A 144,179-nucleotide genomic window follows, 5' to 3' on the forward strand; every position below is an offset into this window, starting at 1 on the left:
TTTTGATAGTGAATACTAAAGAATATGCGAGGGTCATGGGCACAAAAGTTGTACACCTATGTCTTAGGGTTCTATGTATAAAATTTCGTCCAAATCCGAGGTGTGTATAGGGTGATACAGTCAAAATACTGAGAGACGTACGAATATAAGGAGAAAACTTGTGAAAATTGCCCTCAAAAAGGGGAATTTTTTTTTAAATGTTGAATTAAGGCTCCGTTTCGACTCCAATATATTCATTTACCCATGAGATCTCTTGGGGAAAAATATCCAACGAGTAGAACACGAGGGTAATACAATTCGGAGAAATTAGTGAAATCTCCAATTCACCAAAGGGGTACCCCTTTCAGAAATCTTCTATTTCTCTAATATGGATTCCAGCAATCTTTTGATAGTGAATACTAAAGAATATGCAAGGGTCTTGGGCACAAAAGTTGTACACCTATGTCTTAGGGTTCTATGTATAAAATTTCGTGCAAGTCCGAGGTGTGTATAGGGTGATACAGTCAAAATACTGAGAGACGTACGAATATAAGGAGAAAACTTGTGAAAATTGCCCTCAAAAAGGGGAATTTTTTTTTAAATGTTGAATTAAGGCTCCGTTTCGACTCCAATATATTCATTTACCCATGAGATCTCTTGGGGAAAAATATCCAACGAGTAGAACACGAGGGTAATACAATTCGGAGAAATTAGTGAAATCTCCAATTCACCAAAGGGGTACCCCTTTCAGAAATCTTCTATTTCTCTAATATGGATTCCAGCAATCTTTTGATAGTGAATACTAAAGAATATGCAAGGGTCTTGGGCACAAAAGTTGTACACCTATGTCTTAGGGTTCTATGTATAAAATTTCGTGCAAGTCCGAGGAGTGTATAGGGTGATACAGTCAAAATACTGAGAGATGTACTAATACAAGGAAAAAACTTGCGAAAATTGCCTTCAAAAAGGGGAATTTTTTTTTAAATGTTGAATTAAGGCTCTATTATGACTCCAATATATTCATTTACCCATGAGATCTCTTGGGGAAAAATATCCAACGAGTAGAACACGAGGGTAATACAATTCGGAGAAATTAGTGAAATCTCCAATTCACCAAAGGGGTAACCCCTTTCAGAAATCTTCGATTTCTCTATTATGGATTCCAGCAATCTTTTGATAGTGAATACTAAAGAATATGCGAGGGTCATGGGCACAAAAGTTGTACACCTTTGTCTTAGGGTTCTATGTATAAACTTTCGTGCAAATCTGAGATGTGTATAGGGTGATACAGTCAAAATACTGAGAGACGTACGAATATAAGGAAAAAACTTGTGAAAATTGCCCTCAAAAAGGGGAATTTTTTTTTAAATGTTGAATTAAGGCTCCGTTTCGACTCCAATATATTCATTTACCCATGAGATCTCTTGGGGAAAAATATCCAACGAGTAGAACACGAGGGTAATACAATTCGGAGAAATTAGTGAAATCTCCAATTCACCAAAGGGGTACCCCTTTCAGAAATCTTCGATTTCTCTAATATGGATTCCAGCAATCTTTTGATAGTGAATACTAAAGAATATGCGAGGGTCATGGGCACAAAAGTTGTACACCTATGTCTTAGGGTTCTATGTATAAAATTTCGTCCAAATCCGAGGTGTGTATAGGGTGATACAGTCAAAATACTGAGAGACGTACGAATATAAGGAGAAAACTTGTGAAAATTGCCCTCAAAAAGGGGAATTTTTTTTTAAATGTTTCATTAAGGCTCCGTTTCGACTCCAATATATTCATTTACCCATGAGATCTCTTGGGGAAAAATATCCAACGAGTAGAACACGAGGGTAATACAATTCGGAGAAATTAGTGAAATCTCCAATTCACCAAAGGGGTACCCCTTTCAGAAATCTTCTATTTCTCTAATATGGATTCCAGCAATCTTTTGATAGTGAATACTAAAGAATATGCAAGGGTCTTGGGCACAAAAGTTGTACACCTATGTCTTAGGGTTCTATGTATAAAATTTCGTGCAAGTCCGAGGTGTGTATAGGGTGATACAGTCAAAATACTGAGAGACGTACGAATATAAGGAGAAAACTTGTGAAAATTGCCCTCAAAAAGGGGAATTTTTTTTTAAATGTTGAATTAAGGCTCCGTTTCGACTCCAATATATTCATTTACCCATGAGATCTCTTGGGGAAAAATATCCAACGAGTAGAACACGAGGGTAATACAATTCGGAGAAATTAGTGAAATCTCCAATTCACCAAAGGGGTACCCCTTTCAGAAATCTTCGATTTCTCTAATATGGATTCCAGCAATCTTTTGATAGTGAATACTAAAGAATATGCGAGGGTCATGGGCACAAAAGTTGTACACCTATGTCTTAGGGTTCTATGTATAAAATTTCGTCCAAATCCGAGGTGTGTATAGGGTGATACAGTCAAAATACTGAGAGACGTACGAATATAAGGAGAAAACTTGTGAAAATTGCCCTCAAAAAGGGGAATTTTTTTTTAAATGTTTCATTAAGGCTCCGTTTCGACTCCAATATAATCATTTACCCATGAGATCTCTTGGGGAAAAATATCCAACGAGTAGAACACGAGGGTAATACAATTCGAAGAAATTAGTGAAATCTCCAATTCACCAAAGGGGTACCCCTTTCAGAAATCTTCTATTTCTCTAATATGGATACCAGCAATCTTTTGATAGTGAATACTAAAGAATATGCAAGGGTCTTGGGCACAAAAGTTGTACACCTATGTCTTAGGGTTCTATGTATAAAATTTCGTGCAAGTCCGAGGTGTGTATAGGGTGATACAGTCAAAATACTGAGAGACGTACGAATATAAGGAGAAAACTTGTGAAAATTGCCCTCAAAAAGGGGAATTTTTTTTTAAATGTTGAATTAAGGCTCCGTTTCGACTCCAATATATTCATTTACCCATGAGATCTCTTGGGGAAAAATATCCAACGAGTAGAACACGAGGGTAATACAATTCGGAGAAATTAGTGAAATCTCCAATTCACCAAAGGGGTACCCCTTTCAGAAATCTTCGATTTCTCTAATATGGATTCCAGCAATATTTTGATAGTGAATACTAAATAATATGCGAGGGTCATGGGCACAAAAGTTGTACACCTATGTCTTAGGGTTCTATGTATAAAATTTCGTCCAAATCCGAGGTGTGTATAGGGTGATACAGTCAAAATACTGAGAGACGTACGAATATAAGGAGAAAACTTGTGAAAATTGCCCTCAAAAAGGGGAATATTTTTTTAAATGTTGAATTAAGGCTCCGTTTCGACTCCAATATATTCATAAACCCTTGAGATCTCTTGGGGAAAAATATCCAACGAGTAGAACACGAGGGTAATACAATTCGGAGAAATTAGTGAAATCTCCAATTCACCAAAGGGGTACCCCTTTCAGAAATCTTCGATTTCTCTAATATGGATTCCAGCAATCTTTTGATAGTGAATACTAAAGAATATGCGAGGGTCATGGGCACAAAAGTTGTACACCTATGTCTTAGGGTTCTATGTATAAAATTTCGTCCAAATCCGAGGTGTGTATAGGGTGATACAGTCAAAATACTGAGAGACGTACGAATATAAGGAGAAAACTTGTGAAAATTGCCCTCAAAAAGGGGAATATTTTTTTAAATGTTGAATTAAGGCTCCGTTTCGACTCCAATATATTCATAAACCCTTGAGATCTCTTGGGGAAAAATATCCAACGAGTAGAACACGAGGGTAATACAATTCGGAGAAATTAGTGAAATCTCCAATTCACCAAAGGGGTAACCCCTTTCAGAAATCTTCGATTTCTCTATTATGGATTCCAGCAATCTTTTGATAGTGAATACTAAAGAATATACGAGGGTCATGGGCACAAAAGTTGTACACCTTTGTCTTAGGGTTCTATGTATAAACTTTCGTGCAAATCTGAGATGTGTATAGGGTGATACAGTCAAAATACTGAGAGACGTACGAATATAAGGAGAAAACTTGTGAAAATTGCCCTCAAAAAGGGGAATTTTTTTTTAAATGTTTCATTAAGGCTCCGTTTCGACTCCAATATAATCATTTACCCATGAGATCTCTTGGGGAAAAATATCCAACGAGTAGAACACGAGGGTAATACAATTCGAAGAAATTAGTGAAATCTCCAATTCACCAAAGGGGTACCCCTTTCAGAAATCTTCTATTTCTCTAATATGGATACCAGCAATCTTTTGATAGTGAATACTAAAGAATATGCAAGGGTCTTGGGCACAAAAGTTGTACACCTATGTCTTAGGGTTCTATGTATAAAATTTCGTGCAAGTCCGAGGTGTGTATAGGGTGATACAGTCAAAATACTGAGAGACGTACGAATATAAGGAGAAAACTTGTGAAAATTGCCCTCAAAAAGGGGAATTTTTTTTTAAATGTTTCATTAAGGCTCCGTTTCGACTCCAATATATTCATTTACCCATGAGATCTCTTGGGGAAAAATATCCAACGAGTAGAACACGAGGGTAATACAATTCGGAGAAATTAGTGAAATCTCCAATTCACCAAAGGGGTACCCCTTTCAGAAATCTTCTATTTCTCTAATATGGATTCCAGCAATCTTTTGATAGTGAATACTAAAGAATATGCAAGGGTCTTGGGCACAAAAGTTGTACACCTATGTCTTAGGGTTCTATGTATAAAATTTCGTGCAAGTCCGAGGTGTGTATAGGGTGATACAGTCAAAATACTGAGAGACGTACGAATATAAGGAGAAAACTTGTGAAAATTGCCCTCAAAAAGGGGAATTTTTTTTTAAATGTTTCATTAAGGCTCCGTTTCGACTCCAATATATTCATTTACCCATGAGATCTCTTGGGGAAAAATATCCAACGAGTAGAACACGAGGGTAATACAATTCGGAGAAATTAGTGAAATCTCCAATTCACCAAAGGGGTACCCCTTTCAGAAATCTTCTATTTCTCTAATATGGATTCCAGCAATCTTTTGATAGTGAATACTAAAGAATATGCAAGGGTCTTGGGCACAAAAGTTGTACACCTATGTCTTAGGGTTCTATGTATAAAATTTCGTGCAAGTCCGAGGTGTGTATAGGGTGATACAGTCAAAATACTGAGAGACGTACGAATATAAGGAGAAAACTTGTGAAAATTGCCCTCAAAAAGGGGAATTTTTTTTTAAATGTTGAATTAAGGCTCCGTTTCGACTCCAATATATTCATTTACCCATGAGATCTCTTGGGGAAAAATATCCAACGAGTAGAACACGAGGGTAATACAATTCGGAGAAATTAGTGAAATCTCCAATTCACCAAAGGGGTACCCCTTTCAGAAATCTTCGATTTCTCTAATATGGATTCCAGCAATCTTTTGATAGTGAATACTAAAGAATATGCGAGGGTCATGGGCACAAAAGTTGTACACCTATGTCTTAGGGTTCTATGTATAAAATTTCGTCCAAATCCGAGGTGTGTATAGGGTGATACAGTCAAAATACTGAGAGACGTACGAATATAAGGAGAAAACTTGTGAAAATTGCCCTCAAAAAGGGGAATTTTTTTTTAAATGTTTCATTAAGGCTCCGTTTCGACTCCAATATAATCATTTACCCATGAGATCTCTTGGGGAAAAATATCCAACGAGTAGAACACGAGGGTAATACAATTCGAAGAAATTAGTGAAATCTCCAATTCACCAAAGGGGTACCCCTTTCAGAAATCTTCTATTTCTCTAATATGGATACCAGCAATCTTTTGATAGTGAATACTAAAGAATATGCAAGGGTCTTGGGCACAAAAGTTGTACACCTATGTCTTAGGGTTCTATGTATAAAATTTCGTGCAAGTCCGAGGTGTGTATAGGGTGATACAGTCAAAATACTGAGAGACGTACGAATATAAGGAGAAAACTTGTGAAAATTGCCCTCAAAAAGGGGAATTTTTTTTTAAATGTTGAATTAAGGCTCCGTTTCGACTCCAATATATTCATTTACCCATGAGATCTCTTGGGGAAAAATATCCAACGAGTAGAACACGAGGGTAATACAATTCGGAGAAATTAGTGAAATCTCCAATTCACCAAAGGGGTACCCCTTTCAGAAATCTTCGATTTCTCTAATATGGATTCCAGCAATATTTTGATAGTGAATACTAAATAATATGCGAGGGTCATGGGCACAAAAGTTGTACACCTATGTCTTAGGGTTCTATGTATAAAATTTCGTCCAAATCCGAGGTGTGTATAGGGTGATACAGTCAAAATACTGAGAGACGTACGAATATAAGGAGAAAACTTGTGAAAATTGCCCTCAAAAAGGGGAATATTTTTTTAAATGTTGAATTAAGGCTCCGTTTCGACTCCAATATATTCATAAACCCTTGAGATCTCTTGGGGAAAAATATCCAACGAGTAGAACACGAGGGTAATACAATTCGGAGAAATTAGTGAAATCTCCAATTCACCAAAGGGGTACCCCTTTCAGAAATCTTCGATTTCTCTAATATGGATTCCAGCAATCTTTTGATAGTGAATACTAAAGAATATGCGAGGGTCATGGGCACAAAAGTTGTACACCTATGTCTTAGGGTTCTATGTATAAAATTTCGTCCAAATCCGAGGTGTGTATAGGGTGATACAGTCAAAATACTGAGAGACGTACGAATATAAGGAGAAAACTTGTGAAAATTGCCCTCAAAAAGGGGAATATTTTTTTAAATGTTGAATTAAGGCTCCGTTTCGACTCCAATATATTCATAAACCCTTGAGATCTCTTGGGGAAAAATATCCAACGAGTAGAACACGAGGGTAATACAATTCGGAGAAATTAGTGAAATCTCCAATTCACCAAAGGGGTAACCCCTTTCAGAAATCTTCGATTTCTCTATTATGGATTCCAGCAATCTTTTGATAGTGAATACTAAAGAATATACGAGGGTCATGGGCACAAAAGTTGTACACCTTTGTCTTAGGGTTCTATGTATAAACTTTCGTGCAAATCTGAGATGTGTATAGGGTGATACAGTCAAAATACTGAGAGACGTACGAATATAAGGAGAAAACTTGTGAAAATTGCCCTCAAAAAGGGGAATTTTTTTTTAAATGTTTCATTAAGGCTCCGTTTCGACTCCAATATAATCATTTACCCATGAGATCTCTTGGGGAAAAATATCCAACGAGTAGAACACGAGGGTAATACAATTCGAAGAAATTAGTGAAATCTCCAATTCACCAAAGGGGTACCCCTTTCAGAAATCTTCTATTTCTCTAATATGGATACCAGCAATCTTTTGATAGTGAATACTAAAGAATATGCAAGGGTCTTGGGCACAAAAGTTGTACACCTATGTCTTAGGGTTCTATGTATAAAATTTCGTGCAAGTCCGAGGTGTGTATAGGGTGATACAGTCAAAATACTGAGAGACGTACGAATATAAGGAGAAAACTTGTGAAAATTGCCCTCAAAAAGGGGAATTTTTTTTTAAATGTTTCATTAAGGCTCCGTTTCGACTCCAATATATTCATTTACCCATGAGATCTCTTGGGGAAAAATATCCAACGAGTAGAACACGAGGGTAATACAATTCGGAGAAATTAGTGAAATCTCCAATTCACCAAAGGGGTACCCCTTTCAGAAATCTTCTATTTCTCTAATATGGATTCCAGCAATCTTTTGATAGTGAATACTAAAGAATATGCAAGGGTCTTGGGCACAAAAGTTGTACACCTATGTCTTAGGGTTCTATGTATAAAATTTCGTGCAAGTCCGAGGTGTGTATAGGGTGATACAGTCAAAATACTGAGAGACGTACGAATATAAGGAGAAAACTTGTGAAAATTGCCCTCAAAAAGGGGAATTTTTTTTTAAATGTTGAATTAAGGCTCCGTTTCGACTCCAATATATTCATTTACCCATGAGATCTCTTGGGGAAAAATATCCAACGAGTAGAACACGAGGGTAATACAATTCGGAGAAATTAGTGAAATCTCCAATTCACCAAAGGGGTACCCCTTTCAGAAATCTTCGATTTCTCTAATATGGATTCCAGCAATATTTTGATAGTGAATACTAAATAATATGCGAGGGTCATGGGCACAAAAGTTGTACACCTATGTCTTAGGGTTCTATGTATAAAATTTCGTCCAAATCCGAGGTGTGTATAGGGTGATACAGTCAAAATACTGAGAGACGTACGAATATAAGGAGAAAACTTGTGAAAATTGCCCTCAAAAAGGGGAATATTTTTTTAAATGTTGAATTAAGGCTCCGTTTCGACTCCAATATATTCATAAACCCTTGAGATCTCTTGGGGAAAAATATCCAACGAGTAGAACACGAGGGTAATACAATTCGGAGAAATTAGTGAAATCTCCAATTCACCAAAGGGGTACCCCTTTCAGAAATCTTCGATTTCTCTAATATGGATTCGAGCAATGTTTTGATAGTGAATACTAAAGAATATGCGAGGGTCATGGTCACAAAAGTTGTAGACCTATGCCTTAGGGTTCTATGTATAAAATTTCATGCAAATCTGAGGTGTGTATAGGGTGATACAGTCAAAATACTGAGAGATGTACTAATACAAGGAAAAAACTTGCGAAAATTGCCTTCAAAAAGGGGAATTTTTTTTTAAATGATGAATTAAGGCTCTATTATGACTCCAATATATTCATTTACCCATGAGATCTCTTGGGGAAAAATATCCAACGAGTAGAACACGAGGGTAATACAATTCGGAGAAATTAGTGAAATCTCCAATTCACCAAAGGGGTAACCCCTTTCAGAAATCTTCGATTTCTCTATTATGGATTCTAGCAATCTTTTGATAGTGAATACTAAAGAATATGCGAGGGTCATGGGCACAAAAGTTGTACACCTATGTCTTAGGGTTCTATGTATAAAATTTCGTGCAAATCTGAGATGTGTATAGGGTGATACAGTCAAAATACTGAGAGACGTACGAATATAAGGAAAAAACTTGTGAAAATTGCCCTCAAAAAGGGGAATTTTTTTTTAAATGTTGAATTAAGGCTCCGTTTCGACTCCAATATATTCATTTACCCATGAGATCTCTTGGGGAAAAATATCCAACGAGTAGAACACGAGGGTAATACAATTCGGAGAAATTAGTGAAATCTCCAATTCACCAAAGGGGTACCCCTTTCAGAAATCTTCGATTTCTCTAATATGGATTCGAGCAATGTTTTGATAGTGAATACTAAAGAATATGCGAGGGTCATGGTCACAAAAGTTGTAGACCTATGCCTTAGGGTTCTATGTATAAAATTTCATGCAAATCTGAGGTGTGTATAGGGTGATACAGTCAAAATACTGAGAGATGTACTAATACAAGGAAAAAACTTGCGAAAATTGCCTTCAAAAAGGGGAATTTTTTTTTAAATGATGAATTAAGGCTCTATTATGACTCCAATATATTCATTTACCCATGAGATCTCTTGGGGAAAAATATCCAACGAGTAGAACACGAGGGTAATACAATTCGGAGAAATTAGTGAAATCTCCAATTCACCAAAGGGGTAACCCCTTTCAGAAATCTTCGATTTCTCTATTATGGATTCTAGCAATCTTTTGATAGTGAATACTAAAGAATATGCGAGGGTCATGGGCACAAAAGTTGTACACCTATGTCTTAGGGTTCTATGTATAAAATTTCGTGCAAATCTGAGATGTGTATAGGGTGATACAGTCAAAATACTGAGAGACGTACGAATATAAGGAAAAAACTTGTGAAAATTGCCCTCAAAAAGGGGAATTTTTTTTTAAATGTTGAATTAAGGCTCCGTTTCGACTCCAATATATTCATTTACCCATGAGATCTCTTGGGGAAAAATATCCAACGAGTAGAACACGAGGGTAATACAATTCGGAGAAATTAGTGAAATCTCCAATTCACCAAAGGGGTACCCCTTTCAGAAATCTTCGATTTCTCTAATATGGATTCGAGCAATGTTTTGATAGTGAATACTAAAGAATATGCGAGGGTCATGGTCACAAAAGTTGTAGACCTATGCCTTAGGGTTCTATGTATAAAATTTCATGCAAATCTGAGGTGTGTATAGGGTGATACAGTCAAAATACTGAGAGATGTACTAATACAAGGAAAAAACTTGCGAAAATTGCCTTCAAAAAGGGGAATTTTTTTTTAAATGTTGAATTAAGGCTCTATTATGACTCCAATATATTCATTTACCCATGAGATCTCTTGGGGAAAAATATCCAACGAGTAGAACACGAGGGTAATACAATTCGGAGAAATTAGTGAAATCTCCAATTCACCAAAGGGGTACCCCTTTCAGAAATCTTCTATTTCTCTAATATGGATTCCAGCAATCTTTTGATAGTGAATACTAAAGAATATGCAAGGGTCTTGGGCACAAAAGTTGTACACCTATGTCTTAGGGTTCTATGTATAAAATTTCGTGCAAGTCCGAGGTGTGTATAGGGTGATACAGTCAAAATACTGAGAGACGTACGAATATAAGGAGAAAACTTGTGAAAATTGCCCTCAAAAAGGGGAATTTTTTTTTAAATGTTGAATTAAGGCTCCGTTTCGACTCCAATATATTCATTTACCCATGAGATCTCTTGGGGAAAAATATCCAACGAGTAGAACACGAGGGTAATACAATTCGGAGAAATTAGTGAAATCTCCAATTCACCAAAGGGGTACCCCTTTCAGAAATCTTCGATTTCTCTAATATGGATTCCAGCAATCTTTTGATAGTGAATACTAAATAATATGCGAGGGTCATGGGCACAAAAGTTGTACACCTATGTCTTAGGGTTCTATGTATAAAATTTCGTCCAAATCCGAGGTGTGTATAGGGTGATACAGTCAAAATACTGAGAGACGTACGAATATAAGGAGAAAACTTGTGAAAATTGCCCTCAAAAAGGGGAATATTTTTTTAAATGTTGAATTAAGGCTCCGTTTCGACTCCAATATATTCATAAACCCTTGAGATCTCTTGGGGAAAAATATCCAACGAGTAGAACACGAGGGTAATACAATTCGGAGAAATTAGTGAAATCTCCAATTCACCAAAGGGGTACCCCTTTCAGAAATCTTCGATTTCTCTAATATGGATTCGAGCAATGTTTTGATAGTGAATACTAAAGAATATGCGAGGGTCATGGTCACAAAAGTTGTAGACCTATGCCTTAGGGTTCTATGTATAAAATTTCATGCAAATCCGAGGTGTGTATAGGGTGATACAGTCAAAATACTGAGAGATGTACTAATACAAGGAAAAAACTTGCGAAAATTGCCTTCAAAAAGGGGAATTTTTTTTTAAATGTTGAATTAAGGCTCTATTATGACTCCAATATATTCATTTACCCATGAGATCTCTTGGGGAAAAATATCCAACGAGTAGAACACGAGGGTAATACAATTCGGAGAAATTAGTGAAATCTCCAATTCACCAAAGGGGTAACCCCTTTCAGAAATCTTCGATTTCTCTATTATGGATTCCAGCAATCTTTTGATAGTGAATACTAAAGAATATGCGAGGGTCATGGGCACAAAAGTTGTACACCTATGTCTTAGGGTTCTATGTATAAAATTTCGTGCAAATCTGAGATGTGTATAGGGTGATACAGTCAAAATACTGAGAGACGTACGAATATAAGGAAAAAACTTGTGAAAATTGCCCTCAAAAAGGGGAATTTTTTTTTAAATGTTGAATTAAGGCTCCGTTTCGACTCCAATATATTAATTTACCCATGAGATCTCTTGGGGAAAAATATCCAACGAGTAGAACACGAGGGTAATACAATTCGGAGAAATTAGTGAAATCTCCAATTCACCAAAGGGGTACCCCTTTCAGAAATCTTCGATTTCTCTAATATGGATTCCAGCAATCTTTTGATAGTGAATACTAAAGAATATGCGAGGGTCATGGGCACAAAAGTTGTACACCTATGTCTTAGGGTTCTATGTATAAAATTTCGTCCAAATTCGAGGTGTGTATAGGGTGATACAGTCAAAATACTGAGAGACGTACGAATATAAGGAGAAAACTTGTGAAAATTGCCCTCAAATAGGGGAATTTTTTTTTAAATGTTTCATTAAGGCTCCGTTTCGACTCCAATATATTCATTTACCCATGAGATCTCTTGGGGAAAAATATCCAACGAGTAGAACACGAGGGTAATACAATTCGGAGAAATTAGTGAAATCTCCAATTCACCAAAGGGGTACCCCTTTCAGAAATCTTCTATTTCTCTAATATGGATTCCAGCAATCTTTTGATAGTGAATACTAAAGAATATGCAAGGGTCTTGGGCACAAAAGTTGTACACCTATGTCTTAGGGTTCTATGTATAAAATTTCGTGCAAGTCCGAGGTGTGTATAGGGTGATACAGTCAAAATACTGAGAGACGTACGAATATAAGGAGAAAACTTGTGAAAATTGCCCTCAAAAAGGGGAATTTTTTTTTAAATGTTGAATTAAGGCTCCGTTTCGACTCCAATATATTCATTTACCCATGAGATCTCTTGGGGAAAAATATCCAACGAGTAGAACACGAGGGTAATACAATTCGGAGAAATTAGTGAAATCTCCAATTCACCAAAGGGGTACCCCTTTCAGAAATCTTCGATTTCTCTAATATGGATTCCAGCAATCTTTTGATAGTGAATACTAAAGAATATGCGAGGGTCATGGGCACAAAAGTTGTACACCTATGTCTTAGGGTTCTATGTATAAAATTTCGTCCAAATCCGAGGTGTGTATAGGGTGATACAGTCAAAATACTGAGAGACGTACGAATATAAGGAGAAAACTTGTGAAAATTGCCCTCAAAAAGGGGAATTTTTTTTTAAATGTTTCATTAAGGCTCCGTTTCGACTCCAATATAATCATTTACCCATGAGATCTCTTGGGGAAAAATATCCAACGAGTAGAACACGAGGGTAATACAATTCGAAGAAATTAGTGAAATCTCCAATTCACCAAAGGGGTACCCCTTTCAGAAATCTTCTATTTCTCTAATATGGATACCAGCAATCTTTTGATAGTGAATACTAAAGAATATGCAAGGGTCTTGGGCACAAAAGTTGTACACCTATGTCTTAGGGTTCTATGTATAAAATTTCGTGCAAGTCCGAGGTGTGTATAGGGTGATACAGTCAAAATACTGAGAGACGTACGAATATAAGGAGAAAACTTGTGAAAATTGCCCTCAAAAAGGGGAATTTTTTTTTAAATGTTGAATTAAGGCTCCGTTTCGACTCCAATATATTCATTTACCCATGAGATCTCTTGGGGAAAAATATCCAACGAGTAGAACACGAGGGTAATACAATTCGGAGAAATTAGTGAAATCTCCAATTCACCAAAGGGGTACCCCTTTCAGAAATCTTCGATTTCTCTAATATGGATTCCAGCAATATTTTGATAGTGAATACTAAATAATATGCGAGGGTCATGGGCACAAAAGTTGTACACCTATGTCTTAGGGTTCTATGTATAAAATTTCGTCCAAATCCGAGGTGTGTATAGGGTGATACAGTCAAAATACTGAGAGACGTACGAATATAAGGAGAAAACTTGTGAAAATTGCCCTCAAAAAGGGGAATATTTTTTTAAATGTTGAATTAAGGCTCCGTTTCGACTCCAATATATTCATAAACCCTTGAGATCTCTTGGGGAAAAATATCCAACGAGTAGAACACGAGGGTAATACAATTCGGAGAAATTAGTGAAATCTCCAATTCACCAAAGGGGTACCCCTTTCAGAAATCTTCGATTTCTCTAATATGGATTCGAGCAATGTTTTGATAGTGAATACTAAAGAATATGCGAGGGTCATGGTCACAAAAGTTGTAGACCTATGCCTTAGGGTTCTATGTATAAAATTTCATGCAAATCTGAGGTGTGTATAGGGTGATACAGTCAAAATACTGAGAGATGTACTAATACAAGGAAAAAACTTGCGAAAATTGCCTTCAAAAAGGGGAATTTTTTTTTAAATGATGAATTAAGGCTCTATTATGACTCCAATATATTCATTTACCCATGAGATCTCTTGGGGGAAAATATCCAACGAGTAGAACACGAGGGTAATACAATTCGGAGAAATTAGTGAAATCTCCAATTCACCAAAGGGGTACCCCTTTCAGAAATCTTCGATTTCTCTAATATGGATTCCAGCAATATTTTGATAGTGAATACTAAATAATATGCGAGGGTCATGGGCACAAAAGTTGTACACCTATGTCTTAGGGTTCTATGTATAAAATTTCGTCCAAATCCGAGGTGTGTATAGGGTGATACAGTCAAAATACTGAGAGACGTACGAATATAAGGAGAAAACTTGTGAAAATTGCCCTCAAAAAGGGGAATATTTTTTTAAATGTTGAATTAAGGCTCCGTTTCGACTCCAATATATTCATAAACCCTTGAGATCTCTTGGGGAAAAATATCCAACGAGTAGAACACGAGGGTAATACAATTCGGAGAAATTAGTGAAATCTCCAATTCACCAAAGGGGTACCCCTTTCAGAAATCTTCGATTTCTCTAATATGGATTCGAGCAATGTTTTGATAGTGAATACTAAAGAATATGCGAGGGTCATGGTCACAAAAGTTGTAGACCTATGCCTTAGGGTTCTATGTATAAAATTTCATGCAAATCTGAGGTGTGTATAGGGTGATACAGTCAAAATACTGAGAGATGTACTAATACAAGGAAAAAACTTGCGAAAATTGCCTTCAAAAAGGGGAATTTTTTTTTAAATGATGAATTAAGGCTCTATTATGACTCCAATATATTCATTTACCCATGAGATCTCTTGGGGGAAAATATCCAACGAGTAGAACACGAGGGTAATACAATTCGGAGAAATTAGTGAAATCTCCAATTCACCAAAGGGGTACCCCTTTCAGAAATCTTCGATTTCTCTAATATGGATTCCAGCAATATTTTGATAGTGAATACTAAATAATATGCGAGGGTCATGGGCACAAAAGTTGTACACCTATGTCTTAGGGTTCTATGTATAAAATTTCGTCCAAATCCGAGGTGTGTATAGGGTGATACAGTCAAAATACTGAGAGACGTACGAATATAAGGAGAAAACTTGTGAAAATTGCCCTCAAAAAGGGGAATATTTTTTTAAATGTTGAATTAAGGCTCCGTTTCGACTCCAATATATTCATAAACCCTTGAGATCTCTTGGGGAAAAATATCCAACGAGTAGAACACGAGGGTAATACAATTCGGAGAAATTAGTGAAATCTCCAATTCACCAAAGGGGTACCCCTTTCAGAAATCTTCGATTTCTCTAATATGGATTCGAGCAATGTTTTGATAGTGAATACTAAAGAATATGCGAGGGTCATGGTCACAAAAGTTGTAGACCTATGCCTTAGGGTTCTATGTATAAAATTTCATGCAAATCTGAGGTGTGTATAGGGTGATACAGTCAAAATACTGAGAGATGTACTAATACAAGGAAAAAACTTGCGAAAATTGCCTTCAAAAAGGGGAATTTTTTTTTAAATGTTGAATTAAGGCTCTATTATGACTCCAATATATTCATTTACCCATGAGATCTCTTGGGGAAAAATATCCAACGAGTAGAACACGAGGGTAATACAATTCGGAGAAATTAGTGAAATCTCCAATTCACCAAAGGGGTAACCCCTTTCAGAAATCTTCGATTTCTCTATTATGGATTCCAGCAATCTTTTGATAGTGAATACTAAAGAATATGCGAGGGTCATGGGCACAAAAGTTGTACACCTATGTCTTAGGGTTCTATGTATAAAATTTCGTGCAAATCTGAGATGTGTATAGGGTGATACAGTCAAAATACTGAGAGACGTACGAATATAAGGAAAAAACTTGTGAAAATTGCCCTCAAAAAGGGGAATTTTTTTTTAAATGTTGAATTAAGGCTCCGTTTCGACTCCAATATATTAATTTACCCATGAGATCTCTTGGGGAAAAATATCCAACGAGTAGAACACGAGGGTAATACAATTCGGAGAAATTAGTGAAATCTCCAATTCACCAAAGGGGTACCCCTTTCAGAAATCTTCGATTTCTCTAATATGGATTCCAGCAATCTTTTGATAGTGAATACTAAAGAATATGCGAGGGTCATGGGCACAAAAGTTGTACACCTATGTCTTAGGGTTCTATGTATAAAATTTCGTCCAAATTCGAGGTGTGTATAGGGTGATACAGTCAAAATACTGAGAGACGTACGAATATAAGGAGAAAACTTGTGAAAATTGCCCTCAAATAGGGGAATTTTTTTTTAAATGTTTCATTAAGGCTCCGTTTCGACTCCAATATATTCATTTACCCATGAGATCTCTTGGGGAAAAATATCCAACGAGTAGAACACGAGGGTAATACAATTCGGAGAAATTAGTGAAATCTCCAATTCACCAAAGGGGTACCCCTTTCAGAAATCTTCTATTTCTCTAATATGGATTCCAGCAATCTTTTGATAGTGAATACTAAAGAATATGCAAGGGTCTTGGGCACAAAAGTTGTACACCTATGTCTTAGGGTTCTATGTATAAAATTTCGTGCAAGTCCGAGGTGTGTATAGGGTGATACAGTCAAAATACTGAGAGACGTACGAATATAAGGAGAAAACTTGTGAAAATTGCCCTCAAAAAGGGGAATTTTTTTTTAAATGTTGAATTAAGGCTCCGTTTCGACTCCAATATATTCATTTACCCATGAGATCTCTTGGGGAAAAATATCCAACGAGTAGAACACGAGGGTAATACAATTCGGAGAAATTAGTGAAATCTCCAATTCACCAAAGGGGTACCCCTTTCAGAAATCTTCGATTTCTCTAATATGGATTCCAGCAATCTTTTGATAGTGAATACTAAAGAATATGCGAGGGTCATGGGCACAAAAGTTGTACACCTATGTCTTAGGGTTCTATGTATAAAATTTCGTCCAAATCCGAGGTGTGTATAGGGTGATACAGTCAAAATACTGAGAGACGTACGAATATAAGGAGAAAACTTGTGAAAATTGCCCTCAAAAAGGGGAATTTTTTTTTAAATGTTTCATTAAGGCTCCGTTTCGACTCCAATATAATCATTTACCCATGAGATCTCTTGGGGAAAAATATCCAACGAGTAGAACACGAGGGTAATACAATTCGAAGAAATTAGTGAAATCTCCAATTCACCAAAGGGGTACCCCTTTCAGAAATCTTCTATTTCTCTAATATGGATACCAGCAATCTTTTGATAGTGAATACTAAAGAATATGCAAGGGTCTTGGGCACAAAAGTTGTACACCTATGTCTTAGGGTTCTATGTATAAAATTTCGTGCAAGTCCGAGGTGTGTATAGGGTGATACAGTCAAAATACTGAGAGACGTACGAATATAAGGAGAAAACTTGTGAAAATTGCCCTCAAAAAGGGGAATTTTTTTTTAAATGTTGAATTAAGGCTCCGTTTCGACTCCAATATATTCATTTACCCATGAGATCTCTTGGGGAAAAATATCCAACGAGTAGAACACGAGGGTAATACAATTCGGAGAAATTAGTGAAATCTCCAATTCACCAAAGGGGTACCCCTTTCAGAAATCTTCGATTTCTCTAATATGGATTCCAGCAATATTTTGATAGTGAATACTAAATAATATGCGAGGGTCATGGGCACAAAAGTTGTACACCTATGTCTTAGGGTTCTATGTATAAAATTTCGTCCAAATCCGAGGTGTGTATAGGGTGATACAGTTAAAATACTGAGAGACGTACGAATATAAGGAGAAAACTTGTGAAAATTGCCCTCAAAAAGGGGAATATTTTTTTAAATGTTGAATTAAGGCTCCGTTTCGACTCCAATATATTCATAAACCCTTGAGATCTCTTGGGGAAAAATATCCAACGAGTAGAACACGAGGGTAATACAATTCGGAGAAATTAGTGAAATCTCCAATTCACCAAAGGGGTACCCCTTTCAGAAATCTTCGATTTCTCTAATATGGATTCGAGCAATGTTTTGATAGTGAATACTAAAGAATATGCGAGGGTCATGGTCACAAAAGTTGTAGACCTATGCCTTAGGGTTCTATGTATAAAATTTCATGCAAATCTGAGGTGTGTATAGGGTGATACAGTCAAAATACTGAGAGATGTACTAATACAAGGAAAAAACTTGCGAAAATTGCCTTCAAAAAGGGGAATTTTTTTTTAAATGATGAATTAAGGCTCTATTATGACTCCAATATATTCATTTACCCATGAGATCTCTTGGGGGAAAATATCCAACGAGTAGAACACGAGGGTAATACAATTCGGAGAAATTAGTGAAATCTCCAATTCACCAAAGGGGTACCCCTTTCAGAAATCTTCGATTTCTCTAATATGGATTCCAGCAATATTTTGATAGTGAATACTAAATAATATGCGAGGGTCATGGGCACAAAAGTTGTACACCTATGTCTTAGGGTTCTATGTATAAAATTTCGTCCAAATCCGAGGTGTGTATAGGGTGATACAGTCAAAATACTGAGAGACGTACGAATATAAGGAGAAAACTTGTGAAAATTGCCCTCAAAAAGGGGAATATTTTTTTAAATGTTGAATTAAGGCTCCGTTTCGACTCCAATATATTCATAAACCCTTGAGATCTCTTGGGGAAAAATATCCAACGAGTAGAACACGAGGGTAATACAATTCGGAGAAATTAGTGAAATCTCCAATTCACCAAAGGGGTACCCCTTTCAGAAATCTTCGATTTCTCTAATATGGATTCGAGCAATGTTTTGATAGTGAATACTAAAGAATATGCGAGGGTCATGGTCACAAAAGTTGTAGACCTATGCCTTAGGGTTCTATGTATAAAATTTCATGCAAATCTGAGGTGTGTATAGGGTGATACAATCAAAATACTGAGAGATGTACTAATACAAGGAAAAAACTTGCGAAAATTGCCTTCAAAAAGGGGAATTTTTTTTTAAATGATGAATTAAGGCTCTATTATGACTCCAATATATTCATTTACCCATGAGATCTCTTGGGGGAAAATATCCAACGAGTAGAACACGAGGGTAATACAATTCGGAGAAATTAGTGAAATCTCCAATTCACCAAAGGGGTAACCCCTTTCAGAAATCTTCGATTTCTCTATTATGGATTCTAGCAATCTTTTGATAGTGAATACTAAAGAATATGCGAGGGTCATGGGCACAAAAGTTGTACACCTATGTCTTAGGGTTCTATGTATAAAATTTCGTGCAAATCTGAGATGTGTATAGGGTGATACAGTCAAAATACTGAGAGACGTACGAATATAAGGAAAAAACTTGTGAAAATTGCCCTCAAAAAGGGGAATTTTTTTTTAAATGTTGAATTAAGGCTCTATTATGACTCCAATATATTCATTTACCCATGAGATCTCTTGGGGAAAAATATCCAACGAGTAGAACACGAGGGTAATACAATTCGGAGAAATTAGTGAAATCTCCAATTCACCAAAGGGGTAACCCCTTTCAGAAATCTTCGATTTCTCTATTATGGATTCCAGCAATCTTTTGATAGTGAATACTAAAGAATATGCGAGGGTCATGGGCACAAAAGTTGTACACCTATGTCTTAGGGTTCTATGTATAAAATTTCGTGCAAATCTGAGATGTGTATAGGGTGATACAGTCAAAATACTGAGAGACGTACGAATATAAGGAAAAAACTTGTGAAAATTGCCCTCAAAAAGGGGAATTTTTTTTTAAATGTTGAATTAAGGCTCCGTTTCGACTCCAATATATTAATTTACCCATGAGATCTCTTGGGGAAAAATATCCAACGAGTAGAACACGAGGGTAATACAATTCGGAGAAATTAGTGAAATCTCCAATTCACCAAAGGGGTACCCCTTTCAGAAATCTTCGATTTCTCTAATATGGATTCCAGCAATCTTTTGATAGTGAATACTAAAGAATATGCGAGGGTCATGGGCACAAAAGTTGTACACCTATGTCTTAGGGTTCTATGTATAAAATTTCGTCCAAATCCGAGGTGTGTATAGGGTGATACAGTCAAAATACTGAGAGACGTACGAATATAAGGAGAAAACTTGTGAAAATTGCCCTCAAATAGGGGAATTTTTTTTTAAATGTTTCATTAAGGCTCCGTTTCGACTCCAATATATTCATTTACCCATGAGATCTCTTGGGGAAAAATATCCAACGAGTAGAACACGAGGGTAATACAATTCGGAGAAATTAGTGAAATCTCCAATTCACCAAAGGGGTACCCCTTTCAGAAATCTTCTATTTCTCTAATATGGATTCCAGCAATCTTTTGATAGTGAATACTAAAGAATATGCAAGGGTCTTGGGCACAAAAGTTGTACACCTATGTCTTAGGGTTCTATGTATAAAATTTCGTGCAAGTCCGAGGTGTGTATAGGGTGATACAGTCAAAATACTGAGAGACGTACGAATATAAGGAGAAAACTTGTGAAAATTGCCCTCAAAAAGGGGAATTTTTTTTTAAATGTTGAATTAAGGCTCCGTTTCGACTCCAATATATTCATTTACCCATGAGATCTCTTGGGGAAAAATATCCAACGAGTAGAACACGAGGGTAATACAATTCGGAGAAATTAGTGAAATCTCCAATTCACCAAAGGGGTACCCCTTTCAGAAATCTTCGATTTCTCTAATATGGATTCCAGCAATCTTTTGATAGTGAATACTAAATAATATGCGAGGGTCATGGGCACAAAAGTTGTACACCTATGTCTTAGGGTTCTATGTATAAAATTTCGTCCAAATCCGAGGTGTGTATAGGGTGATACAGTCAAAATACTGAGAGACGTACGAATATAAGGAGAAAACTTGTGAAAATTGCCCTCAAAAAGGGGAATATTTTTTTAAATGTTGAATTAAGGCTCCGTTTCGACTCCAATATATTCATAAACCCTTGAGATCTCTTGGGGAAAAATATCCAACGAGTAGAACACGAGGGTAATACAATTCGGAGAAATTAGTGAAATCTCCAATTCACCAAAGGGGTACCCCTTTCAGAAATCTTCGATTTCTCTAATATGGATTCGAGCAATGTTTTGATAGTGAATACTAAAGAATATGCGAGGGTCATGGTCACAAAAGTTGTAGACCTATGCCTTAGGGTTCTATGTATAAAATTTCATGCAAATCTGAGGTGTGTATAGGGTGATACAGTCAAAATACTGAGAGATGTACTAATACAAGGAAAAAACTTGCGAAAATTGCCTTCAAAAAGGGGAATTTTTTTTTAAATGATGAATTAAGGCTCTATTATGACTCCAATATATTCATTTACCCATGAGATCTCTTGGGGAAAAATATCCAACGAGTAGAACACGAGGGTAATACAATTCGGAGAAATTAGTGAAATCTCCAATTCACCAAAGGGGTAACCCCTTTCAGAAATCTTCGATTTCTCTATTATGGATTCTAGCAATCTTTTGATAGTGAATACTAAAGAATATGCGAGGGTCATGGGCACAAAAGTTGTACACCTATGTCTTAGGGTTCTATGTATAAAATTTCGTGCAAATCTGAGATGTGTATAGGGTGATACAGTCAAAATACTGAGAGACGTACGAATATAAGGAAAAAACTTGTGAAAATTGCCCTCAAAAAGGGGAATTTTTTTTTAAATGTTGAATTAAGGCTCCGTTTCGACTCCAATATATTCATTTACCCATGAGATCTCTTGGGGAAAAATATCCAACGAGTAGAACACGAGGGTAATACAATTCGGAGAAATTAGTGAAATCTCCAATTCACCAAAGGGGTACCCCTTTCAGAAATCTTCGATTTCTCTAATATGGATTCCAGCAATCTTGTGATAGTGAATACTAAAGAATATGCGAGGGTCATGGGCACAAAAGTTGTACACCTATGTCTTAGGGTTCTATGTATAAAATTTCGTCCAAATCCGAGGTGTGTATAGGGTGATACAGTCAAAATACTGAGAGACGTACGAATATAAGGAGAAAACTTGTGAAAATTGCCCTCAAAAAGGGGAATTTTTTTTTAAATGTTTCATTAAGGCTCCGTTTCGACTCCAATATAATCATTTACCCATGAGATCTCTTGGGGAAAAATATCCAACGAGTAGAACACGAGGGTAATACAATTCGAAGAAATTAGTGAAATCTCCAATTCACCAAAGGGGTACCCCTTTCAGAAATCTTCTATTTCTCTAATATGGATACCAGCAATCTTTTGATAGTGAATACTAAAGAATATGCAAGGGTCTTGGGCACAAAAGTTGTACACCTATGTCTTAGGGTTCTATGTATAAAATTTCGTACAAGTCCGAGGTGTGTATAGGGTGATACAGTCAAAATACTGAGAGACGTACGAATATAAGGAGAAAACTTGTGAAAATTGCCCTCAAAAAGGGGAATTTTTTTTTAAATGTTTCATTAAGGCTCCGTTTCGACTCCAATATATTCATTTACCCATGAGATCTCTTGGGGAAAAATATCCAACGAGTAGAACACGAGGGTAATACAATTCGGAGAAATTAGTGAAATCTCCAATTCACCAAAGGGGTAACCCTTTCAGAAATCTTCTATTTCTCTAATATGGATTCCAGCAATCTTTTGATAGTGAATACTAAAGAATATGCAAGGGTCTTGGGCACAAAAGTTGTACACCTATGTCTTAGGGTTCTATGTATAAAATTTCGTGCAAGTCCGAGGTGTGTATAGGGTGATACAGTCAAAATACTGAGAGACGTACGAATATAAGGAGAAAACTTGTGAAAATTGCCCTCAAAAAGGGGAATTTTTTTTTAAATGTTGAATTAAGGCTCCGTTTCGACTCCAATATATTCATTTACCCATGAGATCTCTTGGGGAAAAATATCCAACGAGTAGAACACGAGGGTAATACAATTCGGAGAAATTAGTGAAATCTCCAATTCACCAAAGGGGTACCCCTTTCAGAAATCTTCGATTTCTCTAATATGGATTCCAGCAATATTTTGATAGTGAATACTAAATAATATGCGAGGGTCATGGGCACAAAAGTTGTACACCTATGTCTTAGGGTTCTATGTATAAAATTTCGTCCAATTCCGAGGTGTGTATAGGGTGATACAGTCAAAATACTGAGAGACGTACGAATATAAGGAGAAAACTTGTGAAAATTGCCCTCAAAAAGGGGAATATTTTTTTAAATGTTGAATTAAGGCTCCGTTTCGACTCCAATATATTCATAAACCCTTGAGATCTCTTGGGGAAAAATATCCAACGAGTAGAACACGAGGGTAATACAATTCGGAGAAATTAGTGAAATCTCCAATTCACCAAAGGGGTACCCCTTTCAGAAATCTTCGATTTCTCTAATATGGATTCGAGCAATGTTTTGATAGTGAATACTAAAGAATATGCGAGGGTCATGGTCACAAAAGTTGTAGACCTATGCCTTAGGGTTCTATGTATAAAATTTCATGCAAATCTGAGGTGTGTATAGGGTGATACAGTCAAAATACTGAGAGATGTACTAATACAAGGAAAAAACTTGCGAAAATTGCCTTCAAAAAGGGGAATTTTTTTTTAAATGATGAATTAAGGCTCTATTATGACTCCAATATATTCATTTACCCATGAGATCTCTTGGGGAAAAATATCCAACGAGTAGAACACGAGGGTAATACAATTCGGAGAAATTAGTGAAATCTCCAATTCACCAAAGGGGTAACCCCTTTCAGAAATCTTCGATTTCTCTATTATGGATTCTAGCAATCTTTTGATAGTGAATACTAAAGAATATGCGAGGGTCATGGGCACAAAAGTTGTACACCTATGTCTTAGGGTTCTATGTATAAAATTTCGTGCAAATCTGAGATGTGTATAGGGTGATACAGTCAAAATACTGAGAGACGTACGAATATAAGGAAAAAACTTGTGAAAATTGCCCTCAAAAAGGGGAATTTTTTTTTAAATGTTGAATTAAGGCTCCGTTTCGACTCCAATATATTCATTTACCCATGAGATCTCTTGGGGAAAAATATCCAACGAGTAGAACACGAGGGTAATACAATTCGGAGAAATTAGTGAAATCTCCAATTCACCAAAGGGGTACCCCTTTCAGAAATCTTCGATTTCTCTAATATGGATTCCAGCAATCTTTTGATAGTGAATACTAAAGAATATGCGAGGGTCATGGGCACAAAAGTTGTACACCTATGTCTTAGGGTTCTATGTATAAAATTTCGTCCAAATCCGAGGTGTGTATAGGGTGATACAGTCAAAATACTGAGAGACGTACGAATATAAGGAGAAAACTTGTGAAAATTGCCCTCAAAAAGGGGAATTTTTTTTTAAATGTTTCATTAAGGCTCCGTTTCGACTCCAATATAATCATTTACCCATGAGATCTCTTGGGGAAAAATATCCAACGAGTAGAACACGAGGGTAATACAATTCGAAGAAATTAGTGAAATCTCCAATTCACCAAAGGGGTACCCCTTTCAGAAATCTTCTATTTCTCTAATATGGATACCAGCAATCTTTTGATAGTGAATACTAAAGAATATGCAAGGGTCTTGGGCACAAAAGTTGTACACCTATGTCTTAGGGTTCTATGTATAAAATTTCGTGCAAGTCCGAGGTGTGTATAGGGTGATACAGTCAAAATACTGAGAGACGTACGAATATAAGGAGAAAACTTGTGAAAATTGCCCTCAAAAAGGGGAATTTTTTTTTAAATGTTTCATTAAGGCTCCGTTTCGACTCCAATATATTCATTTACCCATGAGATCTCTTGGGGAAAAATATCCAACGAGTAGAACACGAGGGTAATACAATTCGGAGAAATTAGTGAAATCTCCAATTCACCAAAGGGGTACCCCTTTCAGAAATCTTCTATTTCTCTAATATGGATTCCAGCAATCTTTTGATAGTGAATACTAAAGAATATGCAAGGGTCTTGGGCACAAAAGTTGTACACCTATGTCTTAGGGTTCTATGTATAAAATTTCGTGCAAGTCCGAGGTGTGTATAGGGTGATACAGTCAAAATACTGAGAGACGTACGAATATAAGGAGAAAACTTGTGAAAATTGCCCTCAAAAAGGGGAATTTTTTTTTAAATGTTGAATTAAGGCTCCGTTTCGACTCCAATATATTCATTTACCCATGAGATCTCTTGGGGAAAAATATCCAACGAGTAGAACACGAGGGTAATACAATTCGGAGAAATTAGTGAAATCTCCAATTCACCAAAGGGGTACCCCTTTCAGAAATCTTCGATTTCTCTAATATGGATTCCAGCAATCTTTTGATAGTGAATACTAAATAATATGCGAGGGTCATGGGCACAAAAGTTGTACACCTATGTCTTAGGGTTCTATGTATAAAATTTCGTCCAAATCCGAGGTGTGTATAGGGTGATACAGTCAAAATACTGAGAGACGTACGAATATAAGGAGAAAACTTGTGAAAATTGCCCTCAAAAAGGGGAATATTTTTTTAAATGTTGAATTAAGGCTCCGTTTCGACTCCAATATATTCATAAACCCTTGAGATCTCTTGGGGAAAAATATCCAACGAGTAGAACACGAGGGTAATACAATTCGGAGAAATTAGTGAAATCTCCAATTCACCAAAGGGGTACCCCTTTCAGAAATCTTCGATTTCTCTAATATGGATTCGAGCAATGTTTTGATAGTGAATACTAAAGAATATGCGAGGGTCATGGTCACAAAAGTTGTAGACCTATGCCTTAGGGTTCTATGTATAAAATTTCATGCAAATCCGAGGTGTGTATAGGGTGATACAGTCAAAATACTGAGAGATGTACTAATACAAGGAAAAAACTTGCGAAAATTGCCTTCAAAAAGGGGAATTTTTTTTTAAATGTTGAATTAAGGCTCTATTATGACTCCAATATATTCATTTACCCATGAGATCTCTTGGGGAAAAATATCCAACGAGTAGAACACGAGGGTAATACAATTCGGAGAAATTAGTGAAATCTCCAATTCACCAAAGGGGTAACCCCTTTCAGAAATCTTCGATTTCTCTATTATGGATTCCAGCAATCTTTTGATAGTGAATACTAAAGAATATGCGAGGGTCATGGGCACAAAAGTTGTACACCTATGTCTTAGGGTTCTATGTATAAAATTTCGTGCAAATCTGAGATGTGTATAGGGTGATACAGTCAAAATACTGAGAGACGTACGAATATAAGGAAAAAACTTGTGAAAATTGCCCTCAAAAAGGGGAATTTTTTTTTAAATGTTGAATTAAGGCTCCGTTTCGACTCCAATATATTAATTTACCCATGAGATCTCTTGGGGAAAAATATCCAACGAGTAGAACACGAGGGTAATACAATTCGGAGAAATTAGTGAAATCTCCAATTCACCAAAGGGGTACCCCTTTCAGAAATCTTCGATTTCTCTAATATGGATTCCAGCAATCTTTTGATAGTGAATACTAAAGAATATGCGAGGGTCATGGGCACAAAAGTTGTACACCTATGTCTTAGGGTTCTATGTATAAAATTTCGTCCAAATTCGAGGTGTGTATAGGGTGATACAGTCAAAATACTGAGAGACGTACGAATATAAGGAGAAAACTTGTGAAAATTGCCCTCAAATAGGGGAATTTTTTTTTAAATGTTTCATTAAGGCTCCGTTTCGACTCCAATATATTCATTTACCCATGAGATCTCTTGGGGAAAAATATCCAACGAGTAGAACACGAGGGTAATACAATTCGGAGAAATTAGTGAAATCTCCAATTCACCAAAGGGGTACCCCTTTCAGAAATCTTCTATTTCTCTAATATGGATTCCAGCAATCTTTTGATAGTGAATACTAAAGAATATGCAAGGGTCTTGGGCACAAAAGTTGTACACCTATGTCTTAGGGTTCTATGTATAAAATTTCGTGCAAGTCCGAGGTGTGTATAGGGTGATACAGTCAAAATACTGAGAGACGTACGAATATAAGGAGAAAACTTGTGAAAATTGCCCTCAAAAAGGGGAATTTTTTTTTAAATGTTGAATTAAGGCTCCGTTTCGACTCCAATATATTCATTTACCCATGAGATCTCTTGGGGAAAAATATCCAACGAGTAGAACACGAGGGTAATACAATTCGGAGAAATTAGTGAAATCTCCAATTCACCAAAGGGGTACCCCTTTCAGAAATCTTCGATTTCTCTAATATGGATTCCAGCAATCTTTTGATAGTGAATACTAAAGAATATGCGAGGGTCATGGGCACAAAAGTTGTACACCTATGTCTTAGGGTTCTATGTATAAAATTTCGTCCAAATCCGAGGTGTGTATAGGGTGATACAGTCAAAATACTGAGAGACGTACGAATATAAGGAGAAAACTTGTGAAAATTGCCCTCAAAAAGGGGAATTTTTTTTTAAATGTTTCATTAAGGCTCCGTTTCGACTCCAATATAATCATTTACCCATGAGATCTCTTGGGGAAAAATATCCAACGAGTAGAACACGAGGGTAATACAATTCGAAGAAATTAGTGAAATCTCCAATTCACCAAAGGGGTACCCCTTTCAGAAATCTTCTATTTCTCTAATATGGATACCAGCAATCTTTTGATAGTGAATACTAAAGAATATGCAAGGGTCTTGGGCACAAAAGTTGTACACCTATGTCTTAGGGTTCTATGTATAAAATTTCGTGCAAGTCCGAGGTGTGTATAGGGTGATACAGTCAAAATACTGAGAGACGTACGAATATAAGGAGAAAACTTGTGAAAATTGCCCTCAAAAAGGGGAATTTTTTTTTAAATGTTGAATTAAGGCTCCGTTTCGACTCCAATATATTCATTTACCCATGAGATCTCTTGGGGAAAAATATCCAACGAGTAGAACACGAGGGTAATACAATTCGGAGAAATTAGTGAAATCTCCAATTCACCAAAGGGGTACCCCTTTCAGAAATCTTCGATTTCTCTAATATGGATTCCAGCAATATTTTGATAGTGAATACTAAATAATATGCGAGGGTCATGGGCACAAAAGTTGTACACCTATGTCTTAGGGTTCTATGTATAAAATTTCGTCCAAATCCGAGGTGTGTATAGGGTGATACAGTCAAAATACTGAGAGACGTACGAATATAAGGAGAAAACTTGTGAAAATTGCCCTCAAAAAGGGGAATATTTTTTTAAATGTTGAATTAAGGCTCCGTTTCGACTCCAATATATTCATAAACCCTTGAGATCTCTTGGGGAAAAATATCCAACGAGTAGAACACGAGGGTAATACAATTCGGAGAAATTAGTGAAATCTCCAATTCACCAAAGGGGTACCCCTTTCAGAAATCTTCGATTTCTCTAATATGGATTCGAGCAATGTTTTGATAGTGAATACTAAAGAATATGCGAGGGTCATGGTCACAAAAGTTGTAGACCTATGCCTTAGGGTTCTATGTATAAAATTTCATGCAAATCTGAGGTGTGTATAGGGTGATACAGTCAAAATACTGAGAGATGTACTAATACAAGGAAAAAACTTGCGAAAATTGCCTTCAAAAAGGGGAATTTTTTTTTAAATGATGAATTAAGGCTCTATTATGACTCCAATATATTCATTTACCCATGAGATCTCTTGGGGAAAAATATCCAACGAGTAGAACACGAGGGTAATACAATTCGGAGAAATTAGTGAAATCTCCAATTCACCAAAGGGGTAACCCCTTTCAGAAATCTTCGATTTCTCTATTATGGATTCTAGCAATCTTTTGATAGTGAATACTAAAGAATATGCGAGGGTCATGGGCACAAAAGTTGTACACCTATGTCTTAGGGTTCTATGTATAAAATTTCGTGCAAATCTGAGATGTGTATAGGGTGATACAGTCAAAATACTGAGAGACGTACGAATATAAGGAAAAAACTTGTGAAAATTGCCCTCAAAAAGGGGAATTTTTTTTTAAATGTTGAATTAAGGCTCCGTTTCGACTCCAATATATTCATTTACCCATGAGATCTCTTGGGGAAAAATATCCAACGAGTAGAACACGAGGGTAATACAATTCGAAGAAATTAGTGAAATCTCCAATTCACCAAAGGGGTACCCCTTTCAGAAATCTTCTATTTCTCTAATATGGATACCAGCAATCTTTTGATAGTGAATACTAAAGAATATGCAAGGGTCTTGGGCACAAAAGTTGTACACCTATGTCTTAGGGTTCTATGTATAAAATTTCGTGCAAATCTGAGATGTGTATAGGGTGATACAGTCAAAATACTGAGAGACGTACGAATATAAGGAAAAAACTTGTGAAAATTGCCCTCAAAAAGGGGAATTTTTTTTTAAATGTTGAATTAAGGCTCCGTTTCGACTCCAATATATTCATTTACCCATGAGATCTCTTGGGGAAAAATATCCAACGAGTAGAACACGAGGGTAATACAATTCGAAGAAATTAGTGAAATCTCCAATTCACCAAAGGGGTACCCCTTTCAGAAATCTTCTATTTCTCTAATATGGATACCAGCAATCTTTTGATAGTGAATACTAAAGAATATGCAAGGGTCTTGGGCACAAAAGTTGTACACCTATGTCTTAGGGTTCTATGTATAAAATTTCGTGCAAGTCCGAGGTGTGTATAGGGTGATACAGTCAAAATACTGAGAGACGTACGAATATAAGGAGAAAACTTGTGAAAATTGCCCTCAAAAAGGGGAATTTTTTTTTAAATGTTGAATTAAGGCTCCGTTTCGACTCCAATATATTCATTTACCCATGAGATCTCTTGGGGAAAAATATCCAACGAGTAGAACACGAGGGTAATACAATTCGGAGAAATTAGTGAAATCTCCAATTCACCAAAGGGGTACCCCTTTCAGAAATCTTCGATTTCTCTAATATGGATTCCAGCAATATTTTGATAGTGAATACTAAATAATATGCGAGGGTCATGGGCACAAAAGTTGTACACCTATGTCTTAGGGTTCTATGTATAAAATTTCGTCCAAATCCGAGGTGTGTATAGGGTGATACAGTCAAAATACTGAGAGACGTACGAATATAAGGAGAAAACTTGTGAAAATTGCCCTCAAAAAGGGGAATATTTTTTTAAATGTTGAATTAAGGCTCCGTTTCGACTCCAATATATTCATAAACCCTTGAGATCTCTTGGGGAAAAATATCCAACGAGTAGAACACGAGGGTAATACAATTCGGAGAAATTAGTGAAATCTCCAATTCACCAAAGGGGTACCCCTTTCAGAAATCTTCGATTTCTCTAATATGGATTCGAGCAATGTTTTGATAGTGAATACTAAAGAATATGCGAGGGTCATGGTCACAAAAGTTGTAGACCTATGCCTTAGGGTTCTATGTATAAAATTTCATGCAAATCTGAGGTGTGTATAGGGTGATACAGTCAAAATACTGAGAGATGTACTAATACAAGGAAAAAACTTGCGAAAATTGCCTTCAAAAAGGGGAATTTTTTTTTAAATGATGAATTAAGGCTCTATTATGACTCCAATATATTCATTTACCCATGAGATCTCTTGGGGAAAAATATCCAACGAGTAGAACACGAGGGTAATACAATTCGGAGAAATTAGTGAAATCTCCAATTCACCAAAGGGGTAACCCCTTTCAGAAATCTTCGATTTCTCTATTATGGATTCTAGCAATCTTTTGATAGTGAATACTAAAGAATATGCGAGGGTCATGGGCACAAAAGTTGTACACCTATGTCTTAGGGTTCTATGTATAAAATTTCGTGCAAATCTGAGATGTGTATAGGGTGATACAGTCAAAATACTGAGAGACGTACGAATATAAGGAAAAAACTTGTGAAAATTGCCCTCAAAAAGGGGAATTTTTTTTTAAATGTTGAATTAAGGCTCCGTTTCGACTCCAATATATTCATTTACCCATGAGATCTCTTGGGGAAAAATATCCAACGAGTAGAACACGAGGGTAATACAATTCGAAGAAATTAGTGAAATCTCCAATTCACCAAAGGGGTACCCCTTTCAGAAATCTTCTATTTCTCTAATATGGATACCAGCAATCTTTTGATAGTGAATACTAAAGAATATGCAAGGGTCTTGGGCACAAAAGTTGTACACCTATGTCTTAGGGTTCTATGTATAAAATTTCGTGCAAATCTGAGATGTGTATAGGGTGATACAGTCAAAATACTGAGAGACGTACGAATATAAGGAAAAAACTTGTGAAAATTGCCCTCAAAAAGGGGAATTTTTTTTTAAATGTTGAATTAAGGCTCCGTTTCGACTCCAATATATTCATTTACCCATGAGATCTCTTGGGGAAAAATATCCAACGAGTAGAACACGAGGGTAATACAATTCGAAGAAATTAGTGAAATCTCCAATTCACCAAAGGGGTACCCCTTTCAGAAATCTTCTATTTCTCTAATATGGATACCAGCAATCTTTTGATAGTGAATACTAAAGAATATGCAAGGGTCTTGGGCACAAAAGTTGTACACCTATGTCTTAGGGTTCTATGTATAAAATTTCGTGCAAGTCCGAGGTGTGTATAGGGTGATACAGTCAAAATACTGAGAGACGTACGAATATAAGGAGAAAACTTGTGAAAATTGCCCTCAAAAAGGGGAATTTTTTTTTAAATGTTGAATTAAGGCTCCGTTTCGACTCCAATATATTCATTTACCCATGAGATCTCTTGGGGAAAAATATCCAACGAGTAGAACACGAGGGTAATACAATTCGGAGAAATTAGTGAAATCTCCAATTCACCAAAGGGGTACCCCTTTCAGAAATCTTCGATTTCTCTAATATGGATTCCAGCAATCTTTTGATAGTGAATACTAAATAATATGCGAGGGTCATGGGCACAAAAGTTGTACACCTATGTCTTAGGGTTCTATGTATAAAATTTCGTCCAAATCCGAGGTGTGTATAGGGTGATACAGTCAAAATACTGAGAGACGTACGAATATAAGGAGAAAACTTGTGAAAATTGCCCTCAAAAAGGGGAATATTTTTTTAAATGTTGAATTAAGGCTCCGTTTCGACTCCAATATATTCATAAACCCTTGAGATCTCTTGGGGAAAAATATCCAACGAGTAGAACACGAGGGTAATACAATTCGGAGAAATTAGTGAAATCTCCAATTCACCAAAGGGGTACCCCTTTCAGAAATCTTCGATTTCTCTAATATGGATTCGAGCAATGTTTTGATAGTGAATACTAAAGAATATGCGAGGGTCATGGTCACAAAAGTTGTAGACCTATGCCTTAGGGTTCTATGTATAAAATTTCATGCAAATCTGAGGTGTGTATAGGGTGATACAGTCAAAATACTGAGAGATGTACTAATACAAGGAAAAAACTTGCGAAAATTGCCTTCAAAAAGGGGAATTTTTTTTTAAATGTTGAATTAAGGCTCTATTATGACTCCAATATATTCATTTACCCATGAGATCTCTTGGGGAAAAATATCCAACGAGTAGAACACGAGGGTAATACAATTCGGAGAAATTAGTGAAATCTCCAATTCACCAAAGGGGTAACCCCTTTCAGAAATCTTCGATTTCTCTATTATGGATTCTAGCAATCTTTTGATAGTGAATACTAAAGAATATGCGAGGGTCATGGGCACAAAAGTTGTACACCTATGTCTTAGGGTTCTATGTATAAAATTTCGTGCAAATCTGAGATGTGTATAGGGTGATACAGTCAAAATACTGAGAGACGTACGAATATAAGGAAAAAACTTGTGAAAATTGCCCTCAAAAAGGGGAATTTTTTTTTAAATGTTGAATTAAGGCTCCGTTTCGACTCCAATATATTCATTTACCCATGAGATCTCTTGGGGAAAAATATCCAACGAGTAGAACACGAGGGTAATACAATTCGGAGAAATTAGTGAAATCTCCAATTCACCAAAGGGGTACCCCTTTCAGAAATCTTCGATTTCTCTAATATGGATTCCAGCAATCTTTTGATAGTGAATACTAAAGAATATGCGAGGGTCATGGGCACAAAAGTTGTACACCTATGTCTTAGGGTTCTATGTATAAAATTTCGTCCAAATCCGAGGTGTGTATAGGGTGATACAGTCAAAATACTGAGAGACGTACGAATATAAGGAGAAAACTTGTGAAAATTGCCCTCAAAAAGGGGAATTTTTTTTTAAATGTTTCATTAAGGCTCCGTTTCGACTCCAATATAATCATTTACCCATGAGATCTCTTGGGGAAAAATATCCAACGAGTAGAACACGAGGGTAATACAATTCGAAGAAATTAGTGAAATCTCCAATTCACCAAAGGGGTACCCCTTTCAGAAATCTTCTATTTCTCTAATATGGATACCAGCAATCTTTTGATAGTGAATACTAAAGAATATGCAAGGGTCTTGGGCACAAAAGTTGTACACCTATGTCTTAGGGTTCTATGTATAAAATTTCGTGCAAGTCCGAGGTGTGTATAGGGTGATACAGTCAAAATACTGAGAGACGTACGAATATAAGGAGAAAACTTGTGAAAATTGCCCTCAAAAAGGGGAATTTTTTTTTAAATGTTTCATTAAGGCTCCGTTTCGACTCCAATATATTCATTTACCCATGAGATCTCTTGGGGAAAAATATCCAACGAGTAGAACACGAGGGTAATACAATTCGGAGAAATTAGTGAAATCTCCAATTCACCAAAGGGGTACCCCTTTCAGAAATCTTCTATTTCTCTAATATGGATTCCAGCAATCTTTTGATAGTGAATACTAAAGAATATGCAAGGGTCTTGGGCACAAAAGTTGTACACCTATGTCTTAGGGTTCTATGTATAAAATTTCGTGCAAGTCCGAGGTGTGTATAGGGTGATACAGTCAAAATACTGAGAGACGTACGAATATAAGGAGAAAACTTGTGAAAATTGCCCTCAAAAAGGGGAATTTTTTTTTAAATGTTGAATTAAGGCTCCGTTTCGACTCCAATATATTCATTTACCCATGAGATCTCTTGGGGAAAAATATCCAACGAGTAGAACACGAGGGTAATACAATTCGGAGAAATTAGTGAAATCTCCAATTCACCAAAGGGGTACCCCTTTCAGAAATCTTCGATTTCTCTAATATGGATTCCAGCAATCTTTTGATAGTGAATACTAAATAATATGCGAGGGTCATGGGCACAAAAGTTGTACACCTATGTCTTAGGGTTCTATGTATAAAATTTCGTCCAAATCCGAGGTGTGTATAGGGTGATACAGTCAAAATACTGAGAGACGTACGAATATAAGGAGAAAACTTGTGAAAATTGCCCTCAAAAAGGGGAATATTTTTTTAAATGTTGAATTAAGGCTCCGTTTCGACTCCAATATATTCATAAACCCTTGAGATCTCTTGGGGAAAAATATCCAACGAGTAGAACACGAGGGTAATACAATTCGGAGAAATTAGTGAAATCTCCAATTCACCAAAGGGGTACCCCTTTCAGAAATCTTCGATTTCTCTAATATGGATTCGAGCAATGTTTTGATAGTGAATACTAAAGAATATGCGAGGGTCATGGTCACAAAAGTTGTAGACCTATGCCTTAGGGTTCTATGTATAAAATTTCATGCAAATCCGAGGTGTGTATAGGGTGATACAGTCAAAATACTGAGAGATGTACTAATACAAGGAAAAAACTTGCGAAAATTGCCTTCAAAAAGGGGAATTTTTTTTTAAATGTTGAATTAAGGCTCTATTATGACTCCAATATATTCATTTACCCATGAGATCTCTTGGGGAAAAATATCCAACGAGTAGAACACGAGGGTAATACAATTCGGAGAAATTAGTGAAATCTCCAATTCACCAAAGGGGTAACCCCTTTCAGAAATCTTCGATTTCTCTATTATGGATTCCAGCAATCTTTTGATAGTGAATACTAAAGAATATGCGAGGGTCATGGGCACAAAAGTTGTACACCTATGTCTTAGGGTTCTATGTATAAAATTTCGTGCAAATCTGAGATGTGTATAGGGTGATACAGTCAAAATACTGAGAGACGTACGAATATAAGGAGAAAACTTGTGAAAATTGCCCTCAAAAAGGGGAATTTTTTTTTAAATGTTTCATTAAGGCTCCGTTTCGACTCCAATATATTCATTTACCCATGAGATCTCTTGGGGAAAAATATCCAACGAGTAGAACACGAGGGTAATACAATTCGGAGAAATTAGTGAAATCTCCAATTCACCAAAGGGGTACCCCTTTCAGAAATCTTCTATTTCTCTAATATGGATTCCAGCAATCTTTTGATAGTGAATACTAAAGAATATGCAAGGGTCTTGGGCACAAAAGTTGTACACCTATGTCTTAGGGTTCTATGTATAAAATTTCGTGCAAGTCCGAGGTGTGTATAGGGTGATACAGTCAAAATACTGAGAGACGTACGAATATAAGGAGAAAACTTGTGAAAATTGCCCTCAAAAAGGGGAATTTTTTTTTAAATGTTGAATTAAGGCTCCGTTTCGACTCCAATATATTCATTTACCCATGAGATCTCTTGGGGAAAAATATCCAACGAGTAGAACACGAGGGTAATACAATTCGGAGAAATTAGTGAAATCTCCAATTCACCAAAGGGGTACCCCTTTCAGAAATCTTCGATTTCTCTAATATGGATTCCAGCAATATTTTGATAGTGAATACTAAATAATATGCGAGGGTCATGGGCACAAAAGTTGTACACCTATGTCTTAGGGTTCTATGTATAAAATTTCGTCCAAATCCGAGGTGTGTATAGGGTGATACAGTCAAAATACTGAGAGACGTACGAATATAAGGAGAAAACTTGTGAAAATTGCCCTCAAAAAGGGGAATATTTTTTTAAATGTTGAATTAAGGCTCCGTTTCGACTCCAATATATTCATAAACCCTTGAGATCTCTTGGGGAAAAATATCCAACGAGTAGAACACGAGGGTAATACAATTCGGAGAAATTAGTGAAATCTCCAATTCACCAAAGGGGTACCCCTTTCAGAAATCTTCGATTTCTCTAATATGGATTCGAGCAATGTTTTGATAGTGAATACTAAAGAATATGCGAGGGTCATGGTCACAAAAGTTGTAGACCTATGCCTTAGGGTTCTATGTATAAAATTTCATGCAAATCTGAGGTGTGTATAGGGTGATACAGTCAAAATACTGAGAGATGTACTAATACAAGGAAAAAACTTGCGAAAATTGCCTTCAAAAAGGGGAATTTTTTTTTAAATGATGAATTAAGGCTCTATTATGACTCCAATATATTCATTTACCCATGAGATCTCTTGGGGAAAAATATCCAACGAGTAGAACACGAGGGTAATACAATTCGGAGAAATTAGTGAAATCTCCAATTCACCAAAGGGGTAACCCCTTTCAGAAATCTTCGATTTCTCTATTATGGATTCTAGCAATCTTTTGATAGTGAATACTAAAGAATATGCGAGGGTCATGGGCACAAAAGTTGTACACCTATGTCTTAGGGTTCTATGTATAAAATTTCGTGCAAATCTGAGATGTGTATAGGGTGATACAGTCAAAATACTGAGAGACGTACGAATATAAGGAGAAAACTTGTGAAAATTGCCCTCAAAAAGGGGAATATTTTTTTAAATGTTGAATTAAGGCTCCGTTTCGACTCCAATATATTCATAAACCCTTGAGATCTCTTGGGGAAAAATATCCAACGAGTAGAACACGAGGGTAATACAATTCGGAGAAATTAGTGAAATCTCCAATTCACCAAAGGGGTACACCTTTCAGAAATCTTCGATTTCTCTAATATGGATTCGAGCAATGTTTTGATAGTGAATACTAAAGAATATGCGAGGGTCATGGTCACAAAAGTTGTAGACCTATGCCTTAGGGTTCTATGTATAAAATTTCATGCAAATCCGAGGTGTGTATAGGGTGATACAGTCAAAATACTGAGAGATGTACTAATACAAGGAAAAAACTTGCGAAAATTGCCTTCAAAAAGGGGAATTTTTTTTTAAATGTTGAATTAAGGCTCTATTATGACTCCAATATATTCATTTACCCATGAGATCTCTTGGGGAAAAATATCCAACGAGTAGAACACGAGGGTAATACAATTCGGAGAAATAAGTGAAATCTCCAATTCACCAAAGGGGTAACCCCTTTCAGAAATCTTCGATTTCTCTATTATGGATTCCAGCAATCTTTTGATAGTGAATACTAAAGAATATGCGAGGGTCATGGGCACAAAAGTTGTACACCTATGTCTTAGGGTTCTATGTATAAAATTTCGTGCAAATCTGAGGTGTGTATAGGGTGATACAGTCAAAATACTGAGAGACGTACGAATATAAGGAAAAAACTTGTGAAAATTGCCCTCAAAAAGGGGAATTTTTTTTTAAATGTTGAATTAAGGCTCCGTTTCGACTCCAATATATTCATTTACCCATGAGATCTCTTGGGGAAAAATATCCAACGAGTAGAACACGAGGGTAATACAATTCGGAGAAATTAGTGAAATCTCAAATTCACCAAAGGGGTACCCCTTTCAGAAATCTTCGATTTCTCTAATATGGATTCCAGCAATCTTTTGATAGTGAATACTAAATAATATGCGAGGGTCATGGGCACAAAAGTTGTACACCTATGTCTTAGGGTTCTATGTATAAAATTTCGTCCAAATCCGAGGTGTGTATAGGGTGATACAGTCAAAATACTGAGAGACGTACGAATATAAGGAGAAAACTTGTGAAAATTGCCCTCAAAAAGGGGAATTTTTTTTTAAATGTTGAATTAAGGCTCCGTTTCGACTCCAATATATTCATTTACCCATGAGATCTCTTGGGGAAAAATATCCAACGAGTAGAACACGAGGGTAATACAATTCGGAGAAATTAGTGAAATCTCCAATTCACCAAAGGGGTACCCCTTTCAGAAATCTTCGATTTCTCTAATATGGATTCCAGCAATCTTTTGATAGTGAATACTAAAGAATATGCGAGGGTCTTGGGCACAAAAGTTGTACACCTATGTCTTAGGGTTCTATGTATAAAATTTCGTGCAAGTCCGAGGTGTGTATAGGGTGATACAGTCAAAATACTGAGAGACGTACGAATATAAGGAGAAAACTTGTGAAAATTTCCCTCAAAATGGGGAATTTTTTTTTAAATGTTGATTTAAGGCTCCGTTTTGACTCCAATATATTCATTTACCCATGAGATCTCTTGGGGAAAAATATCCAACGAGTAGAACACGAGGGTAATACAATTCGGAGAAATTAGTGAAATCTCCAATTCACCAAAGGGGTACCCCTTTCAGAAATCTTCGATTTCTCTAATATGGATTCCAGCAATCTTTTGATAGTGAATACTAAAGAATATGCGAGGGTCATGGGCACAAAAGTTGTACACCTATGTCTTAGGGTTCTATGTATAAAATTTCGTCCAAATCCGAGGTGTGTATAGGGTGATACAGTCAAAATACTGAGAGACGTACGAATATAAGGAGAAAACTTGTGAAAATTGCCCTCAAAAAGGGGAATTTTTTTTTAAATGTTTCATTAAGGCTCCGTTTCGACTCCAATATATTCATTGACCCATGAGATCTCTTGGGGAAAAATATCCAACGAGTAGAACACGAGGGTAATACAATTCGGAGAAATTAGTGAAATCTCCAATTCACCAAAGGGGTACCCCTTTCAGAAATCTTCTATTTCTCTAATATGGATTCCAGCAATCTTTTGATAGTGAATACTAAAGAATATGCAAGGGTCTTGGGCACAAAAGTTGTACACCTATGTCTTAGGGTTCTATGTATAAAATTTCGTGCAAGTCCGAGGTGTGTATAGGGTGATACAGTCAAAATACTGAGAGACGTACGAATATAAGGAGAAAACTTGTGAAAATTGCCCTCAAAAAGGGGAATTTTTTTTTAAATGTTGAATTAAGGCTCCGTTTCGACTCCAATATATTCATTTACCCATGAGATCTCTTGGGGAAAAATATCCAACGAGTAGAACACGAGGGTAAAACAAATCGGAGAAATTAGTGAAATCTCCAATTCACCAAAGGGGTACCCCTTTCAGAAATCTTCTATTTCTCTAATATGGATACCAGCAATCTTTTGATAGTGAATACTAAAGAATATGCAAGGGTCTTGGGCACAAAAGTTGTACACCTATGTCTTAGGGTTCTATGTATAAAATTTCGTGCAAGTCCGAGGTGTGTATAGGGTGATACAGTCAAAATACTGAGAGACGTACGAATATAAGGAGAAAACTTGTGAAAATTGCCCTCAAAAAGGGGAATTTTTTTTTAAATGTTGAATTAAGGCTCCGTTTCGACTCCAATATATTCATTTACCCATGAGATCTCTTGGGGAAAAATATCCAACGAGTAGAACACGAGGGTAATACAATTCGGAGAAATTAGTGAAATCTCAAATTCACCAAAGGGGTACCCCTTTCAGAAATCTTCGATTTCTCTAATATGGATTCCAGCAATCTTTTGATAGTGAATACTAAATAATATGCGAGGGTCATGGGCACAAAAGTTGTACACCTATGTCTTAGGGTTCTATGTATAAAATTTCGTCCAAATCCGAGGTGTGTATAGGGTGATACAGTCAAAATACTGAGAGACGTACGAATATAAGGAGAAAACTTGTGAAAATTGCCCTCAAAAAGGGGAATTTTTTTTTAAATGTTTCATTAAGGCTCCGTTTCGACTCCAATATATTCATTTACCCATGAGATCTCTTGGGGAAAAATATCCAACGAGTAGAACACGAGGGTAATACAATTCGGAGAAATTAGTGAAATCTCCAATTCACCAAAGGGGTACCCCTTTCAGAAATCTTCTATTTCTCTAATATGGATTCCAGCAATCTTTTGATAGTGAATACTAAAGAATATGCAAGGGTCTTGGGCACAAAAGTTATACACCTATGTCTTAGGGTTCTATGTATAAAATTTCGTGCAAGTCCGAGGTGTGTATAGGGTGATACAGTCAAAATACTGAGAGACGTACGAATATAAGGAGAAAACTTGTGAAAATTGCCCTCAAAAAGGGGAATTTTTTTTTAAATGTTTCATTAAGGCTCCGTTTCGACTCCAATATATTCATTTACCCATGAGATCTCTTGGGGAAAAATATCCAACGAGTAGAACACGAGGGTAATACAATTCGGAGAAATTAGTGAAATCTCCAATTCACCAAAGGGGTACCCCTTTCAGAAATCTTCGATTTCTCTAATATGGATTCCAGCAATCTTTTGATAGTGAATACTAAAGAATATGCGAGGGTCATGGGCACAAAAGTTGTACACCTATGTCTTAGGGTTCTATGTATAAAATTTCGTCCAAATCCGAGGTGTGTATAGGGTGATACAGTCAAAATACTGAGAGACGTACGAATATAAGGAGAAAACTTGTGAAAATTGCCCTCAAAAAGGGGAATTTTTTTTTAAATGTTTCATTAAGGCTCCGTTTCGACTCCAATATAATCATTTACCCATGAGATCTCTTGGGGAAAAATATCCAACGAGTAGAACACGAGGGTAATACAATTCGAAGAAATTAGTGAAATCTCCAATTCACCAAAGGGGTACCCCTTTCAGAAATCTTCTATTTCTCTAATATGGATACCAGCAATCTTTTGATAGTGAATACTAAAGAATATGCAAGGGTCTTGGGCACAAAAGTTGTACACCTATGTCTTAGGGTTCTATGTATAAAATTTCGTGCAAGTCCGAGGTGTGTATAGGGTGATACAGTCAAAATACTGAGAGACGTACGAATATAAGGAGAAAACTTGTGAAAATTGCCCTCAAAAAGGGGAATTTTTTTTTAAATGTTGAATTAAGGCTCCGTTTCGACTCCAATATATTCATTTACCCATGAGATCTCTTGGGGAAAAATATCCAACGAGTAGAACACGAGGGTAATACAATTCGGAGAAATTAGTGAAATCTCAAATTCACCAAAGGGGTACCCCTTTCAGAAATCTTCGATTTCTCTAATATGGATTCCAGCAATCTTTTGATAGTGAATACTAAATAATATGCGAGGGTCATGGGCACAAAAGTTGTACACCTATGTCTTAGGGTTCTATGTATAAAATTTCGTCCAAATCCGAGGTGTGTATAGGGTGATACAGTCAAAATACTGAGAGACGTACGAATATAAGGAGAAAACTTGTGAAAATTGCCCTCAAAAAGGGGAATATTTTTTTAAATGTTGAATTAAGGCTCCGTTTCGACTCCAATATATTCATAAACCCTTGAGATCTCTTGGGGAAAAATATCCAACGAGTAGAACACGAGGGTAATACAATTCGGAGAAATTAGTGAAATCTCCAATTCACCAAAGGGGTAACCCCTTTCAGAAATCTTCGATTTCTCTATTATGGATTCCAGCAATCTTTTGATAGTGAATACTAAAGAATATGCGAGGGTCATGGGCACAAAAGTTGTACACCTATGTCTTAGGGTTCTATGTATAAAATTTCGTGCAAATCTGAGGTGTGTATAGGGTGATACAGTCAAAATACTGAGAGACGTACGAATATAAGGAAAAAACTTGTGAAAATTGCCCTCAAAAAGGGGAATTTTTTTTTAAATGTTGAATTAAGGCTCCGTTTCGACTCCAATATATTCATTTACCCATGAGATCTCTTGGGGAAAAATATCCAACGAGTAGAACACGAGGGTAAAACAAATCGGAGAAATTAGTGAAATCTCCAATTCACCAAAGGGGTACCCCTTTCAGAAATCTTCGATTTCTCTAATATGGATTCCAGCAATCTTTTGATAGTGAATACTAAAGAATATGCGAGGGTCTTGGGCACAAAAGTTGTACACCTATGTCTTAGGGTTCTATGTATAAAATTTCGTGCAAGTCCGAGGTGTGTATAGGGTGATACAGCCAAAATACTGAGAGACGTACGAATATAAGGAGAAAACTTGTGAAAATTTCCCTCAAAATGGGGAATTTTTTTTTAAATGTTGATTTAAGGCTCCGTTTCGACTCCAATATATTCATTTACCCATGAGATCTCTTGGGGAAAAATATCCAACGAGTAGAACACGAGGGTAATACAATTCGGAGAAATTAGTGAAATCTCCAATTCACCAAAGGGGTACCCCTTTCAGAAATCTTCGATTTCTCTAATATGGATTCCAGCAATCTTTTGATAGTGAATACTAAAGAATATGCGAGGGTCATGGGCACAAAAGTTGTACACCTATGTCTTAGGGTTCTATGTATAAAATTTCGTCCAAATCCGAGGTGTGTATAGGGTGATACAGTCAAAATACTGAGAGACGTACGAATATAAGGAGAAAACTTGTGAAAATTGCCCTCAAAAAGGGGAATTTTTTTTTAAATGTTTCATTAAGGCTCCGTTTCGACTCCAATATATTCATTGACCCATGAGATCTCTTGGGGAAAAATATCCAACGAGTAGAACACGAGGGTAATACAATTCGGAGAAATTAGTGAAATCTCCAATTCACCAAAGGGGTACCCCTTTCAGAAATCTTCTATTTCTCTAATATGGATTCCAGCAATCTTTTGATAGTGAATACTAAAGAATATGCAAGGGTCTTGGGCACAAAAGTTGTACACCTATGTCTTAGGGTTCTATGTATAAAATTTCGTGCAAGTCCGAGGTGTGTATAGGGTGATACAGTCAAAATACTGAGAGACGTACGAATATAAGGAGAAAACTTGTGAAAATTGCCCTCAAAAAGGGGAATTTTTTTTTAAATGTTGAATTAAGGCTCCGTTTCGACTCCAATATATTCATTTACCCATGAGATCTCTTGGGGAAAAATATCCAACGAGTAGAACACGAGGGTAATACAATTCGGAGAAATTAGTGAAATCTCCAATTCACCAAAGGGGTACCCCTTTCAGAAATCTTCGATTTCTCTAATATGGATTCCAGCAATCTTTTGATAGTGAATACTAAAGAATATGCGAGGGTCATGGGCACAAAAGTTGTACACCTATGTCTTAGGGTTCTATGTATAAAATTTCGTCCAAATCCGAGGTGTGTATAGGGTGATACAGTCAAAATACTGAGAGACGTACGAATATAAGGAGAAAACTTGTGAAAATTTCCCTCAAAAAGGGGAATTTTTTTTTAAATGTTTCATTAAGGCTCCGTTTCGACTCCAATATAATCATTTACCCATGAGATCTCTTGGGGAAAAATATCCAACGAGTAGAACACGAGGGTAATACAATTCGAAGAAATTAGTGAAATCTCCAATTCACCAAAGGGGTACCCCTTTCAGAAATCTTCTATTTCTCTAATATGGATACCAGCAATCTTTTGATAGTGAATACTAAAGAATATGCAAGGGTCTTGGGCACAAAAGTTGTACACCTATGTCTTAGGGTTCTATGTATAAAATTTCGTGCAAGTCCGAGGTGTGTATAGGGTGATACAGTCAAAATACTGAGAGACGTACGAATATAAGGAGAAAACTTGTGAGAATTGCCCTCAAAAAGGGGAATTTTTTTTTAAATGTTGAATTAAGGCTCCGTTTCGACTCCAATATATTCATTTACCCATGAGATCTCTTGGGGAAAAATATCCAACGAGTAGAACACGAGGGTAATACAATTCGGAGAAATTAGTGAAATCTCAAATTCACCAAAGGGGTACCCCTTTCAGAAATCTTCGATTTCTCTAATATGGATTCCAGCAATCTTTTGATATTGAATACTAAATAATATGCGAGGGTCATGGGCACAAAAGTTGTACACCTATGTCTTAGGGTTCTATGTATAAAATTTCGTCCAAATCCGAGGTGTGTATAGGGTGATACAGTCAAAATACTGAGAGACGTACGAATATAAGGAGAAAACTTGTGAAAATTGCCCTCAAAAAGGGGAATTTTTTTTTAAATGTTGAATTAAGGCTCCGTTTCGACTCCAATATATTCATTTACCCATGAGATCTCTTGGGGAAAAATATCCTACGAGTAGAACACGAGGGTAATACAATTCGGAGAAATTAGTGAAATCTCCAATTCACCAAAGGGGTACCCCTTTCAGAAATCTTTGATTTCTCTAATATGGATTCCAGCAATCTTTTGATAGTGAATACTAAAGAATATGCGAGGGTCTTGGGAACAAAAGTTGTACACCTATGTCTTAGGGTTCTATGTATAAAATTTCGTGCAAATCCGAGGTGTGTATAGGGTGATACAGTCAAAATACTGAGAGACGTACGAATATAAGGAAAAAACTTGTGAAAATTTCCCTCAAAAAGGGGAATTTTTTTTTAAATGTTTCATTAAGGCTCCGTTTCGACTCCAATATATTCATAAACCCTTGAGATCTCTTGGGGAAAAATATCCAACGAGTAGAACACGAGGGTAATACATTTCGGAGAAATTAGTGAAATCTCCAATTCACCAAAGGGGTACCCCTTTCAGAAATCTTCGATTTCTCTAATATGGATTCCAGCAATCTTTTGATAGTGAATACTAAAGAATATACGAGGATCATGGGCACAAAAGTTGTACACCTACGTCTTAGGGTTCTATGTATAAAATTTCGTGCAAATCCGAGGTGTGTATAGGGTGATACAGTCAAAATACTGAGAGACGTACGAATATAAGGAGAAAACTTGTGAAAATTGCCCTCAAAAAGGGGAATTTTTTTTTAAATGTTGAATTAAGCCTCCATTTCGACTCCAATATATTCATTTACCCATGATATCTCTTGGGGAAAAATATCCAACGAGTTGAACACGAGGGTAATACAATTCGGAGAAATTAGTGAAATCTCCAATTCACCAAAGGGGTACCCGTTTCAGAAATCTTCGATTTATCTAATATGGATTCCAGCAATCTTTTGATAGTGAATACTAAAGAATATGCGAGGGTCATGGGCACAAAAGTTCTACACCTATGTCTTAGGGTTCTATGTATAAAATTTCGTGCAAATCCGAGTTGTGTATAGGGTGATACAGTCAAAATACTTAGAGACGTACGAATATAAGGAAAAAACTTGTGAAAATTGCCCTCAAAAAGGGGAATTTTTTTTTAAATGTTTCATTAAGGCTCCGTTTCGACTCCAATATATTCATTTACCCATGAGATCTCTTGGGGAAAAATATCCAACGAGTAGAACACGAGGGTAATACATTTCGGAGAAATTAGTGAAATCTCCAATTCACCAAAGGGGTACCCCTTTCAGAAATCTTCGATTTCTCTAATATGGATTCCAGCAATCTTTTGATAGTGAATACTAAAGAATATACGAGGATCATGGGCACAAAAGTTGTACACCTACGTCTTAGGGTTCTATGTTTAAAATTTCGTGCAAATCCGAGGTGTGTATAGGGTGATACAGTCAAAATACTGAGAGACGTACGAATATAAGGAAAAAACTTGTGAAAATTTCCCTCAAAAAGGGGAATTTTTTTTTAAATGTTTCATTAAGGCTCCGTTTCGACTCCAATATATTCATAAACCCTTGAGATCTCTTGGGGAAAAATATCCAACGAGTAGAACACGAGGGTAATACATTTCGGAGAAATTAGTGAAATCTCCAATTCACCAAAGGGGTACCCCTTTCAGAAATCTTCGATTTCTCTAATATGGATTCCAGCAATCTTTTGATAGTGAATACTAAAGAATATACGAGGATCATGGGCACAAAAGTTGTACACCTACGTCTTAGGGTTCTATGTATAAAATTTCGTGCAAATCCGAGGTGTGTATAGGGTGATACAGTCAAAATACTGAGAGACGTACGAATATAAGGAGAAAACTTGTGAAAATTGCCCTCAAAAAGGGGAATTTTTTTTTAAATGTTGAATTAAGCCTCCATTTCGACTCCAATATATTCATTTACCCATGATATCTCTTGGGGAAAAATATCCAACGAGTTGAACACGAGGGTAATACAATTCGGAGAAATTAGTGAAATCTCCAATTCACCAAAGGGGTACCCGTTTCAGAAATCTTCGATTTATCTAATATGGATTCCAGCAATCTTTTGATAGTGAATACTAAAGAATATGTGAGGGTCATGGGCACAAAAGTTCTACACCTATGTCTTAGGGTTCTATGTATAAAATTTCGTGCAAATCCGAGTTGTGTATAGGGTGATACAGTCAAAATACTTAGAGACGTACGAATATAAGGAAAAAACTTGTGAAAATTGCCCTCAAAAAGGGGAATTTTTTTTTAAATGTTGAATTAAGGCTCCGTTTCGACTCCAATATATTCATTTACCCATGAGATCTCTTGGGGAAAAATATCCAACGAGTAGAACACGAGGGTAATACAATTCGGAGAAATTAGTGAAATCTCAAATTCACCAAAGGGGTACCCCTTTCAGAAATCTTCGATTTCTCTAATATGGATTCCAGCAATCTTTTGATATTGAATACTAAATAATATGCGAGGGTCATGGGCACAAAAGTTGTACACCTATGTCTTAGGGTTCTATGTATAAAATTTCGTCCAAATCCGAGGTGTGTATAGGGTGATACAGTCAAAATACTGAGAGACGTACGAATATAAGGAGAAAACTTGTGAAAATTGCCCTCAAAAAGGGGAATTTTTTTTTAAATGTTGAATTAAGGCTCCGTTTCGACTCCAATATATTCATTTACCCATGAGATCTCTTGGGGAAAAATATCCTACGAGTAGAACACGAGGGTAATACAATTCGGAGAAATTAGTGAAATCTCCAATTCACCAAAGGGGTACCCCTTTCAGAAATCTTTGATTTCTCTAATATGGATTCCAGCAATCTTTTGATAGTGAATACTAAAGAATATGCGAGGGTCTTGGGAACAAAAGTTGTACACCTACGTCTTAGGGTTCTATGTATAAAATTTCGTGCAAATCCGAGGTGTGTATAGGGTGATACAGTCAAAATACTGAGAGACGTACGAATATAAGGAAAAAACTTGTGAAAATTTCCCTCAAAAAGGGGAATTTTTTTTTAAATGTTTCATTAAGGCTCCGTTTCGACTCCAATATATTCATAAACCCTTGAGATCTCTTGGGGAAAAATATCCAACGAGTAGAACACGAGGGTAATACATTTCGGAGAAATTAGTGAAATCTCCAATTCACCAAAGGGGTACCCCTTTCAGAAATCTTCGATTTCTCTAATATGGATTCCAGCAATCTTTTGATAGTGAATACTAAAGAATATACGAGGATCATGGGCACAAAAGTTGTACACCTACGTCTTAGGGTTCTATGTATAAAATTTCGTGCAAATCCGAGGTGTGTATAGGGTGATACAGTCAAAATACTGAGAGACGTACGAATATAAGGAGAAAACTTGTGAAAATTGCCCTCAAAAAGGGGAATTTTTTTTTAAATGTTGAATTAAGCCTCCATTTCGACTCCAATATATTCATTTACCCATGATATCTCTTGGGGAAAAATATCCAACGAGTTGAACACGAGGGTAATACAATTCGGAGAAATTAGTGAAATCTCCAATTCACCAAAGGGGTACCCGTTTCAGAAATCTTCGATTTATCTAATATGGATTCCAGCAATCTTTTGATAGTGAATACTAAAGAATATGCGAGGGTCATGGGCACAAAAGTTCTACACCTATGTCTTAGGGTTCTATGTATAAAATTTCGTGCAAATCCGAGTTGTGTATAGGGTGATACAGTCAAAATACTTAGAGACGTACGAATATAAGGAAAAAACTTGTGAAAATTGCCCTCAAAAAGGGGAATTTTTTTTTAAATGTTTCATTAAGGCTCCGTTTCGACTCCAATATATTCATTTACCCATGAGATCTCTTGGGGAAAAATATCCAACGAGTAGAACACGAGGGTAATACATTTCGGAGAAATTAGTGAAATCTCCAATTCACCAAAGGGGTACCCCTTTCAGAAATCTTCGATTTCTCTAATATGGATTCCAGCAATCTTTTGATAGTGAATACTAAAGAATATACGAGGATCATGGGCACAAAAGTTGTACACCTACGTCTTAGGGTTCTATGTATAAAATTTCGTGCAAATCCGAGGTGTGTATAGGGTGATACAGTCAAAATACTGAGAGACGTACGAATATAAGGAAAAAACTTGTGAAAATTTCCCTCAAAAAGGGGAATTTTTTTTTAAATGTTTCATTAAGGCTCCGTTTCGACTCCAATATATTCATAAACCCTTGAGATCTCTTGGGGAAAAATATCCAACGAGTAGAACACGAGGGTAATACATTTCGGAGAAATTAGTGAAATCTCCAATTCACCAAAGGGGTACCCCTTTCAGAAATCTTCGATTTCTCTAATATGGATTCCAGCAATCTTTTGATAGTGAATACTAAAGAATATACGAGGATCATGGGCACAAAAGTTGTACACCTACGTCTTAGGGTTCTATGTATAAAATTTCGTGCAAATCCGAGGTGTGTATAGGGTGATACAGTCAAAATACTGAGAGACGTACGAATATAAGGAGAAAACTTGTGAAAATTGCCCTCAAAAAGGGGAATTTTTTTTTAAATGTTGAATTAAGCCTCCATTTCGACTCCAATATATTCATTTACCCATGATATCTCTTGGGGAAAAATATCCAACGAGTTGAACACGAGGGTAATACAATTCGGAGAAATTAGTGAAATCTCCAATTCACCAAAGGGGTACCCGTTTCAGAAATCTTCGATTTATCTAATATGGATTCCAGCAATCTTTTGATAGTGAATACTAAAGAATATGCGAGGGTCATGGGCACAAAAGTTCTACACCTATGTCTTAGGGTTCTATGTATAAAATTTCGTGCAAATCCGAGTTGTGTATAGGGTGATACAGTCAAAATACTTAGAGACGTACGAATATAAGGAAAAAACTTGTGAAAATTGCCCTCAAAAAGGGGAATTTTTTTTTAAATGTTTCATTAAGGCTCCGTTTCGACTCCAATATATTCATTTACCCATGAGATCTCTTGGGGAAAAATATCCAACGAGTAGAACACGAGGGTAATACATTTCGGAGAAATTAGTGAAATCTCCAATTCACCAAAGGGGTACCCCTTTCAGAAATCTTCGATTTCTCTAATATGGATTCCAGCAATCTTTTGATAGTGAATACTAAAGAATATACGAGGATCATGGGCACAAAAGTTGTACACCTACGTCTTAGGGTTCTATGTATAAAATTTCGTGCAAATCCGAGGTGTGTATAGGGTGATACAGTCAAAATACTGAGAGACGTACGAATATAAGGAAAAAACTTGTGAAAATTTCCCTCAAAAAGGGGAATTTTTTTTTAAATGTTTCATTAAGGCTCCGTTTCGACTCCAATATATTCATAAACCCTTGAGATCTCTTGGGGAAAAATATCCAACGAGTAGAACACGAGGGTAATACATTTCGGAGAAATTAGTGAAATCTCCAATTCACCAAAGGGGTACCCCTTTCAGAAATCTTCGATTTCTCTAATATGGATTCCAGCAATCTTTTGATAGTGAATACTAAAGAATATACGAGGATCATGGGCACAAAAGTTGTACACCTACGTCTTAGGGTTCTATGTATAAAATTTCGTGCAAATCCGAGGTGTGTATAGGGTGATACAGTCAAAATACTGAGAGACGTACGAATATAAGGAGAAAACTTGTGAAAATTGCCCTCAAAAAGGGGAATTTTTTTTTAAATGTTGAATTAAGCCTCCATTTCGACTCCAATATATTCATTTACCCATGATATCTCTTGGGGAAAAATATCCAACGAGTTGAACACGAGGGTAATACAATTCGGAGAAATTAGTGAAATCTCCAATTCACCAAAGGGGTACCCGTTTCAGAAATCTTCGATTTATCTAATATGGATTCCAGCAATCTTTTGATAGTGAATACTAAAGAATATGCGAGGGTCATGGGCACAAAAGTTCTACACCTATGTCTTAGGGTTCTATGTATAAAATTTCGTGCAAATCCGAGTTGTGTATAGGGTGATACAGTCAAAATACTGAGAGACGTACGAATATAAGGAAAAAACTTGTGAAAATTGCCCTCAAAAAGGGGAATTTTTTTTTAAATGTTTCATTAAGGCTCCGTTTCGACTCCAATATATTCATTTACCCATGAGATCTCTTGGGGAAAAATATCCAACGAGTAGAACACGAGGGTAATACAATTCGGAGAAATAAGTGAAATCTCCAATTCACCAAAGGGGTAACCCCTTTCAGAAATCTTCGATTTCTCTATTATGGATTCCAGCAATCTTTTGATAGTGAATACTAAAGAATATGCGAGGGTCATGGGCACAAAAGTTGTACACCTATGTCTTAGGGTTCTATGTATAAAATTTCGTGCAAATCTGAGGTGTGTATAGGGTGATACAGTCAAAATACTGAGAGACGTACGAATATAAGGAAAAAACTTGTGAAAATTGCCCTCAAAAAGGGGAATTTTTTTTTAAATGTTGAATTAAGGCTCCGTTTCGACTCCAATATATTCATTTACCCATGAGATCTCTTGGGGAAAAATATCCAACGAGTAGAACACGAGGGTAAAACAAATCGGAGAAATTAGTGAAATCTCCAATTCACCAAAGGGGTACCCCTTTCAGAAATTTTCGATTTCTCTAATATGGATTCCAGCAATCTTTTGATAGTGAATACTAAAGAATATGCGAGGGTCTTGGGCACAAAAGTTGTACACCTATGTCTTAGGGTTCCATGTATAAAATTTCGTGCAAATCTGAGGTGTGTATAGGGTGATACAGTCAAAATACTGAGAGACGTACGAATATAAGGAAAAAACTTGTGAAAATTGCCCTCAAAAAGGGGAATTTTTTTTTAAATGTTGAATTAAGGCTCCGTTTCGACTCCAATATATTCATTTACCCATGAGATCTCTTGGGGAAAAATATCCAACGAGTAGAACACGAGGGTAATACAATTCGGAGAAATCAGTGAAATCTCCAATTCACCAAAGGGGTACCCCTTTCAGAAATCTTCGATTTCTCTAATATGGATTCCAGCAATCTTTTGATAGTGAATACTAAAGAATATGCTTGGGTCATGGGCACAAAAGTTGTACACCTATGTCTTAGGGTTCTATGTATAAAATTTCGTGCAACTCTGAGGTGTGTATAGGGTGATACAGTCAAAATACTGAGAGACGTACGAATATAAGGAAAAAACTTGTGAAAATTGCCCTCAAAAAGGGGAATTTTTTTTTAAATGTTTCATTAAGGCTCCGTTTCGACTCCAATATATTCATTTACCCATGAGATCTCTTGGGGAAAAATATCCAACGAGTAGAACACGAGGGTAATACAATTCGGAGAAATTAGTGAAATCTCCAATTCACCAAAGGGGTACCCGTTTCAGAAATCTTCGATTTATCTAATATGGATTCCAGCAATCTTTTGATAGTGAATACTAAAGAATATGCGAGGGTCATGGGCACAAAAGTTCTACACCTATGTCTTAGGGTTCTATGTATAAAATTTCGTGCAAATCCGAGTTGTGTATAGGGTGATACAGTCAAAATACTGAGAGACGTACGAATATAAGGAAAAAACTTGTGAAAATTGCCCTCAAAAAGGGGAATTTTTTTTTAAATGTTTCATTAAGGCTCCGTTTCGACTCCAATATATTCATTTACCCATGAGATCTCTTGGGGAAAAATATCCAACGAGTAGAACACGAGGGTAATACAATTCGGAGAAATAAGTGAAATCTCCAATTCACCAAAGGGGTAACCCCTTTCAGAAATCTTCGATTTCTCTATTATGGATTCCAGCAATCTTTTGATAGTGAATACTAAAGAATATGCGAGGGTCATGGGCACAAAAGTTGTACACCTATGTCTTAGGGTTCTATGTATAAAATTTCGTGCAAATCTGAGGTGTGTATAGGGTGATACAGTCAAAATACTGAGAGACGTACGAATATAAGGAAAAAACTTGTGAAAATTGCCCTCAAAAAGGGGAATTTTTTTTTAAATGTTGAATTAAGGCTCCGTTTCGACTCCAATATATTCATTTACCCATGAGATCTCTTGGGGAAAAATATCCAACGAGTAGAACACGAGGGTAAAACAAATCGGAGAAATTAGTGAAATCTCCAATTCACCAAAGGGGTACCCCTTTCAGAAATTTTCGATTTCTCTAATATGGATTCCAGCAATCTTTTGATAGTGAATACTAAAGAATATGCGAGGGTCTTGGGCACAAAAGTTGTACACCTATGTCTTAGGGTTCTATGTATAAAATTTCGTGCAAGTCCGAGGTGTGTATAGGGTGATACAGTCAAAATACTGAGAGACGTACGAATATAAGGAGAAAACTTGTGAAAATTTCCCTCAAAATGGGGAATTTTTTTTTAAATGTTGATTTAAGGCTCCGTTTCGACTCCAATATATTCATTTACCCATGAGATCTCTTGGGGAAAAATATCCAACGAGTAGAACACGAGGGTAATACAATTCGGAGAAATTAGTGAAATCTCCAATTCACCAAAGGGGTACCCCTTTCAGAAATCTTCGATTTCTCTAATATGGATTCCAGCAATCTTTTGATAGTGAATACTAAAGAATATGCGAGGGTCATGGGCACAAAAGTTGTACACCTATGTCTTAGGGTTCTATGTATAAAATTTCGTGCAAATCTGAGGTGTGTATAGGGTGATACAGTCAAAATACTGAGAGACGTACGAATATAAGGAAAAAACTTGTGAAAATTGCCCTCAAAAAGGGGAATTTTTTTTTAAATGTTGAATTAAGGCTCCGTTTCGACTCCAATATATTCATTTACCCATGAGATCTCTTGGGGAAAAATATCCAACGAGTAGAACACGAGGGTAATACAATTCGGAGAAATCAGTGAAATCTCCAATTCACCAAAGGGGTACCCCTTTCAGAAATCTTCGATTTCTCTAATATGGATTCCAGCAATCTTTTGATAGTGAATACTAAAGAATATACGAGGATCATGGGCACAAAAGTTGTACACCTACGTCTTAGGGTTCTATGTATAAAATTTCGTGCAAATCCGAGGTGTGTATAGGGTGATACAGTCAAAATACTGAGAGACGTACGAATATAAGGAGAAAACTTGTGAAAATTGCCCTCAAAAAGGGGAATTTTTTTTTAAATGTTGAATTAAGCCTCCATTTCGACTCCAATATATTCATTTACCCATGATATCTCTTGGGGAAAAATATCCAACGAGTTGAACACGAGGGTAATACAATTCGGAGAAATTAGTGAAATCTCCAATTCACCAAAGGGGTACCCGTTTCAGAAATCTTCGATTTATCTAATATGGATTCCAGCAATCTTTTGATAGTGAATACTAAAGAATATGCGAGGGTCATGGGCACAAAAGTTCTACACCTATGTCTTAGGGTTCTATGTATAAAATTTCGTGCAAATCCGAGTTGTGTATAGGGTGATACAGTCAAAATACTGAGAGACGTACGAATATAAGGAAAAAACTTGTGAAAATTGCCCTCAAAAAGGGGAATTTTTTTTTAAATGTTTCATTAAGGCTCCGTTTCGACTCCAATATATTCATTTACCCATGAGATCTCTTGGGGAAAAATATCCAACGAGTAGAACACGAGGGTAATACAATTCGGAGAAATAAGTGAAATCTCCAATTCACCAAAGGGGTAACCCCTTTCAGAAATCTTCGATTTCTCTATTATGGATTCCAGCAATCTTTTGATAGTGAATACTAAAGAATATGCGAGGGTCATGGGCACAAAAGTTGTACACCTATGTCTTAGGGTTCTATGTATAAAATTTCGTGCAAATCTGAGGTGTGTATAGGGTGATACAGTCAAAATACTGAGAGACGTACGAATATAAGGAAAAAACTTGTGAAAATTGCCCTCAAAAAGGGGAATTTTTTTTTAAATGTTGAATTAAGGCTCCGTTTCGACTCCAATATATTCATTTACCCATGAGATCTCTTGGGGAAAAATATCCAACGAGTAGAACACGAGGGTAAAACAAATCGGAGAAATTAGTGAAATCTCCAATTCACCAAAGGGGTACCCCTTTCAGAAATTTTCGATTTCTCTAATATGGATTCCAGCAATCTTTTGATAGTGAATACTAAAGAATATGCGAGGGTCTTGGGCACAAAAGTTGTACACCTATGTCTTAGGGTTCCATGTATAAAATTTCGTGCAAATCTGAGGTGTGTATAGGGTGATACAGTCAAAATACTGAGAGACGTACGAATATAAGGAAAAAACTTGTGAAAATTGCCCTCAAAAAGGGGAATTTTTTTTTAAATGTTGAATTAAGGCTCCGTTTCGACTCCAATATATTCATTTACCCATGAGATCTCTTGGGGAAAAATATCCAACGAGTAGAACACGAGGGTAATACAATTCGGAGAAATCAGTGAAATCTCCAATTCACCAAAGGGGTACCCCTTTCAGAAATCTTCGATTTCTCTAATATGGATTCCAGCAATCTTTTGATAGTGAATACTAAAGAATATGCTTGGGTCATGGGCACAAAAGTTGTACACCTATGTCTTAGGGTTCTATGTATAAAATTTCGTGCAACTCTGAGGTGTGTATAGGGTGATACAGTCAAAATACTGAGAGACGTACGAATATAAGGAAAAAACTTGTGAAAATTGCCCTCAAAAAGGGGAATTTTTTTTTAAATGTTTCATTAAGGCTCCGTTTCGACTCCAATATATTCATTTACCCATGAGATCTCTTGGGGAAAAATATCCAACGAGTAGAACACGAGGGTAATACAATTCGGAGAAATAAGTGAAATCTCCAATTCACCAAAGGGGTAACCCCTTTCAGAAATCTTCGATTTCTCTATTATGGATTCCAGCAATCTTTTGATAGTGAATACTAAAGAATATGCGAGGGTCATGGGCACAAAAGTTGTACACCTATGTCTTAGGGTTCTATGTATAAAATTTCGTGCAAATCTGAGGTGTGTATAGGGTGATACAGTCAAAATACTGAGAGACGTACGAATATAAGGAAAAAACTTGTGAAAATTGCCCTCAAAAAGGGGAATTTTTTTTTAAATGTTGAATTAAGGCTCCGTTTCGACTCCAATATATTCATTTACCCATGAGATCTCTTGGGGAAAAATATCCAACGAGTAGAACACGAGGGTAAAACAAATCGGAGAAATTAGTGAAATCTCCAATTCACCAAAGGGGTACCCCTTTCAGAAATTTTCGATTTCTCTAATATGGATTCCAGCAATCTTTTGATAGTGAATACTAAAGAATATGCGAGGGTCATGGGCACAAAAGTTGTACACCTATGTCTTAGGGTTCTATGTATAAAATTTCGTGCAAATCTGAGGTGTGTATAGGGTGATACAGTCAAAATACTGAGAGACGTACGAATATAAGGAAAAAACTTGTGAAAATTGCCCTCAAAAAGGGGAATTTTTTTTTAAATGTTGAATTAAGGCTCCGTTTCGACTCCAATATATTCATTTACCCATGAGATCTCTTGGGGAAAAATATCCAACGAGTAGAACACGAGGGTAATACAATTCGGAGAAATCAGTGAAATCTCCAATTCACCAAAGGGGTACCCCTTTCAGAAATCTTCGATTTCTCTAATATGGATTCCAGCAATCTTTTGATAGTGAATACTAAAGAATATGCTTGGGTCATGGGCACAAAAGTTGTACACCTATGTCTTAGGGTTCTATGTATAAAATTTCGTGCAAATCTGAGGTGTGTATAGGGTGATACAGTCAAAATACTGAGAGACGTACGAATATAAGGAAAAAACTTGTGAAAATTGCCCTCAAAAAGGGGAATTTTTTTTTAAATGTTGAATTAAGGCTCCGTTTCGACTCCAATATATTCATTTACCCATGAGATCTCTTGGGGAAAAATATCCTACGAGTAGAACACGAGGGTAATACAATTCGGAGAAATTAGTGAAATCTCCAATTCACCAAAGGGGTACCCGTTTCAGAAATCTTTGATTTCTCTAATATGGATTCCAGCAATCTTTTGATAGTGAATACTAAAGAATATGCGAGGGTCTTGGGAACAAAAGTTGTACACCTATGTCTTAGGGTTCTATGTATAAAATTTCGTGCAAATCCGAGGTGTGTATAGGGTGATACAGTCAAAATACTGAGAGACGTACGAATATAAGGAGAAAACTTGTGAAAATTGCCCTCAAAAAGGGGAATTTTTTTTAAATGTTGAATTAAGGCTCCGTTTCGACTCCAATATATTCATAAACCCTTGAGATCTCTTGGGGAAAAATATCCAACGAGTAGAACACGAGGGTAATACAATTCGGAGAAATTAGTGAAATCTCCAATTCACCAAAGGGGTACACCTTTCAGAAATCTTCGATTTCTCTAATATGGATTCGAGCAATGTTTTGATAGTGAATACTAAAGAATATGCGAGGGTCATGGTCACAAAAGTTGTAGACCTATGCCTTAGGGTTCTATGTATAAAATTTCATGCAAATCTGAGGTGTGTATAGGGTGATACAGTCAAAATACTGAGAGACGTACGAATATAAGGAGAAAACTTGTGAAAATTGCCCTCAAAAAGGGGAATTTTTTTTTAAATGTTGAATTAAGCCTCCATTTCGACTCCAATATATTCATTTACCCATGATATCTCTTGGGGAAAAATATCCAACGAGTTGAACACGAGGGTAATACAATTTGGAGAAATTAGTGAAATCTCCAATTCACCAAAGGGGTACCCCTTTCAGAAATCTTCGATTTCTCTAATATGGATTCCAGCAATCTTTTGATAGTGAATACTAAAGAATATGCTTGGGTCATGGGCACAAAAGTTGTACACCTATGTCTTAGGGTTCTATGTATAAAATTTCGTGCAAATCTGAGGTGTGTATAGGGTGATACAGTCAAAATACTGAGAGACGTACGAATATAAGGAGAAAACTTGTGAAAATTGCCCTCAAAAAGGGGAATTTTTTTTTAAATGTTGAATTAAGCCTCCATTTCGACTCCAATATATTCATTTACCCATGATATCTCTTGGGGAAAAATATCCAACGAGTTGAACACGAGGGTAATACAATTTGGAGAAATTAGTGAAATCTCCAATTCACCAAAGGGGTACCCCTTTCAGAAATTTTCGATTTCTCTAATATGGATTCCAGCAATCTTTTGATAGTGAATACTAAAGAATATGCGAGGGTCTTGGGCACAAAAGTTGTACACCTATGTCTTAGGGTTCTATGTATAAAATTTCGTGCAAGTCCGAGGTGTGTATAGGGTGATACAGTCAAAATACTGAGAGACGTACGAATATAAGGAGAAAACTTGTGAAAATTTCCCTCAAAAAGGGGAATTTTTTTTTAAATGTTTCATTAAGGCTCCATTTCGACTCCAATATATTCATAAACCCTTGAGATCTCTTGGGGAAAAATATCCAACGAGTAGAACACGAGGGTAATACATTTCGGAGAAATTAGTGAAATCTCCAATTCACCAAAGGGGTACCCCTTTCAGAAATCTTCTATTTCTCTAATATGGATTCCAGCAATCTTTTGATAGTGAATACTAAAGAATATGCAAGGGTCTTGGGCACAAAAGTTGTACACCTATGTCTTAGGGTTCTATGTATAAAATTTCGTGCAAGTCCGAGGTGTGTATAGGGTGATACAGTCAAAATACTGAGAGACGTACGAATATAAGGAGAAAACTTGTGAAAATTGCCCTCAAAAAGGGGAATTTTTTTTTAAATGTTGAATTAAGGCTCCGTTTCGACTCCAATATATTCATTTACCCATGAGATCTCTTGGGGAAAAATATCCAACGAGTAGAACACGAGGGTAATACAATTCGGAGAAATTAGTGAAATCTCCAATTCACCAAAGGGGTACCCCTTTCAGAAATCTTCGATTTCTCTAATATGGATTCCAGCAATCTTTTGATAGTGAATACTAAAGAATATGCGAGGGTCATGGGCACAAAAGTTGTACACCTATGTCTTAGGGTTCTATGTATAAAATTTCGTCCAAATCCGAGGTGTGTATAGGGTGATACAGTCAAAATACTGAGAGACGTACGAATATAAGGAGAAAACTTGTGAAAATTGCCCTCAAAAAGGGGAATTTTTTTTTAAATGTTTCATTAAGGCTCCGTTTCGACTCCAATATAATCATTTACCCATGAGATCTCTTGGGGAAAAATATCCAACGAGTAGAACACGAGGGTAATACAATTCGAAGAAATTAGTGAAATCTCCAATTCACCAAAGGGGTACCCCTTTCAGAAATCTTCTATTTCTCTAATATGGATACCAGCAATCTTTTGATAGTGAATACTAAAGAATATGCAAGGGTCTTGGGCACAAAAGTTGTACACCTATGTCTTAGGGTTCTATGTATTAAATTTCGTGCAAGTCCGAGGTGTGTATAGGGTGATACAGTCAAAATACTGAGAGACGTACGAATATAAGGAGAAAACTTGTGAAAATTGCCCTCAAAAAGGGGAATTTTTTTTTAAATGTTGAATTAAGGCTCCGTTTCGACTCCAATATATTCATTTACCCATGAGATCTCTTGGGGAAAAATATCCAACGAGTAGAACACGAGGGTAATACAATTCGGAGAAATTAGTGAAATCTCAAATTCACCAAAGGGGTACCCCTTTCAGAAATCTTCGATTTCTCTAATATGGATTCCAGCAATCTTTTGATATTGAATACTAAATAATATGCGAGGGTCATGGGCACAAAAGTTGTACACCTATGTCTTAGGGTTCTATGTATAAAATTTCGTCCAAATCCGAGGTGTGTATAGGGTGATACAGTCAAAATACTGAGAGACGTACGAATATAAGGAGAAAACTTGTGAAAATTGCCCTCAAAAAGGGGAATTTTTTTTTAAATGTTGAATTAAGGCTCCGTTTCGACTCCAATATATTCATTTACCCATGAGATCTCTTGGGGAAAAATATCCTACGAGTAGAACACGAGGGTAATACAATTCGGAGAAATTAGTGAAATCTCCAATTCACCAAAGGGGTACCCCTTTCAGAAATCTTTGATTTCTCTAATATGGATTCCAGCAATCTTTTGATAGTGAATACTAAAGAATATGCGAGGGTCTTGGGAACAAAAGTTGTACACCTATGTCTTAGGGTTCTATGTATAAAATTTCGTGCAAATCCGAGGTGTGTATAGGGTGATACAGTCAAAATACTGAGAGACGTACGAATATAAGGAAAAAACTTGTGAAAATTTCCCTCAAAAAGGGGAATTTTTTTTTAAATGTTTCATTAAGGCTCCGTTTCGACTCCAATATATTCATAAACCCTTGAGATCTCTTGGGGAAAAATATCCAACGAGTAGAACACGAGGGTAATACATTTCGGAGAAATTAGTGAAATCTCCAATTCACCAAAGGGGTACCCCTTTCAGAAATCTTCGATTTCTCTAATATGGATTCCAGCAATCTTTTGATAGTGAATACTAAAGAATATACGAGGATCATGGGCACAAAAGTTGTACACCTACGTCTTAGGGTTCTATGTATAAAATTTCGTGCAAATCCGAGGTGTGTATAGGGTGATACAGTCAAAATACTGAGAGACGTACGAATATAAGGAGAAAACTTGTGAAAATTGCCCTCAAAAAGGGGAATTTTTTTTTAAATGTTGAATTAAGCCTCCGTTTCGACTCCAATATATTCATTTACCCATGAGATCTCTTGGGGAAAAATATCCAACGAGTAGAACACGAGGGTAATACAATTCGGAGAAATTAGTGAAATCTCCAATTCACCAAAGGGGTACCCCTTTCAGAAATCTTCGATTTCTCTAATATGGATTCCAGCAATCATTTGATAGTGAATACTAAAGAATATGCGAGGGTCATGGGCACAAAAGTTGTACACCTATGTCTTAGGGTTCTATGTATAAAATTTCGTGCAAATCCGAGGTGTGTATAGGGTGATACAGTCAAAATACTGAGAGACGTACGAATATAAGGAGAAAACTTGTGAAAATTGCCCTCAAAAAGGGGAATTTTTTTTAAATGTTGAATTAAGGCTCCGTTTCGACTCCAATATATTCATAAACCCTTGAGATCTCTTGGGGAAAAATATCCAACGAGTAGAACACGAGGGTAATACAATTCGGAGAAATTAGTGAAATCTCCAATTCACCAAAGGGGTACACCTTTCAGAAATCTTCGATTTCTCTAATATGGATTCGAGCAATGTTTTGATAGTGAATACTAAAGAATATGCGAGGGTCATGGTCACAAAAGTTGTAGACCTATGCCTTAGGGTTCTATGTATAAAATTTCATGCAAATCCGAGGTGTGTATAGGGTGATACAGTCAAAATACTGAGAGATGTACTAATACAAGGAAAAAACTTGCGAAAATTGCCTTCAAAAAGGGGAATTTTTTTTTAAATGTTGAATTAAGGCTCTATTATGACTCCAATATATTCATTTACCCATGAGATCTCTTGGGGAAAAATATCCAACGAGTAGAACACGAGGGTAATACAATTCGGAGAAATAAGTGAAATCTCCAATTCACCAAAGGGGTAACCCCTTTCAGAAATCTTCGATTTCTCTATTATGGATTCCAGCAATCTTTTGATAGTGAATACTAAAGAATATGCGAGGGTCATGGGCACAAAAGTTGTACACCTATGTCTTAGGGTTCTATGTATAAAATTTCGTGCAAATCTGAGGTGTGTATAGGGTGATACAGTCAAAATACTGAGAGACGTACGAATATAAGGAAAAAACTTGTGAAAATTGCCCTCAAAAAGGGGAATTTTTTTTTAAATGTTGAATTAAGGCTCCGTTTCGACTCCAATATATTCATTTACCCATGAGATCTCTTGGGGAAAAATATCCAACGAGTAGAACACGAGGGTAAAACAAATCGGAGAAATTAGTGAAATCTCCAATTCACCAAAGGGGTACCCCTTTCAGAAATCTTCGATTTCTCTAATATGGATTCCAGCAATCTTTTGATAGTGAATACTAAAGAATATGCGAGGGTCTTGGGCACAAAAGTTGTACACCTATGTCTTAGGGTTCTATGTATAAAATTTCGTGCAAGTCCGAGGTGTGTATAGGGTGATACAGTCAAAATACTGAGAGACGTACGAATATAAGGAGAAAACTTGTGAAAATTTCCCTCAAAATGGGGAATTTTTTTTTAAATGTTGATTTAAGGCTCCGTTTCGACTCCAATATATTCATTTACCCATGAGATCTCTTGGGGAAAAATATCCAACGAGTAGAACACGAGGGTAATACAATTCGGAGAAATTAGTGAAATCTCCAATTCACCAAAGGGGTACCCCTTTCAGAAATCTTCGATTTCTCAAATATGGATTCCAGCAATCTTTTGATAGTGAATACTAAAGAATATGCGAGGGTCTTGGGAACAAAAGTTGTACACCTATGTCTTAGGGTTCTATGTATAAAATTTCGTGCAAATCCGAGGTGTGTATAGGGTGATACAGTCAAAATACTGAGAGACGTACGAATATAAGGAAAAAACTTGTGAAAATTTCCCTCAAAAAGGGGAATTTTTTTTTAAATGTTTCATTAAGGCTCCGTTTCGACTCCAATATATTCATAAACCCTTGAGATCTCTTGGGGAAAAATATCCAACGAGTAGAACACGAGGGTAATACATTTCGGAGAAATTAGTGAAATCTCCAATTCACCAAAGGGGTACCCCTTTCAGAAATCTTCGATTTCTCTATTATGGATTCCAGCAATCTTTTGATAGTGAATACTAAAGAATATGCGAGGGTCATGGGCACAAAAGTTGTACACCTATGTCTTAGGGTATTATGTATAAAATTTCGTGCAAATCCGAGGTGTGTATAGGGTGATACAGTCAAAATACTGAGAGACGTACGAATATAAGGACAAAACTTGTGAAAATTGCCCTCAAAAAGGGGAATTTTTTTTTAAATGTTTCATTAAGGCTCCGTTTCGACTCCAATATATTCATTTACCCATGAGATCTCTTGGGGAAAAATATCCAATGAGTAGAACACGAGGGTAATACAATTCGGAGAAATTAGTGAAATCTCCAATTCACCAAAGGGGCACCCCTTTCAGAAATCTTCGATTTCTCTAATATGGATTCCAGCAATCTTTTGATAGTGAATACTAAAGAATATGCGAGGGTCTTGGGCACAAAAGTTGTACACCTATGTCTTAGGGTTCTATGTATAAAATTTCGTGCAAGTCCGAGGTGTGTATAGGGTGATACAGTCAAAATACTGAGAGACGTACGAATATAAGGAGAAAACTTGTGAAAATTGCCCTCAAAAAGGGGAATTTTTCTTTAAATGTTGAATTAAGGCTCCGTTTCGACTCCAATATATTCATTTACCCATGAGATCTCTTGGGGAAAAATATCCAACGAGTAGAACACGAGGGTAATACAATTCGGAGAAATTAGTGAAATCTCCAATTCACCAAAGGGGTACCCCTTTCAGAAATCTTCGATTTCTCTAATATGGATTCCAGCAATCTTTTGATAGTGAATACTAAAGAATATGCGAGGGTCATGGGCACAAAAGTTGTACACCTATGTCTTAGGGTTCTATGTATAAAATTTCGTCCAAATCCGAGGTGTGTATAGGGTGATACAGTCAAAATAATGAGAGACGTACGAATATAAGGAGAAAACTTGTGAAAATTGCCCTCAAAAAGGGGATTTTTTTTTTAAATGTTTCATTAAGGCTCCGTTTCGACTCCAATATAATCATTTACCCATGAGATCTCTTGGGGAAAAATATCCAACGAGTAGAACACGAGGGTAATACAATTCGAAGAAATTAGTGAAATCTCCAATTCACCAAAGGGGTACCCCTTTCAGAAATCTTCTATTTCTCTAATATGGATACCAGCAATCTTTTGATAGTGAATACTAAAGAATATGCAAGGGTCTTGGGCACAAAAGTTGTACACCTATGTCTTAGGGTTCTATGTATAAAATTTCGTGCAAGTCCGAGGTGTGTATAGGGTGATACAGTCAAAATACTGAGAGACGTACGAATATAAGGAGAAAACTTGTGAAAATTGCCCTCAAAAAGGGGAATTTTTTTTTAAATGTTGAATTAAGGCTCCGTTTCGACTCCAATATATTCATTTACCCATGAGATCTCTTGGGGAAAAATATCCAACGAGTAGAACACGAGGGTAATACAATTCGGAGAAATTAGTGAAATCTCAAATTCACCAAAGGGGTACCCCTTTCAGAAATCTTCGATTTCTCTAATATGGATTCCAGCAATCTTTTGATAGTGAATACTAAATAATATGCGAGGGTCATGGGCACAAAAGTTGTACACCTATGTCTTAGGGTTCTATGTATAAAATTTCGTCCAAATCCGAGGTGTGTATAGGGTGATACAGTCAAAATACTGAGAGACGTACGAATATAAGGAGAAAACTTGTGAAAATTGCCCTCAAAAAGGGGAATATTTTTTTAAATGTTGAATTAAGGCTCCGTTTCGACTCCAATATATTCATAAACCCTTGAGATCTCTTGGGGAAAAATATCCAACGAGTAGAACACGAGGGTAATACAATTCGGAGAAATTAGTGAAATCTCCAATTCACCAAAGGGGTACCCCTTTCAGAAATCTTCGATTTCTCTAATATGGATTCGAGCAATGTTTTGATAGTGAATACTAAAGAATATGCGAGGGTCATGGTCACAAAAGTTGTAGACCTATGCCTTAGGGTTCTATGTATAAAATTTCATGCAAATCCGAGGTGTGTATAGGGTGATACAGTCAAAATACTGAGAGATGTACTAATACAAGGAAAAAACTTGCGAAAATTGCCTTCAAAAAGGGGAATTTTTTTTTAAATGTTGAATTAAGGCTCTATTATGACTCCAATATATTCATTTACCCATGAGATCTCTTGGGGAAAAATATCCAACGAGTAGAACACGAGGGTAATACAATTCGGAGAAATAAGTGAAATCTCCAATTCACCAAAGGGGTAACCCCTTTCAGAAATCTTCGATTTCTCTATTATGGATTCCAGCAATCTTTTGATAGTGAATACTAAATAATATGCGAGGGTCATGGGCACAAAAGTTGTACACCTATGTCTTAGGGTTCTATGTATAAAATTTCGTGCAAATCTGAGGTGTGTATAGGGTGATACAGTCAAAATACTGAGAGACGTACGAATATAAGGAAAAAACTTGTGAAAATTGCCCTCAAAAAGGGGAATTTTTTTTTAAATGTTGAATTAAGGCTCCGTTTCGACTCCAATATATTCATTTACCCATGAGATCTCTTGGGGAAAAATATCCAACGAGTAGAACACGAGGGTAAAACAAATCGGAGAAATTAGTGAAATCTCCAATTCACCAAAGGGGTACCCCTTTCAGAAATCTTCGATTTCTCTAATATGGATTCCAGCAATCTTTTGATAGTGAATACTAAAGAATATGCGAGGGTCTTGGGCACAAAAGTTGTACACCTATTTCTTAGGGTTCTATGTATAAAATTTCGTGCAAGTCCGAGGTGTGTATAGGGTGATACAGTCAAAATACTGAGAGACGTACGAATATAAGGAGAAAACTTGTGAAAATTTCCCTCAAAATGGGGAATTTTTTTTTAAATGTTGATTTAAGGCTCCGTTTCGACTCCAATATATTCATTTACCCATGAGATCTCTTGGGGAAAAATATCCAACGAGTAGAACACGAGGGTAATACAATTCGGAGAAATTAGTGAAATCTCCAATTCACCAAAGGGGTACCCCTTTCAGAAATCTTCGATTTCTCTAATATGGATTCCAGCAATCTTTTGATAGTGAATACTAAAGAATATGCGAGGGTCATGGGCACAAAAGTTGTACACCTATGTCTTAGGGTTCTATGTATAAAATTTCGTGCAAATCTGAGGTGTGTATAGGGTGATACAGTTAAAATACTGAGAGACGTACGAATATAAGGAAAAAACTTGTGAAAATTGCCCTCAAAAAGGGGAATTTTTTTTTAAATGTTGAATTAAGGCTCCGTTTCGACTCCAATATATTCATTTACCCATGAGATCTCTTGGGGAAAAATATCCAACGAGTAGAACACGAGGGTAATACAATTCGGAGAAATTAGTGAAATCTCCAATTCACCAAAGGGGTACCCCTTTCAGAAATCTTCGATTTCTCTAATATGGATTCCAGCAATCTTTTGATAGTGAATACTAAAGAATATGCGAGGGTCATGGGCACAAAAGTTGTACACCTATGTCTTAGGGTTCTATGTATAAAATTTCGTGCAAATCCGAGGTGTGTATAGGGTGATACAGTCAAAATACTGAGAGACGTACGAATATAAGGAGAAAACTTGTGAAAATTGCCCTCAAAAAGGGGAATTTTTTTTAAATGTTGAATTAAGGCTCCGTTTCGACTCCAATATATTCATAAACCCTTGAGATCTCTTGGGGAAAAATATCCAATGAGTAGAACACGAGGGTAATACAATTCGGAGAAATTAGTGAAATCTCCAATTCACCAAAGGGGTACCCCTTTCAGAAATCTTTGATTTCTCTAATATGGATTCCAGCAATCTTTTGATAGTGAATACTAAAGAATATGCGAGGGTCTTGGGAACAAAAGTTGTACACCTATGTCTTAGGGTTCTATGTATAAAATTTCGTGCAAATCCGAGGTGTGTATAGGGTGATACAGTCAAAATACTGAGAGACGTACGAATATAAGGAAAAAACTTGTGAAAATTTCCCTCAAAAAGGGGAATTTTTTTTAAATGTTTCATTAAGGCTCCGTTTCGACTCCAATATATTCATAAACCCTTGAGATCTCTTGGGGAAAAATATCCAACGAGTAGAACACGAGGGTAATACATTTCGGAGAAATTAGTGAAATCTCCAATTCACCAAAGGGGTACCCCTTTCAGAAATCTTCGATTTCTCTATTATGGATTCCAGCAATCTTTTGATAGTGAATACTAAAGAATATGCGAGGGTCATGGGCACAAAAGTTGTACACCTATGTCTTAGGGTTTTATGTATAAAATTTCGTGCAAATCCGAGGTGTGTATAGGGTGATACAGTCAAAATACTGAGAGACGTACGAATATAAGGACAAAACTTGTGAAAATTGCCCTCAAAAAGAGGAATTTTTTTTTAAATGTTTCATTAAGGCTCCGTTTCGACTCCAATATATTCATTTACCCATGAGATCTCTTGGGGAAAAATATCCAATGAGTAGAACACGAGGGTAATACAATTCGGAGAAATTAGTGAAATCTCCAATTCACCAAAGGGGCACCCCTTTCAGAAATCTTCGATTTCTCTAATATGGATTCCAGCAATCTTTTGATAGTGAATACTAAAGAATATGCGAGGGTCTTGGGCACAAAAGTTGTACACCTATGTCTTAGGGTTCTATGTATAAAATTTCGTGCAAGTCCGAGGTGTGTATAGGGTGATACAGTCAAAATACTGAGAGACGTACGAATATAAGGAGAAAACTTGTGAAAATTGCCCTCAAAAAGGGGAATTTTTTTTTAAATGTTGAATTAAGGCTCCGTTTCGACTCCAATATATTCATTTACCCATGAGATCTCTTGGGGAAAAATATCCAACGAGTAGAACACGAGGGTAATACAATTCGGAGAAATTAGTGAAATCTCCAATTCACCAAAGGGGTACCCCTTTCAGAAATCTTCGATTTCTCTAATATGGATTCCAGCAATCTTTTGATAGTGAATACTAAAGAATATGCGAGGGTCATGGGCACAAAAGTTGTACACCTATGTCTTAGGGTTCTATGTATAAAATTTCGTCCAAATCCGAGGTGTGTATAGGGTGATACAGTCAAAATACTGAGAGACGTACGAATATAAGGAGAAAACTTGTGAAAATTGCCCTCAAAAAGGGGAATTTTTTTTTAAATGTTTCATTAAGGCTCCGTTTCGACTCCAATATAATCATTTACCCATGAGATCTCTTGGGGAAAAATATCCAACGAGTAGAACACGAGGGTAATACAATTCGAAGAAATTAGTGAAATCTCCAATTCACCAAAGGGGTACCCCTTTCAGAAATCTTCTATTACTCTAATATGGATACCAGCAATCTTTTGATAGTGAATACTAAAGAATATGCAAGGGTCTTGGGCACAAAAGTTGTACACCTATGTCTTAGGGTTCTATGTATAAAATTTCGTGCAAGTCCGAGGTGTGTATAGGGTGATACAGTCAAAATACTGAGAGATGTACGAATATAAGGAGAAAACTTGTGAAAATTGCCCTCAAAAAGGGGAATTTTTTTTTAAATGTTGAATTAAGGCTCCGTTTCGACTCCAATATATTCATTTACCCATGAGATCTCTTGGGGAAAAATATCCAACGAGTAGAACACGAGGGTAATACAATTCGGAGAAATTAGTGAAATCTCCAATTCACCAAAGGGGCACCCCTTTCAGAAATCTTCGATTTCTCTAATATGGATTCCAGCAATCTTTTGATAGTGAATACTAAAGAATATGCGAGGGTCTTGGGCACAAAAGTTGTACACCTATGTCTTAGGGTTCTATGTATAAAATTTCGTGCAAGTCCGAGGTGTGTATAGGGTGATACAGTCAAAATACTGAGAGACGTACGAATATAAGGAGAAAACTTGTGAAAATTGCCCTCAAAAAGGGGAATTTTTTTTTAAATGTTGAATTAAGGCTCCGTTTCGACTCCAATATATTCATTTACCCATGAGATCTCTTGGGGAAAAATATCCAACGAGTAGAACACGAGGGTAATACAATTCGGAGAAATTAGTGAAATCTCCAATTCACCAAAGGGGTACCCCTTTCAGAAATCTTCGATTTCTCTAATATGGATTCCAGCAATCTTTTGATAGTGAATACTAAAGAATATGCGAGGGTCATGGGCACAAAAGTTGTACACCTATGTCTTAGGGTTCTATGTATAAAATTTCGTCCAAATCCGAGGTGTGTATAGGGTGATACAGTCAAAATACTGAGAGACGTACGAATATAAGGAGAAAACTTGTGAAAATTGCCCTCAAAAAGGGGAATTTTTTTTTAAATGTTTCATTAAGGCTCCGTTTCGACTCCAATATAATCATTTAACCATGAGATCTCTTGGGGAAAAATATCCAACGAGTAGAACACGAGGGTAATACAATTCGAAGAAATTAGTGAAATCTCCAATTCACCAAAGGGGTACCCCTTTCAGAAATCTTCTATTACTCTAATATGGATACCAGCAATCTTTTGATAGTGAATACTAAAGAATATGCAAGGGTCTTGGGCACAAAAGTTGTACACCTATGTCTTAGGGTTCTATGTATAAAATTTCGTGCAAGTCCGAGGTGTGTATAGGGTGATACAGTCAAAATACTGAGAGATGTACGAATATAAGGAGAAAACTTGTGAAAATTGCCCTCAAAAAGGGGAATTTTTTTTTAAATGTTGAATTAAGGCTCCGTTTCGACTCCAATATATTCATTTACCCATGAGATCTCTTGGGGAAAAATATCCAACGAGTAGAACACGAGGGTAATATAATTCGGAGAAATTAGTGAAATCTCCAATTCACCAAAGGGGTACCCCTTTCAGAAATCTTCGATTTCTCTAATATGGATTCCAGCAATCTTTTGATAGTGAATACTAAATAATATGCGAGGGTCATGGGCACAAAAGTTGTACACCTATGTCTTAGGGTTCTATGTATAAAATTTCGTGCAAGTCCGAGGTGTGTATAGGGTGATACAGTCAAAATACTGAGAGACGTACGAATATAAGGAGAAAACTTGTGAAAATTTCCCTCAAAATGGGGAATTTTTTTTTAAATGTTGATTTAAGGCTCCGTTTCGACTCCAATATATTCATTTACCCATGAGATCTCTTGGGGAAAAATATCCAACGAGTAGAACACGAGGGTAATACAATTCGGAGAAATTAGTGAAATCTCCAATTCACCAAAGGGGTACCCCTTTCAGAAATCTTCGATTTCTCTAATATGGATTCCAGCAATCTTTTGATAGTGAATACTAAAGAATATGCGAGGGTCATGGGCACAAAAGTTGTACACCTATATCTTAGGGTTCTATGTATAAAATTTCGTCCAAATCCGAGGTGTGTATAGGGTGATACAGTCAAAATACTGAGAGACGTACGAATATAAGGAGAAAACTTGTGAAAATTGCCCTCAAAAAGGGGAATTTTTTTTTAAATGTTTCATTAAGGCTCCGTTTCGACTCCAATATAATCATTTACCCATGAGATCTCTTGGGGAAAAATATCCAACGAGTAGAACACGAGGGTAATACAATTCGAAGAAATTAGTGAAATCTCCAATTCACCAAAGGGGTACCCCTTTCAGAAATCTTCTATTACTCTAATATGGATACCAGCAATCTTTTGATAGTGAATACTAAAGAATATGCAAGGGTCTTGGGCACAAAAGTTGTACACCTATGTCTTAGGGTTCTATGTATAAAATTTCGTGCAAGTCCGAGGTGTGTATAGGGTGATACAGTCAAAATACTGAGAGATGTACGAATATAAGGAGAAAACTTGTGAAAATTGCCCTCAAAAAGGGGAATTTTTTTTTAAATGTTGAATTAAGGCTCCGTTTCGACTCCAATATATTCATTTACCCATGAGATCTCTTGGGGAAAAATATCCAACGAGTAGAACACGAGGGTAATATAATTCGGAGAAATTAGTGAAATCTCCAATTCACCAAAGGGGTACCCCTTTCAGAAATCTTCGATTTCTCTAATATGGATTCCAGCAATCTTTTGATAGTGAATACTAAATAATATGCGAGGGTCATGGGCACAAAAGTTGTACACCTATGTCTTAGGGTTCTATGTATAAAATTTCGTCCAAATCCGAGGTGTGTATAGGGTGATACAGTCAAAATACTGAGAGACATACGAATATAAGGAGAAAACTTGTGAAAATTGCCCTCAAAAAGGGGAATATTTTTTTAAATGTTGAATTAAGGCTCCGTTTCGACTCCAATATATTCATAAACCCTTGAGATCTCTTGGGGAAAAATATCCAACGAGTAGAACACGAGGGTAATACAATTCGGAGAAATTAGTGAAATCTCCAATTCACCAAAGGGGTACCCCTTTCAGAAATCTTCGATTTCTCTAATATGGATTCGAGCAATGTTTTGATAGTGAATACTAAAGAATATGCGAGGGTCATGGTCACAAAAGTTGTATACCTATGCCTTAGGGTTCTATGTATAAAACTTCATGCAAATCTGAGGTGTGTATAGGGTGATACAGTCAAAATACTGAGAGATGTACTAATACAAGGAAAAAACTTGCGAAAATTGCCTTCAAAAAGGGGAATTTTTTTTTAAATGTTGAATTAAGGCTCTATTATGACTCCAATATATTCATTTACCCATGAGATCTCTTGGGGAAAAATATCCAACGAGTAGAACACGAGGGTAATACAATTCGGAGAAATAAGTGAAATCTCCAATTCACCAAAGGGGTAACCCCTTTCAGAAATCTTCGATTTCTCTATTATGGATTCCAGCAATCTTTTGATAGTGAATACTAAAGAATATGCGAGGGTCATGGGCACAAAAGTTGTACACCTATGTCTTAGGGTTCTATGTATAAAATTTCGTGCAAATCTGAGGTGTGTATAGGGTGATACAGTCAAAATACTGAGAGACGTACGAATATAAGGAAAAAACTTGTGAAAATTGCCATCAAAAAGGGGAATTTTTTTTTAAATGTTGAATTAAGGCTCCGTTTCGACTCCAATATATTCATTTACCCATGAGATCTCTTGGGGGAAAATATCCAACGAGTAGAACACGAGGGTAAAACAAATCGGAGAAATTAGTGAAATCTCCAATTCACCAAAGGGGTTCCTCTTTCAGAAATCTTCGATTTCTCTATTATGGATTCCAGCAATCTTTTGATAGTGAATACTAAAGAATATGCGAGGGTCTTGGGCACAAAAGTTGTACACCTATGTCTTAGGGTTCTATGTATAAAATTTCGTGCAAGTCCGAGGTGTGTATAGGGTGATACAGTCAAAATACTGAGAGACGTACGAATATAAGGAGAAAACTTGTGAAAATTTCCCTCAAAATGGGGAATTTTTTTTTAAATGTTGATTTAAGGCTCCGTTTCGACTCCAATATATTCATTTACCCATGAGATCTCTTGGGGAAAAATATCCAACGAGTAGAACACGAGGGTAATACAATTCGGAGAAATTAGTGAAATCTCCAATTCACCAAAGGGGTACCCCTTTCAGAAATCTTCGATTTCTCTAATATGGATTCCAGCAATCTTTTGATAGTGAATACTAAAGAATATGCGAGGGTCATGGGCACAAAAGTTGTACACCTATGTCTTAGGGTTCTATGTATAAAATTTCGTGCAAATCTGAGGTGTGTATAGGGTGATACAGTCAAAATACTGAGAGACGTACGAATATAAGGAAAAAACTTGTGAAAATTGCCCTCAAAAAGGGGAATTTTTTTTTAAATGTTGAATTAAGGCTCCGTTTCGACTCCAATATATTCATTTACCCATGAGATCTCTTGGGGAAAAATATCCAACGAGTAGAACACGAGGGTAATACAATTCGGAGAAATTAGTGAAATCTCCAATTCACCAAAGGGGTACACCTTTCAGAAATCTTTGATTTCTCTAATATGGATTCCAGCAATCTTTTGATAGTGAATACTAAAGAATATGCGAGGGTCTTGGGAACAAAAGTTGTACACCTATGTCTTAGGGTTCTATGTATAAAATTTCGTGCAAATCCGAGGTGTGTATAGGGTGATACAGTCAAAATACTGAGAGACGTACGAATATAAGGAAAAAACTTGTGAAAATTGCCCTCAAAAAGGGGAATTTTTTTTTAAATGTTTCATTAAGGCTCCGTTTCGACTCCAATATATTCATAAACCCTTGAGATCTCTTGGGGAAAAATATCCAACGAGTAGAACACGAGGGTAATACATTTCGGAGAAATTAGTGAAATCTCCAATTCACCAAAGGGGTACCCCTTTCAGAAATCTTCGATTTCTCTATTATGGATTCCAGCAATCTTTTGATAGTGAATACTAAAGAATATGCGAGGGTCATGGGCACAAAAGTTGTACACCTATGTCTTAGGGTTCTATGTATAAAATTTCGTGCAAGTCCGAGGTGTGTATAGGGTGATACAGTCAAAATACTGAGAGACGTACGAATATAAGGAGAAAACTTGTGAAAATTGCCCTCAAAAAGGGGAATTTTTTTTTAAATGTTGAATTAAGGCTCCGTTTCGACTCCAATATATTCATTTACCCATGAGATCTCTTGGGGAAAAATATCCAACGAGTAGAACACGAGGGTAATACATTTCGGAGAAATTAGTGAAATCTCCAATTCACCAAAGGGGTACCCCTTTCAGAAATCTTCGATTTCTCTAATATGGATTCCAGCAATCTTTTGATAGTGAATACTAAAGAATATACGAGGATCATGGGCACAAAAGTTGTACACATACGTCTTAGGGTTCTATGTATAAAATTTCGTGCAAATCTGAGGTGTGTATAGGGTGATACAGTCAAAATACTGAGAGACGTACGAATATAAGGAAAAAACTTGTGAAAATTGCCATCAAAAAGGGGAATTTTTTTTTAAATGTTGAATTAAGGCTCCGTTTCGACTCCAATATATTCATTTACCCATGAGATCTCTTGGGGAAAAATATCCAACGAGTAGAACACGAGGGTAAAACAAATCGGAGAAATTAGTGAAATCTCCAATTCACCAAAGGGGTACCCCTTTCAGAAATCTTCGATTTCTCTATTATGGATTCCAGCAATCTTTTGATAGTGAATACTAAAGAATATGCGAGGGTCTTGGGCACAAAAGTTGTACACCTATGTCTTAGGGTTCTATGTATAAAATTTCGTGCAAGTCCGAGGTGTGTATAGGGTGATACAGTCAAAATACTGAGAGACGTACGAATATAAGGAGAAAACTTGTGAAAATTTCCCTCAAAATGGGGAATTTTTTTTTAAATGTTGATTTAAGGCTCCGTTTCGACTCCAATATATTCATTTACCCATGAGATCTCTTGGGGAAAAATATCCAACGAGTAGAACACGAGGGTAATACAATTCGGAGAAATTAGTGAAATCTCCAATTCACCAAAGGGGTACCCCTTTCAGAAATCTTCGATTTCTCTAATATGGATTCCAGCAATCTTTTGATAGTGAATACTAAAGAATATACGAGGGTCATGGGCACAAAAGTTGTACACCTATGTCTTAGGGTTTTATGTATAAAATTTCGTGCAAATCCGAGGTGTGTATAGGGTGATACAGTCAAAATACTGAGAGACGTACGAATATAAGGAGAAAACTTGTGAAAATTGCCCTCAAAAAGGGGAATTTTTTTTTAAATGTTGAATTAAGGCTCCGTTTCGACTCCAATATATTCATAAACCCTTGAGATCTCTTGGGGAAAAATATCCAACGAGTAGAACACGAGGGTAATACAATTCGGAGAAATTAGTGAAATCTCCAATTCACCAAAGGGGTACCCCTTTCAGAAATCTTTGATTTCTCTAATATGGATTCCAGCAATCTTTTGATAGTGAATACTAAAGAATATGCGAGGGTCTTGGGAACAAAAGTTGTACACCTATGTCTTAGGGTTCTATGTATAAAATTTCGTGCAAATCCGAGGTGTGTATAGGGTGATACAGTCAAAATACTGAGAGACGTACGAATATAAGGAAAAAACTTGTGAAAATTTCCCTCAAAAAGGGGAATTTTTTTTTAAATGTTTCATTAAGGCTCCGTTTCGACTCCAAGATATTCATTTACCCATGAGATCTCTTGGGGAAAAATATCCAACGAGTAGAACACGAGGGTAATACATTTCGGAGAAATTAGTGAAATCTCCAATTCACCAAAGGGGTACCCCTTTCAGAAATCTTCGATTTCTCTATTATGGATTCCAGCAATCTTTTGATAGTGAATACTAAAGAATATGCGAGGATCATGGGCACAAAAGTTGTACACCTACGTCTTAGGGTTCTATGTATAAAATTTCGTGCAAATCCGAGGTGTGTATAGGGTGATACAGTCAAAATACTGAGAGACGTACGAATATAAGGAGAAAACTTGTGAAAATTGCCCTCAAAAAGGGGAATTTTTTTTTAAATGTTGAATTAAGCCTCCATTTCGACTCCAATATATTCATTTACCCATGATATCTCTTGGGGAAAAATATCCAACGAGTTGAACACGAGGGTAATACAATTCGGAGAAATTAGTGAAATCTCCAATTCACCAAAGGGGTACCCGTTTCAGAAATCTTCGATTTATCTAATATGGATTCCAGCAATCTTTTGATAGTGAATACTAAAGAATATGCGAGGGTCATGGGCACAAAAGTTCTACACCTATGTCTTAGGGTTCTATGTATAAAATTTCGTGCAAATCCGAGGTGTGTATAGGGTGATACAGTCAAAATACTGAGAGACGTACGAATATAAGGAAAAAACTTGTGAAAATTGCCCTCAAAAAGGGGAATTTTTTTTTAAATGTTTCATTAAGGCTCCGTTTCGACTCCAATATATTCATTTACCCATGAGATCTCTTGGGGAAAAATATCCAATGAGTAGAACACGAGGGTAATACAATTCAGAGAAATTAGTGAAATCTCCAATTCACCAAAGGGGCACCCGTTTCAGAAATCTTCGATTTCTCTAATATGGATTCCAGCAATCTTTTGATAGTGAATCCTAAAGAATATGCGAGGGTCTTGGGCACAAAAGTTGTATCCCTATCTCTTATGGTTCTATGTATAAAATTTCGTGCAAATCCGAGGTGTGTATAGGGTGATACAGTCAAAATACTGAGAGACGTACGAATATCAGGAAAAAACTTGTGAAAATTGCCCTCAAAAAGGGGAATTTTTTTTTAAATGTTTCATTAAGGCTCCGTTTCGACTCCAATATATTCATTTACCCATGAGATCTCTTGGGGAAAAATATCCAACGAGTAGAACACGAGGGTAATACATTTCGGAGAAATTAGTGAAATCTCCAATTCACCAAAGGGGTACCCCTTTCAGAAATCTTCGATTTCTCTAATATGGATTCCAGCAATCTTTTGATAGTGAATACTAAAGAATATACGAGGATCATGGGCACAAAAGTTGTACACCTACGTCTTAGGGTTCTATGTATAAAATTTCGTGCAAATCCGAGGTGTGTATAGGGTGATACAGTCAAAATACTGAGAGACGTACGAATATAAGGAGAAAACTTGTGAAAATTGCCCTCAAAAAGGGGAATTTTTTTTTAAATGTTGAATTAAGCCTCCATTTCGACTCCAATATATTCATTTACCCATGATATCTCTTGGGGAAAAATATCCAACGAGTTGAACACGAGGGTAATACAATTCGGAGAAATTAGTGAAATCTCCAATTCACCAAAGGGGTACCCGTTTCAGAAATCTTCGATTTATCTAATATGGATTCCAGCAATCTTTTGATAGTGAATACTAAAGAATATGCGAGGGTCATGGGCACAAAAGTTCTACACCTATGTCTTAGGGTTCTATGTATAAAATTTCGTGCAAATCCGAGGTGTGTATAGGGTGATACAGTCAAAATACTGAGAGACGTACGAATATAAGGAAAAAACTTGTGAAAATTTCCCTCAAAAAGGGGAATTTTTTATTAAATGTTTCATTAAGGCTCCGTTTCGACTCCAATATATTCATTTACCCATGAGATCTCTTGGGGAAAAATATCCAACGAGTAGAACACGAGGGTAATACATTTCGGAGAAATTAGTGAAATCTCCAATTCACCAAAGGGGTACCCCTTTCAGAAATCTTCGATTTCTCTAATATGGATTCCAGCAATCTTTTGATAGTGAATACTAAAGAATATACGAGGATCATGGGCACAAAAGTTGTACACCTACGTCTTAGGGTTCTATGTATAAAATTTCGTGCAAATCCGAGGTGTGTATAGGGTGATACAGTCAAAATACTGAGAGACGTACGAATATAAGGAGAAAACTTGTGAAAATTTCCCTCAAAAAGGGGAATTTTTTTTTAAATGTTGAATTAAGCCTCCATTTCGACTCCAATATATTCATTTACCCATGATATCTCTTGGGGAAAAATATCCAACGAGTAGAACACGAGGGTAATACATTTCGGAGAAATTAGTGAAATCTCCAATTCACCAAAGGGGTACCCCTTTCAGAAATCTTCGATTTCTCTAATATGGATTCCAGCAATCTTTTGATAGTGAATACTAAAGAATATACGAGGATCATGGGCACAAAAGTTGAACACCTACGTCTTAGGGTTCTATGTATAAAATTTCGTGCAAATCCGAGGTGTGTATAGGGTGATACAGTCAAAATACTGAGAGACGTACGAATATAAGGAGAAAACTTGTGAAAATTGCCCTCAAAAAGGGGAATTTTTTTTTAAATGTTTCATTAAGGCTCCGTTTCGACTCCAATATATTCATTTACCCATGATATCTCTTGGGGAAAAATATCCAACGAGTAGAACACGAGGGTAATACAATTCGGAGAAATTAGTGAAATCTCCAATTCACCAAAGGGGTACCCCTTTCAGAAATCTTCGATTTCTCTATTATGGATTCCAGCAATCTTTTGATAGTGAATACTAAAGAATATGCGAGGGTCATGGGCACAAAAGTTGTACACCTATGTCTTAGGGTTTTATGTATAAAATTTCGTGCAAATCCGAGGTGTGTATAGGGTGATACAGTCAAAATACTGAGAGACGTACGAATATATGGAAAAAACTTGTGAAAATTGCCCTCAAAAAGGGGAATTTTTTTTTAAATGTTTCATTAAGGCTCCGTTTCGACTCCAATATATTCATTTACCCATGAGATCTCTTGGGGAAAAATATCCAATGAGTAGAACACGAGGGTAATACAATTCGGAGAAATTAGTGAAATCTCCAATTCACCAAAGGGGTACCCCTTTCAGAAATCTTCGATTTCTCTAATATGGATTCCAGCAATCTTTTGATAGTGAATACTAAAGAATATGCGAGGGTCATGGGCACAAAAGTTGTACACCTATGTCTTAGGGTTCTATGTATAAAATTTCGTGCAAATCCGAGGTGTGTATAGGGTGATACAGTCAAAATACTGAGAGACGTACGAATATAAGGAAAAAACTTGTGAAAATTGCCCTCAAAAAGGGGAATTTTTTTTGAAATGTTGATTTAAGGCTCCGTTTCGACTCCAATATATTCATTTACCCATGAGATCTCTTGGGGAAAAATATCCAACGAGTAGAACACGAGGGTAATACAATTCGGAGAAATTAGTGAAATCTCCAATTCACCAAAGGGGTACCCCTTTCAGAAATCTTCGATTTCTCTAATATGGATTCCAGCAATCTTTTGATAGTGAATACTAAAGAATATGCGAGGGTCATGGGCACAAAAGTTGTACACCTATGTCTTAGGGTTCTATGTATAAAATTTCGTGCAAATCCGAGGTGTGTATAGGGTGATACAGTCAAAATACTGAGAGACGTACGAATATAAGGAAAAAACTTGTGAAAATTGCCCTCAAAAAGGGGAATTTTTTTTTAAATGTTGAATTAAGGCTCCGTTTCGACTCCAATATATTCATTTACCCATGAGATCTCTTGGGGAAAAATATCCAACGAGTAGAACACGAGGGTAATACAATTCGGAGAAATTAGTGAAATCTCCAATTCACCAAAGGGGTACCCCTTTCAGAAATCTTCGATTTCTCTATTATGGATTCCAGCAATCTTTTGATAGTGAATACTAAAGAATATGCGAGGGTCTTGGGCACAAAAGTTGTACACCTATGTCTTAGGGTTCTATGTATAAAATTTCGTGCAAATCCGAGGTGTGTATAGGGTGATACAGTCAAAATACTGAGAGACGTACGAATATAAGGAAAAAACTTGTGAAAATTTCCCTCAAAAAGGGGAATTTTTTTTTAAATGTTTCATTAAGGCTCCGTTTCGACTCCAATATATTCATTTACCCATGAGATCTCTTGGGGAAAAATATCCAACGAGTAGAACACGAGGGTAATACATTTCGGAGAAATTAGTGAAATCTCCAATTCACCAAAGGGGTACCCCTTTCAGAAATCTTCGATTTCTCTAATATGGATTCCAGCAATCTTTTGATAGTGAATACTAAAGAATATACGAGGATCATGGGCACAAAAGTTGAACACCTACGTCTTAGGGTTCTATGTATAATATTTCGTGCAAATCCGAGGTGTGTATAGGGTGATACAGTCAAAATACTGAGAGACGTACGAATATAAGGAGAAAACTTGTGAAAATTGCCCTCAAAAAGGGGAATTTTTTTTTAAATGTTGAATTAAGCCTCCGTTTCGACTCCAATATATTCATTTACCCATGATATCTCTTGGGGAAAAATATCCAACGAGTTGAACACGAGGGTAATACAATTCGGAGAAATTAGTGAAATCTCCAATTCACCAAAGGGGTACCCGTTTCAGAAATCTTCGATTTATCTAATATGGATTCCAGCAATCTTTTGATAGTGAATACTAAAGAATATGCGAGGGTCATGGGCACAAAAGTTCTACACCTATGTCTTAGGGTTCTATGTATAAAATTTCGTGCAAATCCGAGGTGTGTATAGGGTGATACAGTCAAAATACTGAGAGACGTACGAATATAAGGAAAAAACTTGTGAAAATTGCATTCAAAAAGGGGAATTTTTTTTTAAATGTTGAATTAAGGCTCCATTTCAACTCCAATATATTCATTTACCCATGAGATCTCTTGAGGAAAAATATCCAACGAGTAGAACACGAGGGAAATACATTTCGGAAAAATTAGGGAAATCTCCAATTCACCAAAGGGGTACCCCTTTCAGAAATCTTCGATTTCTCTAATATGGATTCCAGCAAACTTTTGATAGTGAATACAAAAGAATATGCGAGGGTCACGGGCACAAAAGTTGTACACCTATGTCTTAGGGTTCTATGTATAAAATTTCGTGCAAATCCGAGGTGTGTATAGGGTGATACAGTCAAAATACTGAGAGACGTACGAATATCAGGAAAAAACTTGTGAAAATTGCCCTCAAAAAGGGGAATTTTTTTTTAAATGTTGAATTAAGGCTCCGTTTCGACTCCAATATATTCATTTACCCATGAGATCTCTCGGGGAAAAATATCCAACGAGTTGAACACGAGGGTAATACAATTCGGAGAAATTAGTGAAATCTCCAATTCACCAAAGGGGTACCCCTTTCAGAAATCTTCGATTTCTCTAATATGGATTCCAGCAATCTTTTGATAGTGAATACTAAAGAATATGCGAGGGTCATGGGCACAAAAGTTGTACACCTATGTCTTAGGGTTTTATGTATAAAATTTCGTGCAAATCCGAGGTGTGTATAGGGTGATACAGTCAAAATACTGAGAGACGTACGAATATAAGGAGAAAGCTTGTGAAAATTGCCCTCAAAAAGGGGAATTTTTTTTTAAATGTTGAATTAAGGCTCCGTTTCGACTCCAATATATTCATAAACCCTTGAGATCTCTTGGGGAAAAATATCCAACGAGTAGAACACAAGGGTAATACAATTCGGAGAAATTAGTGAAATCTCCAATTCACCAAAGGTGTACCCCTTTCAGAAATCTTCGATTTCTCTAATATGGATTCCAGCAATCTTTTGATAGTGAATACTAAAGAATATGCGAGGGTCTTTTGCACAAAAGTTGTACACCTATGTCTTAGGGTTCTATGTATAAAATTTCGTGCAAGTCCGAGGTGTGTATAGGGTGATACAGTCAAAATACTGAGAGACGTACGAATATAAGGAAAAAACTTGTGAAAATTTCCCTCAAAAAGGGGAATTTTTTTTTAAATATTGATTTAAGGCTCCGTTTCGACTCCAATATATTCATTTACCCATTAGATCTCTTGGGGAAAAATATCCAACGAGTAGAACACGAGGGTAATACAATTCGGAGAAATTAGTGAAATCTCCAATTCACCAAAGGGGTACCCCTTTCAGAAATCTTCGATTTCTCTATTATGGATTCCAGCAATCTTTTGATAGTGAATACTAAAGAATATGCGAGGGTCATGGGCACAAAAGTTGTACACCTATGTCTTAGGGTTCTATGTATAAAATTTCGTGCAAATCTGAGGTGTGTATAGGGTGATACAGTCAAAATACTGAGAGACGTACGAATATAAGGAAAAAACTTGTGAAAATTGCCCTCAAAAAGGGGAATTTTTTTTTAAATGTTGAATTAAGGCTCCGTTTCGACTCCAATATATTCATTTACCCATGAGATCTCTTGAGGAAAAATATCCAACGAGTAGAACACGAGGGAAATACATTTCGGAGAAATTAGTGAAATCTCCAATTCACCAAAGGGGTACCCCTTTCAGAAATCTTCGATTTCTCTAATATGGATTCCAGCAAACTTTTGATAGTGAATACAAAAGAATATGCGAGGGTCACGGGCACAAAAGTTGTACACCTATGTCTTAGGGTTCTATGTATAAAATTTCGTGCAAATCCGAGGTGTGTATAGGGTGATACAGTCAAAATACTGAGAGACGTACGAATATCAGGAAAAAACTTGTGAAAATTGCCCTCAAAAAGGGGAATTTTTTTTTAAATGTTGAATTAAGGCTCCGTTTCGACTCCAATATATTCATTTACCCATGAGATCTCTCGGGGAAAAATATCCAACGAGTTGAACACGAGGGTAATACATTTCGGAGAAATTAGTGAAATCTCCAATTCACCAAAGGGGTACCCCTTTCAGAAATCTTCGATTTCTCTAATATGGATTCCAGCAATCTTTTGATAGTGAATACTAAAGAATATGCGAGGGTCATGGGCACAAAAGTTGTACACCTATGTCTTAGGGTTTTATGTATAAAATTTCGTGCAAATCCGAGGTGTGTATAGGGTGATACAGTCAAAATACTGAGAGACGTACGAATATAAGGAGAAAGCTTGTGAAAATTGCCCTCAAAAAGGGGAATTTTTTTTTAAATGTTTCATTAAGGCTCCGTTTCGACTCCAATATATTCATTTACCCATGAGATCTCTTGGGGAAAAATATCCAACGAGTAGAACACGAGGGTAATACAATTCGGAGAAATTAGTGAAATCTCCAATTCACCAAAGGTGTACCCCTTTCAGAAATCTTCGATTTCTCTAATATGGATTCCAGCAATCTTTTGATAGTGAATACTAAAGAATATGCGAGGGTCTTGGGCACAAAAGTTTTACACCTATGTCTTAGGGTTCTATGTATAAAATTTCGTGCAAGTCCGAGGTATGTATAGGGTGATACAGTCAAAATACTGAGAGACGTACGAATATAAGGAGAAAACTTGTGAAAATTTCGCTCAAAATGGGGAATTTTTTTTTAAATGTTGATTTAAGGCTCCGTTTCGACTCCAATATATTCATTTACCCATGAGATCTCTTGGGGAAAAATATCCAACGAGTAGAACACGAGGGTAATACAATTCGGAGAAATTAGTGAAATCTCCAATTCACCAAAGGGGTACCCCTTTCAGAAATCTTCGATTTCTCTATTATGGATTCCAGCAATCTTTTGATAGTGAATACTAAAGAATATGCGAGGGTCATGGGCACAAAAGTTGTACACCTATGTCTTAGGGTTCTATGTATAAAATTTCGTGCAAATCCGAGGTGTGTATAGGGTGATACAGTCAAAATACTGAGAGACGTACGAATATAAGGAAAAAACTTGTGAAAATTGCCCTCAAAAAGGGGAATTTTTTTTTAAATGTTGAATTAAGGCTCCGTTTCGACTCCAATATATTCATTTACCCATGAGATCTCTTGGGGAAAAATATCCAACGAGTAGAACACGAGGGTAATACAATTCGGAGAAATTAGTGAAATCTCCAATTCACCAAAGGGGTACCCCTTTCAGAAATCTTCGATTTCTCTAATATGGATTCCAGCAATCTTTTGATAGTGAATACTAAAGAATATGCGAGGGTCTTGGGCACAAAAGTTGTATCCCTATCTCTTATGGTTCTATGTATAAAATTTCGTGCAAATCCGAGGTGTGTATAGGGTGATACAGTCAAAATACTGAGAGACGTACGAATATCAGGAAAAAACTTGTGAAAATTGCCCTCAAAAAGGGGAATTTTTTTTTAAATGTTTCATTAAGGCTCCGTTTCGACTCCAATATATTCATCTACCCATGATATCTCTTGGGGAAAAATATCCAACGAGTAGAACACGAGGGTAATACAATTCGGAGAAATTAGTGAAATCTCCAATTCACCAAAGGGGTACCCCTTTCAGAAATCTTCGATTTCTCTATTATGGATTCCAGCAATCTTTTGATAGTGAATACTAAAGAATATGCGAGGGTCATGGGAACAAAAGTTGTACACCTATGTCTTAGGGTTTTATGTATAAAATTTCGTGCAAATCCGAGGTGTGTATAGGGTGATACAGTCAAAATACTGAGAGACGTACGAATATAAGGAAAAAACTTGTGAAAATTGCCCTCAAAAAGGGGAATTTTTTTTTAAATGTTTCATTAAGGCTCCGTTTCGACTCCAATATATTCATTTACCCATGAGATCTCTTGGGGAAAAATATCCAATGAGTAGAACACGAGGGTAATACAATTCGGAGAAATTAGTGAAATCTCCAATTCACCAAAGGGGTACCCCTTTCAGAAATCTTCGATTTCTCTAATATGGATTCCAGCAATCTTTTGATAGTGAATACTAAAGAATATGCGAGGGTCTTGGGCACAAAAGTTTTACACCTATGTCTTAGGGTTCTATGTATAAAATTTCGTGCAAGTCCGAGGTATGTATAGGGTGATACAGTCAAAATACTGAGAGACGTACGAATATAAGGAGAAAACTTGTGAAAATTTCGCTCAAAATGGGGAATTTTTTTTTAAATGTTGATTTAAGGCTCCGTTTCGACTCCAATATATTCATTTACCCATGAGATCTCTTGGGGAAAAATATCCAACGAGTAGAACACGAGGGTAATACAATTCGGAGAAATTAGTGAAATCTCCAATTCACCAAAGGGGTACCCCTTTCAGAAATCTTCGATTTCTCTAATATGGATTCCAGCAATCTTTTGATAGTGAATACTAAAGAATATGCGAGGGTCATGGGCACAAAAGTTGTACACCTATGTCTTAGGGTTTTATGTATAAAATTTCGTGCAAATCCGAGGTGTGTATAGGGTGATACAGTCAAAATACTGAGAGACGTACGAATATAAGGAAAAAACTTGTGAAAATTGCCCTCAAAAAGGGGAATTTTTTTTTACATGTTTCATTAAGGCTCCGTTTCGACTCCAATATATTCATTTACCCATGAGATCTCTTGGGGAAAAATATCCAATGAGTAGAACACGAGGGTAATACAATTCGGAGAAATTAGTGAAATCTCCAATTCACCAAAGGGGTACCCCTTTCAGAAATCTTCGATTTCTCTAATATGGATTCCAGCAATCTTTTGATAGTGAATACTAAAGAATATGCGAGGGTCTTGGGCACAAAAGTTGTATCCCTATCTCTTATGGTTCTATGTATAAAATTTCGTGCAAATCCGAGGTGTGTATAGGGTGATACAGTCAAAATACTGAGAGACGTACGAATATCAGGAAAAAACTTGTGAAAATTGCCCTCAAAAAGGGGAATTTTTTTTTAAATGTTTCATTAAGGCTCCGTTTCGACTCCAATATATTCATCTACCCATGATATCTCTTGGGGAAAAATATCCAACGAGTAGAACACGAGGGTAATACAATTCGGAGAAATTAGTGAAATCTCCAATTCACCAAAGGGGTACCCCTTTCAGAAATCTTCGATTTCTCTATTATGGATTCCAGCAATCTTTTGATAGTGAATACTAAAGAATATGCGAGGGTCATGGGAACAAAAGTTGTACACCTATGTCTTAGGGTTTTATGTATAAAATTTCGTGCAAATCCGAGGTGTGTATAGGGTGATACAGTCAAAATACTGAGAGACGTACGAATATAAGGAAAAAACTTGTGAAAATTGCCCTCAAAAAGGGGAATTTTTTTTTAAATGTTTCATTAAGGCTCCGTTTCGACTCCAATATATTCATTTACCCATGAGATCTCTTGGGGAAAAATATCCAATGAGTAGAACACGAGGGTAATACAATTCGGAGAAATTAGTGAAATCTCCAATTCACCAAAGGGGTACCCCTTTCAGAAATCTTCGATTTCTCTAATATGGATTCCAGCAATCTTTTGATAGTGAATACTAAAGAATATGCGAGGGTCTTGGGCACAAAAGTTTTACACCTATGTCTTAGGGTTCTATGTATAAAATTTCGTGCAAGTCCGAGGTATGTATAGGGTGATACAGTCAAAATACTGAGAGACGTACGAATATAAGGAGAAAACTTGTGAAAATTTCGCTCAAAATGGGGAATTTTTTTTTAAATGTTGATTTAAGGCTCCGTTTCGACTCCAATATATTCATTTACCCATGAGATCTCTTGGGGAAAAATATCCAACGAGTAGAACACGAGGGTAATACAATTCGGAGAAATTAGTGAAATCTCCAATTCACCAAAGGGGTACCCCTTTCAGAAATCTTCGATTTCTCTAATATGGATTCCAGCAATCTTTTGATAGTGAATACTAAAGAATATGCGAGGGTCTTGGGCACAAAAGTTTTACACCTATGTCTTAGGGTTCTATGTATAAAATTTCGTGCAAGTCCGAGGTATGTATAGGGTGATACAGTCAAAATACTGAGAGACGTACGAATATAAGGAGAAAACTTGTGAAAATTTCGCTCAAAATGGGGAATTTTTTTTTAAATGTTGATTTAAGGCTCCGTTTCGACTCCAATATATTCATTTACCCATGAGATCTCTTGGGGAAAAATATCCAACGAGTAGAACACGAGGGTAATACAATTCGGAGAAATTAGTGAAATCTCCAATTCACCAAAGGGGTACCCCTTTCAGAAATCTTCGATTTCTCTAATATGGATTCCAGCAATCTTTTGATAGTGAATACTAAAGAATATGCGAGGGTCATGGGCACAAAAGTTGTACACCTATGTCTTAGGGTTTTATGTATAAAATTTCGTGCAAATCCGAGGTGTGTATAGGGTGATACAGTCAAAATACTGAGAGACGTACGAATATAAGGAAAAAACTTGTGAAAATTGCCCTCAAAAAGGGGAATTTTTTTTTACATGTTTCATTAAGGCTCCGTTTCGACTCCAATATATTCATTTACCCATGAGATCTCTTGGGGAAAAATATCCAATGAGTAGAACACGAGGGTAATACAATTCGGAGAAATTAGTGAAATCTCCAATTCACCAAAGGGGTACCCCTTTCAGAAATCTTCGATTTCTCTAATATGGATTCCAGCAATCTTTTGATAGTGAATACTAAAGAATATGCGAGGGTCTTGGGCACAAAAGTTGTATCCCTATCTCTTATGGTTCTATGTATAAAATTTCGTGCAAATCCGAGGTGTGTATAGGGTGATACAGTCAAAATACTGAGAGACGTACGAATATCAGGAAAAAACTTGTGAAAATTGCCCTCAAAAAGGGGAATTTTTTTTTAAATGTTTCATTAAGGCTCCGTTTCGACTCCAATATATTCATCTACCCATGATATCTCTTGGGGAAAAATATCCAACGAGTAGAACACGAGGGTAATACAATTCGGAGAAATTAGTGAAATCTCCAATTCACCAAAGGGGTACCCCTTTCAGAAATCTTCGATTTCTCTATTATGGATTCCAGCAATCTTTTGATAGTGAATACTAAAGAATATGCGAGGGTCATGGGAACAAAAGTTGTACACCTATGTCTTAGGGTTTTATGTATAAAATTTCGTGCAAATCCGAGGTGTGTATAGGGTGATACAGTCAAAATACTGAGAGACGTACGAATATAAGGAAAAAACTTGTGAAAATTGCCCTCAAAAAGGGGAATTTTTTTTTAAATGTTTCATTAAGGCTCCGTTTCGACTCCAATATATTCATTTACCCATGAGATCTCTTGGGGAAAAATATCCAATGAGTAGAACACGAGGGTAATACAATTCGGAGAAATTAGTGAAATCTCCAATTCACCAAAGGGGTACCCCTTTCAGAAATCTTCGATTTCTCTAATATGGATTCCAGCAATCTTTTGATAGTGAATACTAAAGAATATGCGAGGGTCTTGGGCACAAAAGTTTTACACCTATGTCTTAGGGTTCTATGTATAAAATTTCGTGCAAGTCCGAGGTATGTATAGGGTGATACAGTCAAAATACTGAGAGACGTACGAATATAAGGAGAAAACTTGTGAAAATTTCGCTCAAAATGGGGAATTTGTTTTTAAATTTTGATTTAAGGCTCCGTTTCGACTCCAATATATTCATTTACCCATGAGATCTCTTGGGGAAAAATATCCAACGAGTAGAACACGAGGGTAATACAATTCGGAGAAATTAGTGAAATCTCCAATTCACCAAAGGGGTACCCCTTTCAGAAATCTTCGATTTCTCTAATATGGATTCCAGCAATCTTTTGATAGTGAATACTAAAGAATATGCGAGGGTCATGGGCACAAAAGTTGTACACCTATGTCTTAGGGTTCTATGTATAAAATTTCGTGCAAATCCGAGGTGTGTATAGGGTGATACAGTCAAAATACTGAGAGACGTACGAATATAAGGAGAAAACTTGTGAAAATTTCCCTCAAAATGGGGAATTTTTTTTTAAATGTTGATTTAAGGCTCCGTTTCGACTCCAATATATTCATTTACCCATGAGATCTCTTGGGGAAAAATATCCAACGAGTAGAACACGAGGGTAATACAATTCGGAGAAATTAGTGAAATCTCCAATTCACCAAAGGGGTACCCCTTTCAGAAATCTTCGATTTCTCTAATATGGATTCCAGCAATCTTTTGATAGTGAATACTAAAGAATATGCGAGGGTCATGGGCACAAAAGTTGTACACCTATGTCTTAGGGTTCTATGTATAAAATTTCGTGCAAATCCGAGGTGTGTATAGGGTGATACAGTCAAAATACTGAGAGACGTACGAATATAAGGAAAAAACTTGTGAAAATTGCCCTCAAAAAGGGGAATTTTTTTTTAAATGTTGAATTAAGGCTCCGTTTCGACTCCAATATATTCATTTACCCATGAGATCTCTTGGGGAAAAATATCCAACGAGTAGAACACGAGGGTAATACAATTCGGAGAAATTAGTGAAATCTCCAATTCACCAAAGGGGTACCCCTTTCAGAAATCTTCGATTTCTCTATTATGGATTCCAGCAATCTTTTGATAGTGAATACTAAAGAATATGCGAGGGTCTTGGGCACAAAAGTTGTACACCTATGTCTTAGGGTTCTATGTATAAAATTTCGTGCAAATCCGAGGTGTGTATAGGGTGATACAGTCAAAATACTGAGAGACGTACGAATATAAGGAAAAAACTTGTGAAAATTTCCCTCAAAAAGGGGAATTTTTTTTTAAATGTTTCATTAAGGCTCCGTTTCGACTCCAATATATTCATTTACCCATGAGATCTCTTGGGGAAAAATATCCAACGAGTAGAACACGAGGGTAATACATTTCGGAGAAATTAGTGAAATCTCCAATTCACCAAAGGGGTACCCCTTTCAGAAATCTTCGATTTCTCTAATATGGATTCCAGCAATCTTTTGATAGTGAATACTAAAGAATATACGAGGATCATGGGCACAAAAGTTGAACACCTACGTCTTAGGGTTCTATGTATAATATTTCGTGCAAATCCGAGGTGTGTATAGGGTGATACAGTCAAAATACTGAGAGACGTACGAATATAAGGAGAAAACTTGTGAAAATTGCCCTCAAAAAGGGGAATTTTTTTTTAAATGTTGAATTAAGCCTCCGTTTCGACTCCAATATATTCATTTACCCATGATATCTCTTGGGGAAAAATATCCAACGAGTTGAACACGAGGGTAATACAATTCGGAGAAATTAGTGAAATCTCCAATTCACCAAAGGGGTACCCGTTTCAGAAATCTTCGATTTATCTAATATGGATTCCAGCAATCTTTTGATAGTGAATACTAAAGAATATGCGAGGGTCATGGGCACAAAAGTTCTACACCTATGTCTTAGGGTTCTATGTATAAAATTTCGTGCAAATCCGAGGTGTGTATAGGGTGATACAGTCAAAATACTGAGAGACGTACGAATATAAGGAAAAAACTTGTGAAAATTGCATTCAAAAAGGGGAATTTTTTTTTAAATGTTGAATTAAGGCTCCATTTCAACTCCAATATATTCATTTACCCATGAGATCTCTTGAGGAAAAATATCCAACGAGTAGAACACGAGGGAAATACATTTCGGAAAAATTAGGGAAATCTCCAATTCACCAAAGGGGTACCCCTTTCAGAAATCTTCGATTTCTCTAATATGGATTCCAGCAAACTTTTGATAGTGAATACAAAAGAATATGCGAGGGTCACGGGCACAAAAGTTGTACACCTATGTCTTAGGGTTCTATGTATAAAATTTCGTGCAAATCCGAGGTGTGTATAGGGTGATACAGTCAAAATACTGAGAGACGTACGAATATCAGGAAAAAACTTGTGAAAATTGCCCTCAAAAAGGGGAATTTTTTTTTAAATGTTGAATTAAGGCTCCGTTTCGACTCCAATATATTCATTTACCCATGAGATCTCTCGGGGAAAAATATCCAACGAGTTGAACACGAGGGTAATACAATTCGGAGAAATTAGTGAAATCTCCAATTCACCAAAGGGGTACCCCTTTCAGAAATCTTCGATTTCTCTAATATGGATTCCAGCAATCTTTTGATAGTGAATACTAAAGAATATGCGAGGGTCATGGGCACAAAAGTTGTACACCTATGTCTTAGGGTTTTATGTATAAAATTTCGTGCAAATCCGAGGTGTGTATAGGGTGATACAGTCAAAATACTGAGAGACGTACGAATATAAGGAGAAAGCTTGTGAAAATTGCCCTCAAAAAGGGGAATTTTTTTTTAAATGTTGAATTAAGGCTCCGTTTCGACTCCAATATATTCATAAACCCTTGAGATCTCTTGGGGAAAAATATCCAACGAGTAGAACACAAGGGTAATACAATTCGGAGAAATTAGTGAAATCTCCAATTCACCAAAGGTGTACCCCTTTCAGAAATCTTCGATTTCTCTAATATGGATTCCAGCAATCTTTTGATAGTGAATACTAAAGAATATGCGAGGGTCTTTTGCACAAAAGTTGTACACCTATGTCTTAGGGTTCTATGTATAAAATTTCGTGCAAGTCCGAGGTGTGTATAGGGTGATACAGTCAAAATACTGAGAGACGTACGAATATAAGGAAAAAACTTGTGAAAATTTCCCTCAAAAAGGGGAATTTTTTTTTAAATATTGATTTAAGGCTCCGTTTCGACTCCAATATATTCATTTACCCATTAGATCTCTTGGGGAAAAATATCCAACGAGTAGAACACGAGGGTAATACAATTCGGAGAAATTAGTGAAATCTCCAATTCACCAAAGGGGTACCCCTTTCAGAAATCTTCGATTTCTCTATTATGGATTCCAGCAATCTTTTGATAGTGAATACTAAAGAATATGCGAGGGTCATGGGCACAAAAGTTGTACACCTATGTCTTAGGGTTCTATGTATAAAATTTCGTGCAAATCTGAGGTGTGTATAGGGTGATACAGTCAAAATACTGAGAGACGTACGAATATAAGGAAAAAACTTGTGAAAATTGCCCTCAAAAAGGGGAATTTTTTTTTAAATGTTGAATTAAGGCTCCGTTTCGACTCCAATATATTCATTTACCCATGAGATCTCTTGAGGAAAAATATCCAACGAGTAGAACACGAGGGAAATACATTTCGGAGAAATTAGTGAAATCTCCAATTCACCAAAGGGGTACCCCTTTCAGAAATCTTCGATTTCTCTAATATGGATTCCAGCAAACTTTTGATAGTGAATACAAAAGAATATGCGAGGGTCACGGGCACAAAAGTTGTACACCTATGTCTTAGGGTTCTATGTATAAAATTTCGTGCAAATCCGAGGTGTGTATAGGGTGATACAGTCAAAATACTGAGAGACGTACGAATATCAGGAAAAAACTTGTGAAAATTGCCCTCAAAAAGGGGAATTTTTTTTTAAATGTTGAATTAAGGCTCCGTTTCGACTCCAATATATTCATGTACCCATGAGATCTCTCGGGGAAAAATATCCAACGAGTTGAACACGAGGGTAATACATTTCGGAGAAATTAGTGAAATCTCCAATTCACCAAAGGGGTACCCCTTTCAGAAATCTTCGATTTCTCTAATATGGATTCCAGCAATCTTTTGATAGTGAATACTAAAGAATATGCGAGGGTCATGGGCACAAAAGTTGTACACCTATGTCTTAGGGTTTTATGTATAAAATTTCGTGCAAATCCGAGGTGTGTATAGGGTGATACAGTCAAAATACTGAGAGACGTACGAATATAAGGAGAAAGCTTGTGAAAATTGCCCTCAAAAAGGGGAATTTTTTTTTAAATGTTTCATTAAGGCTCCGTTTCGACTCCAATATATTCATTTACCCATGAGATCTCTTGGGGAAAAATATCCAACGAGTAGAACACGAGGGTAATACAATTCGGAGAAATTAGTGAAATCTCCAATTCACCAAAGGTGTACCCCTTTCAGAAATCTTCGATTTCTCTAATATGGATTCCAGCAATCTTTTGATAGTGAATACTAAAGAATATGCGAGGGTCTTGGGCACAAAAGTTTTACACCTATGTCTTAGGGTTCTATGTATAAAATTTCGTGCAAGTCCGAGGTATGTATAGGGTGATACAGTCAAAATACTGAGAGACGTACGAATATAAGGAGAAAACTTGTGAAAATTTCGCTCAAAATGGGGAATTTTTTTTTAAATGTTGATTTAAGGCTCCGTTTCGACTCCAATATATTCATTTACCCATGAGATCTCTTGGGGAAAAATATCCAACGAGTAGAACACGAGGGTAATACAATTCGGAGAAATTAGTGAAATCTCCAATTCACCAAAGGGGTACCCCTTTCAGAAATCTTCGATTTCTCTATTATGGATTCCAGCAATCTTTTGATAGTGAATACTAAAGAATATGCGAGGGTCATGGGCACAAAAGTTGTACACCTATGTCTTAGGGTTCTATGTATAAAATTTCGTGCAAATCCGAGGTGTGTATAGGGTGATACAGTCAAAATACTGAGAGACGTACGAATATAAGGAAAAAACTTGTGAAAATTGCCCTCAAAAAGGGGAATTTTTTTTTAAATGTTGAATTAAGGCTCCGTTTCGACTCCAATATATTCATTTACCCATGAGATCTCTTGGGGAAAAATATCCAACGAGTAGAACACGAGGGTAATACAATTCGGAGAAATTAGTGAAATCTCCAATTCACCAAAGGGGTACCCCTTTCAGAAATCTTCGATTTCTCTAATATGGATTCCAGCAATCTTTTGATAGTGAATACTAAAGAATATGCGAGGGTCTTGGGCACAAAAGTTGTATCCCTATCTCTTATGGTTCTATGTATAAAATTTCGTGCAAATCCGAGGTGTGTATAGGGTGATACAGTCAAAATACTGAGAGACGTACGAATATCAGGAAAAAACTTGTGAAAATTGCCCTCAAAAAGGGGAATTTTTTTTTAAATGTTTCATTAAGGCTCCGTTTCGACTCCAATATATTCATCTACCCATGATATCTCTTGGGGAAAAATATCCAACGAGTAGAACACGAGGGTAATACAATTCGGAGAAATTAGTGAAATCTCCAATTCACCAAAGGGGTACCCCTTTCAGAAATCTTCGATTTCTCTATTATGGATTCCAGCAATCTTTTGATAGTGAATACTAAAGAATATGCGAGGGTCATGGGAACAAAAGTTGTACACCTATGTCTTAGGGTTTTATGTATAAAATTTCGTGCAAATCCGAGGTGTGTATAGGGTGATACAGTCAAAATACTGAGAGACGTACGAATATAAGGAAAAAACTTGTGAAAATTGCCCTCAAAAAGGGGAATTTTTTTTTAAATGTTTCATTAAGGCTCCGTTTCGACTCCAATATATTCATTTACCCATGAGATCTCTTGGGGAAAAATATCCAATGAGTAGAACACGAGGGTAATACAATTCGGAGAAATTAGTGAAATCTCCAATTCACCAAAGGGGTACCCCTTTCAGAAATCTTCGATTTCTCTAATATGGATTCCAGCAATCTTTTGATAGTGAATACTAAAGAATATGCGAGGGTCTTGGGCACAAAAGTTTTACACCTATGTCTTAGGGTTCTATGTATAAAATTTCGTGCAAGTCCGAGGTATGTATAGGGTGATACAGTCAAAATACTGAGAGACGTACGAATATAAGGAGAAAACTTGTGAAAATTTCGCTCAAAATGGGGAATTTTTTTTTAAATGTTGATTTAAGGCTCCGTTTCGACTCCAATATATTCATTTACCCATGAGATCTCTTGGGGAAAAATATCCAACGAGTAGAACACGAGGGTAATACAATTCGGAGAAATTAGTGAAATCTCCAATTCACCAAAGGGGTACCCCTTTCAGAAATCTTCGATTTCTCTAATATGGATTCCAGCAATCTTTTGATAGTGAATACTAAAGAATATGCGAGGGTCATGGGCACAAAAGTTGTACACCTATGTCTTAGGGTTTTATGTATAAAATTTCGTGCAAATCCGAGGTGTGTATAGGGTGATACAGTCAAAATACTGAGAGACGTACGAATATAAGGAAAAAACTTGTGAAAATTGCCCTCAAAAAGGGGAATTTTTTTTTACATGTTTCATTAAGGCTCCGTTTCGACTCCAATATATTCATTTACCCATGAGATCTCTTGGGGAAAAATATCCAATGAGTAGAACACGAGGGTAATACAATTCGGAGAAATTAGTGAAATCTCCAATTCACCAAAGGGGTACCCCTTTCAGAAATCTTCGATTTCTCTAATATGGATTCCAGCAATCTTTTGATAGTGAATACTAAAGAATATGCGAGGGTCTTGGGCACAAAAGTTGTATCCCTATCTCTTATGGTTCTATGTATAAAATTTCGTGCAAATCCGAGGTGTGTATAGGGTGATACAGTCAAAATACTGAGAGACGTACGAATATCAGGAAAAAACTTGTGAAAATTGCCCTCAAAAAGGGGAATTTTTTTTTAAATGTTTCATTAAGCCTCCGTTTCGACTCCAATATATTCATTTACCCATGATATCTCTTGGGGAAAAATATCCAACGAGTAGAACACGAGGGTAATACAATTCGGAGAAATTAGTGAAATCTCCAATTCACCAAAGGGGTACCCCTTTCAGAAATCTTCGATTTCTCTATTATGGATTCCAGCAATCTTTTGATAGTGAATACTAAAGAATATGCGAGGGTCATGGGAACAAAAGTTGTACACCTATGTCTTAGGGTTTTATGTATAAAATTTCGTGCAAATCCGAGGTGTGTATAGGGTGATACAGTCAAAATACTGAGAGACGTACGAATATAAGGAAAAAACTTGTGAAAATTGCCCTCAAAAAGGGGAATTTTTTTTTAAATGTTTCATTAAGGCTCCGTTTCGACTCCAATATATTCATTTACCCATGAGATCTCTTGGGGAAAAATATCCAATGAGTAGAACACGAGGGTAATACAATTCGGAGAAATTAGTGAAATCTCCAATTCACCAAAGGGGTACCCCTTTCAGAAATCTTCGATTTCTCTAATATGGATTCCAGCAATCTTTTGATAGTGAATACTAAAGAATATGCGAGGGTCTTGGGCACAAAAGTTTTACACCTATGTCTTAGGGTTCTATGTATAAAATTTCGTGCAAGTCCGAGGTATGTATAGGGTGATACAGTCAAAATACTGAGAGACGTACGAATATAAGGAGAAAACTTGTGAAAATTTCGCTCAAAATGGGGAATTTTTTTTTAAATGTTGATTTAAGGCTCCGTTTCGACTCCAATATATTCATTTACCCATGAGATCTCTTGGGGAAAAATATCCAACGAGTAGAACACGAGGGTAATACAATTCGGAGAAATTAGTGAAATCTCCAATTCACCAAAGGGGTACCCCTTTCAGAAATCTTCGATTTCTCTAATATGGATTCCAGCAATCTTTTGATAGTGAATACTAAAGAATATGCGAGGGTCATGGGCACAAAAGTTGTACACCTATGTCTTAGGGTTTTATGTATAAAATTTCGTGCAAATCCGAGGTGTGTATAGGGTGATACAGTCAAAATACTGAGAGACGTACGAATATAAGGAAAAAACTTGTGAAAATTGCCCTCAAAAAGGGGAATTTTTTTTTACATGTTTCATTAAGGCTCCGTTTCGACTCCAATATATTCATTTACCCATGAGATCTCTTGGGGAAAAATATCCAACGAGTAGAACACGAGGGTAATACAATTCGGAGAAATTAGTGAAATCTCCAATTCACCAAAGGGGTACCCCTTTCAGAAATCTTCGATTTCTCTAATATGGATTCCAGCAATCTTTTGATAGTGAATACTAAAGAATATGCGAGGGTCATGGGCACAAAAGTTGTACACCTATGTCTTAGGGTTTTATGTATAAAATTTCGTGCAAATCCGAGGTGTGTATAGGGTGATACAGTCAAAATACTGAGAGACGTACGAATATAAGGAAAAAACTTGTGAAAATTGCCCTCAAAAAGGGGAATTTTTTTTTACATGTTTCATTAAGGCTCCGTTTCGACTCCAATATATTCATTTACCCATGAGATCTCTTGGGGAAAAATATCCAATGAGTAGAACACGAGGGTAATACAATTCGGAGAAATTAGTGAAATCTCCAATTCACCAAAGGGGTACCCCTTTCAGAAATCTTCGATTTCTCTAATATGGATTCCAGCAATCTTTTGATAGTGAATACTAAAGAATATGCGAGGGTCTTGGGCACAAAAGTTGTATCCCTATCTCTTATGGTTCTATGTATAAAATTTCGTGCAAATCCGAGGTGTGTATAGGGTGATACAGTCAAAATACTGAGAGACGTACGAATATCAGGAAAAAACTTGTGAAAATTGCCCTCAAAAAGGGGAATTTTTTTTTAAATGTTTCATTAAGCCTCCGTTTCGACTCCAATATATTCATTTACCCATGATATCTCTTGGGGAAAAATATCCAACGAGTAGAACACGAGGGTAATACAATTCGGAGAAATTAGTGAAATCTCCAATTCACCAAAGGGGTACCCCTTTCAGAAATCTTCGATTTCTCTATTATGGATTCCAGCAATCTTTTGATAGTGAATACTAAAGAATATGCGAGGGTCATGGGAACAAAAGTTGTACACCTATGTCTTAGGGTTTTATGTATAAAATTTCGTGCAAATCCGAGGTGTGTATAGGGTGATACAGTCAAAATACTGAGAGACGTACGAATATAAGGAAAAAACTTGTGAAAATTGCCCTCAAAAAGGGGAATTTTTTTTTAAATGTTTCATTAAGGCTCCGTTTCGACTCCAATATATTCATTTACCCATGAGATCTCTTGGGGAAAAATATCCAATGAGTAGAACACGAGGGTAATACAATTCGGAGAAATTAGTGAAATCTCCAATTCACCAAAGGGGTACCCCTTTCAGAAATCTTCGATTTCTCTAATATGGATTCCAGCAATCTTTTGATAGTGAATACTAAAGAATATGCGAGGGTCTTGGGCACAAAAGTTTTACACCTATGTCTTAGGGTTCTATGTATAAAATTTCGTGCAAGTCCGAGGTATGTATAGGGTGATACAGTCAAAATACTGAGAGACGTACGAATATAAGGAGAAAACTTGTGAAAATTTCGCTCAAAATGGGGAATTTTTTTTTAAATGTTGATTTAAGGCTCCGTTTCGACTCCAATATATTCATTTACCCATGAGATCTCTTGGGGAAAAATATCCAACGAGTAGAACACGAGGGTAATACAATTCGGAGAAATTAGTGAAATCTCCAATTCACCAAAGGGGTACCCCTTTCAGAAATCTTCGATTTCTCTAATATGGATTCCAGCAATCTTTTGATAGTGAATACTAAAGAATATGCGAGGGTCATGGGCACAAAAGTTGTACACCTATGTCTTAGGGTTTTATGTATAAAATTTCGTGCAAATCCGAGGTGTGTATAGGGTGATACAGTCAAAATACTGAGAGACGTACGAATATAAGGAAAAAACTTGTGAAAATTGCCCTCAAAAAGGGGAATTTTTTTTTACATGTTTCATTAAGGCTCCGTTTCGACTCCAATATATTCATTTACCCATGAGATCTCTTGGGGAAAAATATCCAATGAGTAGAACACGAGGGTAATACAATTCGGAGAAATTAGTGAAATCTCCAATTCACCAAAGGGGTACCCCTTTCAGAAATCTTCGATTTCTCTAATATGGATTCCAGCAATCTTTTGATAGTGAATACTAAAGAATATGCGAGGGTCTTGGGCACAAAAGTTGTATCCCTATCTCTTATGGTTCTATGTATAAAATTTCGTGCAAATCCGAGGTGTGTATAGGGTGATACAGTCAAAATACTGAGAGACGTACGAATATCAGGAAAAAACTTGTGAAAATTGCCCTCAAAAAGGGGAATTTTTTTTTAAATGTTTCATTAAGGCTCCGTTTCGACTCCAATATATTCATTTACCCATGATATCTCTTGGGGAAAAATATCCAACGAGTAGAACACGAGGGTAATACAATTCGGAGAAATTAGTGAAATCTCCAATTCACCAAAGGGGTACCCCTTTCAGAAATCTTCGATTTCTCTATTATGGATTCCAGCAATCTTTTGATAGTGAATACTAAAGAATATGCGAGGGTCATGGGCACAAAAGTTGTACACCTATGTCTTAGGGTTTTATGTATAAAATTTCGTGCAAATCCGAGGTGTGTATAGGGTGATACAGTCAAAATACTGAGAGACGTACGAATATAAGGAGAAAACTTGTGAAAATTGCCCTCAAAAAGGGGAATTTTTTTTTAAATGTTGAATTAAGCCTCCGTTTCGACTCCAATATATTCATTTACCCATGATATCTCTTGGGGAAAAATATCCAACGAGTTGAACACGAGGGTAATACAATTCGGAGAAATTAGTGAAATCTCCAATTCACCAAAGGGGTACCCGTTTCAGAAATCTTCGATTTCTCTAATATGGATTCCAGCAATCTTTTGATAGTGAATACTAAAGAATATGCGAGGGTCATGGGCACAAAAGTTGTACACCTATGTCTTAGGGTTCTATGTATAAAATTTCGTGCAAATCCGAGGTGTGTATAGGGTGATACAGTCAAAATACTGAGAGACGTACGAATATAAGGAGAAAACTTGTGAAAATTGCCCTCAAAAAGGGGAATTTTTTTTTAAATGTTGAATTAAGGCTCCGTTTCGACTCCAATATATTCATTTACCCATGAGATCTCTCGGGGAAAAATATCCAACGAGTAGAACATGAGGGTAATACAATTCGGAGAAATTAGTGAAATCTCCAATTCACCAAAGGGGTACCCGTTTCAGAAATCTTCGATTTATCTAATATGGATTCTAGCAATCTTTTGATAGTGAATACTAAAGAATATGCGAGGGTCATGGGCACAAAAGTTGTACACCTATGTCTTAGGGTTCTATGTATAAAATTTCGTGCAAATCCGAGGTGTGTATAGGGTGATACAGTCAAAATACTGAGAGACGTACGAATATAAGGAAAAAACTTGTGAAAATTGCCCTCAAAAAGGGGAATTTTTTTTTAAATGTTGAATTAAGGCTCCGTTTCGACTCCAATATATTCATTTACCCATGAGATCTCTCGGGGAAAAATATCCAACGAGTAGAACACGAGGGTAATACAATTCGGAGAAATTAGTGAAATCTCCAATTCACCAAAGGGGTACCCCTTTCAGAAATCTTCGATTTCTCTAATATGGATTCCAGCAATGTTTTGATAGTGAATACTAAAGAATATGCGAGGGTCTTTTGCACAAAAGTTGTACACCTATGTCTTAGGGTTCTATGTATAAAATTTCGTGCAAATCTGAGGTGTGTATAGGGTGATACAGTCAAAATACTGAGGGACGTACGAATATAAGGAAAAAACTTGTGAAAATTGCCCTCAAAAAGGGGAATTTTTTTTTAAATGTTGAATTAAGGCTCCGTTTCGACTCCAATATATTCATTTACCCATGAGATCTCTTGGGGAAAAATATCCAACGAGTAGAACACGAGGGTAATACAATTCGGAGAAATTAGTGAAATCTCCAATTCACCAAAGGGGTACCCCTTTCAGAAATCTTCGATTTCTCTAATATGGATTCCAGCAATCTTTTGATAGTGAATACTAAAGAATATGCGAGGGTCATGGGCACAAAAGTTGTACACCTATGTCTTAGGGTTCTATGTATAAAATTTCGTGCATATCCGAGGTGTGTATAGGGTGATACAGTCAAAATACTGAGAGACGTACGAATATAAGGAGAAAACTTGTGAAAATATCCCTCAAAAAGGGGAATTTTTTTTTAAATGTTGAATTAAAGCTCCGTTTCGACTCCAATATATTCATAAACCCTTGAGATCTCTTGGGGAAAAATATCCAACGAGTAGAACATGAGGGTAATACAATTCGGAGAAATTAGTGAAATCTCCAATTCACCAAAGGGGTACCCCTTTCAGAAATCTTCGATTTCTCTAATATGGATTCCAGCAATCTTTTGATAGTGAATACTAAAGAATATGCGAGGGTCTTTTGCACAAAAGTTGTACACCTATGTCTTAGGGTTCTATGTATAAAATTTCGTGCAAGTCCGAGGTGTGTATAGGGTGATACAGTCAAAATACTGAGAGACGTACGAATATAAGGACAAAACTTGTGAAAATTTCCCTCAAAAAGGGGAATTTTTTTTTAAATGTTGATTTAAGGCTCCGTTTCGACTCCAATATATTCATTTACCCATGAGATATCTTGGGGAAAAATATCCAACGAGTAGAACACGAGGGTAATACAATTCGGAGAAATTAGTGAAATCTCCAATTCACCAAAGGGGTACCCCTTTCAGAAATCTTCGATTTCTCTAATATGGATTCCAGCAATCTTTTGATAGTGAATACTAAAGAATATGCGAGGGTCTTGGGCACAAAAGTTGTATCCCTATCTCTTATGGTTCTATGTATAAAATTTCGTGCAAATCCGAGGTGTGTATAGGGTGATACAGTCAAAATACTGAGAGACGTACGAATATCAGGAAAAAACTTGTGAAAATTGCCCTCAAAAAGGGGAATTTTTTTTTAAATGTTGAATTAAGGCTCCGTTTCGACTCCAATATATTCATTTACCCATGAGATCTCTCGGGGAAAAATATCCAACGAGTAGAACACGAGGGTAATACAATTCGGAGAAATTAGTGAAATCTCCAATTCACCAAAGGGGTACCCGTTTCAGAAATCTTCGATTTATCTAATATGGATTCTAGCAATCTTTTGATAGTGAATACTAAAGAATATGCGAGGGTCATGGGCACAAAAGTTGTACACCTATGTCTTAGGGTTCTATGTATAAAATTTCGTGCAAATCCGAGGTGTGTATAGGGTGATACAGTCAAAATACTGAGAGACGTACGAATATAAGGAAAAAACTTGTGAAAATTGCCCTCAAAAAGGGGAATTTTTTTTTAAATGTTGAATTAAGGCTCCGTTTCGACTCCAATATATTCATTTACCCATGAGATCTCTCGGGGAAAAATATCCAACGAGTAGAACACGAGGGTAATACAATTCGGAGAAATTAGTGAAATCTCCAATTCACCAAAGGGGTACCCCTTTCAGAAATCTTCGATTTCTCTAATATGGATTCCAGCAATCTTTTGATAGTGAATACTAAAGAATATGCGAGGGTCTTTTGCACAAAAGTTGTACACCTATGTCTTAGGGTTCTATGTATAAAATTTCGTGCAAGTCCGAGGTGTGTATAGGGTGATACAGTCAAAATACTGAGAGACGTACGAATATAAGGACAAAACTTGTGAAAATTTCCCTCAAAAAGGGGAATTTTTTTTTAAATGTTGATTTAAGGCTCCGTTTCGACTCCAATATATTCATTTACCCATGAGATATCTTGGGGAAAAATATCCAACGAGTAGAACACGAGGGTAATACAATTCGGAGAAATTAGTGAAATCTCCAATTCACCAAAGGGGTACCCCTTTCAGAAATCTTCGATTTCTCTAATATGGATTCCAGCAATCTTTTGATAGTGAATACTAAAGAATATACGAGGATCATGGGCACAAAAGTTGTACACCTATGTCTTAGGGTTCTATGTATAAAATTTCGTGCATATCCGAGGTGTGTATAGGGTGATACAGTCAAAATACTGAGAGACGTACGAATATAAGGAGAAAACTTGTGAAAATATCCCTCAAAAAGGGGAATTTTTTTTTAAATGTTGAATTAAGGCTCCGTTTCGACTCCAATATATTCATAAACCCTTGAGATCTCTTGGGGAAAAATATCCAACGAGTAGAACATGAGGGTAATACAATTCGGAGAAATTAGTGAAATCTCCAATTCACCAAAGGGGTACCCCTTTCAGAAATCTTCGATTTCTCTAATATGGATTCCAGCAATCTTTTGATAGTGAATACTAAAGAATATGCGAGGGTCTTGGGCACAAAAGTTGTACACCTATGTCTTAGGGTTCTATGTATAAAATTTCGTGCAAATCCGAGGTGTGTATAGGGTGATACAGTCAAAATACTGAGAGACGTACGAATATAAGGAAAAAAATTGTGAAAATTTCCCTCAAAAAGGGGAATTTTTTTTTAAATGTTTCATTAAGGCTCCGTTTCGACTCCAATATATTCATTTACCCATGAGATCTCTTGGGGAAAAATATCCAACGAGTAGAACACGAGGGTAATACATTTCGGAGAAATTAGTGAAATCTCCAATTCACCAAAGGGGTACCCCTTTCAGAAATCTTCGATTTCTCTAATATGGATTCCAGCAATCTTTTGATAGTGAATACTAAAGAATATGCGAGGGTCATGGGCACAAAAGTTGTACACCTATGTCTTAGGGTTCTATGTATAAAATTTCGTGCAAATCCGAGGTGTGTATAGGGTGATACAGTCAAAATACTGAGAGACGTACGAATATAAGGAAAAAACTTGTGAAAATTGCCCTCAAAAAGGGGAATTTTTTTTTAAATGTTGAATTAAGGCTCCGTTTCGACTCCAATATATTCATTTACCCATGAGATCTCTCGGGGAAAAATATCCAACGAGTAGAACACGAGGGTAATACAATTCGGAGAAATTAGTGAAATCTCCAATTCACCAAAGGGGTACCCCTTTCAGAAATCTTCGATTTCTCTAATATGGATTCCAGCAATCTTTTGATAGTGAATACTAAAGAATATGCGAGGGTCTTTTGCACAAAAGTTGTACACCTATGTCTTAGGGTTCTATGTATAAAATTTCGTGCAAGTCCGAGGTGTGTATAGGGTGATACAGTCAAAATACTGAGAGACGTACGAATATAAGGACAAAACTTGTGAAAATTTCCCTCAAAAAGGGGAATTTTTTTTTAAATGTTGATTTAAGGCTCCGTTTCGACTCCAATATATTCATTTACCCATGAGATATCTTGGGGAAAAATATCCAACGAGTAGAACACGAGGGTAATACAATTCGGAGAAATTAGTGAAATCTCCAATTCACCAAAGGGGTACCCCTTTCAGAAATCTTCGATTTCTCTAATATGGATTCCAGCAATCTTTTGATAGTGAATACTAAAGAATATACGAGGATCACGGGCACAAAAGTTGTACACCTATGTCTTAGGGTTCTATGTATAAAATTTCGTGCATATCCGAGGTGTGTATAGGGTGATACAGTCAAAATACTGAGAGACGTACGAATATAAGGAGAAAACTTGTGAAAATATCCCTCAAAAAGGGGAATTTTTTTTTAAATGTTGAATTAAGGCTCCGTTTCGACTCCAATATATTCATAAACCCTTGAGATCTCTGGGGGAAAAATATCCAACGAGTAGAACACGAGGGAAATACATTTCGGAGAAATTAGTGAAATCTCCAATTCACCAAAGGGGTACCCCTTTCAGAAATCTTCGATTTCTCTAATATGGATTCCAGCAATCTTTTGATAGTGAATACAAAAGAATATGCGAGGGTCACGGGCACAAAAGTTGTACACCTATGTCTTAGGGTTCTATGTATAAAATTTCGTGCAAATCCGAGGTGTGTATAGGGTGATACAGTCAAAATACTGAGAGACGTACGAATATCAGGAAAAAACTTGTGAAAATTGCCCTCAAAAAGGGGAATTTTTTTTTAAATGTTGAATTAAGGCTCCGTTTCGACTCCAATATATTCATTTACCCATGAGATCTCTCGGGGAAAAATATCCAACGAGTTGAACACGACGGTAATACAATTCGTAGAAATTAGTGAAATCTCCAATTCACCAAAGGGGTACCCCTTTCAGAAATCTTCGATTTCTCTAATATGGATTCCAGCAATCTTTTGATAGTGAATACTAAAGAATATGCGAGGGTCATGGGCACAAAAGTTGTATCCCTATCTCTTATGGTTCTATGTATAAAATTTCGTGCAAATCCGAGGTGTGTATAGGGTGATACAGTCAAAATACTGAGAGACGTACGAATATAAGGAAAAAAATTGTGAAAATTTCCCTCAAAAAGGGGAATTTTTTTTTAAATGTTTCATTAAGGCTCCGTTTCAACTCCAATATATTCATTTACCCATGAGATCTCTTGGGGAAAAATATCCAACGAGTAGAACACGAGGGTAATACAATTCGGAGAAATTAGTGAAATCTCCAGATCACCAAAGGGGTACCCCTTTCAGAAATCTTCGATTTCTCTAATATGGATTCCAGCAATCTTTTGATAGTGAATACTAAAGAATATGCAAGGGTCTTGGGCACAAAAGTTGTACACCTATGTCTTAGGGTTCTATGTATAAAATTTCGTGCAAGTCCGAGGTGTGTATAGGGTGATACAGTCAAAATACTGAGAGACGTACGAATATAAGGAGAAAACTTGTGAAAATTGCCCTCAAAAAGGGGAATTTTTTTTTAAATGTTTCATTAAGGCTCCGTTTCGACTCCAATATATTCATTTACCCATGAGATCTCTTGGGGAAAAATATCCAACGAGTAGAACACGAGGGTAATACAATTCGGAGAAATTAGTGAAATCTCCAATTCACCAAAGGGGTACCCCTTTCAGAAATCTTCGATTTCTCTAATATGGATTCCAGCAATCTTTTGATAGTGAATACTAAAGAATATGCGAGGGTCATGGGCACAAAAGTTGTACACCTATGTCTTAGGGTTCTATGTATAAAATTTCGTCCAAATCCGAGGTGTGTATAGGGTGATACAGTCAAAATACTGAGAGACGTACGAATATAAGGAGAAAACTTGTGAAAATTGCCCTCAAAAAGGGGATTTTTTTTTTAAATGTTTCATTAAGGCTCCGTTTCGACTCCAATATATTCATAAACCCTTGAGATCTCTTGGGGAAAAATATCCAACGAGTAGAACATGAGGGTAATACAATTCGGAGAAATTAGTGAAATCTCCAATTCACCAAAGGGGTACCCCTTTCAGAAATCTTCGATTTCTCTAATATGGATTCCAGCAATCTTTTGATAGTGAATACTAAAGAATATGCGAGGGTCTTCGGCACAAAAGTTGTACACCTATGTCTTAGGGTTCTATGTATAAAATTTCGTGCAACTCCGAGGTGTGTATAGGGTGATACAGTCAAAATACTGAGAGACGTACGAATATAAGGAAAAAAATTGTGAAAATTTCCCTCAAAAAGGGGAATTTTTTTTTAAATGTTTCATTAAGGCTCCGTTTCGACTCCAATATATTCATTTACCCATGAGATCTCTTGGGGAAAAATATCCAACGAGTAGAACACGAGGGTAATACATTTCGGAGAAATTAGTGAAATCTCCAATTCACCAAAGGGGTACCCCTTTCAGAAATCTTCGATTTCTCTAATATGGATTCCAGCAATCTTTTGATAGTGAATACTAAAGAATATACGAGGATCATGGGCACAAAAGTTGTACACCTATGTCTTAGGGTTCTATGTATAAAATTTCGTGCAAATCCGAGGTGTGTATAGGGTGATACAGTCAAAATACTGAGAGACGTACGAATATAAGGAGAAAACTTGTGAAAATTGCCCTCAAAAAGGGGAATTTTTTTTTAAATGTTGAATTAAGGCTCCGTTTCGACTCCAATATATTCATTTACCCATGAGATCTCTTGAGGAAAAATATCCAACGAGTAGAACACGAGGGAAATACATTTCGGAGAAATTAGTGAAATCTCCAATTCACCAAAGGGGTACCCCTTTCAGAAATCTTCGATTTCTCTAATATGGATTCCAGCAATCTTTTGATAGTGAATACAAAAGAATATGCGAGGGTCACGGGCACAAAAGTTGTACACCTATGTCTTAGGGTTCTATGTATAAAATTTCGTGCAAATCCGAGGTGTGTATAGGGTGATACAGTCAAAATACTGAGAGACGTACGAATATCAGGAAAAAACTTGTGAAAATTGCCCTCAAAAAGGGGAATTTTTTTTTAAATGTTGAATTAAGGCTCCGTTTCGACTCCAATATATTCATTTACCCATGAGATCTCTCGGGGAAAAATATCCAACGAGTTGAACACGACGGTAATACAATTCGTAGAAATTAGTGAAATCTCCAATTCACCAAAGGGGTACCCCTTTCAGAAATCTTCGATTTCTCTAATATGGATTCCAGCAATCTTTTGATAGTGAATACTAAAGAATATGCGAGGGTCATGGGCACAAAAGTTGTATCCCTATCTCTTATGGTTCTATGTATAAAATTTCGTGCAAATCCGAGGTGTGTATAGGGTGATACAGTCAAAATACTGAGAGACGTACGAATATAAGGAGAAAACTTGTGAAAATTGCCCTCAAAAAGGGGAATTTTTTTTTAAATGTTTCATTAAGGCTCCGTTTCAACTCCAATATATTCATTTACCCATGAGATCTCTTGGGGAAAAATATCCAACGAGTAGAACACGAGGGTAATACAATTCGGAGAAATTAGTGAAATCTCCAGATCACCAAAGGGGTACCCCTTTCAGAAATCTTCGATTTCTCTATTATGGATTCCAGCAATCTTTTGATAGTGAATACTAAAGAATATGCGAGGGTCATGGGCACAAAAGTTGTACACCTATGTCTTAGGGTTCTATGTATAAAATTTCGTGCAAATCTGAGGTGTGTATAGGCTGATACAGTCAAAATACTGAGAGACGTACGAATATAAGGAAAAAACTTGTGAAAATTGCCCTCAAAAAGGGGAATTTTTTTCTAAATGTTGAATTAAGGCTCCGTTTCGACTCCAATATATTCATTTACCCATGAGATCTCTTGGGGAAAAATATCCAACGAGTAGAACACGAGGGTAATACAATTCGGAGAAATTAGTGAAATCTCCAATTCACCAAAGGGGTACCCCTTTCAGAAATCTTCGATTTCTCTAATATGGATTCCAGCAATCATTTGATAGTGAATACTAAAGAATATGCGAGGGTCATGGGCACAAAAGTTGTACACCTATGTCTTAGGGTTCTATGTATAAAATTTCGTGCAAATCCGAGGTGTGTATAGGGTGATACAGTCAAAATACTGAGAGACGTACGAATATAAGGAGAAAACTTGTGAAAATTGCCCTCAAAAAGGGGAATTTTTTTTTAAATGTTGAATTAATGCTCCGTTTCGACTCCAATATATTCATAAACCCTTGAGATCTCTTGGGGAAAAATATCCAACGAGTAGAACAGGAGGGTAATACAATTCGGAGAAATTAGTGAAATCTCCAATTCACCAAAGGGGTACCCCTTTCAGAAATCTTCGATTTCTCTAATATGGATTCCAGCAATCTTTTGATAGTGAATACTAAAGAATATGCGAGGGTCTTGGGCACAAAAGTTGTACACCTATGTCTTAGGGTTCTATGTATAAAATTTCGTGCAAATCCGAGGTGTGTATAGGGTGATACAGTCAAAATACTGAGGGACGTACGAATATAAGGAAAAAAATTGTGAAAATTTCCCTCAAAAAGGGGAATTTTTTTTTAAATGTTTCATTAAGGCTCCGTTTCGACTCCAATATATTCATTTACCCATGAGATCTCTTGGGGAAAAATATCCAACGAGTAGAACACGAGGGTAATACATTTCGGAGAAATTAGTGAAATCTCCAATTCACCAAAGGGGTACCCCTTTCAGAAATCTTCGATTTCTCTAATATGGATTCCAGCAATCTTTTGATAGTGAATACTAAAGAATATACGAGGATCATGGGCACAAAAGTTGTACACCTATGTCTTAGGGTTCTATGTATAAAATTTCGTGCAAATCCGAGGTGTGTATAGGGTGATACAGTCAAAATACTGAGAGACGTACGAATATAAGGAGAAAACTTGTGAAAATTGCCCTCAAAAAGGGGAATTTTTTTTTAAATGTTGAATTAAGCCTCCGTTTCGACTCCAATATATTCATTTACCCATGATATCTCTTGGGGAAAAATATCCAACGAGTTGAACACGAGGGTAATACAATTCGGAGAAATTAGTGAAATCTCCAATTCACCAAAGGGGTACCCCTTTCAGAAATCTTCGATTTATCTAATATGGATTCCAGCAATCTTTTGATAGTGAATACTAAAGAATATGCGAGGGTCATGGGCTCAAAAGTTGTACACCTATGTCTTAGGGTTCTATGTATAAAATTTCGTGCAAATCCGAGGTGTGTATAGGGTGATACAGTCAAAATACTGAGAGACGTACGAATATAAGGAAAAAACTTGTGAAAATTGCCCTCAAAAAGGGGAATTTTTTTTTAAATGTTGAATTAAGGCTCCGTTTCGACTCCAATATATTCATTTACCCATGAGATCTCTTGAGGAAAAATATCCAACGAGTAGAACACGAGGGAAATACATTTCGGAGAAATTAGTGAAATCTCCAATTCACCAAAGGGGTACCCCTTTCAGAAATCTTCGATTTCTCTAATATGGATTCCAGCAATCTTTTGATAGTGAATACAAAAGAATATGCGAGGGTCACGGGCACAAAAGTTGTACACCTATGTCTTAGGGTTCTATGTATAAAATTTCGTGCAAATCCGAGGTCTGTATAGGGTGATACAGTCAAAATACTGAGAGACGTACGAATATCAGGAAAAAACTTGTGAAAATTGCCCTCAAAAAGGGGAATTTTTTTTTAAATGTTGAATTAAGGCTTCGTTTCGACTCCAATATATTCATAAACCCTTGAGATCTCTTGGGGAAAAATATCCAACGAGTAGAACACGAGGGTAATACAATTCGGAGAAATTAGTGAAATCTCCAATTCACCAAAGGGGTACCCCTTTCAGAAATCTTCGATTTTTCTAATATGGATTCCAGCAATCTTTTGATAGTGAATACTAAAGAATATGCGAGGGTCTTGGGCACAAAAGTTGTACACCTATGTCTTAGGGTTCTATGTACAAAATTTCGTGCAAGTCCGAGGTGTGTATAGGGTGATACAGTCAAAATACTGAGAGACGTACGAATATAAGGAGAAAACTTGTGAAAATTGCCCTCAAAAAGGGGAATATTTTTTTAAATGTTGAATTAAGGCTTCGTTTCGACTCCAATATATTCATAAACCCTTGAGATCTCTTGGGGAAAAATATCCAACGAGTAGAACACGAGGGTAATACAATTCGGAGAAATTAGTGAAATCTCCAATTCACCAAACGGATACCCCTTTCAGAAATCTTCGATTTTTCTAATATGGATTCCAGCAATCTTTTGATAGTGAATACTAAAGAATATGCGAGGGTCATGGGCACAAAAGTTGTACACCTATGTCTTAGGGTTCTATGTATAAAATTTCGTGCAAGTCCGAGGTGTGTATAGGGTGATACAGTCAAAATACTGAGAGACGTACGAATATAAGGAAAAAAATTGTGAAAATTTCCCTCAAAAAGGGGAATTTTTTTTTAAATGTTTCATTAAGGCTCCGTTTCGACTCCAATATATTCATTTACCCATGAGATCTCTTGGGGAAAAATATCCAACGAGTAGAACACGAGGGTAATACATTTCGGAGAAATTAGTGAAATCTCCAATTCACCAAAGGGGTACCCCTTTCAGAAATCTTCGATTTCTCTAATATGGATTCCAGCAATCTTTTGATAGTGAATACTAAAGAATATACGAGGATCATGGGCACAAAAGTTGTACACCTATGTCTTAGGGTTCTATGTATAAAATTTCGTGCAAATCCGAGGTGTGTATAGGGTGATACAGTCAAAATACTGAGAGACGTACGAATATAAGGAAAAAAATTGTGAAAATTTCCCTCAAAAAGGGGAATTTTTTTTTAAATGTTGAATTAATGCTCCGTTTCGACTCCAATATATTCATAAACCCTTGAGATCTCTTGGGGAAAAATATCCAACGAGTAGAACAGGAGGGTAATACAATTCGGAGAAATTAGTGAAATCTCCAATTCACCAAAGGGGTACCCCTTTCAGAAATCTTCGATTTTTCTAATATGGATTCCAGCAATCTTTTGATAGTGAATACTAAAGAATATGCGAGGGTCTTGGGCACAAAAGTTGTACACCTATGTCTTAGGGTTCTATGTATAAAATTTCGTGCAAATCCAAGGTGTGTATAGGGTGATACAGTCAAAATACTGAGAGACGTACGAATATAAGGAAAAAAATTGTGAAAATTTCCCTCAAAAAGGGGAATTTTTTTTTAAATGTTGAATTAAGGCTTCGTTTCGACTCCAATATATTCATAAACCCTTGAGATCTCTTGGGGAAAAATATCCAACGAGTAGAACACGAGGGTAATACAATTCGGAGAAATTAGTGAAATCTCCAATTCACCAAACGGATACCCCTTTCAGAAATCTTCGATTTTTCTAATATGGATTCCAGCAATCTTTTGATAGTGAATACTAAAGAATATGCGAGGGTCATGGGCACAAAAGTTGTACACCTATGTCTTAGGGTTCTATGTATAAAATTTCGTGCAAGTCCGAGGTGTGTATAGGGTGATACAGTCAAAATACTGAGAGACGTACGAATATAAGGAAAAAAATTGTGAAAATTTCCCTCAAAAAGGGGAATTTTTTTTTAAATGTTTCATTAAGGCTCCGTTTCGACTCCAATATATTCATTTACCCATGAGATCTCTTGGGGAAAAATATCCAACGAGTAGAACACGAGGGTAATACATTTCGGAGAAATTAGTGAAATCTCCAATTCACCAAAGGGGTACCCCTTTCAGAAATCTTCGATTTCTCTAATATGGATTCCAGCAATCTTTTGATAGTGAATACTAAAGAATATACGAGGATCATGGGCACAAAAGTTGTACACCTATGTCTTAGGGTTCTATGTATAAAATTTCGTGCAAATCCGAGGTGTGTATAGGGTGATACAGTCAAAATACTGAGAGACGTACGAATATAAGGAAAAAAATTGTGAAAATTTCCCTCAAAAAGGGGAATTTTTTTTTAAATGTTGAATTAATGCTCCGTTTCGACTCCAATATATTCATAAACCCTTGAGATCTCTTGGGGAAAAATATCCAACGAGTAGAACAGGAGGGTAATACAATTCGGAGAAATTAGTGAAATCTCCAATTCACCAAAGGGGTACCCCTTTCAGAAATCTTCGATTTCTCTAATATGGATTCCAGCAATCTTTTGATAGTGAATACTAAAGAATATGCGAGGGTCTTGGGCACAAAAGTTGTACACCTATGTCTTAGGGTTCTATGTATAAAATTTCGTGCAAATCCGAGGTGTGTATAGGGTGATACAGTCAAAATACTGAGAGACGTACGAATATAAGGAAAAAAATTGTGAAAATTTCCCTCAAAAAGGGGAATTTTTTTTTAAATGTTTCATTAAGGCTCCGTTTCGACTCCAATATATTCATTTACCCATGAGATCTCTTGGGGAAAAATATCCAACGAGTAGAACACGAGGGTAATACATTTCGGAGAAATTAGTGAAATCTCCAATTCACCAAAGGGGTACCCCTTTCAGAAATCTTCGATTTCTCTAATATGGATTCCAGCAATCTTTTGATAGTGAATACTAAAGAATATACGAGGATCATGGGCACAAAAGTTGTACACCTATGTCTTAGGGTTCTATGTATAAAATTTCGTGCAAATCCGAGGTGTGTATAGGGTGATACAGTCAAAATACTGAGAGACGTACGAATATAAGGAGAAAACTTGTGAAAATTGCCCTCAAAAAGGGGAATTTTTTTTTAAATGTTGAATTAAGCCTCCGTTTCGACTCCAATATATTCATTTACCCATGATATCTCTTGGGGAAAAATATCCAACGAGTTGAACACGAGGGTAATACAATTCGGAGAAATTAGTGAAATCTCCAATTCACCAAAGGGGTACCCCTTTCAGAAATCTTCGATTTATCTAATATGGATTCCAGCAATCTTTTGATAGTGAATACTAAAGAATATGCGAGGGTCATGGGCTCAAAAGTTGTACACCTATGTCTTAGGGTTCTATGTATAAAATTTCGTGCAAATCCGAGGTGTGTATAGGGTGATACAGTCAAAATACTGAGAGACGTACGAATATAAGGAAAAAACTTGTGAAAATTGCCCTCAAAAAGGGGAATTTTTTTTTAAATGTTGAATTAAGGCTCCGTTTCGACTCCAATATATTCATTTACCCATGAGATCTCTTGAGGAAAAATATCCAACGAGTAGAACACGAGGGAAATACATTTCGGAGAAATTAGTGAAATCTCCAATTCACCAAAGGGGTACCCCTTTCAGAAATCTTCGATTTCTCTAATATGGATTCCAGCAATCTTTTGATAGTGAATACAAAAGAATATGCGAGGGTCACGGGCACAAAAGTTGTACACCTATGTCTTAGGGTTCTATGTATAAAATTTCGTGCAAATCCGAGGTCTGTATAGGGTGATACAGTCAAAATACTGAGAGACGTACGAATATCAGGAAAAAACTTGTGAAAATTGCCCTCAAAAAGGGGAATTTTTTTTTAAATGTTGAATTAAGGCTTCGTTTCGACTCCAATATATTCATAAACCCTTGAGATCTCTTGGGGAAAAATATCCAACGAGTAGAACACGAGGGTAATACAATTCGGAGAAATTAGTGAAATCTCCAATTCACCAAAGGGGTACCCCTTTCAGAAATCTTCGATTTTTCTAATATGGATTCCAGCAATCTTTTGATAGTGAATACTAAAGAATATGCGAGGGTCTTGGGCACAAAAGTTGTACACCTATGTCTTAGGGTTCTATGTACAAAATTTCGTGCAAGTCCGAGGTGTGTATAGGGTGATACAGTCAAAATACTGAGAGACGTACGAATATAAGGAGAAAACTTGTGAAAATTGCCCTCAAAAAGGGGAATATTTTTTTAAATGTTGAATTAAGGCTTCGTTTCGACTCCAATATATTCATAAACCCTTGAGATCTCTTGGGGAAAAATATCCAACGAGTAGAACACGAGGGTAATACAATTCGGAGAAATTAGTGAAATCTCCAATTCACCAAACGGATACCCCTTTCAGAAATCTTCGATTTTTCTAATATGGATTCCAGCAATCTTTTGATAGTGAATACTAAAGAATATGCGAGGGTCATGGGCACAAAAGTTGTACACCTATGTCTTAGGGTTCTATGTATAAAATTTCGTGCAAGTCCGAGGTGTGTATAGGGTGATACAGTCAAAATACTGAGAGACGTACGAATATAAGGAAAAAAATTGTGAAAATTTCCCTCAAAAAGGGGAATTTTTTTTTAAATGTTTCATTAAGGCTCCGTTTCGACTCCAATATATTCATTTACCCATGAGATCTCTTGGGGAAAAATATCCAACGAGTAGAACACGAGGGTAATACATTTCGGAGAAATTAGTGAAATCTCCAATTCACCAAAGGGGTACCCCTTTCAGAAATCTTCGATTTCTCTAATATGGATTCCAGCAATCTTTTGATAGTGAATACTAAAGAATATACGAGGATCATGGGCACAAAAGTTGTACACCTATGTCTTAGGGTTCTATGTATAAAATTTCGTGCAAATCCGAGGTGTGTATAGGGTGATACAGTCAAAATACTGAGAGACGTACGAATATAAGGAGAAAACTTGTGAAAATTGCCCTCAAAAAGGGGAATTTTTTTTAAAATGTTGAATTAAGGCTCCGTTTCGACTCCAATATATTCATTTACCCATGAGATCTCTTGAGGAAAAATATCCAACGAGTAGAACACGAGGGAAATACATTTCGGAGAAATTAGTGAAATCTCCAATTCACCAAAGGGGTACCCCTTTCAGAAATCTTCGATTTCTCTAATATGGATTCCAGCAATCTTTTGATAGTGAATACAAAAGAATATGCGAGGGTCACGGGCACAAAAGTTGTACACCTATGTCTTAGGGTTCTATGTATAAAATTTCGTGCAAATCCGAGGTCTGTATAGGGTGATACAGTCAAAATACTGAGAGACGTACGAATATCAGGAAAAAACTTGTGAAAATTGCCCTCAAAAAGGGGAATTTTTTTTTAAATGTTGAATTAAGGCTTCGTTTCGACTCCAATATATTCATAAACCCTTGAGATCTCTTGGGGAAAAATATCCAACGAGTAGAACACGAGGGTAATACAATTCGGAGAAATTAGTGAAATCTCCAATTCACCAAAGGGGTACCCCTTTCAGAAATCTTCGATTTTTCTAATATGGATTCCAGCAATCTTTTGATAGTGAATACTAAAGAATATGCGAGGGTCTTGGGCACAAAAGTTGTACACCTATGTCTTAGGGTTCTATGTACAAAATTTCGTGCAAATCCGAGGTGTGTATAGGGTGATACAGTCAAAATACTGAGAGACGTACGAATATAAGGAGAAAACTTGTGAAAATTGCCCTCAAAAAGGGGAATATTTTTTTAAATGTTGAATTAAGGCTTCGTTTCGACTCCAATATATTCATAAACCCTTGAGATCTCTTGGGGAAAAATATCCAACGAGTAGAACACGAGGGTAATACAATTCGGAGAAATTAGTGAAATCTCCAATTCACCAAAGGGGTACCCCTTTCAGAAATCTTCGATTTCTCTAATATGGATTCCAGCAATCTTTTGATAGTGAATACTAAAGAATATGCGAGGGTCATGGGCACAAAAGTTGTACACCTATGTCTTAGGGTTCTATGTATAAAATTTCGTCCAAATCCGAGGTGTGTATAGGGTGATACAGTAAAAATACTGAGAGACGTACGAATATAAGGAGAAAACTTGTGAAAATTGCCCTCAAAAAGGGGAATATTTTTTTAAATGTTGAATTAAGGCTTCGTTTCGACTCCAATATATTCATAAACCCTTGAGATCTCTTGGGGAAAAATATCCAACGAGTAGAACACGAGGGTAATACAATTCGGAGAAATTAGTGAAATCTCCAATTCACCAAAGGGGTACCCCTTTCAGAAATCTTCGATTTTTCTAATATGGATTCCAGCAATCTTTTGATAGTGAATACTAAAGAATATGCGAGGGTCATGGGCACAAAAGTTGTACACCTATGTCTTAGGGTTCTATGTATAAAATTTCGTGCAAGTCCGAGGTGTGTATAGGGTGATACAGTCAAAATACTGAGAGACGTACGAATATAAGGAAAAAAATTGTGAAAATTTCCCTCAAAAAGGGGAATTTTTTTTTAAATGTTTCATTAAGGCTCCGTTTCGACTCCAATATATTCATTTACCCATGAGATCTCTTGGGGAAAAATATCCAACGAGTAGAACACGAGGGTAATACATTTCGGAGAAATTAGTGAAATCTCCAATTCACCAAAGGGGTACCCCTTTCAGAAATCTTCGATTTCTCTAATATGGATTCCAGCAATCTTTTGATAGTGAATACTAAAGAATATACGAGGATCATGGGCACAAAAGTTGTACACCTATGTCTTAGGGTTCTATGTATAAAATTTCGTGCAAATCCGAGGTGTGTATAGGGTGATACAGTCAAAATACTGAGAGACGTACGAATATAAGGAGAAAACTTGTGAAAATTGCCCTCAAAAAGGGGAATTTTTTTTTAAATGTTGAATTAAGCCTCCGTTTCGACTCCAATATATTCATTTACCCATGAGATCTCTTCAGGAAAAATATCCAACGAGTAGAACACGAGGGAAATACATTTCGGAGAAATTAGTGAAATCTCCAATTCACCAAAGGGGTACCCCTTTCAGAAATCTACGATTTCTCTAATATGGATTCCAGCAATCTTTTGATAGTGAATACAAAAGAATATGCGAGGGTCACGGGCACAAAAGTTGTACACCTATGTCTTAGGGTTCTATGTATAAAATTTCGTGCAAATCCGAGGTGTGTATAGGGTGATACAGTCAAAATACTGAGAGACGTACGAATATAAGGAGAAAACTTGTGAAAATTGCCCTCAAAAAGGGGAATTTTTTTTTAAATGTTGAATTAAGGCTCCGTTTCGACTCCAATATATTCATTTACCCATGAGATCTCTTGAGGAAAAATATCCAACGAGTAGAACACGAGGGAAATACATTTCGGAGAAATTAGTGAAATCTCCAATTCACCAAAGGGGTACCCCTTTCAGAAATCTTCGATTTCTCTAATATGGATTCCAGCAATCTTTTGATAGTGAATACAAAAGAATATGCGAGGGTCACGGGCACAAAAGTTGTACACCTATGTCTTAGGGTTCTATGTATAAAATTTCGTGCAAATCCGAGGTCTGTATAGGGTGATACAGTCAAAATACTGAGAGACGTACGAATATCAGGAAAAAACTTGTGAAAATTGCCCTCAAAAAGGGGAATTTTTTTTTAAATGTTGAATTAAGGCTTCGTTTCGACTCCAATATATTCATAAACCCTTGAGATCTCTTGGGGAAAAATATCCAACGAGTAGAACACGAGGGTAATACAATTCGGAGAAATTAGTGAAATCTCCAATTCACCAAAGGGGTACCCCTTTCAGAAATCTTCGATTTTTCTAATATGGATTCCAGCAATCTTTTGATAGTGAATACTAAAGAATATGCGAGGGTCTTGGGCACAAAAGTTGTACACCTATGTCTTAGGGTTCTATGTACAAAATTTCGTGCAAATCCGAGGTGTGTATAGGGTGATACAGTCAAAATACTGAGAGACGTACGAATATAAGGAGAAAACTTGTGAAAATTGCCCTCAAAAAGGGGAATATTTTTTTAAATGTTGAATTAAGGCTTCGTTTCGACTCCAATATATTCATAAACCCTTGAGATCTCTTGGGGAAAAATATCCAACGAGTAGAACACGAGGGTAATACAATTCGGAGAAATTAGTGAAATCTCCAATTCACCAAAGGGGTACCCCTTTCAGAAATCTTCGATTTCTCTAATATGGATTCCAGCAATCTTTTGATAGTGAATACTAAAGAATATGCGAGGGTCATGGGCACAAAAGTTGTACACCTATGTCTTAGGGTTCTATGTATAAAATTTCGTCCAAATCCGAGGTGTGTATAGGGTGATACAGTAAAAATACTGAGAGACGTACGAATATAAGGAGAAAACTTGTGAAAATTGCCCTCAAAAAGGGGAATATTTTTTTAAATATTGAATTAAGGCTTCGTTTCGACTCCAATATATTCATAAACCCTTGAGATCTCTTGGGGAAAAATATCCAACGAGTAGAACACGAGGGTAATACAATTCGGAGAAATTAGTGAAATCTCCAATTCACCAAAGGGGTACCCCTTTCAGAAATCTTCGATTTTTCTAATATGGATTCCAGCAATCTTTTGATAGTGAATACTAAAGAATATGCGAGGGTCATGGGCACAAAAGTTGTACACCTATGTCTTAGGGTTCTATGTATAAAATTTCGTGCAAGTCCGTGGTGTGTATAGGGTGATACAGTCAAAATACTGAGAGACGTACGAATATAAGGAAAAAAATTGTGAAAATTTCCCTCAAAAAGGGGAATTTTTTTTTAAATGTTTCATTAAGGCTCCGTTTCGACTCCAATATATTCATTTACCCATGAGATCTCTTGGGGAAAAATATCCAACGAGTAGAACACGAGGGTAATACATTTCGGAGAAATTAGTGAAATCTCCAATTCACCAAAGGGGTACCCCTTTCAGAAATCTTCGATTTCTCTAATATGGATTCCAGCAATCTTTTGATAGTGAATACTAAAGAATATACGAGGATCATGGGCACAAAAGTTGTACACCTATGTCTTAGGGTTCTATGTATAAAATTTCGTGCAAATCCGAGGTGTGTATAGGGTGATACAGTCAAAATACTGAGAGACGTACGAATATAAGGAGAAAACTTGTGAAAATTGCCCTCAAAAAGGGGAATTTTTTTTTAAATGTTGAATTAAGCCTCCGTTTCGACTCCAATATATTCATTTACCCATGAGATCTCTTCAGGAAAAATATCCAACGAGTAGAACACGAGGGAAATACATTTCGGAGAAATTAGTGAAATCTCCAATTCACCAAAGGGGTACCCCTTTCAGAAATCTTCGATTTCTCTAATATGGATTCCAGCAATCTTTTGATAGTGAATACAAAAGAATATGCGAGGGTCACGGGCACAAAAGTTGTACACCTATGTCTTAGGGTTCTATGTATAAAATTTCGTGCAAATCCGAGGTGTGTATAGGGTGATACAGTCAAAATACTGAGAGACGTACGAATATAAGGAAAAAACTTGTGAAAATTGCCCTCAAAAAGGGGAATTTTTTTTTAAATGTTGAATTAAGCCTCCGTTTCGACTCCAATATATTCATTTACCCATGAGATCTCTTCAGGAAAAATATCCAACGAGTAGAACACGAGGGAAATACATTTCGGAGAAATTAGTGAAATCTCCAATTCACCAAAGGGGTACCCCTTTCAGAAATCTTCGATTTTTCTAATATGGATTCCAGCAATCTTTTGATAGTGAATACTAAAGAATATGCGAGGGTCATGGGCACAAAAGTTGTACACCTATGTCTTAGGGTTCTATGTATAAAATTTCGTGCAAGTCCGAGGTGTGTATAGGGTGATACAGTCAAAATACTGAGAGACGTACGAATATAAGGAAAAAAATTGTGAAAATTTCCCTCAAAAAGGGGAATTTTTTTTTAAATGTTTCATTAAGGCTCCGTTTCGACTCCAATATATTCATTTACCCATGAGATCTCTTGGGGAAAAATATCCAACGAGTAGAACACGAGGGTAATACATTTCGGAGAAATTAGTGAAATCTCCAATTCACCAAAGGGGTACCCCTTTCAGAAATCTTCGATTTCTCTAATATGGATTCCAGCAATCTTTTGATAGTGAATACTAAAGAATATACGAGGATCATGGGCACAAAAGTTGTACACCTATGTCTTAGGGTTCTATGTATAAAATTTCGTGCAAATCCGAGGTGTGTATAGGGTGATACAGTCAAAATACTGAGAGACGTACGAATATAAGGAGAAAACTTGTGAAAATTGCCCTCAAAAAGGGGAATTTTTTTTTAAATGTTGAATTAAGCCTCCGTTTCGACTCCAATATATTCATTTACCCATGAGATCTCTTCAGGAAAAATATCCAACGAGTAGAACACGAGGGAAATACATTTCGGAGAAATTAGTGAAATCTCCAATTCACCAAAGGGGTACCCCTTTCAGAAATCTACGATTTCTCTAATATGGATTCCAGCAATCTTTTGATAGTGAATACAAAAGAATATGCGAGGGTCACGGGCACAAAAGTTGTACACCTATGTCTTAGGGTTCTATGTATAAAATTTCGTGCAAATCCGAGGTGTGTATAGGGTGATACAGTCAAAATACTGAGAGACGTACGAATATAAGGAGAAAACTTGTGAAAATTGCCCTCAAAAAGGGGAATTTTTTTTTAAATGTTGAATTAAGGCTCCGTTTCGACTCCAATATATTCATTTACCCATGAGATCTCTTGAGGAAAAATATCCAACGAGTAGAACACGAGGGAAATACATTTCGGAGAAATTAGTGAAATCTCCAATTCACCAAAGGGGTACCCCTTTCAGAAATCTTCGATTTCTCTAATATGGATTCCAGCAATCTTTTGATAGTGAATACAAAAGAATATGCGAGGGTCACGGGCACAAAAGTTGTACACCTATGTCTTAGGGTTCTATGTATAAAATTTCGTGCAAATCCGAGGTCTGTATAGGGTGATACAGTCAAAATACTGAGAGACGTACGAATATCAGGAAAAAACTTGTGAAAATTGCCCTCAAAAAGGGGAATTTTTTTTTAAATGTTGAATTAAGGCTTCGTTTCGACTCCAATATATTCATAAACCCTTGAGATCTCTTGGGGAAAAATATCCAACGAGTAGAACACGAGGGTAATACAATTCGGAGAAATTAGTGAAATCTCCAATTCACCAAAGGGGTACCCCTTTCAGAAATCTTCGATTTTTCTAATATGGATTCCAGCAATCTTTTGATAGTGAATACTAAAGAATATGCGAGGGTCTTGGGCACAAAAGTTGTACACCTATGTCTTAGGGTTCTATGTACAAAATTTCGTGCAAATCCGAGGTGTGTATAGGGTGATACAGTCAAAATACTGAGAGACGTACGAATATAAGGAGAAAACTTGTGAAAATTGCCCTCAAAAAGGGGAATATTTTTTTAAATGTTGAATTAAGGCTTCGTTTCGACTCCAATATATTCATAAACCCTTGAGATCTCTTGGGGAAAAATATCCAACGAGTAGAACACGAGGGTAATACAATTCGGAGAAATTAGTGAAATCTCCAATTCACCAAAGGGGTACCCCTTTCAGAAATCTTCGATTTCTCTAATATGGATTCCAGCAATCTTTTGATAGTGAATACTAAAGAATATGCGAGGGTCATGGGCACAAAAGTTGTACACCTATGTCTTAGGGTTCTATGTATAAAATTTCGTCCAAATCCGAGGTGTGTATAGGGTGATACAGTAAAAATACTGAGAGACGTACGAATATAAGGAGAAAACTTGTGAAAATTGCCCTCAAAAAGGGGAATATTTTTTTAAATATTGAATTAAGGCTTCGTTTCGACTCCAATATATTCATAAACCCTTGAGATCTCTTGGGGAAAAATATCCAACGAGTAGAACACGAGGGTAATACAATTCGGAGAAATTAGTGAAATCTCCAATTCACCAAAGGGGTACCCCTTTCAGAAATCTTCGATTTTTCTAATATGGATTCCAGCAATCTTTTGATAGTGAATACTAAAGAATATGCGAGGGTCATGGGCACAAAAGTTGTACACCTATGTCTTAGGGTTCTATGTATAAAATTTCGTGCAAGTCCGTGGTGTGTATAGGGTGATACAGTCAAAATACTGAGAGACGTACGAATATAAGGAAAAAAATTGTGAAAATTTCCCTCAAAAAGGGGAATTTTTTTTTAAATGTTTCATTAAGGCTCCGTTTCGACTCCAATATATTCATTTACCCATGAGATCTCTTGGGGAAAAATATCCAACGAGTAGAACACGAGGGTAATACATTTCGGAGAAATTAGTGAAATCTCCAATTCACCAAAGGGGTACCCCTTTCAGAAATCTTCGATTTCTCTAATATGGATTCCAGCAATCTTTTGATAGTGAATACTAAAGAATATACGAGGATCATGGGCACAAAAGTTGTACACCTATGTCTTAGGGTTCTATGTATAAAATTTCGTGCAAATCCGAGGTGTGTATAGGGTGATACAGTCAAAATACTGAGAGACGTACGAATATAAGGAGAAAACTTGTGAAAATTGCCCTCAAAAAGGGGAATTTTTTTTTAAATGTTGAATTAAGCCTCCGTTTCGACTCCAATATATTCATTTACCCATGAGATCTCTTCAGGAAAAATATCCAACGAGTAGAACACGAGGGAAATACATTTCGGAGAAATTAGTGAAATCTCCAATTCACCAAAGGGGTACCCCTTTCAGAAATCTTCGATTTCTCTAATATGGATTCCAGCAATCTTTTGATAGTGAATACAAAAGAATATGCGAGGGTCACGGGCACAAAAGTTGTACACCTATGTCTTAGGGTTCTATGTATAAAATTTCGTGCAAATCCGAGGTGTGTATAGGGTGATACAGTCAAAATACTGAGAGACGTACGAATATAAGGAAAAAACTTGTGAAAATTGCCCTCAAAAAGGGGAATTTTTTTTTAAATGTTGAATTAAGCCTCCGTTTCGACTCCAATATATTCATTTACCCATGAGATCTCTTCAGGAAAAATATCCAACGAGTAGAACACGAGGGAAATACATTTCGGAGAAATTAGTGAAATCTCCAATTCACCAAAGGGGTACCCCTTTCAGAAATCTTCGATTTCTCTAATATGGATTCCAGCAATCTTTTGATAGTGAATACAAAAGAATATGCGAGGGTCACGGGCACAAAAGTTGTACACCTATGTCTTAGGGTTCTATGTATAAAATTTCGTGCAAATCCGAGGTGTGTATAGGGTGATACAGTTAAAATACTGAGAGACGTACGAATATCAGGAAAAAACTTGTGAAAATTGCCCTCAAAAAGGGGAATTTTTTTTTAAATGTTGAATTAAGGCTCCGTTTCGACTCCAATATATTCATTTACCCATGAGATCTCTCGGGGAAAAATATCCAACGAGTTGAACACGAGGGTAATACAATTCGTAGAAATTAGTGAAATCTCCAATTCACCAAAGGGGTACCCCTTTCAGAAATCTTCGATTTCTCTAATATGGATTCCAGCAATCTTTTGATAGTGAATACTAAAGAATATGCGAGGGTCATGGGCACAAAAGTTGTATCCCTATCTCTTATGGTTCTATGTATAAAATTTCGTGCAAATCCGAGGTGTTTATAGGGTGATACAGTCAAAATACTGAGAGACGTACGAATATAAGGAGAAAACTTGTGAAAATTGCCCTCAAAAAGGGGAATTTTTTTTTAAATGTTTCATTAAGGCTCCGTTTCGACTCCAATATATTCATTTACCCATGAGATCTCTTGGGGAAAAATATCCAACGAGTAGAACACGAGGGTAATACAATTCGGAGAAATTAGTGAAATCTCCAATTCACCAAAGGGGTACCCCTTTCAGAAATCTTCTATTTCTCTAATATGGATTCCAGCAATCTTTTGATAGTGAATACTAAAGAATATGCAAGGGTCACGGGCACAAAAGTTGTACACCTATGTCTTAGGGTTCTATGTATAAAATTTCGTGCAAATCCGAGGTGTGTATAGGGTGATACAGTCAAAATACTGAGAGACGTACGAATATAAGGAGAAAACTTGTGAAAATTGCCCTCAAAAAGGGGAATTTTTTTTTAAATGTTGAATTAAGGCTCCGTTTCGACTCCAATATATTTATTTACCCATGAGATCTCTTCGGGAAAAATATCCAACGAGTAGAACACGAGGGTAATACAATTCGGAGAAATTAGTGAAATCTCCAATTCACCAAAGGGGTACCCCTTTCAGAAATCTTCGATTTCTCTAATATGGATTCCAGCAATCTTTTGATAGTGAATACAAAAGAATATGCGAGGGTCACGGGCACAAAAGTTGTACACCTATGTCTTAGGGTTCTATGTATAAAATTTCGTGCAAATCCGAGGTGTGTATAGGGTGATACAGTTAAAATACTGAGAGACGTACGAATATCAGGAAAAAACTTGTGAAAATTGCCCTCAAAAAGGGGAATTTTTTTTTAAATGTTGAATTAAGGCTCCGTTTCGACTCCAATATATTCATTTACCCATGAGATCTCTCGGGGAAAAATATCCAACGAGTTGAACACGAGGGTAATACAATTCGTAGAAATTAGTGAAATCTCCAATTCACCAAAGGGGTACCCCTTTCAGAAATCTTCGATTTCTCTAATATGGATTCCAGCAATCTTTTGATAGTGAATACTAAAGAATATGCGAGGGTCATGGGCACAAAAGTTGTACACCTATGTCTTAGGGTTCTATGTATAAAATTTCGTGCAAATCCGAGGTGTGTATAGGGTGATACAGTCAAAATACTGAGAGACGTACGAATATAAGGAAAAAACTTGTGAAAATTGCCCTCAAAAAGGGGAATTTTTTTTTAAATGTTGAATTAAGCCTCCGTTTCGACTCCAATATATTCATTTACCCATGAGATCTCTTCAGGAAAAATATCCAACGAGTAGAACACGAGGGAAATACATTTCGGAGAAATTAGTGAAATCTCCAATTCACCAAAGGGGTACCCCTTTCAGAAATCTTCGATTTCTCTAATATGGATTCCAGCAATCTTTTGATAGTGAATACAAAAGAATATGCGAGGGTCACGGGCACAAAAGTTGTACACCTATGTCTTAGGGTTCTATGTATAAAATTTCGTGCAAATCCGAGGTGTGTATAGGGTGATACAGTTAAAATACTGAGAGACGTACGAATATCAGGAAAAAACTTGTGAAAATTGCCCTCAAAAAGGGGAATTTTTTTTTAAATGTTGAATTAAGGCTCCGTTTCGACTCCAATATATTCATTTACCCATGAGATCTCTCGGGGAAAAATATCCAACGAGTTGAACACGAGGGTAATACAATTCGTAGAAATTAGTGAAATCTCCAATTCACCAAAGGGGTACCCCTTTCAGAAATCTTCGATTTCTCTAATATGGATTCCAGCAATCTTTTGATAGTGAATACTAAAGAATATGCGAGGGTCATGGGCACAAAAGTTGTATCCCTATCTCTTATGGTTCTATGTATAAAATTTCGTGCAAATCCGAGGTGTTTATAGGGTGATACAGTCAAAATACTGAGAGACGTACGAATATAAGGAGAAAACTTGTGAAAATTGCCCTCAAAAAGGGGAATTTTTTTTTAAATGTTTCATTAAGGCTCCGTTTCGACTCCAATATATTCATTTACCCATGAGATCTCTTGGGGAAAAATATCCAACGAGTAGAACACGAGGGTAATACAATTCGGAGAAATTAGTGAAATCTCCAATTCACCAAAGGGGTACCCCTTTCAGAAATCTTCTATTTCTCTAATATGGATTCCAGCAATCTTTTGATAGTGAATACTAAAGAATATGCAAGGGTCTTGGGCACAAAAGTTGTACACCTATGTCTTAGGGTTCTATGTATAAAATTTCATGCAAGTCCGAGGTGTGTATAGGGTGATACAGTCAAAATACTGAGAGACGTACGAATATAAGGAGAAAACTTGTGAAAATTGCCCTCAAAAAGGGGAATTTTTTTTTAAATGTTGAATTAAGGCTCCGTTTCGACTCCAATATATTTATTTACCCATGAGATCTCTTCGGGAAAAATATCCAACGAGTAGAACACGAGGGTAATACAATTCGGAGAAATTAGTGAAATCTCCAATTCACCAAAGGGGTACCCCTTTCAGAAATCTTCGATTTCTCTAATATGGATTCCAGCAATCTTTTGATAGTGAATACTAAAGAATATGCGAGGGTCATGGGCACAAAAGTTGTACACCTATGTCTTAGGGTTCTATGTATAAAATTTCGTCCAAATCCGAGGTGTGTATAGGGTGATACAGTCAAAATACTGAGAGACGTACGAATATAAGGAGAAAACTTGTGAAAATTGCCCTCAAAAAGGGGAATATTTTTTTAAATGTTGAATTAAGGCTTCGTTTCGACTCCAATATATTCATAAACCCTTGAGATCTCTTGGGGAAAAATATCCAACGAGTAGAACACGAGGGTAATCCAATTCGGAGAAATTAGTGAAATCTCCAATTCACCAAAGGGGTACCCCTTTCAGAAATCTTCGATTTCTCTAATATGGATTCCAGCAATCTTTTGATAGTGAATACTAAAGAATATGCGAGGGTCATGGGCACAAAAGTTGTACACCTATGTCTTAGGGTTCTATGTATAAAATTTCGTCCAAATCCGAGGTGTGTATAGGGTGATACTGTAAAAATACTGAGAGACGTACGAATATAAGGAGAAAACTTGTGAAAATTGCCCTCAAAAAGGGGAATATTTTTTTAAATGTTGAATTAAGGCTTCGTTTCGACTCCAATATATTCATAAACCCTTGAGATCTCTTGGGGAAAAATATCCAACGAGTAGAACACGAGGGTAATACAATTCGGAGAAATTAGTGAAATCTCCAATTCACCAAAGGGGTACCCCTTTCAGAAATCTTCGATTTTTCTAATATGGATTCCAGCAATCTTTTGATAGTGAATACTAAAGAATATGCGAGGGTCATGGGCACAAAAGTTGTACACCTATGTCTTAGGGTTCTATGTATAAAATTTCGTGCAAGTCCGAGGTGTGTATAGGGTGATACAGTCAAAATACTGAGAGACGTACGAATATAAGGAAAAAAATTGTGAAAATTTCCCTCAAAAAGGGGAATTTTTTTTTAAATGTTTCATTAAGGCTCCGTTTCGACTCCAATATATTCATTTACCCATGAGATCTCTTGGGGAAAAATATCCAACGAGTAGAACACGAGGGTAATACATTTCGGAGAAATTAGTGAAATCTCCAATTCACCAAAGGGGTACCCCTTTCAGAAATCTTCGATTTCTCTAATATGGATTCCAGCAATCTTTTGATAGTGAATACTAAAGAATATACGAGGATCATGGGCACAAAAGTTGTACACCTATGTCTTAGGGTTCTATGTATAAAATTTCGTGCAAATCCGAGGTGTGTATAGGGTGATACAGTCAAAATACTGAGAGACGTACGAATATAAGGAGAAAACTTGTGAAAATTGCCCTCAAAAAGGGGAATTTTTTTTTAAATGTTGAATTAAGCCTCCGTTTCGACTCCAATATATTCATTTACCCATGAGATCTCTTCAGGAAAAATATCCAACGAGTAGAACACGAGGGAAATACATTTCGGAGAAATTAGTGAAATCTCCAATTCACCAAAGGGGTACCCCTTTCAGAAATCTACGATTTCTCTAATATGGATTCCAGCAATCTTTTGATAGTGAATACAAAAGAATATGCGAGGGTCACGGGCACAAAAGTTGTACACCTATGTCTTAGGGTTCTATGTATAAAATTTCGTGCAAATCCGAGGTGTGTATAGGGTGATACAGTCAAAATACTGAGAGACGTACGAATATAAGGAGAAAACTTGTGAAAATTGCCCTCAAAAAGGGGAATATTTTTTTAAATGTTGAATTAAGGCTTCGTTTCGACTCCAATATATTCATAAACCCTTGAGATCTCTTGGGGAAAAATATCCAACGAGTAGAACACGAGGGTAATACAATTCGGAGAAATTAGTGAAATCTCCAATTCACCAAAGGGGTACCCCTTTCAGAAATCTTCGATTTTTCTAATATGGATTCCAGCAATCTTTTGATAGTGAATACTAAAGAATATGCGAGGGTCTTGGGCACAAAAGTTGTACACCTATGTCTTAGGGTTCTATGTACAAAATTTCGTGCAAATCCGAGGTGTGTATAGGGTGATACAGTCAAAATACTGAGAGACGTACGAATATAAGGAAAAAAATTGTGAAAATTTCCCTCAAAAAGGGGAATTTTTTTTTAAATGTTGAATTAATGCTCCGTTTCGACTCCAATATATTCATAAACCCTTGAGATCTCTTGGGGAAAAATATCCAACGAGTAGAACAGGAGGGTAATACAATTCGGAGAAATTAGTGAAATCTCCAATTCACCAAAGGGGTACCCCTTTCAGAAATCTTCGATTTCTCTAATATGGATTCCAGCAATCTTTTGATAGTGAATACTAAAGAATATGCGAGGGTCTTGGGCACAAAAGTTGTACACCTATGTCTTAGGGTTCTATGTATAAAATTTCGTGCAAATCCGAGGTGTGTATAGGGTGATACAGTCAAAATACTGAGAGACGTACGAATATAAGGAAAAAAATTGTGAAAATTTCCCTCAAAAAGGGGAATTTTTTTTTAAATGTTTCATTAAGGCTCCGTTTCGACTCCAATATATTCATTTACCCATGAGATCTCTTGGGGAAAAATATCCAACGAGTAGAACACGAGGGTAATACATTTCGGAGAAATTAGTGAAATCTCCAATTCACCAAAGGGGTACCCCTTTCAGAAATCTTCGATTTCTCTAATATGGATTCCAGCAATCTTTTGATAGTGAATACTAAAGAATATACGAGGATCATGGGCACAAAAGTTGTACACCTATGTCTTAGGGTTCTATGTATAAAATTTCGTGCAAATCCGAGGTGTGTATAGGGTGATACAGTCAAAATACTGAGAGACGTACGAATATAAGGAGAAAACTTGTGAAAATTGCCCTCAAAAAGGGGAATTTTTTTTTAAATGTTGAATTAAGCCTCCGTTTCGACTCCAATATATTCATTTACCCATGATATCTCTTGGGGAAAAATATCCAACGAGTTGAACACGAGGGTAATACAATTCGGAGAAATTAGTGAAATCTCCAATTCACCAAAGGGGTACCCCTTTCAGAAATCTTCGATTTATCTAATATGGATTCCAGCAATCTTTTGATAGTGAATACTAAAGAATATGCGAGGGTCATGGGCTCAAAAGTTGTACACCTATGTCTTAGGGTTCTATGTATAAAATTTCGTGCAAATCCGAGGTGTGTATAGGGTGATACAGTCAAAATACTGAGAGACGTACGAATATAAGGAAAAAACTTGTGAAAATTGCCCTCAAAAAGGGGAATTTTTTTTTAAATGTTGAATTAAGGCTCCGTTTCGACTCCAATATATTCATTTACCCATGAGATCTCTTGAGGAAAAATATCCAACGAGTAGAACACGAGGGAAATACATTTCGGGGAAATTAGTGAAATCTCCAATTCACCAAAGGGGTACCCCTTTCAGAAATCTTCGATTTCTCTAATATGGATTCCAGCAATCTTTTGATAGTGAATACAAAAGAATATGCGAGGGTCACGGGCACAAAAGTTGTACACCTATGTCTTAGGGTTCTAAGTATAAAATTTCGTGCAAATCCGAGGTTTGTATAGGGTGATACAGTCAAAATACTGAGAGACGTACGAATATCAGGAAAAAACTTGTGAAAATTGCCCTCAAAAAGGGGAATTTTTTTTTAAATGTTGAATTAAGGCTCCTTTTCGACTCCAATATATTCATTTACCCATGAGATCTCTCGGGGAAAAATATCCAACGAGTTGAACACGAGGGTAATACAATTCGTAGAAATTAGTGAAATCTCCAATTCACCAAAGGGGTACCCCTTTCAGAAATCTTCGATTTCTCTAATATGGATTCCAGCAATCTTTTGATAGTGAATACTAAAGAATATGCGAGGGTCATGGGCACAAAAGTTGTATCCCTATCTCTTATGGTTCTATGTATAAAATTTCGTGCAAATCCGAGGTGTGTATAGGGTGATACAGTCAAAATACTGAGAGACGTACGAATATAAGGAGAAAACTTGTGAAAATTGCCCTCAAAAAGGGGAATTTTTTTTTAAATGTTTCATTAAGGCTCCGTTTCGACTCCAATATATTCATTTACCCATGAGATCTCTTGGGGAAAAATATCCAACGAGTAGAACACGAGGGTAATACAATTCGGAGAAATTAGTGAAATCTCCAATTCACCAAAGGGGTACCCCTTTCAGAAATCTTCGATTTCTCTAATATGGATTCCAGCAATCTTTTGATAGTGAATACTAAAGAATATGCGAGGGTCATGGGCACAAAAGTTGTACACCTATGTCTTAGGGTTCTATGTATAAAATTTCGTCCAAATCCGAGGTGTGTATAGGGTGATACAGTAAAAATACTGAGAGACGTACGAATATAAGGAGAAAACTTGTGAAAATTGCCCTCAAAAAGGGGAATATTTTTTTAAATGTTGAATTAAGGCTTCGTTTCGACTCCAATATATTCATAAATCCTTGAGATCTCTTGGGGAAAAATATCCAACGAGTAGAACACGAGGGTAATACAATTCGGAGAAATTAGTGAAATCTCCAATTCACCAAAGGGGTACCCCTTTCAGAAATCTTCGATTTTTCTAATATGGATTCCAGCAATCTTTTGATAGTGAATACTAAAGAATATGCGAGGGTCATGGGCACAAAAGTTGTACACCTATGTCTTAGGGTTCTATGTATAAAATTTCGTGCAAGTCCGAGGTGTGTATAGGGTGATACAGTCAAAATACTGAGAGACGTACGAATATAAGGAAAAAAATTGTGAAAATTTCCCTCAAAAAGGGGAATTTTTTTTTAAATGTTTCATTAAGGCTCCGTTTCGACTCCAATATATTCATTTACCCATGAGATCTCTTGGGGAAAAATATCCAACGAGTAGAACACGAGGGTAATACATTTCGGAGAAATTTGTGAAATCTCCAATTCACCAAGGGGGTACCCCTTTCAGAAATCTTCGATTTCTCTAATATGGATTCCAGCAATCTTTTGATAGTGAATACTAAAGAATATACGAGGATCATGGGCACAAAAGTTGTACACCTATGTCTTAGGGTTCTATGTATAAAATTTCGTGCAAATCCGAGGTGTGTATAGGGTGATACAGTCAAAATACTGAGAGACGTACGAATATAAGGAGAAAACTTGTGAAAATTGCCCTCAAAAAGGGGAATTTTTTTTTAAATGTTGAATTAAGCCTCCGTTTCGACTCCAATATATTCATTTACCCATGAGATCTCTTCAGGAAAAATATCCAACGAGTAGAACACGAGGGAAATACATTTCGGAGAAATTAGTGAAATCTCCAATTCACCAAAGGGGTACCCCTTTCAGAAATCTTCGATTTCTCTAATATGGATTCCAGCAATCTTTTGATAGTGAATACTAAAGAATATGCGAGGGTCATGGGCACAAAAGTTGTATCCCTATCTCTTATGGTTCTATGTATAAAATTTCGTGCAAATCCGAGGTGTGTATAGGGTGATACAGTCAAAATACTGAGAGACGTACGAATATAAGGAGAAAACTTGTGAAAATTGCCCTCAAAAAGGGGAATTTTTTTTTAAATGTTTCATTAAGGCTCCGTTTCGACTCCAATATATTAATTTACCCATGAGATCTCTTGGGGAAAAATATCCAACGAGTAGAACACGAGGGTAATACAATTCGGAGAAATTAGTGAAATCTCCAATTCACCAAAGGGGTACCCCTTTCAGAAATCTTCGATTTCTCTAATATGGATTCCAGCAATCTTTTGATAGTGAATACTAAAGAATATGCGAGGGTCATGGGCACAAAAGTTGTACACCTATGTCTTAGGGTTCTATGTATAAAATTTCGTCCAAATCCGAGGTGTGTATAGGGTGATACAGTAAAAATACTGAGAGACGTACGAATATAAGGAGAAAACTTGTGAAAATTGCCCTCAAAAAGGGGAATATTTTTTTAAATGTTGAATTAAGGCTTCGTTTCGACTCCAATATATTCATAAATCCTTGAGATCTCTTGGGGAAAAATATCCAACGAGTAGAACACGAGGGTAATACAATTCGGAGAAATTAGTGAAATCTCCAATTCACCAAAGGGGTACCCCTTTCAGAAATCTTCGATTTTTCTAATATGGATTCCAGCAATCTTTTGATAGTGAATACTAAAGAATATGCGAGGGCCATGGGCACAAAAGTTGTACACCTATGTCTTAGGGTTCTATGTATAAAATTTCGTCCAAATCCGAGGTGTGTATAGGGTGATACAGTCAAAATACTGAGAGACGTACGAATATAAGGAGAAAACTTGTGAAAATTGCCCTCAAAAAGGGGAATTTTTTTTTAAATGTTGAATTAAGCCTCCGTTTCGACTCCAATATATTCATTTACCCATGATATCTCTTGGGGAAAAATATCCAACGAGTTGAACACGAGGGTAATACAATTCGGAGAAATTAGTGAAATCTCCAATTCACCAAAGGGGTACCCCTTTCAGAAATCTTCGATTTCTCTAATATGGATTCCAGCAATCTTTTGATAGTGAATACTAAAGAATATACGAGGATCATGGGCACAAAAGTTGTACACCTATGTCTTAGGGTTCTATGTATAAAATTTCGTGCAAATCCGAGGTGTATATAGGGTGATACAGTCAAAATACTGAGAGACGTACGAATATAAGGAGAAAACTTGTGAAAATTGCCCTCAAAAAGGGGAATTTTTTTTTAAATGTTGAATTAAGCCTCCGTTTCGACTCCAATATATTCATTTACCCATGATATCTCTTGGGGAAAAATATCCAACGAGTTGAACACGAGGGTAATACAATTCGGAGAAATTAGTGAAATCTCCAATTCACCAAAGGGGTACCCCTTTCAGAAATCTTCGATTTCTCTAATATGGATTCCAGCAATCTTTTGATAGTGAATACTAAAGAATATGCGAGGGTCATGGGCACAAAAGTTGTACACCTATGTCTTAGGGTTCTATGTATAAAATTTCGTCCAAATCCGAGGTGTGTATAGGGTGATACAGTCAAAATACTGAGAGACGTACGAATATAAGGAGAAAACTTGTGAAAATTGCCCTCAAAAAGGGGAATATTTTTTTAAATGTTGAATTAAGGCTTCGTTTCGACTCCAATATATTCATAAACCCTTGAGATCTCTTGGGGAAAAATATCCAACGAGTAGAACACGAGGGTAATACAATTCGGAGAAATTAGTGAAATCTCCAATTCACCAAAGGGGTACCCCTTTCAGAAATCTTCGATTTTTCTAATATGGATTCCAGCAATCTTTTGATAGTGAATACTAAATAATATGCGAGGGTCTTGGGCACAAAAGTTGTACACCTATGTCTTAGGGTTCTATGTATAAAATTTCGTGCAAATCCGAGGTGTGTATAGGGTGATACAGTCAAAATACTGAGAGACGTACGAATATAAGGAAAAAAATTGTGAAAATTTCCCTCAAAAAGGGGAATTTTTTTTTAAATGTTGAATTAATGCTCCGTTTCGACTCCAATATATTCATAAACCCTTGAGATCTCTTGGGGAAAAATATCCAACGAGTAGAACAGGAGGGTAATACAATTCGGAGAAATTAGTGAAATCTCCAATTCACCAAAGGGGTACCCCTTTCAGAAATCTTCGATTTCTCTAATATGGATTCCAGCAATCTTTTGATAGTGAATACTAAAGAATATGCGAGGGTCTTGGGCACAAAAGTTGTACACCTATGTCTTAGGGTTCTATGTATAAAATTTCGTGCAAATCCGAGGTGTGTATAGGGTGATACAGTCAAAATACTGAGAGACGTACGAATATAAGGAAAAAAATTGTGAAAATTTCCCTCAAAAAGGGGAATTTTTTTTTAAATGTTTCATTAAGGCTCCGTTTCGACTCCAATATATTCATTTACCCATGAGATCTCTTGGGGAAAAATATCCAACGAGTAGAACACGAGGGTAATACATTTCGGAGAAATTAGTGAAATCTCCAATTCACCAAAGGGGTACCCCTTTCAGAAATCTTCGATTTCTCTAATATGGATTCCAGCAATCTTTTGATAGTGAATACTAAAGAATATACGAGGATCATGGGCACAAAAGTTGTACACCTATGTCTTAGGGTTCTATGTATAAAATTTCGTCCAAATCCGAGGTGTGTATAGGGTGATACAGTCAAAATACTGAGAGACGTACGAATATAAGGAGAAAACTTGTGAAAATTGCCCTCAAAAAGGGGAATTTTTTTTTAAATGTTGAATTAAGCCTCCGTTTCGACTCCAATATATTCATTTACCCATGATATCTCTTGGGGAAAAATATCCAACGAGTTGAACACGAGGGTAATACAATTCGGAGAAATTAGTGAAATCTCCAATTCACCAAAGGGGTACCCCTTTCAGAAATCTTCGATTTCTCTAATATGGATTCCAGCAATCTTTTGATAGTGAATACTAAAGAATATACGAGGATCATGGGCACAAAAGTTGTACACCTATGTCTTAGGGTTCTATGTATAAAATTTCGTGCAAATCCGAGGTGTGTATAGGGTGATACAGTCAAAATACTGAGAGACGTACGAATATAAGGAGAAAACTTGTGAAAATTGCCCTCAAAAAGGGGAATTTTTTTTTAAATGTTGAATTAAGCCTCCGTTTCGACTCCAATATATTCATTTACCCATGATATCTCTTGGGGAAAAATATCCAACGAGTTGAACACGAGGGTAATACAATTCGGAGAAATTAGTGAAATCTCCAATTCACCAAAGGGGTACCCCTTTCAGAAATCTTCGATTTCTCTAATATGGATTCCAGCAATCTTTTGATAGTGAATACTAAAGAATATGCGAGGGTCATGGGCACAAAAGTTGTACACCTATGTCTTAGGGTTCTATGTATAAAATTTCGTCCAAATCCGAGGTGTGTATAGGGTGATACAGTCAAAATACTGAGAGACGTACGAATATAAGGAGAAAACTTGTGAAAATTGCCCTCAAAAAGGGGAATATTTTTTTAAATGTTGAATTAAGGCTTCGTTTCGACTCCAATATATTCATAAACCCTTGAGATCTCTTGGGGAAAAATATCCAACGAGTAAAACACGAGGGTAATACAATTCGGAGAAATTAGTGAAATCTCCAATTCACCAAAGGGGTACCCCTTTCAGAAATCTTCGATTTTTCTAATATGGATTCCAGCAATCTTTTGATAGTGAATACTAAATAATATGCGAGGGTCTTGGGCACAAAAGTTGTACACCTATGTCTTAGGGTTCTATGTATAAAATTTCGTGCAAATCCGAGGTGTGTATAGGGTGATACAGTCAAAATACTGAGAGACGTACGAATATAAGGAAAAAAATTGTGAAAATTTCCCTCAAAAAGGGGAATTTTTTTTTAAATGTTGAATTAATGCTCCGTTTCGACTCCAATATATTCATAAACCCTTGAGATCTCTTGGGGAAAAATATCCAACGAGTAGAACAGGAGGGTAATACAATTCGGAGAAATTAGTGAAATCTCCAATTCACCAAAGGGGTACCCCTTTCAGAAATCTTCGATTTCTCTAATATGGATTCCAGCAATCTTTTGATAGTGAATACTAAAGAATATGCGAGGGTCTTGGGCACAAAAGTTGTACACCTATGTCTTAGGGTTCTATGTATAAAATTTCGTGCAAATCCGAGGTGTGTATAGGGTGATACAGTCAAAATACTGAGAGACGTACGAATATAAGGAAAAAAATTGTGAAAATTTCCCTCAAAAAGGGGAATTTTTTTTTAAATGTTTCATTAAGGCTCCGTTTCGACTCCAATATATTCATTTACCCATGAGATCTCTTGGGGAAAAATATCCAACGAGTAGAACACGAGGGTAATACATTTCGGAGAAATTAGTGAAATCTCCAATTCACCAAAGGGGTACCCCTTTCAGAAATCTTCGATTTCTCTAATATGGATTCCAGCAATCTTTTGATAGTGAATACTAAAGAATATACGAGGATCATGGGCACAAAAGTTGTACACCTATGTCTTAGGGTTCTATGTATAAAATTTCGTGCAAATCCGAGGTGTGTATAGGGTGATACAGTCAAAATACTGAGAGACGTACGAATATAAGGAGAAAACTTGTGAAAATTGCCCTCAAAAAGGGGAATTTTTTTTTAAATGTTGAATTAAGCCTCCGTTTCGACTCCAATATATTCATTTACCCATGATATCTCTTGGGGAAAAATACCCAACGAGTTGAACACGAGGGTAATACAATTCGGAGAAATTAGTGAAATCTCCAATTCACCAAAGGGGTACCCCTTTCAGAAATCTTCGATTTATCTAATATGGATTCCAGCAATCTTTTGATAGTGAATACTAAAGAATATGCGAGGGTCATGGGCTCAAAAGTTGTACACCTATGTCTTAGGGTTCTATGTATAAAATTTCGTGCAAATCCGAGGTGTGTATAGGGTGATACAGTCAAAATACTGAGAGACGTACGAATATAAGGAAAAAACTTGTGAAAATTGCCCTCAAAAAGGGGAATTTTTTTTTAAATGTTGAATTAAGGCTCCGTTTCGACTCCAATATATTCATTTACCCATGAGATCTCTTGAGGAAAAATATCCAACGAGTAGAACACGAGGGAAATACATTTCGGAGAAATTAGTGAAATCTCCAATTCACCAAAGGGGTACCCCTTTCAGAAATCTTCGATTTCTCTAATATGGATTCCAGCAATCTTTTGATAGTGAATACAAAAGAATATGCGAGGGTCACGGGCACAAAAGTTGTACACCTATGTCTTAGGGTTCTATGTATAAAATTTCGTGCAAATCCGAGGTTTGTATAGGGTGATACAGTCAAAATACTGAGAGACGTACGAATATCAGGAAAAAACTTGTGAAAATTGCCCTCAAAAAGGGGAATTTTTTTTTAAATGTTGAATTAAGGCTCCTTTTCGACTCCAATATATTCATTTACCCATGAGATCTCTCGGGGAAAAATATCCAACGAGTTGAACACGAGGGTAATACAATTCGTAGAAATTAGTGAAATCTCCAATTCACCAAAGGGGTACCCCTTTCAGAAATCTTCGATTTCTCTAATATGGATTCCAGCAATCTTTTGATAGTGAATACTAAAGAATATGCGAGGGTCATGGGCACAAAAGTTGTATCCCTATCTCTTATGGTTCTATGTATAAAATTTCGTGCAAATCCGAGGTGTGTATAGGGTGATACAGTCAAAATACTGAGAGACGTACGAATATAAGGAGAAAACTTGTGAAAATTGCCCTCAAAAAGGGGAATTTTTTTTTAAATGTTTCATTAAGGCTCCGTTTCGACTCCAATATATTCATTTACCCATGAGATCTCTTGGGGAAAAATATCCAACGAGTAGAACACGAGGGTAATACAATTCGGAGAAATTAGTGAAATCTCCAATTCACCAAAGGGGTACCCCTTTCAGAAATCTTCGATTTCTCTAATATGGATTCCAGCAATCTTTTGATAGTGAATACTAAAGAATATGCGAGGGTCATGGGCACAAAAGTTGTACACCTATGTCTTAGGGTTCTATGTATAAAATTTCGTCCAAATCCGAGGTGTGTATAGGGTGATACAGTAAAAATACTGAGAGACGTACGAATATAAGGAGAAAACTTGTGAAAATTGCCCTCAAAAAGGGGAATATTTTTTTAAATGTTGAATTAAGGCTTCGTTTCGACTCCAATATATTCATAAATCCTTGAGATCTCTTGGGGAAAAATATCCAACGAGTAGAACACGAGGGTAATACAATTCGGAGAAATTAGTGAAATCTCCAATTCACCAAAGGGGTACCCCTTTCAGAAATCTTCGATTTTTCTAATATGGATTCCAGCAATCTTTTGATAGTGAATACTAAAGAATATGCGAGGGTCATGGGCACAAAAGTTGTACACCTATGTCTTAGGGTTCTATGTATAAAATTTCGTGCAAGTCCGAGGTGTGTATAGGGTGATACAGTCAAAATACTGAGAGACGTACGAATATAAGGAAAAAAATTGTGAAAATTTCCCTCAAAAAGGGGAATTTTTTTTTAAATGTTTCATTAAGGCTCCGTTTCGACTCCAATATATTCATTTACCCATGAGATCTCTTGGGGAAAAATATCCAACGAGTAGAACACGAGGGTAATACATTTCGGAGAAATTTGTGAAATCTCCAATTCACCAAAGGGGTACCCCTTTCAGAAATCTTCGATTTCTCTAATATGGATTCCAGCAATCTTTTGATAGTGAATACTAAAGAATATGCGAGGGTCATGGGCACAAAAGTTGTACACCTATGTCTTAGGGTTCTATGTATAAAATTTCGTCCAAATCCGAGGTGTGTATAGGGTGATACAGTCAAAATACTGAGAGACGTACGAATATAAGGAGAAAACTTGTGAAAATTGCCCTCAAAAAGGGGAATATTTTTTTAAATGTTGAATTAAGGCTTCGTTTCGACTCCAATATATTCATAAACCCTTGAGATCTCTTGGGGAAAAATATCCAACGAGTAGAACACGAGGGTAATACAATTCGGAGAAATTAGTGAAATCTCCAATTCACCAAAGGGGTACCCCTTTCAGAAATCTTCGATTTTTCTAATATGGATTCCAGCAATCTTTTGATAGTGAATACTAAAGAATATGCGAGGGTCTTGGGCACAAAAGTTGTACACCTATGTCTTAGGGTTCTATGTACAAAATTTCGTGCAAATCCGAGGTGTGTATAGGGTGATACAGTCAAAATACTGAGAGACGTACGAATATAAGGAAAAAACTTGTGAAAATTGCCCTCAAAAAGGGGAATTTTTTTTTAAATGTTGAATTAAGCCTCCGTTTCGACTCCAATATATTCATTTACCCATGATATCTCTTGGGGAAAAATACCCAACGAGTTGAACACGAGGGTAATACAATTCGGAGAAATTAGTGAAATCTCCAATTCACCAAAGGGGTACCCCTTTCAGAAATCTTCGATTTATCTAATATGGATTCCAGCAATCTTTTGATAGTGAATACTAAAGAATATGCGAGGGTCATGGGCTCAAAAGTTGTACACCTATGTCTTAGGGTTCTATGTATAAAATTTCGTGCAAATCCGAGGTGTGTATAGGGTGATACAGTCAAAATACTGAGAGACGTACGAATATAAGGAAAAAACTTGTGAAAATTGCCCTCAAAAAGGGGAATTTTTTTTTAAATGTTGAATTAAGGCTCCGTTTCGACTCCAATATATTCATTTACCCATGAGATCTCTTGAGGAAAAATATCCAACGAGTAGAACACGAGGGAAATACATTTCGGAGAAATTAGTGAAATCTCCAATTCACCAAAGGGGTACCCCTTTCAGAAATCTTCGATTTCTCTAATATGGATTCCAGCAATCTTTTGATAGTGAATACAAAAGAATATGCGAGGGTCACGGGCACAAAAGTTGTACACCTATGTCTTAGGGTTCTATGTATAAAATTTCGTGCAAATCCGAGGTTTGTATAGGGTGATACAGTCAAAATACTGAGAGACGTACGAATATCAGGAAAAAACTTGTGAAAATTGCCCTCAAAAAGGGGAATTTTTTTTTAAATGTTGAATTAAGGCTCCTTTTCGACTCCAATATATTCATTTACCCATGAGATCTCTCGGGGAAAAATATCCAACGAGTTGAACACGAGGGTAATACAATTCGTAGAAATTAGTGAAATCTCCAATTCACCAAAGGGGTACCCCTTTCAGAAATCTTCGATTTCTCTAATATGGATTCCAGCAATCTTTTGATAGTGAATACTAAAGAATATGCGAGGGTCATGGGCACAAAAGTTGTATCCCTATCTCTTATGGTTCTATGTATAAAATTTCGTGCAAATCCGAGGTGTGTATAGGGTGATACAGTCAAAATACTGAGAGACGTACGAATATAAGGAGAAAACTTGTGAAAATTGCCCTCAAAAAGGGGAATTTTTTTTTAAATGTTTCATTAAGGCTCCGTTTCGACTCCAATATATTCATTTACCCATGAGATCTCTTGGGGAAAAATATCCAACGAGTAGAACACGAGGGTAATACAATTCGGAGAAATTAGTGAAATCTCCAATTCACCAAAGGGGTACCCCTTTCAGAAATCTTCGATTTCTCTAATATGGATTCCAGCAATCTTTTGATAGTGAATACTAAAGAATATGCGAGGGTCATGGGCACAAAAGTTGTACACCTATGTCTTAGGGTTCTATGTATAAAATTTCGTCCAAATCCGAGGTGTGTATAGGGTGATACAGTAAAAATACTGAGAGACGTACGAATATAAGGAGAAAACTTGTGAAAATTGCCCTCAAAAAGGGGAATATTTTTTTAAATGTTGAATTAAGGCTTCGTTTCGACTCCAATATATTCATAAATCCTTGAGATCTCTTGGGGAAAAATATCCAACGAGTAGAACACGAGGGTAATACAATTCGGAGAAATTAGTGAAATCTCCAATTCACCAAAGGGGTACCCCTTTCAGAAATCTTCGATTTTTCTAATATGGATTCCAGCAATCTTTTGATAGTGAATACTAAAGAATATGCGAGGGTCATGGGCACAAAAGTTGTACACCTATGTCTTAGGGTTCTATGTATAAAATTTCGTGCAAGTCCGAGGTGTGTATAGGGTGATACAGTCAAAATACTGAGAGACGTACGAATATAAGGAAAAAAATTGTGAAAATTTCCCTCAAAAAGGGGAATTTTTTTTTAAATGTTTCATTAAGGCTCCGTTTCGACTCCAATATATTCATTTACCCATGAGATCTCTTGGGGAAAAATATCCAACGAGTAGAACACGAGGGTAATACATTTCGGAGAAATTTGTGAAATCTCCAATTCACCAAAGGGGTACCCCTTTCAGAAATCTTCGATTTCTCTAATATGGATTCCAGCAATCTTTTGATAGTGAATACTAAAGAATATGCGAGGGTCATGGGCACAAAAGTTGTACACCTATGTCTTAGGGTTCTATGTATAAAATTTCGTCCAAATCCGAGGTGTGTATAGGGTGATACAGTCAAAATACTGAGAGACGTACGAATATAAGGAGAAAACTTGTGAAAATTGCCCTCAAAAAGGGGAATATTTTTTTAAATGTTGAATTAAGGCTTCGTTTCGACTCCAATATATTCATAAACCCTTGAGATCTCTTGGGGAAAAATATCCAACGAGTAGAACACGAGGGTAATACAATTCGGAGAAATTAGTGAAATCTCCAATTCACCAAAGGGGTACCCCTTTCAGAAATCTTCGATTTTTCTAATATGGATTCCAGCAATCTTTTGATAGTGAATACTAAAGAATATGCGAGGGTCTTGGGCACAAAAGTTGTACACCTATGTCTTAGGGTTCTATGTACAAAATTTCGTGCAAATCCGAGGTGTGTATAGGGTGATACAGTCAAAATACTGAGAGACGTACGAATATAAGGAGAAAACTTGTGAAAATTGCCCTCAAAAAGGGGAATATTTTTTTAAATGTTGAATTAAGGCTTCGTTTCGACTCCAATATATTCATAAACCCTTGAGATCTCTTGGGGAAAAATATCCAACGAGTAGAACACGAGGGTAATACAATTCGGAGAAATTAGTGAAATCTCCAATTCACCAAAGGGGTACCCCTTTCAGAAATCTTCGATTTCTCTAATATGGATTCCAGCAATCTTTTGATAGTGAATACTAAAGAATATGCGAGGGTCATGGGCACAAAAGTTGTACACCTATGTCTTAGGGTTCTATGTATAAAATTTCGTCCAAATCCGAGGTGTGTATAGGGTGATACAGTCAAAATACTGAGAGACGTACGAATATAAGGAGAAAACTTGTGAAAATTGCCCTCAAAAAGGGGAATATTTTTTTAAATGTTGAATTAAGGCTCCTTTTCGACTCCAATATATTCATTTACCCATGAGATCTCTCGGGGAAAAATATCCAACGAGTTGAACACGAGGGTAATACAATTCGTAGAAATTAGTGAAATCTCCAATTCACCAAAGGGGTACCCCTTTCAGAAATCTTCGATTTCTCTAATATGGATTCCAGCAATCTTTTGATAGTGAATACTAAAGAATATGCGAGGGTCATGGGCACAAAAGTTGTATCCCTATCTCTTATGGTTCTATGTATAAAATTTCGTGCAAATCCGAGGTGTGTATAGGGTGATACAGTCAAAATACTGAGAGACGTACGAATATAAGGAGAAAACTTGTGAAAATTGCCCTCAAAAAGGGGAATTTTTTTTTAAATGTTTCATTAAGGCTCCGTTTCGACTCCAATATATTCATTTACCCATGAGATCTCTTGGGGAAAAATATCCAACGAGTAGAACACGAGGGTAATACAATTCGGAGAAATTAGTGAAATCTCCAATTCACCAAAGGGGTACCCCTTTCAGAAATCTTCGATTTCTCTAATATGGATTCCAGCAATCTTTTGATAGTGAATACTAAAGAATATGCGAGGGTCATGGGCACAAAAGTTGTACACCTATGTCTTAGGGTTCTATGTATAAAATTTCGTCCAAATCCGAGGTGTGTATAGGGTGATACAGTAAAAATACTGAGAGACGTACGAATATAAGGAGAAAACTTGTGAAAATTGCCCTCAAAAAGGGGAATATTTTTTTAAATGTTGAATTAAGGCTTCGTTTCGACTCCAATATATTCATAAATCCTTGAGATCTCTTGGGGAAAAATATCCAACGAGTAGAACACGAGGGTAATACAATTCGGAGAAATTAGTGAAATCTCCAATTCACCAAAGGGGTACCCCTTTCAGAAATCTTCGATTTTTCTAATATGGATTCCAGCAATCTTTTGATAGTGAATACTAAAGAATATGCGAGGGTCATGGGCACAAAAGTTGTACACCTATGTCTTAGGGTTCTATGTATAAAATTTCGTGCAAGTCCGAGGTGTGTATAGGGTGATACAGTCAAAATACTGAGAGACGTACGAATATAAGGAAAAAAATTGTGAAAATTTCCCTCAAAAAGGGGAATTTTTTTTTAAATGTTTCATTAAGGCTCCGTTTCGACTCCAATATATTCATTTACCCATGAGATCTCTTGGGGAAAAATATCCAACGAGTAGAACACGAGGGTAATACATTTCGGAGAAATTTGTGAAATCTCCAATTCACCAAAGGGGTACCCCTTTCAGAAATCTTCGATTTCTCTAATATGGATTCCAGCAATCTTTTGATAGTGAATACTAAAGAATATGCGAGGGTCATGGGCACAAAAGTTGTACACCTATGTCTTAGGGTTCTATGTATAAAATTTCGTCCAAATCCGAGGTGTGTATAGGGTGATACAATCAAAATACTGAGAGACGTACGAATATAAGGAGAAAACTTGTGAAAATTGCCCTCAAAAAGGGGAATATTTTTTTAAATGTTGAATTAAGGCTTCGTTTCGACTCCAATATATTCATAAACCCTTGAGATCTCTTGGGGAAAAATATCCAACGAGTAGAACACGAGGGTAATACAATTCGGAGAAATTAGTGAAATCTCCAATTCACCAAAGGGGTACCCCTTTCAGAAATCTTCGATTTCTCTAATATGGATTCCAGCAATCTTTTGATAGTGAATACTAAAGAATATGCGAGGGTCATGGGCACAAAAGTTGTACACCTATGTCTTAGGGTTCTATGTATAAAATTTCGTCCAAATCCGAGGTGTGTATAGGGTGATACAGTCAAAATACTGAGAGACGTACGAATATAAGGAGAAAACTTGTGAAAATTGCCCTCAAAAAGGGGAATATTTTTTTAAATGTTGAATTAAGGCTTCGTTTCGACTCCAATATATTCATAAACCCTTGAGATCTCTTGGGGAAAAATATCCAACGAGTAGAACACGAGGGTAATACAATTCGGAGAAATTAGTGAAATCTCCAATTCACCAAAGGGGTACCCCTTTCAGAAATCTTCGATTTCTCTAATATGGATTCCAGCAATCTTTTGATAGTGAATACTAAAGAATATACGAGGATCATGGGCACAAAAGTTGTACACCTATGTCTTAGGGTTCTATGTATAAAATTTCGTGCAAATCCGAGGTGTGTATAGGGTGATACAGTCAAAATACTGAGAGACGTACGAATATAAGGAGAAAACTTGTGAAAATTGCCCTCAAAAAGGGGAATTTTTTTTTAAATGTTGAATTAAGCCTCCGTTTCGACTCCAATATATTCATTTACCCATGAGATCTCTTCAGGAAAAATATCCAACGAGTAGAACACGAGGGAAATACATTTCGGAGAAATTAGTGAAATCTCCAATTCACCAAAGGGGTACCCCTTTCAGAAATCTTCGATTTCTCTAATATGGATTCCAGCAATCTTTTGATATTGAATACAAAAGAATATGCGAGGGTCACGGGCACAAAAGTTGTACACCTATGTCTTAGGGTTCTATGTATAAAATTTCGTGCAAATCCGAGGTGTGTATAGGGTGATACAGTCAAAATACTGAGAGACGTACGAATATAAGGAAAAAACTTGTGAAAATTGCCCTCAAAAAGGGGAATTTTTTTTTAAATGTTGAATTAAGCCTCCGTTTCGACTCCAATATATTCATTTACCCATGAGATCTCTTCAGGAAAAATATCCAACGAGTAGAACACGAGGGAAATACATTTCGGAGAAATTAGTGAAATCTCCAATTCACCAAAGGGGTACCCCTTTCAGAAATCTTCGATTTCTCTAATATGGATTCCAGCAATCTTTTGATAGTGAATACAAAAGAATATGCGAGGGTCACGGGCACAAAAGTTGTACACCTATGTCTTAGGGTTCTATGTATAAAATTTCGTGCAAATCCGAGGTGTGTATAGGGTGATACAGTTAAAATACTGAGAGACGTACGAATATCAGGAAAAAACTTGTGAAAATTGCCCTCAAAAAGGGGAATTTTTTTTTAAATGTTGAATTAAGGCTCCGTTTCGACTCCAATATATTCATTTACCCATGAGATCTCTCGGGGAAAAATATCCAACGAGTTGAACACGAGGGTAATACAATTCGTAGAAATTAGTGAAATCTCCAATTCACCAAAGGGGTACCCCTTTCAGAAATCTTCGATTTCTCTAATATGGATTCCAGCAATCTTTTGATAGTGAATACTAAAGAATATGCGAGGGTCATGGGCACAAAAGTTGTATCCCTATCTCTTATGGTTCTATGTATAAAATTTCGTGCAAATCCGAGGTGTTTATAGGGTGATACAGTCAAAATACTGAGAGACGTACGAATATAAGGGGAAAACTTGTGAAAATTGCCCTCAAAAAGGGGAATTTTTTTTTAAATGTTTCATTAAGGCTCCGTTTCGACTCCAATATATTCATTTACCCATGAGATCTCTTGGGGAAAAATATCCAACGAGTAGAACACGAGGGTAATACAATTCGGAGAAATTAGTGAAATCTCCAATTCACCAAAGGGGTACCCCTTTCAGAAATCTTCTATTTCTCTAATATGGATTCCAGCAATCTTTTGATAGTGAATACTAAAGAATATGCAAGGGTCTTGGGCACAAAAGTTGTACACCTATGTCTTAGGGTTCTATGTATAAAATTTCGTGCAAGTCCGAGGTGTGTATAGGGTGATACAGTCAAAATACTGAGAGACGTACGAATATAAGGAGAAAACTTGTGAAAATTGCCCTCAAAAAGGGGAATTTTTTTTTAAATGTTGAATTAAGGCTCCGTTTCGACTCCAATATATTCATTTACCCATGAGATCTCTCGGGGAAAAATATCCAACGAGTTGAACACGAGGGTAATACAATTCGTAGAAATTAGTGAAATCTCCAATTCACCAAAGGGGTACCCCTTTCAGAAATCTTCGATTTCTCTAATATGGATTCCAGCAATCTTTTGATAGTGAATACTAAAGAATATGCGAGGGTCATGGGCACAAAAGTTGTACACCTATGTCTTAGGGTTCTATGTATAAAATTTCGTCCAAATCCGAGGTGTGTATAGGGTGATACAGTCAAAATACTGAGAGACGTACGAATATAAGGAGAAAACTTGTGAAAATTGCCCTCAAAAAGGGGAATATTTTTTTAAATGTTGAATTAAGGCTCCTTTTCGACTCCAATATATTCATTTACCCATGAGATCTCTCGGGGAAAAATATCCAACGAGTTGAACACGAGGGTAATACAATTCGTAGAAATTAGTGAAATCTCCAATTCACCAAAGGGGTACCCCTTTCAGAAATCTTCGATTTCTCTAATATGGATTCCAGCAATCTTTTGATAGTGAATACTAAAGAATATGCGAGGGTCATGGGCACAAAAGTTGTATCCCTATCTCTTATGGTTCTATGTATAAAATTTCGTGCAAATCCGAGGTGTGTATAGGGTGATACAGTCAAAATACTGAGAGACGTACGAATATAA

The sequence above is a fragment of the Humulus lupulus genome, chromosome 5 (genome assembly GCF_963169125.1).
Source record: "Humulus lupulus chromosome 5, drHumLupu1.1, whole genome shotgun sequence".
Taxonomy (NCBI): Eukaryota; Viridiplantae; Streptophyta; class Magnoliopsida; order Rosales; family Cannabaceae; genus Humulus; species Humulus lupulus.